Below are 126309 nucleotides of genomic sequence, written 5' to 3' on the forward strand. Positions count from 1 at the left end.
TATCAGGCTCGTACCCAGTCACTAGCTGTAACGCAGAGTAAGATTGAGTGGCAGTGGGTCGTAGACGAATTAGCGTCGCTGCATGCAATATTGCATATCCCCAAGCAGAAACAGGGAGATTGGTGCGCATAACCAATGTCCGTGCTATCATCTGTAGTCGTTTGATAGCGGCTTCTGCGAGACCGTTTTGGGTATGAACATGGGGAACTGGATGCTCTACATCAATCCCCAGTGACATGCAATAGTCATCGAATGTTTTCGATGTAAACTCCCCAGCATTATCAAGTCGAATTGACTTAATAAGATGGTCAGGGTAGTGAGCCCGTAGACGGATAATCTGGGCGAGGAGTTTAGCATAAGCAGCATTTCGAGTGGACAGTAGTGCGACATGTGACCAGCGTGTCGATGCATCAACCAATACCATAAAGTATTTAAAAGGTCCGCATGGTGGTTGAATTGGTCCACAGATATCCCCTTGGATCCTCTGTAAGAACGGAATGAGTATTTTGGGATCCTTTGCGTAGGACGGTCTCGGTCCTAATTTCCCGAAGGAACAGGCTTTGCAGAAAGAGCGAGGGGCCTTAGAAGCAACCAATGAGGATTTTGGTTAGGCCTGAGCGTCTGTAGCGCTATTAGAAGCAAAGTGTGTGATTACATCTCCCATTATGGCGTTAGAGCCATGGAAATTGGTGTGTGTGGCGTCATGGCCATTAGGAGGAACAACCATGGCGTTATGCTCATGGTTGGCGCCATTAATGGCGTCACCACATGGGACTTGGGCGGCCCTATGGCGCCCCAAGACGGCTGCAGCTCCAGATGCTGCAATTGTTGCTGTCTTGCTAAGTCCTGGAATCAATTTTCGATTCTTGCTTCTTCTCACTCTAAAGAATGGATGTCCGTGTGAAGTCTTTAGTATACGGAGCATCATATCACGACCAGGATGTCCTAGTCGGTCATGCCAAAGCCAATATGTGTCTGAATCCAAGAGATCTTCTCTTATGACATTATTGGATTCAATAGGTCGAATTGTAGTGACATAAAGTCCACTAGATTGACACATAAGCTTCTCTAAGATGCGCTTTCTTCCGCAATCATTAGAGGTAATGCAAAGGAATTCTATTCCGTTCTCACTATGCGTTTCCACATGGAATCCGTTGGCTCTAATATCTTTAAAGCTTAATAAGGTTCGATTCGCCTTAGGAGCGTAGAGAGCTTCAGTGACTTTAATCAAGGTGCCATTGGGCAAAAGGAATTGGGCCATTCCATGTCCTTGAACTAAACTTGATGGCCCAGCCATCGTAGTCACAGATGAATATGTAGGCAACATCTCCAAGAATAATTGCCTATGTCGTAGAATGGTGTGCGTAGTCGCACTATCCGCAAGACATTGAAGTTCATCCATTCCTAAAAGAAAAGCTCGTAATTAAAAGGAGTCATAAAGAAAAGAACTCAACTTTTATTAATAAGCCAAACGGAATTACATCATCGTTTCTTTAACCAAATGAAATCTAATCCAATAAACTAGTTAATGCAAAACAATGGTAGTCGTCTAACTCCTTTCGGTAATTCCAATGTAAATGTGACTAGTTGAGTAGAGAGATGTCGGTGGAGCGAGGCTCACTTAAGTACCACTGATCTCAAAACTTTCCTAGACATCACACTTACATTGTATACGCCTACTTTGAAAAAAGACTAATAGCATTGGCATCTACTACAAAAATAATATGGCAATTGCCTACATCTCTTGGAAATAGAAAGACTTAATCAAAATCGCCAGTTTCTGGGTCTTGATCCTTGTAGTCTTCCACCCTTAGATCGAGATCTCCATCTTGACCTTCTTGTTCCATGTAATGTGCCTCCCTTGCTTCACGATACATCTTGTATGCGTTTGCAACATTCTGGGATGCAGTACACTTCTTTGCCCAATGTCCACTTAATCCACATCTGAGACAAGCATCTTTATGTTCAGATTCCCTTGATCGAGGCGCTCTGGGGGCGTTTTGTAGACGGTTATTGCCTTTGGTGGCGTTACCACCATAACCGGAGGCTTGGCCTCTCTCTCTCTTTACACGTTTACCTCCACGGTTCCGTGTACGCCTATCTTGGCGATTTCCTTCCTCTTTAGGGCGAGAATATGGACCAGAACGTCCAGAATTATCCCTACTCTTAGGGTTTCGCTCCTTGCGTCCTCCCTTGGGGGCGCGACTATAATTAGACTCCGGAATTGACTTGGTTCCCACGGGTCTAGAGTTATAGTTCTTCACAAGTATGTTGTCGTGCTTTTCAGCTACGTTCATGGCGCCAATTAGCTCATGAAATCTTGTGATGCGTCTAGCATTGACATCAATTCGATAGTTTTTGGCTATCATCAATGCAGAGACGGGGAAGGTGGAGAGAGTCTTCTCGATCAACATCGTATCAGTGATGTTCTGCCCACAGAATTCCATCATAGACTTGATACGAAGTGCTTCTGAATTGTAGTCAAGTACAGACTTGAAATCACAGAAGCGGAGGCTATGCCATCTCACTTCTAAGTCTGGAAGCAGGGAATCACGGACGTTGCCAAAACGCTGCTCGAGTTCCACCCATAGTTTTCTTGGGTCTTCCTCATTGAGGTACTCATTTTGGAGCGCGTCATTCATGTGCCTTGTCATGAGAATGATGGCTTTAGCTTCATTCGCCTCTCTCGTAGCTCTATTTACTTCAAAAGCAGCAGCTTGTTGAGGAGTACGTACGTCCTGACTTGGCTCTTGGATCGTACTTAGGATCCCATCAGCTTTAAGATGCTGGCGCACATCACGGACCCACTTGTGGTATCCTGCGCCTGTTGTCTCTAGTGGAGCGAAGCTCAACTTGTTCAGGTTATTCATCCTGAAAAAACAACAAGAAAATAGGGTTAGTTTTGGAGCGAATAAGGCTACCACGAAAAACTATATAATTTCTGAGCGTAGTCGCTTCCAAGAAATTAGGGATTTTTCTGAGCGTAGTCGCTTCCAAGAAAATCCGATTCCAAGAGGGGTTTTGGATTAGATCGAAACGACGATGTATGTGGTCGGTCGTTTTCTTCTCAACAAACTCTAAGTTTGGAGGTCTCTACAAGCTCCAAGCTTGGAGTGAGCACGAACCCCCACAGTTCGGCTATTGGTCTCCCCTATGAAGAAGAAAAGGGGGGGTAGAAGAAGGGATGTTGGAAGTCCCCGAGAAAAGAAGAAAATAATGAAAAACTTCAAAAACGGGAACTTTTAGAAAAGTTTACCTTGAAGAATAGCCGGAAATTTTGACCGGAAAAGTCCTTTGATGGTGGCCGGAAAAATGGTGGTCGGAGGTCGCCTGAAAAGTGGCCGGAAACTGGTGGCCGGAGGTCGCCGGAAAAGTGGCCGGAGCTTGACAGGTTGGTGCAGGGCTGCTGCGGAGGTGTGTGGGGCTGTTGCAGGGCTCGTGCAGGGCTGCTGCAGGGCCTGTGCAGGGCCTGTCGGCAGGTGCTGCGCAGGGGTTCGGCAGGTGTCGGCAGGTGCTTGCAGGGGCTTCGGCAGATGCGCGCAGGCACTCGGCAGGGCTCAGCAGATGCTTGCAGGGGCTTCGGCAGATGCGCGCAGGAACTCGGCAGGGCTCGGCAGATGCTTGCAGGGGCTTCGGCAGATGCGCGCAGGCACTCGGCAGGGGCAGAGACCGGTCCGATTTTTCCGACGGCCGGTTCAGGGGTTTTCCGGCCGGTTCCGGTGGGTCCGCCGCCGGTTCTGGGCTCCTTGGGATTAGGGCTTCGATATGTGGGGCGGTGGTTGCAGGATCTTAAGGGCTACGAATTAGGGTTTCAGGGTTAGAGTCTCGTGCTGATAACGTGTTGTAGGGAAACTGAATTTGAGAGGAATTTGCTGTGTGTTCTCATTGATAATAGGGGCCTCTTTATATAGAGGATTACAATGCATAGAATCTCAATCATACAAGGAAAGTAATTCTACATTGATTAGGATTCTAGATCCTTCTAATTAAATCCTATTACCACTAGGTCAAGTAACTTAGAGTTTGGGCTAAACACAAATTAGGTTTTCCTTGAACACATGTCAAGTTATGCTAGAGGGTGATTAAACCACCTTTTTGGATACCACATGCACCTTATGTGCCAGCTGATGATCTTTGTGTACAACCTATTAGAACATTTCATCAAAGGACATGACGATGCCTCATCAGTTGCCATGTGGAATCTAAAAAGACGGTTCACTTAGCATTGTTCAATCACGTCGGACACCTTTTTTGGAGAAACTTTGGTAGTTAATTGACAGAAATATCACTTTGGTCATCGCATTATGTTTCGTTCGACAGTTTGGTCATCCAATTTTTAAAAACTTCACTTTGATCACTCAACTATATCACCGCATCAGTTTGGTCTCTCCATCTGTTTTCTCTGTTTAAATGTGGCAATTGAACCTCACACTCTAATAGGGAGGGATATATTTGTCAACCCACTTAAAAAAGAGTGTTTTAAGTAGAAGTAGAACAACAAAACCCAGAAAAATAAAGAATGACAATTACCATAGGGATTATTTGTCCTTGACATACCTTCACAAATCCTAATGTGCTGCTCTATTAATGGATTAAGAGGACCAGAGGGAGAAATTGTTGTGTTTGGTCGTCGTGTAGGCCAACTAAAAACCTTCAAATATCAAGCGATTGCAAGAAATAAATTCAAGAATGATCAAATTTTTATTTTGTCAGATTCAACTTTAATCGAATGGACCAAAACATCCCTAATTTTAACGGTTTGAGACAAAATATTTAACGGCAGTAAGTGAAGTGTAAAACGGTACTAAAATTGAGTGACCAAAGTGATATTTTTCCCTAATTAATTTCTTAAGCTTTTCATAGGCTTTTTCAAGCCTATGAGCATTTCCGGCCAAGACTGATCTATTTAGGATTCAAATTGTTTGTTTATGAAGATTTCTTCGTTAGCCCAAGGACTATGTATTGAAAATAAAAGAAAAAGAAATTCAAAGAAGCCATCTTTGATCTCCATCCTATTTACTTAAGCAAAAGATCAAAATTGATGGCTGTTGTTAATAATATCGTTGATCTCCGGGACTTTGTATTGGTCGAAATCCTCTGTCTTCCTAGCAATGAATTTGTTTTTCAATACACTTGTGTGTCCAAGCATTAGTGCATTCTCATCTCCGAATCTTCTTTTATTGGCCACTTATTTGTTTTCAAACGTATATTCCTTTCGTATTTGCGATTGTTTTGAAACCCTTAAACCAGTCTAGATAAATGCAAAGCCCTGTGAAACCATACAACCATGCTCACAATTATATGCACATAAGCTCGACAACATTCATGCAAGGATCAAGGCTTACCTTCAGCAATTACCGACATGGACTCCATCTCCTGCAGCTGCAAACACGATCATTGAATATGGCTTTCTGTTACTTACCAACCTTGCTTCTCAATGGACAAAACTAATGCAAATTGATGTGGTAGAAATAGGACCAATTCATCTATTTATATAGGTGACTTAAACCTCAAGAAGCTTTCCATTAACGCAGTTCATATTGGATTAGGTCTCTTAGTTAGATTCTTAATGTAACACTTCATTGTGGATCCGGCTCTTCTAAAGTAAGGAGCCTATAAATTTACTTTAATTTCATAAAATCTGGACTCTCTGTCTAATCTAAGGGTTCTAAAATTGACACATCAATTTCATCTAAACAAGGTTAACTGTACCGTGTTAACTTGAGCAAACGGAGTTGAACCCCTTCACATACTGTCTCTCCTATGCAGTCTTAACCCCAAATTGACTTGTTGCATTGCAGCTTCCACGGAAACTTGCCTATGGTTATAAGACCCCTCCTGATAGCTCTGTTGATCCTCTCGATCTTGGCAATCTCAGCCACCGTGAGGCCTTGCAAAGACCCTCTTCATCTCCTACTACTTCATCTCCCTCAGGCCCCTCCCCTCCTCTTCCTCCTCTTCTGGATTCATCACCGAGATCAGAGACCTCAAGCCCATCTGTTTCGACGACGGCGTTTTGGTCCAGCCGGACGCCGCCGCCTCCACAGATGAGGCCCGCTAGCCGCAGCAGCCTCTCCTCCCTCTCTCCACCGACCTCAGCTCTCTGCGCGATCAGAAAAGGGTCAAAAACCAGATCTCCCAGTTCAAATTAGAAGCAAAAGGGTTTTTGTTAAACATGTAGATAACGGGGACTCTAACGTTATTGAGAGAGAAAGCATCTAAATGTGACATTTGATGATGTGGCAACTATCTGACCATAAGATTACTTGGAGGATCATGATTTTATGAAATTTACATACATTTACTATAGAGGAGCTCAATCCCTTCATTATAGTCTTCCTTGCAGACTAAGAATTGGATTACTAACCTTATGTTGCCTCTGAAAATCACCTCGGCCTATATAGCCGAGGGATCAAGGAACAAATGTCCTTCTCGATGAATAGATTGTGGGGTGGGGCGTGCCAACACACGGCCAAGAGGCCAAGTGTGCAATTGTAGATATAGTGCACGTGTTCTAACTTCGTCGAGCGACTGAAAGCCGAGGAAGGAATAATCTCGGCTGAGGGTTCGATGCCTTTAGATTAAGGACTTTTGGGTTGTTCAATGGATGAGTCGCAAATAGTGATTGGTAACCGAATAATTATGTTAAACTACTCCTAGCGCAAAAGCATAAACACAATAGTAAAAGAGCAAGGAAGTAAACTCTAGACTAAGTGCAGAAAGGTAAAGAGCAATGAAGTAAATCACAAAAAAGTAAATAGCGATAAAGTAAAGAGTGGAAAAAGTAAATGGGTTGAAGAATAAAACTATCAACTATTATAAACAAAAGTAACAACAGAAACAATTGAAATAATGATACTAGATTACAAGAAAAACGAAGGGAAATGACTTGAACTAGTAGAGCCAACAACTAAAGAATTGAAAAGACAATGAAACTAATCTAGAGCTAAGAAAAATAAAAGGAAACCCATGATGGAGTTTTGACTGGAGATGTGTCTGTGTGTCTTCTATCAATGCTTCTTTTATATAGAGAAAGTTAACTTGCTTGATGATCAAACAAAGCTCTTGAACTCAAACTGTTTGCAGTAATCCAATGAAGCTACAATTTCTTTAATTAAACTAGCATCAGAAGAATAAGAAAGTGAATCAACTATATGCCGCACGTACTTGCCTTCATTCCATTCTTTGTTCAAAGTTGCATTGCATGTACAAATGTTATGAATCATTTATCAATAAACAACCAAACAGCTAGCTTATTTAACTCCCTCTCTCATCCAAATTAGCCAATAAATGCATATGTGAGCTGCTCTCCTTAATCGTTACAAATACTCTAAATGCAATATTAAAGAGATAAAATCTCTTAATGAAGCATTTATCCTCTAAATCAAGATAATTATCATTAATAGTAATTACAAATTACCAATGATTATCTTAATTTCTTCATTCATCAAACGGCCACGATATGATCGTTAGGCCGATATGCTAACAACATGGGTATAAACACCTTAAAGAATTGATACACTCTTTCATTAAGCTACAAGTATTGGTTTATAGTTTGTGTCCATGTTAAACTAGTTTTGACATTAAGTTAATTATCAATTTACTTTATGTTAATGTGTGACAAGTCCATAATGATTCTAACGATTAAGTTAATTACTTTATGTTAATTATCAATTTACTTTAAGTTAATTATTTTATGTTAATTATCAATTTACCAATGATTATCTTAACAGTAACTTATTGAACCAGGTGATTGCTGTTGACCAAAAAAAAAAACATAAGAATATTTATAGGTTTTAAGTTTTGACTAAGCTTCTTATTGATGAAATTTTTTTTTTTTTCGTGTCTTAATTATTGAATTCAAAACTAAGTAAGAACTCCTGATAATCAAAACTATATATAGTGGCTGAATGACGCCCTACATTATGTCATGCATTAGCAAATTCATCTAAATTTCTTCAAAGGCTCTTTGATCGATCAGTACGTTCATGATCATGACACTGTAACCTTCAAAGAATCAAAATGAGATATCAACGGTTATATGTATGTAGTAGTACTCTTTATATAGTTGCCTATATCATCATCGATCAGCTTCTATAATTTTTAATAAGAAGTCATATATTTTGATCTATGATTTTGTTAAACGTAGCTGGGATACACCTTCCCAAGTTGTTAATGCATGTATGTGTATCTATAAAAGTTGATGGAGTCCTCTTAATGTATACAAAAATAATCATCTTTCTATTGTTAATTTGTAAGTATTTGGGCCAATACCATTCAACACACACTTTCCTATTACCTCTGGGAGATCAAAGATTACAGAAAAATAGGAGAATACTTCTCCTGCATTTAAGGTAATCCAAGGGAACAAGAAGAAGTTTGCAGAATCAAATATTGCAGCGAAAATCAAGGAAGATCGTCTCAAGGAAGATCGACTCACTGATCTTGCGTTTAAGGTAGGACTCATACATATCATTTTAAATGATTTGCATATCGGATGAATGATCTGATATGCTTATCTTCATTAAGATGTTTTTATCTTGCTTGATTGGTTATGCACGAAAATAAGGAAAATTATTTACTGGTTTTTAAAACCTTTACATATATATCTTATTCAGTGATGCAATAGGTGATTTGATTTGAGGGGGAGTCTGGCTCCTCTATAAAAGGTTTCGAAACAAGTTTCTGAAGATAAGTTTTTGACCCTCAAAACAATAGTTTTTCATTGTGTGTTGTTTAGCCTTCACCGACTGTTTTCATGTCAAAACTTCAATAGTTATTTATATAGTTTGATTCCTCACTACATGCATATCATGATCCATATCTAGAATCAGTGAGTTCAGTGAGATTGTGATATAAGCAGCTGAGGGGGAGATCTATAGTATAGAGAATATCTTAAGCATTGGCTGCGTGTGTAGAATAGTTTCTGCAATTGTAAACAAGTTAGCATTGTGTGCTAGTAAAGTGATTGAGATCAAAATCACTACTCGTAATTGTATTCTTTTTACACATAGTGGATTTATCTTTCGTGTAGGCTACGTAAACAGCCTTGCAGTGAAGTTTCCTCAGTGGCGAGGTTTACACTGCGTCAGCAAAAGCTTGTGTTCGTTTTTACTTGAATTGGTAAATTATTTAGTCTTGTCACTTGTTCACATCATTGTGTTTTTGTTCCATCTGGTGTTTTCAATTGGCATCAGAGCGGGTTCTAGAACTATCTAGTGATCCCAGGAAAGATGGAACATTCATGTGATAGGGCTGCTGGTGGATCTATAAATAGTCCTCCATGGTTCGATGGTGGATGTGAAAAATATACTCAGTGGAAGATATACATGAAATCATATCTCTATGCTCAAGATGAACATGTGTGGAATATTGTAGAAAATGGCTGGACTATACCTATGGTAAAAGCAAAAGGAGAAAGCTCTTCCACTGCAAATCCCAAACCAAGGAAGGACTGGACTGAGGAAGAAGTTCGTGATCTGCAAGCAGATTTCAAGGCTAAGAATAGCATTTTCACTGCCCTATCTGAATGGAAAAAACTGAGGATAAGTCACTGTGATACTGCCAAGCAGGCATGGGACCTTCTACAAACTACATATGAAGGGAATAAAAAGGTACGAGCACAGAAATTACAAGCACTGATCTTTGAATTCGAAACTATGACTATGGGAGATGATGAAACTGTTGATGACTTCCATGGTAGAATTCTTAAAATTTCCGATCAGTGTCGGAGTCTGGGAGCACCTTTCGATGAAGATAAGATTGTCAAAAAAATCCTCAGAGCCTTGCCAGAAAAGTTTCATTCAAAAGTCACTAGTATAGAGGACTCATTTGACATTGATGAATATCCACTCGATGAGCTCATCGGCAATCTCAAAACCTATGAGATGAGGTTAAAACCTGAGAAGAAAAATAAGGGAGTTGCTTTCAAGGCTGTAAAAGGAGTAGAAGAAGAACAAGAAACACTAGATCTTGCTCTACTAATGAAGGAATTCAAAAAATTTCTCAAAAGCAAGAACTCTTCTAGAAATCCCAATGCTGCTAGGAAAAACTCTTACGGAGGAAGCAGTAGCAGCGGTGACTACAACAGCAAGAGTGGAAAAGGAAGCTTCAAGGGAAACCTCTCAGGAAAGCCTAAATGTTATGAGTGTGGTGGCCATGGTCATATCTCTACTGACTGTGGAAATAGGAAGCATGGAAACAACAACAACAAGTCTCTTCTCTCAACCTGGAGTGATGATGAGTCTCAAGAAGTTAAAAATCTGGCTCTTGTATCATCACTTCTACCAGATTCAGACAGTGAGGAGACCTTCTCTGATGATGAAACAAATGTCCGCTGCAGACAACTCTACAAAGCCTCAAAGGCTACTCTGCTTAGAAACTTGAATTTGGAGAAAGAAGTTGAATCTCTGAGAACCGAAAAAGAAAAGGTGGAGCGTCTATTGGAATCCTCGCAATCTGCATGGAAATCAGAGAAAAGCAAACATGTGAGTGATATACAAGATGACCAAGTGGCATGGAAGATTGAAAAAGATGAGTACCTCAACAGGATCAAACTGCTTGAACTGGATGTTAAAGGACAACAAGCATTAAACCTGGATTTATCAGCTAAAAATGAGTCTCTGCAAGATGAATTAAGATTGACTCAAGAAAGATTCACCAAGTTTGATATCAGCTCCAACTCCATGTCAAAATTGCTCGGATCAGGAAAAGCTCCTCATGACACTTGTGGGTTAGGTTACACTAGAGAAAATTCCAAAAGTACCAAATTCGTAAGAGCATCAAGACATTCGGGAGAAAAAGAAGAAGCCTCCAATGATGATCATGTCAAGATTGTGAAGGAAGGCAAGCCAAATCCAAACTGTCGGGTAAAAATTGACCAAAAGTTCCCCACTGGTCAAAACAGGTACGCAAACTCTAGACCTTTTGTTCCTATTTGTCATCACTGTGGTAAGATAGGCCATATCAGACCTAGGTGTAATGAAAGGCTTTCAAACTCACAGTTCTCTCAAGAAAAATATACTGTTGAATTCCTACAGTTTGAGCTTAAAGAACAAAAAGAACTCATTAACAGACTAGCTGAAATTGTTTCTAAGAAGAACTTTCAAACTGAAAGAAGGAAAACGGTCTGGACCAAGAAAAATGAAAGTAATTGTCTTCGTTCTTATGAAACTAATGATACATGTCTTTTCGCTTGTGCAAGCAAAACTCAACAAGGCTCTCACATTGAGGCAACTTGTCTGGTAGCCTTGACTGCATTAGCTGACAAGCGACGAGATTTCTGGTATGTTGACAGTGGGTGCTCTAGACACATGACTGGAGATAAATCTTGGTTCACATCCTTTGAGCATGAAAACACAACTGGATCAGTCACGTTTGGAGATGGAAGGAAGGCAAATATTCTGGCTCAAGGCACAGTAAACACTCCAAGTATACCTAACCTTAAAAATGTTTTATTTGTTGAAGGCTTAACTGCAAATCTGATTAGTGTCAGTCATTTGGCTGATGACTATGAAGACGTGTGGTTTAACAAACAAAGATGTTTGGTCTTAAATCAGAAAGGAGAAGGTATCATGGGAGGTAAGAGATCCATTGATAACTGTTATCATGTTCAAGCTAATGAATCTTCCAGCTTGCAGTCTTGTTTGTCTGTAAAATCTACAGAGGAGACCTTTGAACTTTGGCATAGGAAGATGAGACATGTCAACTATCAGGACTTGCTGAAATTATCCTCCAAGCAATGTGTCAGAGGCCTGCCTAATTTAAGGGGCAAAACTGACAAGATATGTGGGGAATGCAAAATCGGAAAACAAACGAAGGCACCTCACAGAGTGATAAATTCTACAACAACCTCAACAGTATTGGAGCTATTACACATGGATCTCATGGGATCAGCTCAATCTGAGAGTATTGGAGGTAAGAGCTATATACTAGTAGTTGTAGATGATTTCTCAAGATACACTTGGGTAAAATTCTTAAAAGACAAGACTGAAACGTTTGAGTCTTTAAACACTTGAGTCAAAAATTGATTGTTGAGAAGAAATCATCTAATATCAGTATAGTGCGAGTAAGGTCAGATAATGGTACTGAATTTAAAAACGCCGCATTTTCCAACTATTTTCATGAGCTTGGTGTGTCACATGAATTCTCAGCTCCAATCACTCCACAGCAAAATGGTATTATGGAAAGGAAAAATAGGGTATTGCTAGACATGGCTCGAGTAATGCTACATGCTGCAGGTCTTAGCACAAATTTTTGGGCTGAGGCTGTCAGCACTGTGTGCTATACAATGAATAGAGTCATTCTCAGACCAGGTACTGAACAAACAGCTTATGAGCTGTGGAAAGGTAAGAAACCAAATGTGGGATACTTTCATATTTTTGGAAGTCCTTGCTACATTTTAAGAGATAGAGAACACCTCAGTAAATTTGATGCTAGAAGTGATGATGGCGTGTTCTTGGGATATTCTCCAAACAGTAGAGCTTATCGAGTTTACAATAAAAGAAGTCGAATTGTTATAGAATCTATTAATGTCTCTATTGATGATCAATGTGTGAAACAGGAAGAATCATTTGCAGATCCATCTCCCTCTTCTATTACACAACCTCTGAACATAGAACATCCAATTGCAGAAGAAGGAGAAGAAATCCCTGACAGCATTTTCGAACCAGCTCCAACTCTGAGGAGAGGGTTCAAGCAAGTTCAAAAGTACCACTCCAGTCAAGATATCATCGGAAATCTAATCGATGGAACGACCACCAGGAGAAAAGCTACAGCACAGGTAAGCCCCTCCGAGGTAAGTCAAGAGAATGTGTTACTGTGTTTTGTTACCAAAAATCTGCTAAGCATGAATATTATCTCCCATTTTGGTTTTGTGTCCATTATTGAACCAAAAAATATCAAGGAAGCTTTGTTGGATGATAACTGGATTAGTGTTATGCAGGATGAGCTAAATCAGTTTACTAGGAATGATGTGTGGTACTTAGTACCTCGACCTAGTAAGTGCAATATTATAGGAACCAAGTGGATTTTCAGAAACAAAAGTGATGAAAAAGGGAATGTGATTAGAAACAAAGCTAGACTAGTTGCTCAGGGATACTCTCAGGTTGAAGGTCTTGACTTTGATGAGACTTTTGCTCCTGTAGCTAGACTAGAATCAGTTCGGTTACTTCTCTCTGTAGCATGTCATCTCAGGTTCAATTTATTTCAAATGGACGTCAAAACTGCCTTTTTGAATGGGATCCTTCAGGAGGAAGTTTATGTGGAACAACCTCCGGGTTTCAAAGATCCACATAACGCAGATCATGTCTACCGGCTCAAGAAAGCTCTGTATGGTCTGAAGCAAGCTCCTAGAGCCTGGTATGAGAGGCTTTCTACTCATCTTGTGGAAAAAGGGTATACTAGAGGCTCCATTGACAAAACATTGTTTGTCAAACGAACTAAGAATGATATTATCATTGCCCAAGTGTATGTTGACGATATCGTTTTTGGTTCCACATCCAAATACCTTGTCAAAGAATTTCAATCCGTCATGGAAAGTGAATTTGAAATGAGTATGTGTGGTGAACTAACAGTATGTGTGGTGAACTAACCTTCTTTCTTGGACTGCAAGTAGGGCAAATGGATACAGGATTGTTTCTCTCTCAAACCAAATACGCTGAGAACTTGATCAAGAAATTTGGTCTCGAATCTAAGAAGATCGTGAGCAATCCCATGAGTACCATCACTAAGCTGCAAGAAGACCAGGAAGGGAAATCAGTTGATCCGACACTCTTTCGTAGCATGATTGGGAGTTTACTGTATCTCACTGCCAGTCGACCCGATATTTCCTACAGTGTGGGAGTATGTGCTCGCTTTCAAGCAAATCCCAAAGAATCCCACTTAGAAGCTGTCAAAAGAATCATTCGCTATATATCAGGTACCGTTAGCTGTGGTATTTTCTATACATTCGACACTAACGTGGAAATTGCAGGGTACTCTGATGCTGACTGGGGAGGCAACCTAAAGGATAGAAAAAGCACTTCTGGAGGTTATTTTTTTATTAGAAACAATCTTGTAGCTTGGCATAGCAAGAAACAAAATTGCATTTCCCTGTCTACTGCAGAAGCTGAATATGTTGCTGCTGGGAGTTGTTGCACACAAATACTATGGATGAAACAAATGGTTCATGATTATGGTATTTCTCAAGGTAAGTTGTCTATCTTCTGTGATAACACAAGTGCCATTAACATCACAAAGAATCCTGTTCAACATTCTCGAACAAAACACATTGATCTACGTTATCATTTCATTAGGGACTTTGTTGAGCAAAATATTCTTGAATTAAGCTTTATGCCCACTGAGAGTCAACTTGCTGATCTATTCACTAAGCCTCTTGACACTGCTAGGTTTGAAATGTTGAGAAATGCACTTGGGATATGTTCTAAACAGTAAGGTACTCGAATGTCTGTCCAATGTTGATTGAGAAATTCATGATCTTAGTACACTTGGACCACTATCACTCGTGAACTGCATATATTTACAGCCATGTACTTTCTATGACCATGTCTTATTCTGGACTAATGCTTATGTACTCATGATTAATCATTGACTCACGTCACATTACTATGTAGTTCACTTATTGCTTTATATGGAGGCAAGTTTCGTGTTCATTGTCCTGGGAGAATAGATGAAGAAGGCAAAACATTTTAATATGCTCAGTTGGCAACTTTTCTACTCTCAAAGTAATCAGGTCCTTGTTGTGGTAAACTTTCAAGGATTTGTAAGAAACGAGAATAGTTATATGTATCCTACCACTCAAAGTAATCAGGTCTTGGTTGTGGTGAACTTTCCAAGGTTTGCAAGAAACGAGTTGGTAGGTGCACCGTGCACATCTATTATGAAACTTCAAACAACAACTCGAGACTCTCTTCCTGGAGCATCCTTGTTATGCTCAGTACCCTAAGATCGTCTGGTCTGGGAGTTGCTAAGACGGGTCTTGCTACATGAGTTCTTGTTTACCCTATAAAGGGGTCTATACCTCAAATCATAAGTATCTGGGAAAAACGTGTCCCACTCCTTATAGGAGATCTCCTGAGCTTGGTCTATGTGTGAAGATTTTCCTCTTCTCTTCTTCTCTCCTTCACTGAACACGCTTCTAAGCCCCATGTACTGCTCATGCTCACACTCTTCACCAATTCACTAGGTCATGATTAATACTAAGCACACACCCTATTTGTTGATGGAATACATCGTGGTCACTACATGGAAATATGTTCTATTTATTATTTGATTCGTGCTCCTTGTGTTTCAACTATGCTATACCACTGCATTCATTACCTTGATACTTCGCTCGAGAATAGATTATGTGATCTACTCGCTGATTTTGTGCTTCTAGTTGCCTCTTTGAATTCTGATTTAATTGCCATCTGGTTGTACTTCCTTCTCTTAATGTTTACGCCTACATTAAGAGGGAGACGCAATCTGCATGCGTGTATCTAGGAGAAATAAATTGTCATAATTGTCATAATTCTTCTCCGTTTTGAGACGCTATTCCAATCAGTGTGTCTTTTGGTTTTCCCTAACCCTACCGGTTCTATATATCTAGTCTCTTTTGTCTCTCAGATTTTATTCTTGTTTGTCTCAGTGTGCAGGTTTTCTCATCATGGTTCGCACAAAGATCACCACTTGCCTTGGTGGACACCGGCGTCTTCCTCCTCCCGATGAGGGCTGTCAGGCCGCTGTCAGAGCCGGCATCCTTCATCCCGGCAGGCAACATGAACGCAGCCGGAGCCCTCCTTATCGTCCACCTCCTTCTGGTGCCCCCTCTGCTGTTCCTCATCCTTCTGTGTCTCTAGATAGCCTTCGTGACTCCATCCTGGTGACTGACTGGCGGCTTGCCTGTCTCACTACAGACATGGACGACATGCACTCTCTTCTGGTTCGTACTCATCATGCAGTAACCAACCTCACCAAGGAGATCCGGAACATGCAGCGCCACCCTCTCGGGTTTGACGCCCCCGGCCCCTCCTCTGTTGTTCCGGAGGCCGTCGCCCTTGCGGAGAGCTCGACTTCGATGGACAGCGAGGAATTTCATGACAATGTCATCAAGCTTATGGAGGAAGTCGAAGGGCGTTCCCCTTCAAAGGGGGAGAAGTGACATTTTTCTTTATTTTACTTTGATCTTTTAGTTTTCTATTTTATTTTAAACTATGTTGGACAATGTTTAATTTTATTTTTGCTTTTGGGGTGTAAGTGCATAAGCACAAACTAACTAGGATGCTTATTCGTTTACCATATTTTGTGATATTCACTTCAGGCTACTTGGATCCGGAAAAGGATGGAAACTGATTCCTCAATCCAAGAAGCCACTCTTTGTTCTCTTTCATTATCTGTAATGCTTTATCATGCAGGGGTTCAAGCAAGAAAAACATCATGTGTTGAATGGGAATGCCCAAAGGGGGAGATTGTAAGTATTTGGGCCAATACCGTTCAACATACACTTTCCTATTACCTCTGGGAGATCAAAGATTACAGAAAAATAGGAGAATACTTCTCCTGCATTTAAGGTAATCCAAGGGAACAAGAAGAAGTTTGCAGAATCAGATATTGCAGCGAAAATCAAGGAAGATCGTCTCAAGGAAGATCGACTCACTGATCTTGCGTTTAAGGTAGGACTCATACATATCATTTTACATGATTTGCATATCGGATAAATGATCTGATATGCTTATCTTCATTAAGATGTTTTTATCTTGCTTGATTGGTTAGGCACGAAAATAAGGAAAATTATTTACTGGTTTTTAAAATCTTTACATATATATCTTATTCAGTGATGCAATAGGTGATTTGATTTGAGGGGGAGTCTGGCTCCTCTATAAAAGGTTTCGAAACAAGTTTCTGAAGATAAGTTTTTGACCCTCAAAACAATAGTTTTTCATTGTGTGTTGTTTAGCCTTCATCGACTGTTTTCATGTCAAAACTTCAATAGTTATTTATATAGTTTGATTCCTCACTACATGCATATCATGATCCATATCTACAATCAGTGAGATCAGTGAGATTGTGATACAAGCAGCTGAGGGGGAGATCTATAGTATAGAGAATATCTTAAGCATTGGCTGCGTGTGTAGAATAGTTTCTGCAATTGTAAACAAGTTAGCATTGTGTGCTAGTAGAGTGATTGTGATCAAAATCACTACTCGTAATTGTATTCTTTTTACACATAGTGGATTTATCTTTCGTGTAGGCTACGTAAACAGGCTTGCAGTGAAGTTTCCTCAGTGGAGAGGTTTACACTGCGTCAGCAAAAGCTTGTGTTCGTTTTTACTTGAAATGGTAAATTATTTAGTCTTGTTACTTGTTCACATCATTGTGTTTTTGTTCCATCTGGTGTTTTCATAATTGCTTGATATGATTGATGTCTGCATTTTATAGAATCTAGAGATATATAACTGTGTATGATTAATGAACCAAGGGCATTAAGTGTATTAGGTACGTACGTATAAGGTGGTCATTTGCTTTCAGTGAAGTCAAGTAGCTTAGTTCTTATTTTCCAAGCCATACTAAACTATTTTGCATAGCTAAGCATTTCAGATCAGCCAGTCAAGTTGTAGTATGATGAGAACCAGACCTAAAGCTTTACCACGTACTCAAGTCTGACCTAACCCAGAATGAATAAACCCATTGGTATCTTCTATCATCTTCGAGCATAATAATCATCAATTACCTTTCGACGGATGCTGTATGCCACGCATATTAGGTTTTAAAAAGCATATTCTCTAAAAACTAACGCCGGAGAATTAGGGTAAAACCTGAAGAACAGTATATGATACACACACACACACATCATATAGTAATGAATTAACAAAAGGTTGATAGTCGATCTGGTGCCCGAGATGAATGACATAATGCTAGCGGCACAAACATTGATCAAGTCCTTAAGTTGTGACAGTGTAATAGGTGAAGGAGACATCTTAGGGATCCATAACATGTTGCCGTCCTAGCTAGCTATCCCTTTTACATTGTTAAAAGGTTTTATCAGCAATAATCTACAGTAATATATCTTGCAGATTAATGAAATGAAAGCAAAGCAACAGTGGTTTTACGAGTAAACCCTAAAGCCAAGTTTGGTTCGTGGAAATGAAGCATCAAGAAAGAAAACTCGTTCATTTCTTGCATTTGGGATGCAAAAGGAAAAGAAATCATTTCCTGAAAGAATGGAGGGGAAAGTTGTTCATTCCAAATTTCAAAGGAATTACTTTTACCCATTTTTTCCTTGCATTTATTACTCACAACATATTATTTTACTACATTATGTACAAACTTTTTAACAACTTTCTTTACGTTACTAAATATCGGAATGGAAAGTTATTGAGAAATTTCATTTCCCTTCCCATGGGAAAGACAAAGGAATTACTTTCATTTCCATGAACCAAACGAGGCCTAAGAGGATGAGTGTTCGTTCGAGATGTCCTATATCACAATTCAAAATATATTTATAGTGTTAGTGTTTTCTTAAAACTTTCACAAAGTGAACATTCCAAAACATCCAATATACTCCAATCTTATCACTCCACCCCAAAAATCAAACAAAGAATACATGATAATATTTGAAAAATTACATTTTGTCGTTCACATACATATTGAATGCAATAAGAGTTATTTATTACCCAACTTTGCCTAAATCTCGACCTAATTAATCATTCCCCTGTACTGCAGTTCAGCATTATAGAACGACTCTCCAAATCGTGTATCAATGTCATGTTGCATTATTGAATTATTCATATTGTGGATCTCATACATTTGGTCAGCTATGTCAGCTATTGACATACAAAATTGCAACACCAAATTATACAATGATCTTTTTCTTTTTTCTTCCCTAATATGTCCTAAAAGATTGGACTATTATAAATCTACAAATGTCATTTTCAATAAAAAGGTAATTGATCTCTTTGTTTATTTTCTTATACATGTGTCAGATATAGCAGAACTTAGAACAGTTAGACAATTTCTCAAACTTATTAAAAAAAAAAATTGAATAATCAAACTTATTGAATTTATGATGACGAAGCTTACCAAAAATAAGAGGCTCTGATTGAAAATACTTGATAGAATTTGGCATAATACGCGGACCCAATTACCACAAATAACTTTTTTCAATATTATAATTTTGAACCTTTTGGATACTTGTATGCGACTTGTTAAACGGATTCATAATCATTACTCTTAATTTTAAGTCAATTAGTTTTTGGCCGGACATTTTAAAGTCAATTATAAATAATATGTTGAATATTTACTCTGCCAATTTGCAATATGATTTTGTGTTTGTCATCATTGATGATTACTTCCTTAAGAGGGACAAATCCATGGTAAATTTAAAGTTTAAAATTTTTGAGCCATAAAAAAAAAAAAAAAAAACTTTGGAAATAGAAAAATTGAAAAGATTAAAGTTTGGTTTAACCCCTTGCTACGTATCTTTTTCTTAGTTATCAATAAATTCGAGTAAGGACGATGAGTTAATCCATATTTCACTTCTATAAAAAAAAAAAAAAAAAAAGATTCTAGTATATGTTCTAATTGTCCTCCAAAATCTTGTTCCATTTGTACCATCTTAATCTTTGCTCGATACATAGTGACAAGAACAAGTCATTGTAAATATCATCATTGCACTAGCGTTACGTTTTAGCTACATACTTTAATATATACTTCTAAATGTCACTTTCCTAAGCACTCTTACTCTATGCCTTGGTTTTTCGACTTTGTGTTATGGGATCGGATTGTATAAATTGCCCGCTTTTTGTTGTAAATGCATGATTCCCTTATCCAGGGGCGGAATTAGGATTTAAACCTTGGGGGGGTCGAGACCTATAGTTTAAAAAAAAAAAAAAAAATTGCTCCAAGAATAAATTAAAAATCTTTCAATATAAATTATATAATCCATAAGTCTGTATATGAACAATGAAATAGGATTCATATACAAATTGAACAAAATCTATATATGATTTTTTTCATATACAAATTGAACAAAATCTGTATATGAATAATGAAATAGGATTCAAATATAATGAAATTAAGTATATGAACAAAATATTGAGAAAAATAGCCATGGTAAGATGATAACTACAACAAATTCAATCAAAATTAACCCTTCAATAACTATTACCTAATAGCTTATTTTATAAAAAACCTAATATCATATTTTGACTTTTGTTATATTATTAATATACTTATTTTTAATAAATCTATCATTTGATTTGTTTTACATGTATTCTTACTAATAAAATTTTATAACCCTTTAAAACATCAACTGATCATCACGTGGGTTTGAGGTTGGGGGGGTCCACCACATAGATGAAAGGTTCTTTACCCAAATTTATTAACGATCATATATATATATTCATGTATATGTCACAAAGCTTGCCGGACCCCGTCAGACCGTCACACAGTTCCGCCCCTGCCCTTATCATATAGCATATATTCCAAGTGACAGCCTACTAAACTGAAGAATAAAACAGTCTTGTCTTGTCATGGGTATTTGTTGGAGTGCAAAGAATTTTGCTTGTATGCCATTCCACATAAAACTCATGAATACTATGGATTCATTTTTTTTTTTTTTTGAGAATAATACTATGGATGCATTAAGATGATACCAAAACAAAAGAATGTGAGTTTATATCACCCACCTATATTACATATAGAAACATCAATATAAGAATAATGTGTAATGACATCATCTAATATTTGACTTGCCAATATCTCACTATTATTTTGTAGAGTCATTTTCACTAAAAAGGTCAAAAGGGCTCAAAATTTCTATTTCAATATCTCCTATTAGAAATAAAATAAATATTTTTCAAAAGAATTTTTTTTAAGAGAATAATATCAATTTTATTCATAGTGAAAAAAAAATTACACATAATAAGAGTCACTGCAATTTCACATTGACTACTCGTTACTGGTTAGTACTTGATCTAAAAAAATCAAAATACCGAGCCAAGGAAAATGAATATCACACCCACGCTTTTGAAGTTTTGAATATATAGATATTCATGCCCATATATCTAAGTTGCGGACAAACCAAGTAACCATCTTTGAAGAACGCGCCCCACGCGCGAGCGAAAAAAGAAAAAAAAACAAAAGGGGAGTTTTCTCTCCCGGCCGTACGCCGGTGGTTCCCCTGCCGCTGCGTTATGGTCCGGGAGGGGAGTTTTGTTTCTGCGTACGTAGTGATGGGGGTCCATGGCAGCGGCGAGGCTCTGGGTTGGTGGATGGGTTGTCGGCTCCGGGTGTAGTCGGATCAATCTCGATCTGCTACCCCGGTTCATGGAGGTTTTGCGGCGGTGGTGCAGCGACGGATCTTGGGGCTCCAGCGGTGCTCTTTTTCGCCACCATCCCTGTGTGTTGGGCTGTGGCTGTACTGATCTAGATGCGATGGTGCTGATCCCGGAAGGGACCTGTCCGATCTCGTTTTTGGATCTGTGGGGGTTGTCAGCCTAGTGCTGGGGTGGTTTTTTGTGGCGTGTCAGGGCGGGGTTGCGGCGAAGGGTTTCAACGTGATGCTGTTTTGATGCGTGACGATGGGCTGGTGGCATTGGCGTTGTTGGTGGTCGGTGGATCTGTTGGTTGTGCTTGGCCGTGGCTGGGAGTGGTGGTCTTTGGGCTGAGCCTGATTCTTGGGCCTCTCTGTGATGTTTTTGTTTTTGTGTTCTGTTGTTATTTTTTGGTAGTTAGTTTTCGGTGGGTGTTTTGGTAGGAATAAGTCTCTCCTCTTGTGAGCGAGGGTTAGGGTTTTGGGTCTGGTCTGCTGGCGGTGCTTTCTGGCTATCTACGAGACGATGAATCACCCTTACACGTGGTCTGGCTGTTTTGGACACGGTGTCCGAACGGGTGAAAACAGTTCATCGTTTATGTTTCTGGTGAGGTTGTACCGCCATAGTTAGGTTTGGTTAAGGGTTAAGTCTGGTTAGGGGTTGGGTCTTTTTGACTCATGTAAGTCACTGGTGGTGATGGTCCCGTAACATTGGTTTCGATGATATTGTAACCTGTATGGTTATTTGGTTATTAATAGAAGGTGGTATTTTTCTCTAAAAAAAAAAAAAGATATTCATGCCTTTGAATGCTTCATAGCCATTAACAGTTTTTCAGTCGGACTTTCCTAACTGCCATGTTCCCTCCCGCGCAATTTAAAAACCTATGTAAAACAAAGATGTACAAGAAAAGATCTCATAAGTTTGCTATCTCCGCCATCATTCGACAATTTGTCGACTCCAAAATCCAAGTTCCTATTGCATGGTACGTGTATATCCCTCACCCTGTCTAGAATATCCTGTTTCATTCTCTTTTAAACTGAGAATTTAATATAGTATTTGATCCATACGTGGCCGACGTTTTCGATAAACGAAGAAAAGGAATAGATAAAAAAGATGGGAATATCTGGTTGCAAATTCTCGGAGTCACCAAGGAAGTTGGGGACTTTAGAAGCAAGGCAACAGTTGGGATTTTTTGTCTAGGTGTTATTGGAGGCATAGAAGCATCTGGGTATTTAAATAGCACTCCAAATTTTCAAAGATGATGAGATCATCAGCAGTAATAAGATCAGCTTTAGCTTCTTTTGGGTTTGGAGGACCGGCTAATCTGACGTTTCGACATTGTTATATGCCATTTGGCATTCACTGGCAACAACCCCTATTGCCCGTTTCAGCTCTGAGGTACCATTTTCATGGTGATCATCTTTGTCATGTAGGAGCAGTGCACATGGCTTAGTTGTATATAAATGTGTTGGTGGGTGTTGGGAAGGAGTTAAAGTTCATGTCTTTGTCATGTTTGATGTTTTGCCTACGAGAGATTAGAGTGTGTGATATGTTGGGTATGATGAAAGAGAGTGAAGAAAACGTTTATATGTTAAATAAGTGGGTGAAGATCTTTGCTTTCTTTCGGTATGGTTTCCGTAGTTCCATATTCGTTTTCTGAAGTAAGGTGATAATGGCATTGCAGGGTCGACTATTTCAGAGAGCACATTGAGTTATTGATCAAGCTGCCGCCTCTGGAAGGCGTAAAGTAGAGTCCAGAATCTTTGCATTTCCTCCAAGGTATGTTCCGCTTGTTCATTACATGGCACTTTTTCACCACATACCAGAGTTCTTTTCAGCAGATAGAGACTTTCTGCGTACATTGTTGCTAATCTGCAGAACAAGAGTAAATCGGTCTTATGACGTATAGTAATTACATTCTCTTATGGCCAATCAAGTGTATGAAATCCATGCTTTTGAGCTGTGCCTAGTCCAGTCTTAACTACTTTAAAATCAAAAGAATAGTGACTAATTGAGTTTTCCAGTCCTAGGAAGTAGGCGAATAGTGCAATGTTTACAAAAACCACTCTTTCTTTAAACATATTGCATTAATTTCCGGCTCCATCCATGATTGTTGATGTTATTTTTTTCTCACCCTTTTGCTTCTCATTATCCAACAACAAACTAGAATCAAGTTGAACTCGGTTATTTATCTCAATAGGAACGGCCAGAAGGCCTAATCAGCAAAAAGGATATGGACCCTGGAAAATCAATAGAGGATCAGTTCTCCAACCTACATCCATGCCTGCCTCTGAACACAAGAATTGGGATAGTAGGCGCTGGTCCAAGTGGTTTGTCAGCTGCTTATGCTCTAGTAAAGCTCGGTTACAGCAATGTGACTGTGTTAGAGAAGTACCATTCTGTTGGTGGCATGTGTGAATCAGTTGATATTGAAGGTGAGAATCACAAAACACTGTCTTCTCTGTCTGGTTTTTTATACTATAAATTTTGACTTGATACATATTACCTTAATTTATATGCAGGGAATATTTATGATCTAGGTGGCCAAGTTCTTGCTGCACACAGTGCCCCTGTCATTTTTCACTTGGCAAAGGAGACTGAATCTGAACTAGAAGAAATGGACTCCCACAAGCTTGCTCTTATTGACAATGCTACAGGAGAGTATGAAGATATAAAAGTTGCAGATGACTATGTACGTATCAAGTCTCTTTTGTCTCTCGGATTTTATTCTTGTGATTGTCTCAGTGTGCAGGTTTTCTCATCATGGTTCGCACAAAGATCATCACTCGCCTTGGTGGACACCGGCGTCTTCCTCCTCCCGATGAGGGCCGTCAGGCCGTTGTCAGAGCCGGCATCCTTCATCCCGGCATGCAACATGAACGCAGTCGGAGCCCTCCTTATCGTCCACCTCTTTCTGGTGCCCCCTCTGCTGTTCCTCATCCTTCTGTGTCTCTAGATAGCCTTCGTGACTCCATCCTGGTGACTGACTGGCGGCTTGCCTGTCTCACTACAGACATGGACGACATGCACTCTCTTCTGGTTCGTACTCATCATGCAGTAACCAACCTCACCAAGGAGATCCGGAACATGCAGCGCCACCCTCCCGGGTTTGATGCCCCCGACCCCTCCTCTGTTGTTCCGGAGGTCGTCGCCCCTGCGGAGAGCTCGACTTCGATGGACAGCGAGGAATTTCATGACAATGTCATCAAGCTTATGGAGGAAGTCGAAGGGCCTTCCCCTTCAAAGGGGGAGAAGTGACATTTTTCTTTATTTTACTTTGATCTTTTAGTTTTCTATTTTATTTTAAACTATGTTGGACAATGTTTAATTTTATTTTTGCTTTTGGGGTGTAAGTGCATAAGCACAAACTAACTAGGATGCTTATTCGTTTACCATATTTTGTGATATTCACTTCAGGCTACTTGGATCCGGAAAAGGATGGAAACTGATTCCTCAATCCAAGAAGCCACTCTTTGTTCTCTTTCATTATCTGTAATGCTTTATCATGCAGGGGTTCAAGCAAGAAAAACATCATGTGTTGAATGGGAATGCCCAAAGGGGGAGATTGTAAGTATTTGGGCCAATACCATTCAACATACACTTTCCTATTACCTCTGGGAGATCAAAGATTACAGAAAAATAGGAGAATACTTCTCCTGCATTTAAGGTAATCCAAGGGAACAAGAAGAAGTTTGCAGAATCAGATATTGCAGCGAAAATCAAGGAAGATCGTCTCAAGGAAGATCGACTCACTGATCTTGCGTTTAAGGTAGGACTCATACATATCATTTTACATGATTTGCATATCGGATAAATGATCTGATATGCTTATCTTCATTAAGATGTTTTTATCTTGATTGATTGGTTATGCACGAAAATAAGGAAAATTATTTACTGGTTTTTAAAACCTTTACATATATATCTTATTCAGTGATGCAATAGGTGATTTGATTTGAGGGGGAGTCTGGCTCCTCTATAAAAGGTTTCGAAACAAGTTTCTGAAGATAAGTTTTTGACCCTCAAAACAGTAGTTTTTCATTGTGTGTTGTTTAGCCTTCACCGACTGTTTTCATGTCAAAACTTCAATAGTTATTTATATAGTTTGATTCCTCACTACATGCATATCATGATCCATATCTACAATCAGTGAGATCAGTGAGATTGTGATACAAGCAGCTGAGGGGGAGATCTATAGTATAGAGAATATCTTAAGCATTGGCTGCGTGTGTAGAATAGTTTCTGCAATTGTAAACAAGTTAGCATTGTGTGCTAGTAAAGTGATTGTGATCAAAATCACTACTCGTAATTGTATTCTTTTTACACACAGTGGATTTATCTTTCGTGTAGGCTACTTAAACAGCCTTGCAGTGAAGTTTCCTCAGTGGAGAAGTTTACACTGCGTCAACAAAAGCTTGTGTTCGTTTTTACTTGAATTGGTAAATTATTTAGTCTTGTTACTTGTTCACATCATTGTGTTTTTGTTCCATCTGGTGTTTTCATAATTGCTTGATATGATTGATGTCTGCATTTTATAGAATCTAGAGATATATAACTGTGTATGATTAATGAACCAAGGGCATTAAGTGTATTAGGTACGTACGTATAAGGTGGTCATTTGCTTCACTACTACAAAATTGGCCAAAGGACACCCTCCATTAAGGGTGCTCATTGTTCACAAAAGCCACCAAAATCTTCATTAGCCACTATGCAGCCACCCAAAACTTGAGAGTGCCCTTTGTTCCAGTTTCCTTTGCTCTAAAGGGCACCAATACGTTATCGGTGGAAAAACTTTTACCCAACTAACATGGTTATCACATCACCCCCTCACATTACTTGCCACGTCATCTTTTACACCATTTATGTCTTCAATTAGCAACTCTTAGAATGGTGGGAAACGTGCACCAAATTTTTTTTTTTTTTTAAATGTGGTGCCATTTTTTTCTTCATAAAAATGGCCCCACACTAGAGATTTTCTTCTTTTTCCTTTTATCTTCCTGGTCATCATATTATAGCATTTCACAATACATGGTAATACACACTACTGATAATAATAAAATACATTTAATGATTCCAAGTATACTGAACATCTGAAATTAAACAATAAGTTTGAGTACTAGCACTTTGCGCTCTATGAAGACCCTCTCTGGTCTTTAGCTCTGTCCAACTTTCGAAGTCCCGCCTGCAAAATCTTAAACACTTAGTAGGCTATATATGGACTTATGTGTGAACATACACAACACCAAGTACAATCCTGTCACCATTTGTCTACATACTAAACCAAATCTTGAAAAGAAAACAAAATATCAGTCTAATTCTAAGTGCCCCAAATTACAAAAGCATGATAACTTGTGATAAAGAAGCCACCCCATGTAGAAAAGCATAATAACTTATGGTAAAGAAGCCACCCCGTTATCATGTCATTTTCTACATGATAACTTATGGTAAAGAAGCCACCCCATGTAGGAAAGTATAATAACTCATACGGTCATACCTGCAAGTGCAACCCTTCAAAGCAATTGAGAATTGAATAGGTACCTACAGTTCAGAAAAAAAGAATATCACAGCAATAAAAGTATTAGAGGATGGGGAGTCGATCTCATGAAAGCATTAACAAGTGTATAGAACTACAGTAAGTAATAATTGAAAATCATTTGCGACATTGGCAAAATACATAACCACCCAGGCACACATATCCCAAGTAAAACATTCAAGAACATAAAACTTAATTCCAAGTAGAATAAGGAATCTGGAAACTCACATCCCAGACTACTTGCAGATTCACTGTGACCCATCAAAGAATGCACCAAGGTACCATCAGGAGCATTCCGTGCACATTCTACAGCTAAAAGGGTACCAGAAAGGAGAAAACATAAAAATGAACACATTAAGTGTGAATTTTACACCAGAGTCAGAAAACAAAGCAAAGATGGATGAAACAATAATCCACAAGTATATATTACCTTTAACCAGAATGAACACAATTGCCCAGTGCAAATTGGACCATAAACTAAACGACCGGTCACATGAACAACAATAGGGGGCAAATCTGTCAGAAGCAACAATACTTATTAGCTTTCTACATATCCAAGAAAAAATATCAAAAAGAGAGTTGTATGTGACCTCAGTCTAAAAGCAAATATGATGAAGAACAAAGTTCACAATGTAGAACACTCAAAAAAGAATTTGAAGGAGATGATACTTTTTTGCTATATATGGCCAAATTATAAACAGACAAAGCGATCATGCACCCGCTTATGACTCCAATAAGGCACATAAGAGAGTAATAAATGGAGTGATCATTAGTTTTCAAGTTTCCTTTCCAATGTACTTTTGGAAGCAACTTTTATGGTATTCATCATAACCTGCAATTTGAAACCACAAAATAGCAAATTTTCATCAGTTGATAAGTATAGACAGATAATACAAAAATCAAGGGAAAAGTACATTACAATAAAAAAAAAATCAAAGTACTTCAATTACTACACTAATATGATTAAAGGACCAGGCACCTTTCAGTAGGCATATGAAATAAAAACAACTTACATAAATGCAAGTGTAGTGCATTAGGAAAGAACTACTTCTAAGAAAGAAATCATAGTCAAAACATCTAAAGAGACAAAATCTCAGATAAACAAAGACAATGGTCCAAAAAATTTACTGAGGATTCAAACACAGATTATTGGAAAGAAACCACAATAAGAATTTTTATTTACTACACTGCATTCTTTAATATAAATGTAATGTTTCCTATAGGTGACATGCACTACACCATGATACCTCGATTTCATGACATGTATAACAATAGCCCCAATTCTGCAGAGTGTACTCCTGAGGCTGCATCCCTAAAAATAAATATGATACCCAATTCTAATGGTAAGCTGAATAACAAGGTTCTCTACCAATCAAAGTTTATAGCATACGTGTCCATAAAAACAACCAAAATTAAAACTTAAATCTTCTATAAAACAAGTGCGTACAAATGAAACAAAATTAACCCAATATCATGCACCTTTAGAACACTGATAGGTAACAATGTAATCAAACATTAATGTCTAAATGCTGCCCTAATATATTAATTAAATCACCATTTATACTCCATTACAAATCACTACAACTCCCTCATGCTCAGATTTTCTCAGACATGAAAGCGGATTTCTTTGCCCATGGATAGTTAGAGTATCTTTTGCTATTAAGTGACTCATAGCATCGGAGAACAATAATTTCAAAATAAGTAATCAACCAAATATTTCAGAAATTGAACCAAACAGACATGCAGACCAGTAGACCCAATACAAAGTGATTTTTGCAGGAAAAATAATAAGCAAAATCAGACTTGCATAAAAGACATGTTAACCAAAACTATCTTCCTCCATATTGAGAACAAACATTTGGAAAATTAAAATAAAATTGAGAATTAATATTTTCTTTGAATCTCTAGATTCGACTGTAGCAAAAACAACAGAAGAAAAAGAAAAGTAATATAACCATGCGGTAGGCTGGCTGGTTATCCCGAATTCATTTTCTATGGAAAAGGACTGATAGCGACACCAAAACAGAGATGAGGTAACCATTGAGCGAGAAAGCCAGAGACTAGAGACCGAGGAGAGTGGGAGATCCGGAGGTTGAGGCGAAGAACTAATCGGCGTCTGACTGATTTTTGAAATATTTGTAGATCTAGAAAATTTTGGGGCGGGTGGTGAAGAACTTGGGAGGAGAGAGGAGAGAGATGGGAGTGTGTGTGTGTGTGTTAGACCTAGTCGATGAGAGAATACCAGAGGGAGACAAAGATGGGCACCGATATTTTCTTTTTTGGAATTAAAAAATTATTATAAATTCTTTTTTGGTCATTCTTGGTATTAAAAAATTAATGGGCCCTCTTTTTTTGTCAAATTCCCACCGTCGTCCGTGGCATACCCAAAAAAATAACACCGTTTTCCCCATCAGTGGCACCCAAATCACAAACAGCACTGCTTGAATATCAGTGGCCTCCATGGGTGCCCTTTGGGCAAAATTCTAGTAGTGCTTTCAGTGAAGTCAAGTAGCTTAGTTCTTATTTTCCAAGCCATACTAAACTATTTTGTATAGCTAAGCATTTCAGATCAGCCAGTCAAGTTGTAGTATGATGAGAACCAGACCTAAAGCTTTACCACGTACTCAAGTCTGACCTAACCCAGAATGAATAAACCCATTGGTATCTTCTATCATCTTCGAGCATAATAATCATCAATTACCTTTCGACGGATGCTGTATGCCACGCATATTAGGTTATAAAAAGCATATTCTCTAAAAACTAACGCCGGAGAATTAGGGTAAAACCTGAAGAACAGTATATGATACACACACACACATCATATAGTAATGAATTAACAAAAGGTTGATAGTCGATCTGGTGCCCGAGATGAATGACATAATGCTAGCGGCACAAACATTGATCAGGTCCTTAAGTTGTGACAGTGTAATACTGTAATAGGTGAAGGAGACATCTTAGGAATCCATAACATGTTGCCGTCCTAGCTAGCTATCCCTTTTACATTGTTAAAAGGTTTTATCAGCAATAATCTACAGTAATATATCTTGCAGATTAATGAAATGAAAGCAAAGCAACAATGGTTTTACGAGTAAACCCTAAAGCCAAGTTTGGTTTGCGGAAATGAAGCATCAAGAAAGAAAACTTGTTCATTTCTTGCATCTGGGATGCAAAAGGGAAAGAAATCATTTCCTGAAAGAATGGAGGGGAAAGTTGTTCATTCCAAATTTCAAAGGAATTACTTTCACCCATTTTTTCCTTGCATTTATTACTCACAACATATTATTTTACTACATTATGTACAAACTTTTTAACAACTTTCTTTACGTTACTAAATATCGGAATGGAAAGTTATTGAGAAATTTCATTTCCCTTCCCATGGGAAAGACAAAGGAATTACTTTCATTTCCATGAACTAAACGAGGCCTAAGAGGATGAGTGTTCGTTCGAGATGTCCTATATCACAATTCAAAATATATTTATAGTGTTAGTGTTTTCTTAAAACTTTCACAAAGTGAACATTCCAAAACATCCAATATACTCCAATCTTATCACTCCACCCCAAAAATCAAACAAAGAATACATGATAATATTTGAAAAATTACATTTTGTCGTTCACATACATATTGAATGCAATAAGAGTTATTTATTACCCAACTTTGCCTAAATCTCGACCTAATTAATCATTCCCCTGTACTGCAGTTCAGCATTATAGAACGACTCTCCAAATCGTGTATCAATGTCATGTTGCATTATTGAATTATTCATATTGTGGATCTCATACATTTGGTCAGCTATGTCAGCTATTGACATACAAAATTGCAACACCAAATTATACAATGATCTTTTTCTTTTTTCTTCCCTAATATGTCCTAAAAGATTGGACTATTATAAATCTACAAATGTCATTTTCAATAAAAAGGTAATTGATCTCTTTGTTTATTTTCTTATACATGTGTCAGATATAGCAGAACTTAGAACAGTTAGACAATTTCTCAAACTTATTAAAAAAAAAATTGAATAATCAAACTTATTGAATTTATGATGACGAAGCTTACCAAAAATAAGAGGCTCTGATTGAAAATACTTGATAGAATTTGGCATAATACGCGGACCCAATTACCACAAATAACTTTTTTCAATATTATAATTTTGAACCTTTTGGATACTTGTATGCGACTTGTTAAACGGATTCATAATCATTACTCTTAATTTTAAGTCAATTAGTTTTTGGCCGGACATTTTAAAGTCAATTATAAATAATATGTTGAATATTTACTCTGCCAATTTGCAATATGATTTTGTGTTTGTCATCATTGATGATTACTTCCTTAAGAGGGACAAATCCATGGTAAATTTAAAGTTTAAAATTTTTGAGCCATAAAAAAAAAAAAAAAAACTTTGGAAATAGAAAAATTGAAAAGATTAAAGTTTGGTTTAACCCCTTGCTACGTATCTTTTTCTTAGTTATCAATAAATTCGAGTAAGGACGATGAGTTAATCCATATTTCACTTCTATAAAAAAAAAAAAAAAAAAAGATTCTAGTATATGTTCTAATTGTCCTCCAAAATCTTGTTCCATTTGTACCATCTTAATCTTTGCTCGATATATAGTGACAAGAACAAGTCATTGTAAATATCATCATTGCACTAGCGTTACGTTTTAGCTACATACTTTAATATATACTTCTAAATGTCACTTTCCTAAGCACTCTTACTCTATGCCTTGGTTTTTCGACTTTGTGTTATGGGATCGGATTGTATAAATTGCCCGCTTTTTGTTGTAAATGCATGATTCCCTTATTCAGGGGCGGAATTAGGATTTAAACCTTGGGGGGGTCGAGACCTATAGTTTAAAAAAAAAAAAAATTGCTCCAAGAATAAATTAAAAATCTTTCAATATAAATTATATAATCCATAAGTCTGTATATGAACAATGAAATAGGATTCATATACAAATTGAACAAAATCTATATATGATTTTTTTCATATACAAATTGAACAAAATCTGTATATGAATAATGAAATAGGATTCAAATATAATGAAATTAAGTATATGAACAAAATATTGAGAAAAATAGCCATGGTAAGATGATAACTACAACAAATTCAATCAAAATTAACCCTTCAATAACTATTACCTAATAGCTTATTTTATAAAAAACCTAATATCATATTTTGACTTTTGTTATATTATTAATATACTTATTTTTAATAAATCTATCATTTGATTTGTTTTACATGTATTCTTACTAATAAAATTTTATAACCCTTTAAAACATCAACTGATCATCACGTGGGTTTGAGGTTGGGGGGGTCCACCACATAGATGAAAGGTTCTTTACCCAAATTTATTAACGATCATATATATATAGGGTCCTTGACCCAAAGCACCAAAATTGGTAAAATTTATCCCACTTACCCCAGCAACAGATTTTTGTTCCCACATACACAATCTAATAACAAATGACCATTTTACCCTCAATTCAATTAAAAAATTACAACCACGCTACTCTGAAGTCTCTCTCATCCCGTTCACTCTCTCTCTCTCTCTCTCTCTCTCCCTCTCCCTCCCTCCCCCATTGACCTCCGGCTCCGACAAAGTCCCAGGCCGTCTGGCGCTCAAGTATATCGGACCGCATCAGATCACGGCCCAGACCCGAGTCAGATCGGGGCTACGTCAGTTCGAATTAGGTGAATGATTCTGCCATAGTCAACGGGTTACGCTCCAACCCGAAGTTCCTGATCGAATCGGAGCCGTCGACACTGCAGATCTATGCACAGAGGCTCTCCAGCAGCAAGTTCTGTATCTTCGAGTACAACGACGACGACCTGTCCGGGATCGGAGAGGCTCTGAGGTTCGAGTGCGTCCCCGTGGTGATTACGGACAGCCCGATCCAAGACCTGCTGAGGTGGCAGGAGATGGCGCTGTTCATGGGGAGGAGAGGTGGGGCCAAGAAGTTGGAGGTCGCCTTGTTCGATTGATTTTTCGCAAATTTGGATCAGTCAGGCTCTTCTCAATACCTGAATTTCAATTTTTCTTTTCGATTTGTGTGGTTTTGGTTATAGTTCTTGATTTTAGGATCAGACTGTTATTGGATTCTAAGGCTTATTAATTTCTGGATAGATTGGATTTGACAGAGTTTTGAATTAGGATTCGATTTTGGACATTTGGTTTTTTGTTATTGAATGTTGTATCAGAAGCTTGGTTAAAAAAAAAAAAAGTTCAGAAGCATGATTTTTTTGTTATTGGCTTAAAAAGAAAGTTCTATTGAGGCAATAGAGGTATATTAAATGTCTATTAGGGGGCAATAGACGTCTATTGGGGGGCAATAGATATTTTCAATTGATATTATCTCCTCATTTTTTTTCTTTAATCAACGTTTTATTTGTCTAAATTTAAGAAAATTAGTTCCAATTCCGGCGACCGAAAGTTCTATTGGATGACAATAGACGTCTATTGGGGGGCAATACATGGCTGATAGTCGTCTATTGGGGGCAATAGACGACTATTGGGGGCAATACATGGCTGATAGTCATCTATTGGGGGCAATACATGGTTGATCGTCGTCCATTGGGGGGCAATAGACTATTGGGGCAATAGATGTCTATTGGGGGCAATACATGGCTGATAGTCGTCTATTGGGAGGGCAATACATGGTTAATGGAGGCAATACATGGTTGATAGTCGTCTAATGCCACTTTATTGGGGGGCAATAGACGTCTATTGGGGAGCAATACATGGCTGATAGTCGTCTATTGGGGGCAATACATGGCTGATAGTCGTCTATTGGGGGGCAATAGACGTCTATTAGGGGGCAATAGACGTCTATTGGGGGCAAAAAAACTTTCCGGTGGGTGGTAGCCGGTGATCGGAATCCGGCGGCCGGTGACCGGATTCCGGCGGCCGGTGACCGGATTCCGGCGACCGCTCACCGGATTCCGGCGAAGTTGGCTGGAATCCGGCGGCCGGTGACCGGAATCCGGCTGCCGGTGACCGGACTCCGGCGAAGTCCCCTATGATTTCTCTCTCTTCCATTCTCTCTCTCTCTCTAAGTAACAAAGGTGAGGGTAAAATGGTATTAAAAAAATAATAAAAACAAAAAAAAAATCTTAATGGGGTATTAGGAAAGACCTCCTTAGAGTGTTTGGGGTAAGAGGGAATTAAAAAAACTTAGTGGGGTAAGTGGGAAAAAAATCTCTAAAAATGGTGTAAATGGACAAAAACCCATATATATATTCATGTATATGTCACAAAGCTTGCCGGACCCCGTCAGACCGTCACACAGTTCCGCCCCTGCCCTTATCATATAGCATATATTCCAAGTGACAGCCTACTAAACTGAAGAATAAAACAGTCTTGTCTTGTCATGGGTATTTGTTGGAGTGCAAAGAATTTTGCTTGTATGCCATTCCACATAAAACTCATGAATACTATGGATGCATTAAGATGATACCAAAACAAAAGAATGTGAGTTTATATCACCCACCTATATTACATATAGAAACATCAATATAAGAATAATGTGTAATGACATCATCTAATATTTGACTTGCCAATATCTCACTATTATTTTGTAGAGTCATTTTCACTAAAAAGGTCAAAAGGTTTCAAAATTTCTATTTCAATATCCCCTATTAGAAATAAAATAATATTTTTCAAAAGAATTTTTTAAAGAGAATAATATCAATTTTATTCATAGCGAAAAAGAAAAAAATTACACATAATAAGAGTCACTGCAATTTCACATTGACTACTGGTTACTGGTTAGTACTTGATCTAAAAAAAATCAAAATACCGAGCCAAGGAAAATGAATATCACACACGCTTTTGAAGTTTTGATTCAAATCTCGAATATATAGATATTCATGCCTTTGAATGCTTCATAGCCATTAACAATTATTCAGTCGGACTTTCCTAACTGCCATGTTCCCTCCCGCGCAATTTAAAAACCTATGTAAAACAGTAAAACAAAGATGTACAAGAAAAGATCTCATAAGTTTGCTATCTCCGCCATCATTCGCCAATTTGTCGACTCCAAAATCCAAGTTCCTATTGCATGGTACGTGTATATCCCTCACCCTGTCTAGAATATCCTGTTTCATTCTCTTTTAAACTGAGAATTTAATATAGTATTTGATCCATACGTGGCCGACGTTTTCGATAAACGAAGAAAAGGAATAGATAAAAAAGATGGGAATATCTGGTTGCAAATTCTCGGAGTCACCAAGGAAGTTGGGGACTTTAGAAGCAAGGCAACAGTTGGGATTTTTTGTCTAGGTGTTATTGGAGGCATAGAAGCATCTGGGTATTTAAATAGCACTCCAAATTTTCAAAGATGATGAGATCATCAGCAGTAATAAGATCAGCTTTAGCTTCTTTTGGGTTTGGAGGACCGGCTAATCTGACGTTTCGACATTGTTATGTGCCATTTGGCATTCACTGGCAACAACCCCTATTGCCCATTTCAGCTCTGAGGTACCATTTTCATGGTGATCATCTTTGTCATGTAGGAGCAGTGCACATGGCTTGGTTGTATATATATGTGTAGGTGGGTGTTGGGAAGGAGTTAAAGTTCATGTCTTTGCCATGTTTGATGTTTTACCTACGAGAGATTAGTGTGTGTAATATGTTGGGTATGATGAAAGAGAGTGAAGAAAACGTTTATATGTTAAATAAGTGGGTGAAGATCTTTGCTTTCTTTCGGTATGGTTTCCGTAGTTCCATATTCGTTTTCTGAAGTAAGGTGATAATGGCATTGCAGGGTCGACTATTTCAGAGAGCACATTGAGTTATTGATCAAGCTGCCGCCTCTGGAAGGCGTAAAGTAGTCCAGAATCTTTGCATTTCCTCCAAGGTATGTTCTGCTTGTTCATAACATGGCACTTTTTCACCACATACCAGAGTTCTTTTCAGCATATAGAGACTTTCTGCGTACATTGTTGCTAATCTGCAGAACAAGAGGAAATTGGTCTTATGACGTATAGTAATTACATTCTCTTATTGCCATTCAAGTGTATGAAATCCATGCTTTTGAGCTGTGCCTAGTCCAGTCTTAACTACTTTAAAATCAAAAGAATAGTGACTAATTGAGTTTTCCAGTCCTAGGAAGTAGGCGAATAGTGCAATGTTTACAAAAACCACTCTTTCTTTAAACATATTGCATTAATTTCCGGCTCCATCCATGATTGTTGATGTTATTTTTTTTCTCACCCTTTTGCTTCTCATTATCCAACAACAAACTAGAATCAAGTTGAACTCGGTTATTTATCTCAATAGGAACGGCCAGAAGGCCTAATCAGCAAAAAGGATATGGACCCTGGAAAATCAATAGAGGATCAGTTCTCCAACCTGCATCCATGCCTGCCTCTGAACACAAGAATTGGGATAGTAGGCGCTGGTCCAAGTGGTTTGTCAGCTGCTTATGCTCTAGTAAAGCTCGGTTACAGCAATGTGACTGTGTTAGAGAAGTACCATTCTGTTGGTGGCATGTGTGAATCAGTTGATATTGAAGGTGAGAATCACAAAACACTGTCTTCTCTGTCTGGTTTTTTATACTATAAATTTTGACTTGATACATATTACCTTAATTTATATGCAGGGAATATTTATGATCTAGGTGGCCAAGTTCTTGCTGCAAACAGTGCCCCTGTCATTTTTCACTTGGCAAAGGAGACTGAATCTGAACTAGAAGAAATGGACTCCCACAAGCTTGCTCTCATTGACAATGCTACAGGAGAGTATGAAGATATAAAAGTTGCAGATGACTATGTATCTGTGATCTCACTGACCTTAGAACTCCAGGTTAGTTCCTAGTCTTATAGAGTATAGACCCGGTTCTATATCCTGAATCCTGATTTCTCAAGTCTGACAATATTTATATCTTCATTTCACTATTGCTAGGATAAAGTAAAGAACTCAGGCCGAATTGGGATCCATGCTCTGAGTGAATTTGCCTCAGACTCGACTCCATCCTATCTTGAACGTCAAGGATTTAGTTCTGTTCCCAAATCTGTGGCTTATGGATATACTGCTTCTGGCTATGGGTATGTTGAAGACATGCCTTATGCTTACATTCATGAGTTCACCCGAACTTCTATGGCTGGAAAAATCCGCCGTTTTAAAGGTGGATATACAAGTCTTTGGAAGAAGATCAGTAAATCACTCCCAATGGTTCACTGCAATACTGAAGTATTGACAGTCAAACGCTATTCTGATTATGTTAGTATCGATGTGAAAAAATGTGACGGAGAAGTCCAAAATATGGAGTTTGATAAGATCATTGTCTCTGGTTCATTTCCTTTGAACTATGGAAGAATTTACAGATCACCTTCACATTCTGCAGGTTTGTTTGTTACTCCGTTTTAGGTTTTCTTACTGTCGAAGTAGTTATTTTTTTGTCTTTTTTTTTTTTTTTTTGGTGTGATTTCTAACTAGGAATTCTCAATAGCAGAACATAAAATAGAAGTGATGGATATGGGTGATGTTGAAAAGGAGTTGTTCTGTAAAGTACAGACCATTGACTACTACACAACTGTTTTGAAGGTTAAAGGGATAGAGCATATGCCTATAGGTTTCTATTACTTCAGTGAATACATAAGTAATCCTGCAACAATTGGACATCCAGTTGCAATGCAGAGATTCTTTGCTGACACAGATATTTTCTTATTCTGGTCTTACGGAAATTCTGCCGACATTATGGGACCAACTGTGACAGAACTTGCAATTGAAGCTGTTAAACGTATAGGGGGAGAAGTTAAGGAGGTGGTTCTCCAGCGCCGGTTTAAGTATTTCCCTCATGTTGATAGCCAAGGTATGCCATTGGTTTGGTTTTAGAGATTTACACCATATACCCTGCCAATTAGAGATACTAAATTTTAAATGTTTCAATGCAGCCATGATGAATGGATTTTATAACAAATTGGAGTCTGAACTTCAAGGCGTGAAGAACACTTATTACGTAGGCGGGCTTGTGGCTTTTGAGCTTACAGAGAGAAATTCATCATATGCTATGGCTTTAGTCTGCAAGCACTTTGCAAATGACAATCCTTTGCCAAAGCTCCCATATGTTAAGGTAAACCAAATACTCAAAGCCCCATTTTGTTAAACTACTAGTTTAAAGTTACTGATATTTGCTTAAAAATTTATGACGAAATCATTGGTTTGGTATAATTTAAACATGCCTATTTTCAGAGTTTGTTTTCTTTCCAAAATGAATTGGAAAGAAGCCCTACAATCTTGGCCGAACTACCAGGAGTGGAGTACCCTAATCTGTCTTCCCTTGATGGCTATCTGAAGCACTGGGGAACTCATAGAGTCACTCAAAACAAGACACTCTATACTTGGATCAATGAAGAAGGGGCAGTTGCTTGCCAGAGGACTTACGCAGAACTTAATGCAAATGCTTCTTGCATTGCTCAAAAGATCTTGACATGCCAGAAACCAGTAATCAAGCCTGGCGACAGGGTCCTCCTGGTCCATGTCCCGGGTCTGGACTTCATAGATGCTTTCTTTGGATGCTTAAGAGCTAAAGTCTTGCCAGTCCCAGTTCTACCTCCAGATCCTTTGCAAAGAGGTGGTCAGGCACTTTTGAAGATTGAAAACATTGCTAAATCATGTAATGCAAAGGCAATTCTGTCCACCATTAGTTATCACTGGGCAGTGCAAGCAGGTTCAGTTAAAAATATGATCTCATTGACTGCTAAGAATCAAAAGTCCTCGGCAAGGTGGCCGAATCTTCCTTGGTTACATACAGATTCTTGGGTTAAGAACTCCAAGAGCGGGGTTGTGGAAGCTCTAAAGGATGAATCTGAATCACAGCCAGGTGATGTATGTTTTCTCCAATTCACATCAGGTTCTACTGGCGATGCTAAAGGAGTCATGATAACTCATGGAGGGCTCATTCATAATGTCAAGTTGATGAGAAAGAGATACAAGAGCACCTCAAAAACAGTTCTAGTAAGCTGGCTTCCTCAGTACCACGACATGGGGCTGATCGGAGGACTTTTCACAGCTCTTGTTAGTGGTGGGACTGCAGTTTTGTTTTCACCATTGACATTCATCAGGAATCCACTGTTATGGCTCCAAGTCATGAGCAAATATCAGGCTACTCACAGTGCTGGCCCCAACTTTGCCATTGAGCTAGTAGTTAGAAGGCTAGAGTCTGACAAGACTAGAAAATATGACCTGTCTTCCATGAAGTTCCTCATGGTTGCTGCTGAACCTGTTAGGCAGAAAACTCTGAAAAGGTTTGTTGATCTGACTCGTCCTTTCGGCTTAACTCAAGAGGTGATGGCACCTGGCTATGGCTTGGCAGAAAACTGTGTGTTTGTCAGTTGTGCATATGGTGAAGGAAAGCCTATCATGGTAGATTGGCAAGGAAGAGTATGTTGTGGATATGTGAATCCAAATGATGAAGATGTCGACATCAGAATAGTCGATCCAGAGAGCGGTGAGGAGCTCAAAGAAGCTGGAAAAGAAGGAGAAATATGGATCAGTAGTCCCAGTGCTGGAGTTGGGTATTGGGAAAGAGAAGAGCTAAGCAAGAAAACTTTTAAAAACCAGCTTGCTGACAATCCGAGACGTATCTACACCAGGACTGGGGATTTGGGACGCATAATTGACAGCAAACTCTTCATCACTGGAAGAATCAAAGATCTTATCATTGTTGCAGGAAGGAACATTTACTCAGCAGATGTAGAGAAGACAGTGGAGAATGCATCTGAAGTTGTACGTCCGGGTTGTTGTGCAGTCATTTCTGTTCCAGTGGAAATCCTATCAAAAAAAGGAATCTCAGTTCAAGACAACTCTGACCAGGTTGGTTTAGTTGTCATTGCGGAGGTTAGGGATGGAAAACCTGTTGGAAAGGATGTGGTTGAACAAATTCAAGCTCGTGTTGCAGAAGAACATGGGGTCACTGTTGCTACTATCAAGTTGATCAGGCCGAAAACCATTAGTAAAACAACGTCAGGAAAAATCAAAAGATTTGAATGCCTGCAGCAGTTTACTGATGGAACATTGAATATTGTACCAGAGCCACTTTTAACAAAGAGAAGGCTGATTCGGTCCTTCACTACAGGAACATGCAAGGAGGGAAAAACTCCTCGGCCACACCTTGTGAGAAGCACTCCTCCACCAAGCCCCAAAATAAGCAATAAACAGATTGTGGACTTCTTGAAACAATTAGTTTCCGAGCAGACTGGTATTTCAATCAACAAAATCACTGACACTGAAAGTCTAGTTTCTTATGGAATTGACTCCATTGGGGTGGTCAGAGCAGCTCAGAAACTTTCAGACTTCCTTGGTGTGCCAGTAGGAGCTGTGGACATTTTCACTGCAAACTGCATTGCAGACTTGGCAAGCTTCTCGGAGAATCTTTTAGTAAATGCTCAACCTCAACTGTCCACTAAGCCTCACCTTGTAAGAAGCTCTCCTCCACCAAGCCTCAAAATAGGCAATAAACAGATTGTGGACTTCTTGAAACGGCTAGTTTCCGAGCAGACTGGTATTTCAATCAACAAAATCTCTGACACTGAAAGTCTAGTGTCTTATGGAATTGACTCCATTGGGGTGGTCAGAGCAGCTCAGAAACTTTCAGACTTTCTTGGTGTGCCAGTAGGAGCTGTGGACATTTTCACTGCAACCTGCATTGCCGACTTGGCAAGCTTCTCAGAGAATCTTTTAGTAAATGCTCAACCTCAACTGTCCACTGATCCATCCTATGTTGCACAACCTGAGACTGAGACTGATTCTGCTGAGCTTTCGATGGAACTTCCCGAGTCCAATCACTCAATTATCTGGTTATTCCAACTTCTAGCTCTTGTTTACGTTGCGTTCATGCTCTCCCTTCCTGCATATTTATCAGTTTCTACTTTCACAAGTTGTGTCTCAGCCACTCATGCATTGGTAGAAGGTGTTCCCTATCTAGATTATTTGGCCGTGCTGACCTTTGCTCCCCTTGCTTGGATGTTCTGCATATTTTCTACCTGTGTTTCAATTGCATTCTTGGGGAACTCTTTCTTAAAACCAAACTATGCCCTGAACCCTGAAGTCTCCGTCTGGTCAACGGATTTTGTCAAGTGGTGGGCTCTTTACAAGGGTCATGAAGTTGCCTCCAAAGTTTTGGCAGAGCCTCTGCGAGGCACAGTGTTCCTTAAGTATTGGTTTGAGATGCTTGGAGCTAGGATTGGATCCTCAGTTTTACTTGATACAATTGACATAACAGACCCCTCTATAGTTTCAATTGGAGATGGAGTTGTGATTGCAGAAGGTGCTTTGATTCAAGGCCATGAAGTGAAGAATGGAGTGTTGAGCTTCCTCCCAATAAGAATTGGTCAAAACTCCTCAGTTGGCCCTTACGCTGTTGTCCAGAAGGGAACTATATTGGCAGAAGACAGTGAGCTGATGGCCTTACAAAAAGGTGGAGGCATGTCTGTTATCAAGGCTAAAAATCATCAGAATGTAAGTGCTTTTTATTCTGCATATGCAACTGAACTGTTTAACTTACAATTACGTTTTCGTACTTTTATTTTCACTTAGCTTACTACAATTCCTAAATAATCTCTTTCAAAACAAAAATGAGATATTTATTGTTTACAGAAAGTTCATACTTCATAGACTATATCCATGTTCCATTACTAGACATCCTCATTTATATCTCCAAACAACTTTTAGCTCCCAGTTTTCGTATAAATCCATTTCTAGAGACTTATCTTAACTAAATCTTCAACAATTCAGGGGCTGGCAAAGGTCACAAGCACTGAAACTGAGGCCATTTACCAGTTCTTAGGCATCTATTTGGTTGGGTTCCTCGGCACTCTCTCAGCTTCCATTGTATATATAGCTTACATTTGGCTGTCTCAAAAGCCTCCTTCGGTTGAAAAATATGCTTTCTTTTGCTTATTTGGGGCCTTTCACTGGATACCTTACACCATCATAGCTTATGCTACCATGTTTGCTAATGTTCCGTCAGACATAATTTACTTCTCCATCTCAGTAGCTGCTGGTTACTTAGCTTATGGCCTAGTACTCAGCTTCCTCACAAGTGCTTTGACTCGTCTTATTTCTAGTAAACAGACAAAATCAGGCCATCTCAGAACTTGGTTTTGCCACCGAATCACCATTGCTTGCCACCTTAGATTTGCTAAGCTTCTGTCAGGAACAGAAGCCTTCTGCATCTACTTACGCCTTCTGGGTGCAAAGGTTGGAAAACATTGTTCTATCAGGGCTATCAATCCAGTTTCAGACCCGAAATTGTTATCACTTGGTTCTGGTGTCCATCTTGGTGATTTCAGTCGGATTATTGCCGGGTTTTATTCCTCCAATGGGTTTGTTAGCGGGAAAATTGAGGTGCAAGATAATGCAGTAATTGGGAGCGAAAGCGTAGTCCTTCCTGGCTCAGTTATTCAGAAGGATGTTATTCTTGGTGCACTTTCAGTTGCACCAGTAAATTCAATGCTTCAGGCTGGTGGTGTTTACATTGGTTCTCAAACTCCAATCATGATCAAGAACACCATGCATTCTTTGGATGACCGAATAGAAGAGATGGACATGAAATATAAGAAAATAGTTGGTAACCTTTCTGCAAATTTGGCTGCCACAACTCTGAAGGTCAAATCAAGATACTTCCATAGAATTGGTGTTAGTGGGAAGGGATACTTGAAGATTTATGACAACATCAAAGGCTTGCCACACCATAACATTTTCTCTCCTGGCAAGAGCTATCCTGTTATAGTTCGGCACAGCAACAGCTTGAGTGCTGATGATGATGCAAGGATTGATGCACGCGGTGCAGCCATCCGAATACTTCAAGGTGAGACTAGTGACTCCTCACTCCTTGACCTGACACTGAAGACAGGAAAGGCATTCTATGCCCGCACAATTGCAGACTTTGCAACATGGTTAGTGTGTGGACTTCCTGCAAGGGAAGAGTATGTCAAGCGAGCCCCACATGTACGTGATGCAGTGTGGACTTCCCTTCGCCATGCAAACTCATTCACTGAGCTACATTACTACTCAAACATCTGCAGGCTGTTCCGGTTCACAGATGGACAGGAAATGTATGTCAAGTTCAAGTTGAGGCCTTCCAATGAGAACATTAGTGAAGAATCTGGTAAGGTAGAACCTATTGGCATTCTTCCACCTGATACAGGTGCAATTCCTAGAGATGAGAATGATACTCGCCCTCTACTTTTCCTTGCCAAAGATTTCCAAAGCCGGGTCAATGAAAATGGAGTTTGTTATATATTCCAGTTACAGGTCAGGCCTGTTCCACAGGATGAAGCTACCCGAGACATTGCACTTGACTGCACCAAACCCTGGAATGAGGCTGAGTTCCCATACATTGACGTTGGAGAGATTAATATCAACCACAATATTTCTGCAGAAGAATCGGAACAGCTGAATTTCAATCCTTTTATTAAATGCCAAGAAATAGATGTCATCAGGGCTTCATCATGCTCCCAGAGTGCTTCGATTGACCATGGTCGTTCACTGATCTATGAGATTTGCCAGCACTTACGCAATGGTGAACCCCTGCCAGAGGCTTGGAAAATCTTTGTAGAGCAGTCTGATGTCAAAGTAGACCTTTCTGGTTGTCCAATGGCAGCAGCATTGCAGAAAAATGATTCACATACCGTGACACTGGAAAGAACTGTCTTTCAGACTCTATGGGCAACTTTTGCACAACCTTTTCTGCAAACAGTGTTCCCTCATTTCCTCCTCGCGTTAGTGATCTTCTATCCTTTGAGCTTGGGTCTTCACTTGAAGAATGTGCAGAAACTCCCTCTGCATTGGTTGTTCCCCTTGTTTTGGGTTTGTTCAGGATCTTTGGCTGGGTTAGCTTGTGTTGTTGCAAAATGGGTACTAGTGGGAAAGAAGAAAGAAGGTGAAGCCATACACATGTGGAGCCTAGGGGTTTTTTTGGACACTACATGGCAAGCCTTTAGAACCCTAGTTGGGAGCTACTTCATGGAAATGACAAGCGGGTCAGTTCTCTTTGTGTTGTGGATGAGGCTGATGGGTTCAGAGATTGAGTTGGACCAAGGTGCTTATGTGGACAGCATGGGAGCTTTGCTCAACCCTGAAATGGTGGAGATTGAGAGAGGTGGGTGTGTGGGAAGAGAAGCTATCTTATTTGGTCACATTTATGAAGGGGATGGGGGCAAGGTTAAGTTCGGAAAGATTACAATTGAAGAAAGTGGATTTGTAGGGAGTAGAGCAATAGCAATGCCAGGAGTGATAGTGGAGAGTGGAGGCAGTCTTAGTGCTCTCTCTCTTGCCATGAAAGAAGAAATTATCAAGTCAAGGTAGCTAGAGAATAGAGAGGATCATGCTGATATATTGATAATAAATAAAAGGTTGCAATCCTTTGTGGCCTAGCTACATGCCTACATGTTGTAATACAAGACTGGCTCGAAATTTTGAATAAGTCACTTTATAGAAATAAAAAGATTAGTTCTTGAAAGAATTACAAGTAGAAGTAGTGCTTCTAGCAAATTGGGATAGCTGTCTGAAAGCAATGCTTGCTATGAACTGATGAAGTTGCTTGCAGAATGCTTTATGCTTACCACCTTAATGCAAACTAAAATAAAGGATTAATACTGAAAAACCTAAAGTACCAAAAAAAAAAATGAAAATATTAATATATGAGATGCACTCATATTACATCTTAGCACATTTGATACCCTAAAATGTGTATACAATAAATGAATGAGTCAACTAAAAAACATCCTATACATTTACTATCCTAAAGAATTGTCCGTAAGTCATATATGAGAAATCCTAGTGCCGGAAGTGAGAGCGCAACCTCCCCAGCAAACTGTTCCCTGTCCGGCAGCGGCCATGGATAGCCCCAGCTTCGCCGCGTCGTCTCTTGGCTGACTACCAGATGGGCACTTCAAAGCCCGGGGCTGAGATCGGAAGAGGAGGTGTTTGCCTTGGGGTTTGGAAAGTTGGCTTTGATGGCAGGTTTGGAAGGCCTTTCTAGGCGTCTGTGCAGGGACGGCGAGACCCATCGGCGTGGATCTGGATGCGGCTGGAAGATGGGGCGGCGTGTGGGTCTTGGGGCTGGTGCATCGACTGTGGCTCGCCAGGCTCGGGGAAGTGCTAGCTTGGTGGAGATCGGCGGCGTGGCTCGTGGTGGGTTGGCATCGTGGCGGGGCTCTTGGGCGGCGCGGGTTCGTGGTGACGAGACCCTTGGGTGGAGCTGCACAGGCGACTACAGGCGTGGTGGACTGGGCTTGGGTCAAACCTGGCTTGCTGGATCTTGAGTTGGGCTCTTCTCTTTAGGGCTGCCCTATTGGGACATTTATTTTAGGTTAGGGTTGTTGTGGCCCTAATCCTTTTTCTATGTTTTTAGTTTGTCTATTCACAATAAGGTTCCATTTTCAGGGACAGTCTAGGCACTTTTGTGCATTTGGTCTGGTCTTGTCGACTTAATTCTCAGTGGATCTAGGTGTACACCAATTGAAGTCTCTAGGCAGCTAGGTTTATTGGTTAAAGAGTTAGGTTGGGAGGGCCAGATCTTTCTAGCCGGCGTAGTACTAAAGGGGGATTCCTGCTATGTCTACGTATTGATTGTACAATGAGTAGGTCTATTTTCTATGTACCATTATGGTAACTACCACTATCTTCTTGTCTGTCTATAGATGGCAACGGAATGGTATGTAAATGGCCTATTCTGGCTTGTGATGAATATATATTTGCCCTACTGGCTCGATTATCAAAAAAAAAAAAAAAAAATCCTATACATTTACTAACTGTGGATCGAAATGCAAGTGAACTCTACATAAAAAGTTAAAAATTACTAAAAATAACAAAATTTCTCCATTCCTTCAAGAATTCAATAACATGGTGATCGAGAATGAATGTATTTGAATTCCGATACATACCTTTAGAAATTTATTCTCATCGTTTCATCTTCATTCCATGTAAATAAATAGGCTCTTAGAAGAATTGAATCAAACTGACTAAGCATCCAAATTTCTTTGGTTGCATACAAGTGAGTATATACGGGAGATCGACTGAGGATGCTTGGCACTGGTCTAGCCATATATCGGAAATGCATACTCTCTTCCACTAGATCGAGCTACAAGCCCATAGAAAACATTATGTTCGAGTTCGCAATAAGCTCATGATAAACAACAAGAAATTGATTTTAATTACTGCCGACCTACTATTGCATGTATCAACTACATGTTAAGAACAAGATATCAATATATATGAGAATATATGCTTCTTCTTTTTTTCTTTCTCTCGATAGTATCTGAGAATATATGTTGGTGGTGGTACCTCATACATGATTCGACTATGTTGTTATAAATGGAACCATATTAACCATGTTATTCCAAGTACTAGCTAGAGCTTTTAAGTTTTAACCTTACTTAATTGCAAACCATGCACTGATGCACCCAATATGATCCAAAGTATATATGTTGCCATTATCGTCTTATGAAAATGACACTAATTAATTTATTAAGTTACAGTCGGCGCATCGATTGTTAACTTCTCTTATAGATCGACCTCGCAATTAACTGATTAAGTTCCTCCTCATTCATTTCCTTAATCTATATGCTATAATATGTACTCAATGCCTTCTATCAAAGGGACATCTTTTCCAAAGTCGGAAGGGCATCTATATCTATAGGAAACAATTTGCATGATGATGTTGATGGATCGAATAAAACACTCGAATCAACTTGGACAACGCATAATTAATTTTAAACTAAGATCTCGATTTCATCTTATCAAGAGTTGTAAACCTTTGTTTTTTTTTTTTTTTTTTTTTATCATATCAACAACTAGTTTTTTATGAGTGGAACTCACTCACAACCTCCCACTTACAAATGAGAGACTTATGCCACTAGATCAAATGGTACTGGGTTGTAAACATTTGTTGTTGTTAAAAATAAAAAAGTAAAAAATACAAAAAATCGAGAGTTTTTCACAACATAACAGTCGAACTCTATCTATAGTATTAGTAATGGATACAAGTAATGGTTTTCTCGGCTTCAATTCTAATATGAAGCACTGTCTTGACTTAAATTTTAGTAAGTAGGTCCTTAGTTACTGTGGTAAGCCAGTGTCTGAGGAGATTAACCCCGGCTTAATTTTAAAGGGAAAAGAATTAGAAGACCTAATCAACAATAAAAACAACACTGTATTCTGATGTAGGAAAAGTCTATGACATGTATAGTACTACTCCATATTGGAGGCCATTTTTAAGTGCGTATAGTACTACTCCATATTGGAGCACCCGTTCGATATTTTTTTTCTGATATTGTTTTTTGTTTTACGAATTCAAAAATTTATGTAATTTGCTTTCGGTGCATTAAATTTGAAAAACAAGGAAAATAAATTTTAGGAACCAATTCAGGAACTATGAATAAATATGGGAAATGACTTTTTGACTTTTTTATTGTTTCCTAAAAACAACCTGCCCTGTAATTAGAGAAAGTGATTTTTTTTTTTTTTTACTTTTAAGCACATAGATCCACAAACTTTTCTCCTCTCTTTTGATCTTTCTCTCTTTCTTTCCCACAATTTCCATTGAGACTTATCCTCTCTTCTCATGATCTCATCTACTTTATCTTCTGTTTGAACTTTCTTCTTCCCCGTCTTTTTCAATAATTGAAACTTGCAGAATCATGCAGTAGAGAAGAATGAAGGATTTAGAAAATCCCTCTTTCACGTGTCAAATCTAATTTATACGGATGATTTAGGGTGAAAGCTTCGGTATTTTATGCTTCAATATAATTGGATTATCTCATGGGCAAGAGGAATTAACAAGTAAGGTTGAGACATTTGATTGAATTATCTTTTTGAACTAAAGATTCAAGAGCTTGCAACTTCATATGATTTTTTTTATAAACAAATTTGAGGGATTTGATTCTTCATGTTCAATCTCCTTCACAATACTCTGTTTCTTTTCTCATAACAACCAATAAAGGATTCATAATCAATACATACAAAATAGTCAATCTTTCATGATTATTGAGGAAAAACTAAACTGAGTGCTATATATATATATATATATATATATATATGTTTTTAATATTTCAAGTTTTGAAATACTTGTACCGAACATGTATCTACATCTTAAAAACTTGTAGTTTAATTCCCTATTTTCATTCTGCAATCCAGTATTATAAAAATAGTTTCATAAAACGTTACAGGACACACCCTAATATTCTGTTATTTCATTGCACCGATAGATCCTTCAAATGCTTGATCATCTCAAAAAAAATAAAAAAAAATAAATAAAAATAATAATAATCTTTGGAATGCAAGAAAATTAGGGGAGGAATATTAAGGCTGTTAATGGGTCGTGTCAGGTTGGGTTCGTGTCGGGTCAAGGTATTTGTCGTGTCGCAAGAGACAAAATCAAACTCAACCCATTTAATAATCGGTCAAATATTTAAACTCAAATCCAACCTATTTAGTATACGGGTTACCCGTTTCCAACCCGCTTAACCAATTTAATAAATAGGTCGTGTCGCGTTAGATAAAATGACCCATTTAAAAGTTAATAATGCGACCCATTTAACTAAAAAATGGATAAATTGATTAAATTCACTAAAAACTCCACAAGACGAAGAACGTAAATAATTATATATAATTCATAAATAATTAAATCCAATAATTATAAAACAAAATATTTCAAATTGTCTAATTCTATGATCAAATAGTACTCCCAACGTCCAAAATTTCAAGAAGTATAGCATAAGCGGGTTAGAGGGTTTACTTCGTGTTGGCGGGTTGACTCATAGCCGACCCATTTATTAAATGGGTCATGGCGGGTTGACCCGGCCAACCCTCTTTTTAATTGTGTGGGTTCAATACTTCAACCGGCTTTATTTTGTGCAGGTTTCGAGTCGTGTCGGAATTGACAGCCCTACTCTCGATAGGGAAACCATAAACCATGTCTAGCTCAAACACATGCACTAAGCATTGCCATAACGATGATGCAAAAGAACATTCAAAGTGTGGAATCCAATTTCTTATTTCATCTCAAATACCATTTCAACAAAAAAAAAAAAAAGTGTTTGTGTGTGTGTGTATATATACAGTCTGGCTACGGTAAGGACGTCCGTACCTAATCTTAGGTACAGATTTTCTATTTTTCCCCACTTTTCGATCATATATTCACATCTTAACCGTTCAGTTTTTAGGTCCTAATGTATAGATCACTTCTGCAAAATTTCAGCCAAATTGATTATCGTTAAGTCATCCAAAATTGCAATTTATCATTATAAACACGAACGGTTCCGGTTCGACAGATTCTGTTCGTTAGTGTAAATTACAGTTTTGGATGCCTTAACGATCATTAAATTGACTGAAATTTTGTAGAGATGATCTATACACTAGGATCTAAAAACTGAACAGTTAAGATGTGAAAATATGATTGGAAAGTGGGTAAAAGTGGGAAATCCGTACGTTTTGCTTAGGTGCGGATATCCGCACCTGAGCAAGGTTATGTATATATAGGAAGCTGTTCGGAAGCAGACGTTCGCACTATCGCTAAAATGCGAACGTCGATGCTTCTATTCCGCTGAGGCAGCGATGGTGCCCCGCCACTTGCCCGAAGGAGGCCAGGGGTCGGACGGACCAGTCTGCAGTCGGGTGGAGTCCCCAGCAACCAGGTTGCAGCGCTGCCCAGAACCTTGTAGTTGCAGGTGACGTCGCTGCCCAGAACCTTCAACCTCGATCGCTGCCCAGAAGCTGTCTGGGATGCCTCCGGCCTCCGTCTGGCAAGCCCCGCGCTGCCTGAAAGCGTCAACGTCTGCACTTTAGCTATAGTGCGGGCGTCCGCCTGTGATCGGGCCTATATATGTATATATTATCTTTGTCTTTTTTCAAAAGAAAATCTAAAATGTGCCTTCAATCATCATTCATTTATGAGAGCATTTTATTCGATATGGAGGGTGGCTGGAACCCTTAACGTGCAAGAAGCAGAGGGTCAGACTTTGTTCACATTCTCATACATCAGAGACGTTGACAGAGTGAACTGCAGTGGTCAATGGAGTTTCGATTGGGTTCGTATTCATGGTCTTCCTCCAGTTTATGCATGCAACGCTCTCCACAGTGGCATTGATCGGAGAGACATTAGGAAAGATTTTGGACATTGAGCGGCAAAGGTTGCGGGAGGGCAAAATCTGAGTTCAAGTGGAGATGTGTTTAACAGAACCTGCAATCCGACGAAGCAAATCACAAAGCTGGGTTGCCGGGTTACCATAGAATCTGGTTAGCCTAACCACTCCTTCATCCCATTGGACTTCTACATTGATATGGCTCAAAGATAAGCCTACTACCCTAACCACCATATTTTTCTGCCAGCACATTGCCAAACCCCCTCCTTATTTTCCTATTTTTCCAACTATAAAACAACCACCGAAGCCCAAATCATAGCATATATCAACCATCTCCTGCTTCTCTTTCTTGGTTTCCATCAAGAAAACCACATCGGGATCTTGCGCACTGATTAACTTCTTCAGAGCTCTGAATGTGTGCGGGTTCTCCAATCCCCACACATTCCATGCCACACCTATCATTTCTCGTGATGGGCTTGATCCCCGGAGCCCATCACAGTTTTAGAAGAAAAGAAATTTTCAGAAATACCTCGGAGAGGCATTGTTCCCCTTCCGATTACGACCACTTCCACCAACGTGAAAACCCCTGCCTCCTGGCTGACTACCGCTGGCCACCACGCCTTCCAAAAGCAAATCCAAAAGGCACCACGCAGATTAAAGTTAGAATTCTAGCATTGAGTCAAGAGCCACTAATAATTCATATAATATATGAATATGCATAATGCGTTTAGAATCGAACAAGATTGTACCTCAAATGGTATGGGGTGACCTCAGCCATTAGGACTTCTGTCCAATAATCTCCAACGGTGAAAGTGACTGAAGGACAGTGGTGACTTTTCAAGAATAAATTTTAGCACCACCATCATTTTCCAGCTAGCAATACACGTATAATTATTACAAAACATTTGTTAAGGAAACACTGTACAAATTATTTACGAAAATTTCATCATATTTTCAAGATTAGATCCTCTCATTTTTTCTCTCTTGATTTCTCTTATTACAAATATACAATTTCCATAACTAAAAACCCATTTGCTGTCTTAAATGACCAGATACAATGCATCTATTCTCAACAGAGATATAATGTATGTATGTCATGACCAGATTCAATGAATCCGGTAATTTAAATTTGTAATAATTTTGTACAATAAATATTTTGAAATTATCTTTATTTTCTTTTTCTTTCGATAGACAAATCAAACAAATTCATGTATGACAGTATGACACAACAGTTCCAATACAAAAAGAGAACGAAATAATTTTTTCCTTAAAAATTCAAACTTTGGTCAAACACCCTTTATCTATCATGTAATCCATCATTGCCCCTAGATAGTGTGTTCCTATACAACAAATGCAAGTGCTTCATCCATTAACTGATGCACAGAAAAACGTTTGAGCACTTTTGTTTTAACATCACTTAATCGCTATGCAGTCTATGCTTAATAAAATTAACGGTTAACGTAGTTTTTCTCTTCATGAATGATATGATGCATTGTCTAAACAAAATGATAATGATGATTTTTTACCTTAAAAACTCCAAATTTTGGTCAAATACAATCCATCATTGTACCTGGATGCAACACATCGAAGCACTACAAAACATTCAAGGACTTTAGTTTAACCATCAAAATCACTTTACTAGTAACATTGACGGTTAACAAAGTTTTTCTCTTTTAAGAATAAGATACAAATACATTTATAGAAAATCTCCGAAAAATCAAAGCCCCGAATTAACAACACAATCGCTATATCTCGTAACATTGACGGTTAACGAAGCTTTTTTTTTTTTTTTTAAGAATAACCAAGGCGCGATTACAAATCGTAATTTCAAAACTTTAGTTAAGGGTGGGTTTTGACATTTCAAGAAACCGAGGGGAGGCGAGAGAAATTAAACAAAATCATCGTTGAATCCAGCCCACACAAAATGAAAACCATATATAATAGGCCGCGATGCAGGAGAACGCGCCTCCGTGTTGGCAAACTCAGAGAGGTGTTCTGATCCATTTTGATTATGGCCGCTTAGCAATTCAAATAGAATCTTCCCATCTTTGCCTTCTCCTTCTAAAAAGTTTCAACCTTTCTTTATCCTCTCTATTAATTTCGCATTGAATTTACAGCCCCAATTTTTTTTTTTTTTTCCAAGTAAAAACCCTTTACGGGTTTAAATTCCCAATATTGTCTTCTTCTTCTTCTGCTTCTTGTCTCAGACAATTCAGTGATAGAGAATCAGAAAAGCCCAAATCTTTTTCAGGGTTTGGTATCCCTGCATGCAGATTAGGATCAAATGGGTGACCTTGGAGAGGTTGGACCTGAAATTAGGTAAGAATTTTGTGTGCCCACTGCTTCAATTTTATTGGGTTTTCACTGTTTTATCAATAGTTTGAATATTCTTGTTGAGTCATTTCATTCATGGTCTTTTGGGATTGATTGGATGTTTGTGGGTTTTGTTAATTTTCAATTTTTATGAACTGATTCTGGTGTGTTGTTTCAATTATTGGAATTGGGGGGTGCTGGTTTTTGCTTTATGTATTCATGTTATGGGATTCTGATTTTTTGTTTGATATATTAGTTTCAGTTATTGTAATCTAGATCATTTTGGAATCATAGATATGGGTTTTGTTTGAAGGGTTGTTTTTTGTGTCTGAGAATTGTTGGATTTTTAGTTTTATCAATTCAATTCAATTCCCATTTTTGTTTGGCTGCTGAGAAAGTAGGAATGAAAGGTTTTTAGTTGTTTTGTGTTGGTTGTTTGAGCCAACGGAACGAAAGCGTTTGCTTTACTGAGTGTATGTCAGCTCAGCTGCTAAGAATTCGTCGCAACAATCTTCTCAGCAGCTAAACAGTGGGGTTAATGCAATATTATTAATGGGAGCATTGTCTGATTATTGTTCTCCTATTTGGTGACAGTTCGGATATAGAAGAGGACTTGAGGTGTGATAATTTAGTGGAGAAAGATGTCAGTGATGAGGAGATCGATCCGGAAGAGCTGGAGAGACGGATGTGGAAGGATCGAATCAAACTCAAAAGGATAAAAGAAAAACAGAAAATTGAGGCTCAACAAGCTGCAGAAAGGCTGAAGCCCAAACAGACCACTGATCAGGCTCGAAGGAAGAAAATGTCAAGAGCACAAGATGGAATTCTAAAGTATATGTTGAAGCTGATGGAAGTGTGTCAAGCTCGTGGATTTGTGTATGGTATCATTCCTGAGAAGGGCAAGCCAGTAAGCGGTGCTTCTGATAACATCAGAGCATGGTGGAAAGAAAAAGTGAAGTTTGATAAGAATGGCCCTGCAGCCATAGACAAGTATGAAGCAGAGATTCTTGCCATGACTGATGCAGACAATAACCGAAATGGTAATTCCCAGACCATCCTCCAAGATCTACAAGATGCAACTCTTGGTTCTCTACTATCTTCATTGATGCAACATTGCGACCCCCCTCAAAGGAAGTATCCATTAGAAAAGGCAGTTCCGCCTCCTTGGTGGCCGACAGGAAGTGAAGATTGGTGGATGAAATCAGGGTTACCCTGTGGTCAGAGTCCTCCTTATAAGAAGCCACATGACTTAAAGAAGATGTGGAAAGTTGGGGTGTTAACAGCTGTGATAAAGCACATGTCCCCTGATATTGCAAAGATAAGGCGGCATGTCCGTCAGTCAAAATGCTTACAGGATAAGATGACAGCAAAGGAGAGTGCAATTTGGTTGGGGGTTCTAAGTCGAGAAGAAGCCCTCATTCGACAACCCAGTAGTGATAATGGGACATCTGGCATAACTGAGATGCCACGTCGTGGCCGCGGTGAAAAGCATGCTACTGCTAGTAGTAACAGTGATTATGATGTTGATGGTACTGATAAGGAGCTAATCGATGCAGGATCTGTTTCATCGAAAGATGACAGGAGGACTGAGCTGATGGATGTAGAGCCATCTAGCAATCTACGCAGTAGTACTCCTACTAATCATGTCCAAGATAAAGAGAGAGGTGAAAAGCGAAGAAAGAGAAAAAGGGCTCCTGTAAGACCAAGCTCTGATGATAAACTTCCTGCACCAAGTCACAATGAGCCTTTGCATGTTGAACCATTAAATGCTTTGCCTGATATAAACCACACTGATGCACAGATGATTGGATTTCCAATTCATGAAAATCAACAGGAAAATGTTTCAGTCACAACTTTACGGCCACCAGAGCAAGATCTTGATGTCCAAGCATTACCGGCGTCCGAGTTTAACTACTATGCTGATGTACCTCCTGATGGTGTAACTGCGACGACACAGGGCATGCATGTGGGTGGAACACCGCTGCTTTATCATGGGATGCAAAGTGCTGAGATGCATCATGGAAATATGTATAACCTTTATAATCCATCAGCAGAACTTGTGCCCGGTCATGATAGGCAGCTGTCTCAGATTGGCATGAATGAACTGCAAATTGGACCAGCAGATGTTGTCCCTTTACAAACTATAAGAAATGGAAATGAGATTACTGGAGGAGATATGCCATTCTATGCAAAAGACCCATTTCAGAGTGAGCAAGACAGAACTGTAGATGCTAACTTTGGCTCTTCAATTGACAGCCTGTCATTAGATTATGGGGGACTATTTAACAGCCCATTCCGACTTGACCTTGGAATTGAGGGCACTGGTTCATTAGATGACCTGAATGTGGATGAAATGATGGCATACTTTGCAGCATAAGTTGTAAGATTTGAAGCCACATAGCTTAGATAGCAAGACATATTTCTCTCTTATATTCTACCTTATTTATAAATTGTGTCAGAATTTGATCAAGATTCTTTTTTCTTTTCTTTTTTTCCTTGAGAACTTCAAAATGTTGCATTAATGGCCCCCCTGGGATAGAGTCTGTTGCCGGAAGTTATGCTTTTAGTATTTTGTAGAACTCATCATTTTGCTAACTAAGTGAAGGTAAGTGAAGGGAATGATGGGAATTCGTGTTATAGTTTCCTTTCACTTATCTTCAATAAGAATGAAAACCCTGGGGTTCATGTAAATAGTCAATTTTTTAGGCTGGATAAATGTCAAAGGTTTGATTATTTGTTCATTTCTTTGGTCAAGATGTCTAATAGATATCCTCAGTGTTGTTTCTGTTATTTCTCTCTTGCATTAACAGTGCATACTGCACCTAATTTCTCTTTTTTCCTATAATTTCTTTATCAATTCCATTTGCTGCCAATCTTTATCCTCAGACTGACTTCTTTTATATGAATGGTACTTGCTGTGATTATGTTGCAGTATCTTGCCAGAATAAATTGAGCCTATTTTCTTAACACCTAGTTAGTTGAGGACAAGGTCTGCCATCCGATCTGCTTATACTCCATCCATGGTTCTATGCCCTTGATTTTGACTGAATTCTGTTACAAATAGATGGTTATTTGGTTATAGATGAATTTTAGAAATAGGTGATGGCAGGTTCTGCATTTTTACTGTTTGCAGAGTCCAACTAATGCTTCGTTGTGAGCCCAAATCAGGCTTGTGAATGAAGATCTTGAATCTTGATATTGTTCACAAGTGTCCTAATGACTCTGGCAAGGGCAATACTGAATCACTTTGGCAGAGCTGAACTAGGTCAGCAAGGTTGGTCCCTAAACCCTAAGTGGCCACAAAACCCCTTTCCAACTAATTTTCATGACATACACCTACCTTCGAAAAGCAATAGACTGAAAATCGATTTGCTGGTAAGTTTCCTTCAATTTCAGTTGATGATAAGACGGATCATGGGATTTGGACTTAACAAACCTCGGTTCCAAGAGAGATATGAAGTATGAGAGAGCAGATATGAAATTTTAGCTATGACAAACTTTTATCATGGTGAAGGAGAAATCGACCAGACTCAGATTCGGTTTTAGTGTATTTTGGGACCAATCCGACCAGTTGGATTCATTACTATTCCGAGGACTGGTCGGTCCGATTTGGCCTTGATTCCCGCCCCATTTTGGCCGGTCTTTGCTCGGTTGTTGGTTCTTGACAGCCTCATTCTGAAACAAACTCTCTTCAAAAGAAACAAAATTTCTGTTTGCACCATAATTAGTTCATTGTTATAAGGTTGTTATTGTAATCTAATCTCAAAGACAATGATTCTCTCCGCAAAGTGATGTGGAATCATTGGTGACAAAGTGGCTACGTTGTCTTGAAACAGACACAGAGCCCAGCAGAGCATCCTCTGCACTCTGCAGACTCTCAGTCCTGTCCTTAATCCCCTCCTCTCCTCCAATCCCACCACGCCACTTGTCACTCGTGTCTTTTACGCCGCAAGCTCTCCGTACGAGGATGTCTTTCTCTACACCTGGCCAACCCATAGAGGCATATAGCCTTCAGTCCAGTCTCAAATGACGACTTTGCCTGGTCGTTTCTGACCGTTTTGGAACTATGCGGGGGTGAGTTTGGTATTTCAAAACCCATTGGCTCTCATATCAGGGGTTGATTCAGACGACGTACCCACTCCCTCGCTTTCAGTATTTGTGTCTGTGTCACTTGTGAGCTGGTGGCTTTAATGTTTTTGGGGATCAACAAAATCAAAATGGGGCATAGCAAGCTAGCTCTTAACTGGGTTTCAATCTTGGTTCTTGTTCTAATGGTGGCTTCAATCCCATTTGTCCAATCTTCTCGCACCTGTAAGCTTCCCTCTTCTCCCTCTATCTTTATCTATCTCTCTGTTTCTCTCTCAAGATTTTTAGAGTGTAACTGAAGGTTTCTGGCTACCCCCAATTTCAGGTCTCCAAGTAAGAACAACAACCATCTCAGAAAACAGAGGAACACAGGTAAAAAGAAACTTAAACGGCTCTCAAAGTTCTCATCTTTTTTGAATTTTACTGTCAAAGTTGTCACCTTTTTCACATTTCAACAGCCCTTTTCTGTTCTTCATCTTGTTGTAGAGATTTAAACTACCCATTTGTGTGTATCCTGGAATTTTTTTTTCACTTCTAAAAACAAACATTGCAGAAAACAGAGGCCCATAAGAATATAAGCTTAAATGGCTCTCAAAGTTAACAACTTTTGGGTTTCAAAAGAACCCATTTTAACTTTACATCTTCTTGCAGAGATTTACACTACCCTTTTGTATGGTTTTCTACAGTTCTTTCTTTTAACAAGTTCAAAATTGGGCCCTCTTATTTTCTGAAAGTAGACATTGCAGAAAACAGAGGCATAAGCCTAACCTAGTCTAAAAATTTCGTCTTTTTTGAGTTTTGAAGAACCCATTTTTTGCATCTTCTTGTAGAGATATAAATCACCCATTTGTAGAGTACTTTTGTCCTTGTATAGGTCCCTGATTGAATCGGGTATCTGCTATTTTCTAAAAATGTCTCACTCTTCAAATTAGGGGATTCAAATCAAGGAGGCTGATAAAGCATTTGGGAATGGAGCTAAGGTTCTCGGCAGTGTGGAAAACTCAGAGAGGCTAGTTCCAACTGGACCTGACCCCCTTCACCATAACAACAACCCCATTAAACCCTAAAGCTGGCTAGCTACCTCTCTCTATTTTGGATCTCTGTTTTGGCTGAATGTGAGGTTAATCACTTTAATGGGTTTGAAAGATGAGCTTTTTTCTCTGGCCAGAAAAGCAAAAGATTGGTGGGGTTTTCACCTTGTATAGGAGGGTTAGTTTTGCTCAGTGATTTTACCTAGATTGCTAATATGGATGTCTCTAATTTCTGCCTGTATTAGTGTATTTACAAGCTTAGCCAATGTGATACATGATTAAGCCTTCCTGTTGCTTTTGAAATTGACAATCTATCAGCTTGTGCTTTTTTTTATTTTTCTTTTTCTTTAAACTCCATTGTGATTGATTATATGAGGAGCTGAAAAGGACAAGAAGAACTAGAAATTTCTATGCTTTTGGCAATTTTGATGGAGTGGAATCATGGCACAAGAAAGGCCATCATGGTAATAGCTGTCTGTTTTCATATGTATGCCAAATTTAGTTCAAGAAGATTGGCTTGTTATAACACCTTGCACTTGCAAGTGTGAAGCATCCAAAGTCCCAACAACAGTTCTCTACTAGTGTTCTACATTTCAAAATCTTTTCAACAGTTTTCTATATTTCTTCTAAGATCTGAATGTCAATAATGGTAGGAAAAGATTTTAAATATACCTCATGTATATGTAATAGCTTGTTAAAGGTGGATGCATTATGTAAATTTAGATACTTTGCACAACTGAGAGATGATTAAAAAGTTAAAGAATTTGCCCCAAAGTACAAAAGTGGCTGATTATTTGAGTTTACATCTTAGAATTGTTGAGAGATGATTAAAAAGTTGAAGAATTTGTCCAAAAGGACAAAAGTGGAGATTGTTTGAGTTTACATCTTAGAATTGTTGAGAGATGATTAATTTGCCCAAAAGGACAAAAGTGGAGATTGTTTGAGTTTAAATCTTAGAATTGTTGGAAACGATTAAGTGTTTAAAACAATTCTTGAGTTATTTTTGCAAGATGTTGTAACATCCTAATTTACATCTCTTCAAATTTACGTCGGGATGAATTCAATAGTAGATCACCAAATTAAGCATATTATAAATACACTGCAACTTATGTTGTGAGTTGAGATGACCTCAAGGGGGTATTGGTTGTTATTATTTTTGCTCAATCGAAAAAAAAAAATCTTATAATTTACATATTTACGGTATAATAATGTGTTTAGTTTAGTGTGCAAATTGCGGTATTACAGATTGTGGTACATGGCACATGATTATTTCGGAAACTGTTGTGTTAACTAGCAAATTTAGTAACAAGCTATAGGATCTCTAGTATTTATGTATTCTAAATTGATTCATGAAAATTAAGTTAGTTAAACTTGAATAAGCTCAGTGGTTATATTCATACTTCAACTTTCAATTGTCCTAGCTTAGTGACTTCCGTATTGTAGCGGTCATCATGGGCCGAGCTAGGGCCGGCCCTACCCTAAATTTTAGGGTTTAGGGTAGGGCCGGGCCGGGCATAGTCAAAGTCAACAAAATTTAGGGCCGGGTAGGGTAGAGTTGAGGCTTAAATATGCTAACCCTTACCCGTCCGAAAAGCCTGAGTCACTAGGGCCAAAAGGGCCGGGTCAGGCCGACCTTCCAAATAGGGCCGAAATGGGCCTAAAAGGGCTTTAATTTGTTTAACAAAAAGAAATACATTATTCTTTTTTCCTTAAAATGTGGCTCCATGGTCATATAGACAATATAAGACTCATTGTTTTTTGTTGATCATATATATATATATATATATATATATATATATAGATTAACTTATAAGTTATAACATTTATAAATATTAGTTAATGAGGTTATATTTAATTAACTATCTCTCTAAATCTCTAAATTAATTTTTATTTAACAAAGGAAACAAGAATTAAAGAAAATAAAGCTTAGGAAATCAATTACCAAAAAAGAGATAAGTTGTATGCTATAGAAAAAATAGAAATTTATTTTTAAAATAGAAAAAATAGAAAAAAAATTAGGGCTTAAACGGGTGGGCCTAGAGGGTCGGGCCGGGCTTGGTCCTAACGGGCTCAAACGGGTAGGGCCGAAGGGCCAAGTCGGGTTTCAATTGCATGGCCCTTAGGGCAACTCCAACCTTGGGGTGCCAAACCTATTTTTGGGCCATTTTGAGACTTTGGATCTCCAACCTTGTGTTTTTGGGGGGTCTGGTCCTATAAATATAGGACTTGGACTCATTTGTAGTCTCAAATATGAAACTTTTCCAAGACCAGAACTGATCATTGTGCATGGGGGCCAGCCCACTTGTTGTCTCAGCCCACATGCCGAACCAACGCACCAGAGGCAGAAATTGAAGGAAACGCGCACCAAAGGGAGAGGGAAGAGAGAGCATGCGCGGAACGAACGCTGGAGAGAGAAGATCGACTGCTTTCCGTCTGCAGCCGTGGGCCCCTCGCCTGCGAATCTGTCCCCTGGTGACCGTTGGAACCCCCAACGGTCATGAAATGCACGGTCCAAATGTTGCCCTGATCAATTTGGACGGTCCGATGTTACCTTTTTTTTTTTTTTTTTTGACTGTAACGGATCTATTCAAGATCCAATGGTTCAGATTATTTGGAAAAAAGTGATGAACGGCTCTTATTAATTGAAGTGGTGTTAGCTCAGTGGTTAGAGCACCCATTACCTATGTATGAAGTCATGGGTTCGAGTCACCATGGGGGCAGGAGTGAAACCCTTTGATCCTCTTTTATGTAAATTGAAGAAAAATAAAAAATAAAAAATAAAAAGTGATGAACGGCTCTTATTAATTGAAGGGTTATTATTTCCTTTTTGTTCCAAAAAAAAATAAAAAAAATAACCAGAAAATTGGGGAAAAAAATATACCCGTTGGAATAGTGAATTATAGGAAATTCTATAAATACCTACCCATTATTTTCTATTTCCTCACACCAAATATCCTCCATCTCCTTCACAATTTTCCATTCATTGTTACATCTTCTTGTTCTTAAATATATCTTCCTTTTATTTTTTTTGTCTTGGAAAAAATGGCTCCAAGAGGGGATTCTTGGAGGCACAATGAAGAAGTTATTCTTTGCCAAGCTTGGATCACCGTTGGGGGTGATGGTTGCGTTGGAAAAGATCAAAAGTCGGACTTATTGTGGAGTCGTGTGGCGGAGGAGTACAATGCTCACAAACCGGGCGGTTGCATGGATAGAACACATTCTAGTTGCCACGCTCGTTGGAAGAAAATAAGTCTGGCATGTATGAAGTGGCGCCAAGCTCTTAACAAGGTCGAACACTTTCAATGAAGAAGCGGCGAAAATATGAAGGACGAGGTAATTATATTGAAATATGTTCAATAATGATTTTTGATTTATTTATCATGTAGTTGTTAAAAGTAAAATGTTGTTATATAGTTTATTCATCGATTTATACGAAGCCAATATTTTTTTAAATATTTTATTTACTTAATATTATATGTAGCTCATGAATGTTAAATCAACGTACTACGACTCGGAAGGTTGCAATTTTGTGTTTGAGCATGTTTGGCAATACTTGAAAAATACGGAAAAGTTTGGGAAAACACCATCAATGGAAAACACCCACTTTAGTGTTCCTAATCATGTTAACTTGGATGACGGTGGAACAACCACTACCGAGGATGAGCTTCCGTCATCAAGAAAGGCACGTCCTCAAGGACAAAAAACACAGAAGCTAGCTAAGAAAAAAGGCAATCAGCAGGATGCGGATGGCCTACGAGTTCAAATGCAGAAATGTTATGAACAAACCAAACGCGAGTACCAACAAAGGCAAAGACAGTTTGAGGAAGGTCAACTAATTGAGCAACGCGCTGAGGATGCTCGCACGATGCAGGTGGATCCATCAATTTTCACCCCAAGAAAGAGGAGTTATTGGGAGAGGAAGCAACAACAAATAATTGATAAGGAGGCAGAAACTTCAAGCATCCCGGAACAATCTCAAGATCCTACACCCCTTGAAGGAGACAACACAACCTTGACCACTTATGATCCACTTGGCGAGACATCTTGGATGTAATGAATATTGTTAGTTTCTTTGAATGGTTTGTGTTTTAATTTATGATAATAAAAATTATTTTGTTGAGTAGATCATCTTCGTAAAAAAGCATTGAACTTTTATTTTCATAATAAAGCACATCACACAAATTAAAAGCACACAACACAAAGTAAAAGCATACCACACAACAATACAACCAAAGTAGGCCATGACCACTTATCATGACAACATGGCCACTTATTGAAAGCACAAAAAAAAAAAAAAAACTCACTGGTGGTTCTGATCAGCTTGTAACTTCATGGTCCATAGGTGATCGACTAGATCGTCTTGCAGGTTTTTATTCATCACTGGACATCTAACCTCCCTATAACGATGCAAGAATTGATTTAGTTGTTGCGGATTGCGATCAACATCGGTGTCCATTACTGGTCTCTTATATATCTCTGCTTTCCTTGGTCTGGTTGGGATATCATCCAAATCAAATGGCTGCGCTGCATCTTCATCATGCTCATATTCAACAATCATATTGTGCAAGATAATGCACGTCATCATGATGTATTGAAGGTTCTCCTTACTCCACCCACGAGCTAGTCCTCTTATGATTGCCCAACGAGCTTGGAGAATACCAAATGCTCTCTCCACGTCTTTTCTGTATGCTTCCTGCATCCTTGTGAAATGTTGTGTCTGCGGCGACCTCGGGTTTCGAATTGCTTGTACAAATGACCCCCACTTAGGGTATATGCCATCAACTAGGTAATAACATTGACGATAATGCCTATTATGTACCTGGTAGTTCACTTCAGGGGTTTCACCGGTGCATACGTCATTGAATAAAGGTGAACATCCAAGGATGTTAATATCATTCAGGGAACCTGGAAGTCCGAAGAAGGCATGCCAAATCCAAGTATCGTAGGAGGCCACCGCCTCTAAGATGATTGTGGGTTTCCCCTTGTAGCCAGTATACTGCCCTGCCCATCCGGTGAGACAATTTTTCCATTGCCAATGCATACAATCAAGGCTACCGATCATCCCCGTTCTACAGCTTTGTCAAGTAGCCGTCACAAATCTGCCGGTGTTGGTCGGCGGAGGTAAGTCTCATGGTACACATTCCATATTGCTTTTGTGAAGTGCTCAAAAATCTCAATGGCAGTGGTCTTCGCAATATCTAGGTAATCATCACAGAAATCAGTTGTGATGCCATACGCAAGCATTCTCATGGCGCATGTCAGCTTTTGTTCAGTGGATAAGCTGAGTCTCCCACAAGCATCTCTTGTTTGAACAAAGTATGGGTCGTAGTTGGCCACATCGCGCATCATCTTATCAAAGACCCAAGGTTGCATTCTATATCGCCTGCGAAATATGTTTGGTTCATACCTGCACGGATCCGTGAAATATTGAGCTTTGAGTCGAAGATCCATCAGTTCTCGTTCCCTGGCCTTATAGGTACGACCTTCTGAAGAACCACCCCATTGTGAATCCTCATCTTCCAGAGTTTGGATTTGCAAGGCAGCAGCAGACATCATCAAGGCTCGTCGACGACTTCTCGTGAAGGCCTATTCTTGATCTTTCTGCAACCATTTCGGCAAACGATTCATTGCAGAAATGGTTTGACAAAATCAAAACGGAAAAGAAAGAAAGATTTGTATGATTTGGATATGAGAAGTGTTTGTGAATTTGTGAGAGATGAGGATGATAATGACCCCATATTTATGGACAGTTTGAGTTTATTTTATTAGATAATGTATGACATGTGGCGGACGAAGACTCGACCGTAATTAGGACAACCAATTAGAGATTGACACGTGGCGCTGATATCACATCGAAATTCGTATGTTTGGCATATATGCCGACACAAAACATCAAAATATCTTCTAAATAGTTAGATTCTTTGTCGTATGTGCCGACACTTTTGTCGTATATGCCGACAAAAAAAAAAAATTTTCAAAACCTCTTTTAAATTCATTAAATAATAAGAATAATTTTTAAAAATTATGATCTAAATAGTTAGATCCTTACTCGTATGTGCCGACACTTTTGTCGTATATGTTGACAAAATTGTTTTTTTTTTAAATCTTTTTTTAAATTCATTAAATAATAAGAATAATTTTTAAATATTATGATAAAATGTTAAATGATTTTTTTTACCTTATTTCATTAAATTAACATATTTTTAATATAATATTCATCAAAATTATACTTATATTATATTTTAGTCAAGAATAGTGAAAATAACACTCCCATATAGGTCTAATGGTTGGAGATGAGAATTGAGTCTTATATGAATAGTGCAACAAGGGGGTGCTAAAATGAGAATAACACCCTCAAATGGTGCCTATGGTTGGAGTTGCCCTTACCCTACCCTATTTGAGAAAGGGTCGGGCCGGCCCGCCCTAATGCAAGGGCCGGATAGGGCTTCGGCCCCATGGACCGGGTGGGCTTAGGGCCAAAGGGCCAAATGATGACCCCCTACTGTATCGATTTGAGCTAATTTATTATTTTAATTTCCTTTTATATTCTAGGCCCTTATTCCATTTTTATTTCGCCTCTTTCCAAGTCCCTACATGTTGTTAATATCACCGGTCATCAACTTCCGTTCGACATGCTACTAGTTTAGTTGGTTTTATTTTTTTACCAACTATGCTCCCTCGAATGACGCGCACTACATTTTGACACCATACAGAGCAAATCAACATTCCCAAAGTCAGTCAGTTAAAATCCAACTAACACCATTACATCTTCGATGGGAGAAATTTGTTGCCATTGTGGAAATCCTAATCCTCTGAAAATGCTACTCACTCGCGTCTACTCTGAAACTAGGTTTACAAACACCAATATTTTGGATGCCAATAAATATCTTCAATAGGAATAAGCCACATATATCTACCTCGCTTTCATCTTTTTCTTCGCGAAACTACCGTTCCCCAAAAAAAGTGTGCCACGTCACCCAAATATCTCATAAAAAAATCATACCAAAAGGGGAAAGCTCGAAGTGGAAACCCCGCCAACACGTCGCATATTCTCTCTTCATCAAAATAAATATCTCCCCTTTTTTCTCCTCTCTCTCTCATAAAAAAAAAACCATCACTCCACCCAACAACTCTCTCCGCTTCTTCACCGGGAGCTCCTCCGCCAATGGCCAACTCCGACCACCACCAGCACCTCCCCACCCCGACCCTCGACTCCGAGTCCTCCACGCTCCTCCACACCCTCTCCGAGCACGGCGGCTACGCCTACGTCAGCATGGCCACACGCGCCGCCGCCGGAGACGTCCGCGCCGCCGAGGCCGCTCGCGAGATGGCCTGGGAGCAGCTCCACTCCGGTCCCTGGCACTCCGTCCTCCCTGTCTGGCGCGACGCCTACGCAATGGCCTGCCTCCACGTCGCCAAGCTCCACTTCGCCGCCGCTGAGTTCACCGACGCCCTCCGGGCCCTCGACATGGGCCTCCTCATGGGCGGCCCGCTTTTCAAATCGGACCTCCACGCCGCCGTGACTAAAGTCTCCGCTAAATCCAGACCGGCCGCCGCTAGGGTTTCCAAACAAAACGGCCCCAATTTGGACCGCCGTCTGGTCCGTCACGACCTCAAAGCAACGGAGGTTAGGTTCGTAATTTCACATTCACTTCTGAATCTCACACAATGAAAAAAGAATTGATTTTTAGTTTCTACTGGTTTTCTCAGATGCTTGGGGTTTTGCCTCCAAAATCACTATCTTGTAAAACGGTTGTGAAGAAGTCTGGTCTTTCTTTGGAAGGGTTTTTAAGAGAACATTTCTTACCGGGATCGCCGGTTATTTTGACTGATTGTATGGCTCATTGGCCGGCGAGGGCGAAGTGGAATGACATGGATTACCTGATAAGAGTGGCCGGTGACCGGACGGTGCCGGTTGAGGTGAGAAAGATGGTTACTTTAATAGACAATGTGAGTGTGTTTAAGTAGTTTTTTTTTGTTAAATGACTGAAAATTGGTAAAGCATTGAATGCGTTGTAGGTTGGCAAAAATTACTTGTATCCGGAGTGGAAGCAGGAGCTTATTACGTTTTCGCAGTTTCTTGAGAGGATTCGGGGTAATGACTCTTCCTCTGGTGCCCCGACGTATCTTGCTCAGCACTCATTGTTTGATCAGGTACGTTACACGTCACAGGCTACCAAGGTGATATGAATGTATGTTTGGATAGACATTGCATCATTTCACTTTTTGGTATACTATTGACTGGCAGATAAACGAGCTGCGTGAGGACATATGTATTCCCGACTATTGTTGTGCTGGTGGTGGGGAACTAAAGTCTCTAAATGCTTGGTTTGGTCCGGCTGGGACTGTAACCCCATTACACCATGATCCGCACCATAATGTGTTCGCGCAGGTACTTCAGAGTTAGTTTTCTGTATTGAACAATATTACCGTGATCTTGCCTTTTATAGTTTATATTCATTATGAACCTTCCGGTTGTTGCTTTTAGGTTTTGATATTATAATGCTAATTATCATCTTTGAATTTTGCTTAGATGTTCTGTTTCTATAGGAAAATGTCTGAGACTGATCAATCAGGACTAGCTATAGAAGTAGCATTCCTTTGTTCAATTGCTTGCTTCTTTAAATTATAGTTTACCTCTCCTGTCTCTATATTCAAGCTGTTACGTCCATAACGACTTAACCAGCCTACCTTTTAAAACTAGAATAGCTATCGAATAGCTTGGATTTACCATCAAATCTGTATCAGTTAAATCCCTCATAAAGGGAAATAATGGTTTTAGCTATAGCGCCATCTCTAAACACTAAATCCACGTGCACTAAGATGATTAAGGAATCTGATAATTTCTTTAGTATATACCTAGATGTGCGCACCTCCATTTGTTGCAAAGACTGTGATTTGTAGCGCCCATGAAACATGTTTGTTTTAAGTGCAGAACTATTTTACCATGCATATATATCATGAATCATAATTCCATATACGAAGGCATATGTTGTATGCATGTACTTCCACATGGACATATGTATGTGTGTGTATGTGTAGATGCATATTTTGGCAAGATACTAGTTTCTCTGATCAAACATCTATGTGACTCGAATTGATTGCTTATCTTCAGGTAGTTGGAAAAAAGTATATAAGGCTCTATTGTGCTTCATTGTCAGAGGAACTCTATCCACATACTGAAACCATGCTTTGCAACTCAAGTCAGGTAATTGCATTCTTGACCTCATTAAAGCAAGGAAAAGATCTAAACAATTTTGCTAACACCTTGTCGAGAAGGAAGATGCTAAAAGTAGACCTATATTTTCATATGTTTGCATGTGCCAGGACTATCCATGCTTTTTAGAAAATACTGAGTCAATCTGGGAGAAGATCTTTGATTAGTAGTCAGTTCCTCTCATAAGTTTAGATTAACAGATGACTTGGTTCAACTGTTTGTTTAGATAATCCAAGAGAACAAGATTATTAGTGAAACCTGTGACTGTCATAAAATGTCTAGTGAAAATACCTTGTCAAGCTGAAATTGGTGGGCGTTTTATCTAGTGGCAGTTACCTTTTAGTTATTCTTAGTTATCATAACGAAGATCAAACTTATAATTATTTAGATCACAAAGAGAATTTAATTGGTAAAAACTGAAATGTTGAGATTCCTGTCAGCTCAAGTATATTATATAGTTACTAATTGAATATACTTTGGTTTGAAGGTTGATCTTGACAATGTAGATGAGAAAGAATTCCCGGAGGTGCAGGACTTAGAATTTCTTGACTGCATATTAGAGGAAGGTGACATGCTTTATATCCCACCAAAGTGGTGGCACTATGTGCGGTCTCTGACAACAAGTATGTCAGTTAGCTTTTGGTGGAGTGATTATGACAGTTCAGCTACGTCTTGATAGTTTGTGGTTTTGCCGCCTACTTGTTAATTCATTTTGATATTGTTAGACAGGGCAGTTTTCAGTTGCAGAGTCTTATATTCTGATGTATATATCCTGCTGTGTCATATTCACGATTAGACTTACAGAGGTCTGGAGAAGAAGAAACTGTTTCTAACAATTTTGAGAATAGTATTTATAACATCTTTATTGTGTCAATGCTATACATCTGTAGCCATTCGCTTGTGAAGCTACTTCTCTTGTTTCATAATTGAGTGCATTTCGATCAATTTGGTTAATAAATTTGTGTTGATGGAGTTGATCATGATCAGACCACTTAAGATTTGTCTTCCCCAATGTGCATCATCTTCATGTTGATGAAATTTGTTTTCCTTTTTGTTTTCGAGGAGAATTTGGAAAGAAGTCTTCCAAAGCTTTCATAGAGGACCCATTCATCCTCACCCGTCATGGTATACTTGATAGTTTCATTGGCCTCACAAGATTTGATTTTCATTTACTTCCCTCTGTCTCATCCAACCGTATCTTTGCCACTTTCTTCGTGCCTAACTTCATTGCTCTTCTCCCCTTGCTTCCTCCACACAAATGACAAACCCCAACTTACTCATCCAGTCCTCCATATACTTGGCATTCTGAGGCCATAGGCCACCCAAGTAAAGGCACCACATGGATAAAGGACTCAAAGTCACGCAGATGTTGCTTTGCCAACAGGATTTCAACTTGAGGTAACCTCGGTGGCAACCACTCCAAATCATTTCCTAGAGAATGGCTCGACAGTTTGTTGGCTACTCTTCAAAATTTAATGTGTTTTACCGGTGTAATGCTTCACACTAGGGAAGATGTCAATCTAAGTAGCTTTTGGTCAATAAGTTTTTTTCATGCTTGGGGTTTAGATTATTTTTGAACCGCACAAAATAGTAGCTCTGACTTCAAAGTGATCAAATACTTGAACTCGAAAAATTGTACCAATTAGACACTTCCGTCACAATTTTTGTCAAATTTTCGTTACTTAAACGGTAAGATAGAAAGCAGGAATCCTAGGGAGATAACTATGCCAATCGGTAAATGCATATTATGCACGCTCATGTCAACAATGATGAAGAACATTCGGATTTCAATTACATGCAATTTCTTATATCAACTAATCAACAACGGATACAAATGGTTGTCCGAAAGACAAGACAACCAGAAACAAAAATGTTTATTTTAAAATGATTACTGATTAGTCACGATAGAATCATTTTAATTAGGGTCCTTGCCCAAAAGCACCAAAATGAGCCAAACTTTTCCCACTTACCCCAGCAACAGATTTTTGTTCTCACATACACAATTTCACACCAAAATACCATTTTGCCCTCAATCCAATTAAACAATTACTTCAGCTGCCACACACACTCTCTCTCTCTCTCCACAGACGCCAGCGACAACTCAAACTGATACCTCCGAGCCCGGGTTGCTCCACGACGGCGTCTCCGATGTCGGACGGTACCAAAATGGCCGGAAAATTACTGCATAACCTGGAGGCAATTCTCGAGTCGCTCCCGGCCTCGTCAACTACGCTCTTGGCCTCTGCTCCGATCGTTTTGCAGAACCACCAGCTGCTCCGATCTTTTTGTAAAACAACCAGGCTCCGATCGGCCTCGTCGAAGATGCAGAACCACCAGCCACCATCGTTTTGCAGAACCCGATCCGGCGGAGTATCAACACACCTCGATCTCCGGCGGAGTATCAACACACCTCGATCTCTCTCCTCTCTCTCTGTCACCGCCATGGTCGAAGGCATTCAAGTGTGGTTTTCCGATGACAAGTTGTTCACCGAGCACTAGGCTGTAGAATCAACGGCACAGACATCATCTACGACCCCAGCCTCGCCAGAAGTAGTCGAGTCTGCAACCGGAGAAGGGAGAAGAGGACTTGGGTGCCCAGATCATTTTCTGGGTGCCCAAATTAGTTTTTTTTTTTTTTTAAGTAATTTGGCAGAAGGAAAGGAAAAAAAAAATTAATGTCTATTGGAGGGCAATAGACGTTTTGAATTGTCTAAATTTAAAGAGATTAGTTCTCATTCTAGCAACTGAAAGTCTTATTGGGGGATAGTAGACGTCTATTGGGGGGCAATACATGGCTGATAGACGTCTATTGGGGGGCAATACATGGCTGATAGTCGTCTATTGGGAGGGCAATACATGGTTAATAGACGTCTATTGGGAGGCAATACATGGTTGATAGTCGTCTATTGCCCCTTTATTGGGGGCAATAGACGTCTATTGGGGGGCAATACATGACTGATAGTCGTCTATTGGGGGGCAATACATGGCTGATAGTCGTCTATTGGGGGGCAATAGACGTCTATTGGGGGCAAAAAAACTTTCCCGTGGGTGGTAGCCGGTGATCGGAATCCGGCGGCCGGTGACCGGATTCCGGCGAAAATTGGGGGGCAATAGACGGCTATTGGGGGGCAATAGACGTTTTGAATTGATGTAATCTCCTTGTTTTTTTTCTGTAATCAAAGTTTTATTTGTCTAAATTTAGGGAGATTAGTTCCCATTCTGGCAACTGAAAGTCCTATTGAGGGGCAATAGGAGTCTATTGGGGGGCAATACATGGTTGATAGTCGTCTATTGGGGGCAATACATAGCTGATAGTCATCTATTGGGGGGCAATACATGGCTGATAGTCGTCTATTGGAGGGTAATAGACGTCTATTAGGGGGCAATAGACGTCTATTGGGGGGCAATAGACGTCTATTGGGGGGGCAATAGACGTCTATTGGGGGGCAATAGATGTCTATTGGGTGACCGAAATCCAGCGACAGGATTCCGGCGAAAGTTGGCCGGAATCCGGCGAGGTTGGCCGGAATCCGGCGAGGTTGGCCGGAATCCGGAGAGGTTGGCCGGAATCCGGCGAGGTTGGCCGGAATCCGACGGCCGGTGACCGGATTCCGGCAGCCGGTGACCGGCTCCGGCGAAGTCTCCCATGGTTTCTCTCTCTTCTATTTTTTTTTTCTCTCTCTCTCTAAGTAACAAGGGGGTGAGGGTAAAATGGTATTAAAAAAAAATTAAAAACAAAAAAAAAGGTATTAGGGAAGACTCCCTTAGAGTGTATTGGGTAAGAGAGAATTAAAAAACTTAATGGGGTAAGTGGGAAAAAAATCCCTAAAAATGGGGTAAGTGGACAAAATCCCTTTTAATTAACTATAGCCTCACAATCGAATGAGGAATCTTCTTCTGGGCCGTTGAAGTTCCGTTTGTGTTTTCTTGTCAGATTTCAATGCCCTCTCATCGATCTAACAGTCAATTTGAGATAAGATAAGTATATAAGTTGGAAATTTAATGCATCTCCAAAGTCTCAAAATATTGTTAACAATACATTTTTCAATCTGTTTGGAAAACGGAAACAATAAGCTAGGAGCATAAATCTAAAAGCAAAGCTAAACTAAAATGCAAGAGTAGAGGAAATAACTGAAGATAAAACATAAATGATTATATATACAATGTGGTGTAAATTCACAAGCACCCTGTTTTCAAATTTTCTTCAAAGCATACCTAGCCTTTTCATATAGTAGTTTGTTTAGTAGAGGAATTGAAAACAAACCATTCATCAGTGACATGAAATTTCTATAAAATATGGACAATCATTTGATTATCAAAAATTTAAACGATCCAGAGAATGATGGATGATTACGGATGATATCAAAGAAAAATAATAACTTGGGATTGAAATGAACAAAGTTAGAATTTGATTGGTACTATATCGGAAACTCATTTACTGAAAGCTTGGAAATGAATCATGGATTTGAATAGAAAAAAAAAAATTAACATTTTGTACTTGTTTACTGATTATTCGTGAGCAATTGGACTACCAAATTAATATGACAAATCAAGTTTTTGATACAGCAACATACCTCTTGAATTGGACTTGTTTCCTGCTGTGGAAGTCAAGAGAAGAGGCTAAAAACATGGGGCAGTCCGTCACATATAGATTTTCCAGCGAAGGACACTCAATATCAAAAGAAGCACTTTCATAGTATAACATTGGTAGTTCTTTCAAAACTAATTCCTTCAATTTTGGAAGAATGATCTTCTTGTTGCTTGCTTCAACTATTCTTTGCAAAAAGGGGCAACCTAGTAAACCAATGTATTCCAATTGAGAAAGATATTGAGCAACATCAGAGGTGAAGAGACTTCCCAGCAAGCCGCACCAACTAATGGACAAACTCTGAAGATTTTGGAACATTGCAGGTGGAGCAGGTCCATCACATATGCTTGTTATTGTATCTAGAAAATACAAGTCTATCTTTCTCAAATGTGATTGTTCTGGCTCAAATAACGCTTCATACCCAAACACATATTCAATCTCCAAGTACAGACAATGTAGTTCTTCCAGATTTGGTAGTCTCTGCAACAGTGTTGTTGGTAAAAATACATTCCCCCAGTTGTTACAGGAGTGAACCTTCAATAACTTCAAATTGAATAGAGACCCCGGTGGTAATTCACCAACACATAACTCCTGGCAATTCACGTTTTCCAGATGCAACTCTTCCAAGTTCTCGAACACAGGTTTTTTTGGAACCCATGTTATTGGGTTCATAAGCTTGTACCGCCTGGAACCAAATATATAGAGAAGCTTCAGTCCATGTAATCTCCCATGCTCAGACTCCACAAATATGTCAATTAACCTTCGGCACCCTTCCCACCGTAGCCTCTCTGTTATGTTCATCACCCCATTGCAAAACCAGTCCGGTAAGCTACTCAACCTCAAGAATATTGATTTATGACCATATCGATTATTGAATTCCATCTTCTTGCCTCTGCCCATATATACTTCAAATTTAACCCAATTCGGATTGAGCTCAACATTTTTAGGTGTACATGCTGCATCGGAGAAACGAACCTCTAAAACTCTTAAATTTGACAAGCGAGTTACCTCGTCAAAACCAACATTTGTTTCTTCTCTGTCTCCCTCAACTTCACGCCCCCAGTTCGAAAATCGTCGCATGTAGAGTTCTTCTAAATTATGCAACTTTGATATGATCCCTTTGGATAGAATTGTCCGAAAACTTGTACCGGTGAGATCCAACATCTTTAGATTGGTCAAATCTCCTATTTCTCTCGACATCTCCTTCAAATTACTGTGTCTCATACTAAGAATCTCAAGCTTCTTAAGTTTTCCGATCATGGAAGTGTCAGAACAGGAACAACCGTCTAAATACAAAGTACGGAGGTTGGTCAGGAGACACAGCGATTGGGGTAGCAATGAAGTAATAATCTGGCTAAGATCTAAGACCCTTAATTCATTTGGAGTTTGAAAAAAGGTTTCTGGGATATCCATAGGTATCCACGCATCTATAAACGTATTATTGTTTAGTAACAAAATCTGGAGTTCTGGACATACAAACTTTTCGGGTAGCTTGGTAATATGATTGTGCATTAGTGAGACTGCAGAATAGCCTTCATGTAATTGACGTGGCCAGTCCTTTAAACCACAGCCAGCTCTCACCAAAAACCCATGTTCAAATTGCGCAATTTGAATGGCTGTATCTCGGACAACATCATGCATCTTTACAAATCCAATGTATTCACTCTCCAAAAGCAAGCTAGAATCTTTCAGGTACTTGACCACTGAATCTGCTGTTCCTCTGGCTTCGTCCATTGTTTCAGCATCTTGAAACAATCCTTTTCCAATTGCATACCTGAACAAGTCTTCTATATTGATTTCACGGTCTTCTGGGAATAGGCAACAGAGCAAGAAGAATGACTTGTGGTCCTCATCTTTCAAGTAATCAAAGCTCAATTTTATACATTCGAATGCATCTCCCTTATCATCAGGGTTGGCAATTTGCGACTTCTCTAGTCGTTGAGCTGCTCTTTTCCATTCCACCAGTTCTTTATCTCCAAGTGCCCTTGCAACAGCTATCAATGCAATGGGTAGACCCCTACATTCTCCAGCTACCTTCTTCGCTACACCCTCAAAAGTGGTCGATTCAAAACAACTTTCTGCATTTCTCACAAACAAAGTCCAAGAATCTTTTTCTGATAAGGTACTGAGAATGATCTTTCTTTGGCATCTCATGACATGACAGACATTCCATATCCTTGTGGTGAGTAGGACTTTGGATTTGCACTTCTGAAGCTCCTCGTAGCTGGGAATCCCTATCTTTGACAACTCTGTTCTCCCCCAAATGTCGTCCAGGATTATAAGGATCTTATTTCTTCTCTTCATCTCCTTACTCAATCCAGCTGCTCTTCCAATTTCTGTCTCTCCCTCCAATTTGACGCCTAACAGGTCTGCTAATGTGCCTTGAATTTTTCTGTAGTCAGGGCTTTGGGATACGACACCCATAATCACATGATCAAAAATCCCACTTTTTCGGGCATGTGCACCGACATGTTTCACCATGGTTGTCTTTCCAACGCCTCCCATGCCTTAGACACCGACGGCAGTGACCTCGTCATCTGTTAGCGCATTCATAACCTCATTCATGGCTTGTCTTGTTGCTTCAAATGCTTCAAAATCTCTTGCGGACTCAATTGCGTCAGGTAGTACTTTACCGAGGAGAAATCCCACAATGACGTCAACAAGCTCTTTGTGAGTCCTACAAGCAAGAATTAATCAAGGGTCAGAAATAAGCGTTCGGTAAAACATACAAAACCGAAATTAAAGGTACAATGCTTACTTATGATCATTTGTATTCCACCCAGAGACATTGGCCACTTTGTTTAAAGCAGATTTCCATTGCTTCACCTTCTCTGATTCATGTCGCCCGGACGTTTCATGCTTAGAGAAATCTTTTTCGAAACTCTCTTTCTGATATCGAACATTAGTAGGATCAACATGATAAAAAAGTGGCAAAATTCTGTTGTCTTCCATGGATAGACAAATCTCTCTAAGTTCCTCCAAACACCAAGCAGAAGAAGCATAATTTTGCGAGAGAACAACAATTGCAAACCTTGATTCTTTGATTGCTGCTAAGAGAGTGGGAGAAATAGCATCACCTACTTGAAGGTCCTGCTCATCCATGAATGTTTTGATTCCACTCCTATTTAGCCGATCGTGTATGTCAACTGTGATCCCCTTGCGAGTGTCTACACCCCTGAAACTCAAAAACACATCATACTTCCAACATGGATCTGATGCACATACTGCTTGGGAACTGGATGCCATCGGAAAAGCAACAATCAAAACAAGAGGCAATCAAGAACAGGAAAGAAGAACAATTTCTCAAGTACAGGCAGGTAAGAAGATACTGCAAAAGCCAAATTAAAAAAACCACCAAGGAGATAGAGATACAGGTTCCCTGAATAATCAATGAAACAGAGCGTGTTGAAGTCTGAAGTTTGAACAGCGTGACAATAAATCTGATAGACTTTTGCAGAGTCTAGACAAATAGCATCTTCGATTTCTTCTAACTAATACTACTATATCTCAACTTGCTGCCGACTAATAATATATTAGCATGTTACGTATAGCTTTAGACCAAAAATAAATATGTTAGATAAGCATAGCAGGTTTAATGTGAGGGAGGCTTTTTCTCTTGTCCTATAATTATAATCCGCATGATAAGGACTTTGAAATACACCCTAACACAGTTTTCAGTTTCCATATAACTAATACTACTATATCTCAACTTGCTGCCGACTAATAATATACTAGAAAACATTCCCGAGCTTTGCTGCGGAAATTCTTTGTATGTTATTGTTGAATTGCATTGGGACAGTGAGGCAAGAAATATATGACTAAAGCTATGGATACTGATGAAGTTTCATGACCAGAGAAGAGCAACCTCAATATCCGGAGTCAAGAATTTGCTCCTTTAAAAGATTTGAATGATTGAAAATCCATCCAAGGAGATCATTTTCCTCTATGTTTTTATTTTCCTTCTTCACTCTGTCTTTCATTTTGAGGTTAATTGGCTTCTGCAAGAACCAAGAAAGAAGAAAAATAAATCATGCAATGATGTCTAGTTAACATGTAGAAAGTTCACAAATTCGATCTTAAATTTTTACACAGAGAACGCAACTGACTTAGTAACTTCACCTGCATTTAGTTGAAAAGACCATCATATAATCATTTAACATAACCCACAATCTTATCTAATTGTCCAATAGTCATACAAAGAATAAAATAGGGAAACAGTGAGAACTAAACCATTTGGTGTTTGATATGAGAGAAATGAGTTGAGTGAGTCGCTGCAAAGTTACTTGTCTAATTGAGTCAACTCCTGCAAAGCTAATCCATTCAAAACCACAAACTATACAGTAACAATTAGCCAGAGCTAAATACAGTATTTGCTATTTTTCAATAGTATGGCATTTACCTCTACTTGAATCACAGTGAATGGAAAATTAAAAGCTCATAGTTTTACATATATCCACTTAAGTGTTAAAGAGGCTGCCGGATGGATGAAGTGTGAAAGAGGCTGCAAGGGATGGATCAAGTTGTGAAATAAAGCACCAATCCTTAGATGACCATGAACTGAATCAAGACCAGGGAATAGGTACTTTTCCCTTTCTTCATTAGAGAGTAATTCAAACCAAAAACAAAAAGCCCTAAAAGCTTCCCTTTCTTTGTTGCATTTACTATAGTTTTCTTTCTTAGAAGATTGAAGCATCCACCCAACTGAAAAGAAGTTCATCTTTATAAATGTAAAAGAATGCTTATCTTTTTTGTTTTACACAGCAGAACTTACGGATGCTCAAAAAATAAGACAGAGTTGATGAATAACCTTCGAACCATATGGTTAAGGAACCTGAACATTCAGTGGAATTATGAACACTCAGGGGCAAAATCGTCATTCCACTGCTGGTATGAACAGTGAAATGAACAGTGCTTATGAACAATATAGGATGCTGGTATGAACAGTGTGTTTATGAACAGTATAGGACATTTAGTAGATGTTGGAGGTGAAAAACTCCGATTAGGAATTTGACCCAACAATTAATGCGGACTGGAGCGGAAGCAGAACCGTGGACAATCAAGAGGTTTCAATTTGTCGTTGACTTGATGTTTGACGAAGCGCAGACTCCTTTTGGCTTCCTCCCTCTGTTTTCTCCCTATGCGAGCTCCCTCCGTAGCCTCCCTATGCGAGCTCCCTCCGTAGCCTCCCTATGCGAGCTCCATCCGTAACCTCCCTATGCGAGCCCCCTCCGTAACCTCCCTATGCCTATGAGAGCTCTCTCCGTAACCTCCCTGCGAGCTCCCTCCGTAACCTCTCTATGCGAGCTCTCTCCGTATCCTCCCTATGCGAGCTCTCTCCGTAACCTCCCTATGCGAGCTCCCTCTGTAACCTCCCTTCGTAGCTTCCCTTCGTAATCTCTCTCCGCTCTGTCACCTCTCTATGTAATCTCCCTATGTACACTTCCTATGTAACCTTTCTCCGTAGCTCCTCTTCGTAATCTCTCTCCGCTTCTTGGTTTTGACGAAGAAGCGGAGTCTCTTCTTTGTCATCGGTGTGAGAGAGGAGGAGGGGGTACCTGCAAAAGACCCTCCGATGCCTAAGTCAGTATTTTTCTGAGTCAAGAATTGAAGTCTCGACTAGAGTTCCATGCCATACCTGGAGGTTCTTCTTTCCTATTATAGGCGACTTACAACTTGGGCTGCAAGTAAACTTGCATGGCAAGATACTGATAACTTGGATGGCAAGCCACCATTAAGGCTGCACTTACTCCTGTAATAACCGTCACTTATTGGCGGCCATGATTGCCACGCTAAATATCGCATTAACCGTCGCATTTACGGCTACATTAACTATCACACTTACTGCTGCCATTATTGCATGGTCAAATTAATTGACCACCCCCACAGTAGATAGTAAATTAGCATGTTAGGTGTAGCTTCAGACCAAAAAAAAAAATGTTAGATAAGCATAGCAGGTTTAATTTGAGGGAGGCTTTTACTCTGTCCTATAATTATAATCCACATTACAAGGACTTTGAAATACACCCTAACACCGTGTTTGATGAGAAAAAGTTAATAAACCTACAACTGTATAGGGGATAAACTATAAAGGAGATGAAGTGAAGAAAAAGTCTTCATATCACTTTTTGGATTACTCATTTACAATAACAAGGAAAAAACAGCTTTCCTTACCAAGTAAAATACATCTACTCAACTAACAATGAGAACATGATTTATACACAAAAGTTACACGCCAATAACAATAAGGTATACAACTTCCAATAGGTTTGCTGCGTAGCATTTTATGTAAATTTCAGGCTGCTGAATTTATAGAATTATAGCAATGTCAACTATATATATTGTACTAGTAAATTAGTGAGCTCATGTATAATATTACCATGTCTAGTATTAAAATTCCTCTTTTTTTTTTTTTTTAGGGAAAGATAGAAAATCCATTCAATCAATCGAAAGCAAACATTGGGGGGACATAGACCGAAACCCCAAGAAACCACAGTTACAGATACTATCAGGCCAATGGGCCCAAACTCTAACCACAATACACCTCCTACCAAGGCTACTTTGAACCGATAATCCTTAAAGTCCCAGTAGTATCTCGTAGTCGACAGCCAAATGACAGCGTCCTCTTCAATACAGTGTCTAAAAAGTACCAGACCACGTGTAAAGGATTGCTTATCAGCAGATCGACCACTACAGTAAACCAAGTTTGAACCAAATCGTCCTCGGGAACGACACCATTGACATGACATAACACAGACCTAATCCTAGCTCCAAAGAGTAGGAACACAACCCTAACTCAAGTGAGTAGGGACTTATTAACCCTAACCAAAACCCTAACTGAAAAAACAAAACCCTAACATAAACCAAAAGGAAAACATTGCAACCCACAATCTGCCACCAAGCTACAATCACCAGACCAATAACGGCCGCCGTCACTGGATTGGTGTTGTCATTGTCGCTCCACCCCGCTGCAGATCTGAACTGTGGAGGGCCCCAAGCGTCAAAACCCGACCATCGTAGCCAACCTCCCCGCCAATAGGACAAAGCGGCCTGAAAAAACCTTCTCCAAGAACCCACTTGCTCCTTCGCCTCACATCGGCCCCTAACACAGCAAACTAGACCCAACAGTGATGCAAACCAACTCCGCTTGCCTCCCCCCAGTGTCGGACGCTCCTATTCCGGACACAGGTCTGCACAACTCGATCCAGTCGAAGCCGCCCCTCACCCATGCCTAGACAGAAACCACCATTAGCTAATCCATCGACTGCAAACAAGGCAGAGGAACGTCGCCTGCAAGGCTTCCGCCTCCACCACCTTGAAGACACCAAATATCCGTCCGACAACAGCCTCCATGCACAGGCGAGACCAGAGGCCCACACCAGTGCCGGGGCGCCGCCGGACGAGACCGCCCAACCAGCACAGAGAAAACCCAAAGTCCCAGAGGCAATTCCCGGTCCCCCACTAACTATCCGTGTTATCTTCTTACGTCTCTTGTGCTTGCATATTATTAAAATTCTTCAAGAGTTGCTATTGAGAAACAAAAGCTGCGAGAGTTTCCCCTGCCGATCAACGTTGTAAACATATTTAGCATGTATGTAGGAGAGAAATAGCTAGATTAATCACCTCTAGTAACTTGAGGGCAGAGAGACGACGGTGGGGAGGTTGTGTTGGTAGAACCAGTTTCTGGCCTGGGAGGTTTGTTGTGCCATGGTGTTGGTGCCAGGGCAGAGTTGGCTGGGCCACTGGGCTGTGATGAGTGGGCCGTAATTTTTCTTTTTCTCTTTTTAAAATGCTACTAATAACCCTCTCGGTTATTGGGTTTGGGTTTGTTAGACTGTTTCACATGTTTATACTTTTTCATTCTCCAATAGCAAGCCCCTGTTTTTATGCCTAATTAGAAGCGCAAAAAGAGAAACAGGGCAAAACAGAGACGCGCCACTACCGCAGCTCAGAGAGAAAAAGAGAGTGGCCACAGCAGCTATCAACTTAGCCCTCGTAAAGCCGTCGCCTTTCTCTGTTCCAAAGCCTCAAAAACCTTCAAAGCTTAGGGTTTTCACTCTCCGATGCTCCTCCGCCACCGCAAATGCCGTCTCAGGTATACCCACTTTTCCTACTCTGCTGTATTTCTTCTTCTCTCTGCTGTGCTCTACGACTTGAAAAGATTTAATCTTTATGTCATAATGGTTTCCAAATTACTGTGAAGTCGATTTATTAGTGACTATAGTGAAGAGAAAATCGATTGGCTGCCATGCAAATAGAGTTGGGGAGAAAGTTAATGTTGGTCTTGTTTTTTAGGCTCTGTGTTCTTGTTTTAGATGAATAAGCAAAGCCTCACAGTATACAGTGCAGATTGATATCTCAACCCTTTTGGGTTTTGGCCCTTTATGCTTTAGTCTCATTCTGGGTACGTTACACGTTACAGGCTACCATGTCGCAAGTGTGATATGCATATATGTTTTGACAGACATTGCAGCCTTTCACTTTTGTGATATGCCTTTGATTGGCAGATTAATGAGCTGCGTGAGGACATATGTATTTCTGACTATTATTGGGCTGGTGGCGGAGAACTAAGGTCTCTAAATGCTTGGTTCGGTCCAGCTGGGACTGTAACCTCATTACACCATGATCCGCACCATAATGTGTTTGCCCAGGTACTTCGGAGTTGGTTTTCTGTATCGAACATTATTATCAAGGTGTTTGCCTTTGAGTTTTTATATTCATTATGAAGCTTCCTATTGTTGTTTTTGGGTTTTGATTTTATAATGTTAGTTATCATCTTTGAATTTTGTGAATTTTGCTTGTATGTTCTGTTTCTAATGGAAAATGTGTGAGACTGATCAATATGGACTAGCCATAGAAGTAGCATTCCTTTGTTCAATTGGTTGCTTCTTTAAATAGTTTAACTGTCCTGTCTCCTTATTCAAGCTATTATGCCCATAACCTGCCTACCTTTGAAAACTAAAACAGCTATCAAATAGAGTGGAATTACCATCAAATCTATTCCAGTTATGATCTAGAGATCATCCCATGATTTTACTAGGGGAGGCACATCTTCATGATGGGATAATCCTTCTGAAAGGGAAAGAATGGTTGTATACGGAACACATGGTTACAGTGCCATCTCTAAACAATAAATCCAGCTGCACTAACATCATTAAAGAATATGATAATTTCTTTGGTACATACCTAGATGTGCATAACACCTCCATTTGTTGTGTAGACTGCAATTTGTAGCGCCCATGAGACATGACTGTTCTAACTTGTAAGTGCCTGACTATTCTATCGTGCATAAACATCATGAATCATAATTCTATTTACAAAGACATGTGTTTGTATGCATGCACGTCCACATGCATATATGCGTGACTGCATATAGATGCATATTTTGGCAAGTTACTAGTCTCTATGCAACTCAAATTGATTGCTCATCTTCAGGTAGTTGGGAAAAAGTAGATAAGGCTCTATCATGCTTCATTGTCAGAGGAACTCTATCCACATGCTGAAATCATGCTTTGCAACTCAAGTCAGGTAATTGCATTCTTGACCTCATTACAGCAAGGGAAAGATCTAAACAAATTTGCTAATATCTTGTCGAGAAGGCATAAAATTATACCTAGATTTGCATGTGCCAAGTCTATACATGCTTTTTAGAAAGTACTGAGTCATTCTGGAAAGGAGATTTTTAATTACTAGTCACTTTCTCTCAGGCTTCAATAGTTTAGCTTAAAAGATGACTTGGTTAACTGTTTGTTTACAAAATCCAAGGAAAGAAGATTATTAGACTATTAGTGAAATCTGTCACTGTCATGTTCTTGGAAATATCTCATGAAAATATCTTTTGAACCTGAAATTGGTGGACGTTTTATCTACAGTCAGTTACATTTTAGTTATTGTTATCGTCATAACGAAATTTAGATTTCTAACAGAATTTATTTGGTAAAAAATGAAACGTTGAGATTCCTGTCAGCTTCTTTATATGAACTCGATAAGATCATATAAATGGGATCATGTTCTCTCTCTCTCTCTCTCTGTTTTTTTTTTTTTTGGAGAACGATCATGTTCTCTTTCTAAAGCTCAATTATATTATATATTTACTGATTGAATATACTTTGGTTTGAAGGTTGATCTAGACAACATAGATGAGAAAGAATTCCTGGAGTTGCAGGACTTAGAATTTCTTGACTGCATTTTAGAGGAAGGTGACATGCTTTATATCCCACCAAAGTGGTGGCACTATGTGCGGTCTCTGACAACAAGTATGTCGGTTAGCTTTTGGTGCAGTGATTATGACAGTTAAGCTACGTCTTGAAAGTTTGTGGTTTCATTGCCTTCTTATTGATTCATTTTGATATATTGTCAGACAGGGCAGTTTTCAGTTTTGGAGTCTTACATTCTCATGTATATATCCTGCTGTGTTATATTCACGATGAGCCTTACAGAAGTCTAGGGAGAAAGAAACTGTTTCTAACAATTTTGAGTAGTATTTTTAACATCTTTATTACATGCTATAAATCTGTAGCCATATACTTGCGAAGTTACATTGCCCTTGTTTCATAATTGAGTGCATTTCGATCAATTTGGTTAATAGATTTATGTGTTGGAATTTAGGGTTTGATTAATCTTGATCATGATCAGATAAGGCTTGCCCAGTGTGCCCATCTTCATGTTGATGAAATTTGTTTTCCTTTTTCTTTTCAAGGAGAATTTGAAAAGAAGTCTTCCAAAGCTTTCATACAAGGCCCATTGTATTCATCATTTCATCCTCATCCTTCATAGCATCTTTATAGTATCTTTGGCCTCACAAGCTTTGATTTTCAATTGCTTCGCTTTCTCTGTCTCATTCAACTATATCTTTGCCACTGTATCTTCATGCCTAACGTCACTGGTCTTTTCCCTTTGCTTCCTCCACACAAACCCCAACTTGCTTCTCCATATACTTGGCATTCTGAGGCCATTGGCCACCCAAGTAAAGGCACCACATGGATAAAGGACTCAACCACTGAAATAGGCAGAAGTTGCTTTGCGAGACAGCATTTCAACTTAAGGTAACCTGTGGCAACCACTCCTGGAAATCTGAATGATTAACCTTCCTAGAGAATGGCTCGGCAATTACTCGGCTACTCTCCAAAATTTTCATGTGTTTTACTTGTGTAATGTTTCTTCCCTAGTGTGTTGTTACTGCAAGTAACTTTTGGTTAATGAGTTTTTATCATGGACGGGGTTTAGATTTTTTTTTCTTTTAACTAGACAAAATAGTACCCGTGACTTTCAAAATGATCAAATAGGTACCTAAACTCAAAAAAATGTACTGATTAGGTACTTCCATCACAATTCTGTCCAACGAGGGAATCCCAAGGAGAATTTACTATCTCAAACAACTATGCCCAATAGGTAAATGCATATTACGCACGCCGTTGCCATCTCAAACCCTAAAGCAACAACGAGGAAGAACATTGAGAAGTTTAATTACATTCCATTTCCTATATCAACAAATCAACAAAGGATACAAATGCTTGACCGAAAGATAGGAAAACCAGGAACAAAATACATAGACAAAACTGTTTATTTTAAAATTGATAAGTCACGATAGAATCAATATAGTTTACTACACCTTCACAATCAAATGAGGAGTCTTCTTCTGGGCCATTGAATGTCTCTGTGTTTCTTGAATGCGATCAGTTTTCCAACCCTCATGAATCTAATGGTCAATTTGAGATAAGATAAGTTGGAAATTTAATGCATCTCCAAAATCTCAAAATATTGTTAACAAAACATTTTTCAATCTATTTGGAAAACGGAAACAAAGATTGAAAATCGGAAACAATAAGCTAGGAGCAGAAATCTAAAAGCAAAACTAAACTAAAATGAAACAAAACAGGAAATTGAATTTGAAACAAAATATACAACACCTTCTCATATTGTAGTTTGTTTAGTAGAGCAATTAAAAACAAGCGATTTAAAGGTGGTATGAAATTTCTATGAAATATTGACAATCATTTGATTGGTACTGGTGACGGAAACTCATTCCCACCTAAAGCTTGCAAATGAATCATGGATTTGAATGAAAAAAAAAAATTAACATTTTGTTGAAGGATATTCGATTTATGTGTGCCTTACCAAACTAGGATTACTTTCTAATTTCTACTGTTGTAATCAAGGTTCTAAAAATCGCTAGGCGGTAGTCGGGCGGCGAGCAAGGGCCTAGCACCTAACCGCCTAGGCAGGGACTAAGCGGGCGCCTAGACGGTTTTTAATTTTTATTATACAACATATAAAATTATAAATAAGAATAGAGACGTGTATTTTTGAGATGCTTTGAGATGATATGACATGATTATGAAACATTGAGATTAGCAGCGAGGGCTTTTTTGACAGGACCAGTCTCGGATTTCACCCTAAAATCCTAAGTGGCCCTGCGGGGCCCATCTTAGAAGAAATTCTACCAAAAATTTGGAGGAACCTCCCCTAAAAATAGACTACCCAAACCTGTAGAAAGACATTTTACACTTCTAAACCATCCATCCTTATTCTCCTGGAGCCACCATGCTCCCCAAATCTCAACATCTCCCATTTAAAAGTACAAAACCCAACTTCATAACATTCATCCCACAGGTTATCAGAGCAATTCTAGAATGAAAGGTAAATAAGCAAAACATAGATAAAATAGATATGCGGAAGTTGTGTTGTTGACTATGCCTCAACTCCATGTACACCCGACCTCAACTAACCTAGCCTGCAAACTGGGCATTTGAAACCGAAGGGCCCAGGGGAAGAGTATTGAAAACACGTTAGTGTGAGTGGACAAAACAAATAATCAAGATAATTTCAAAGAAGCAAATTTGAATACTTTCCCACTTATTTAGATTTATAAAACCTCGATGCATGCAACATTTCTAAAACATATTTCTTTAAACTCTGAAATCTCATGAAAACATACCAGCCCCGTTGGTTAAGATAAATCGGGCTAGCCCCGCTAGTCAAGTAACAATAGAGTATGGGAAAGAAGTCATCACCATACGAGTAAGGGAGCCTCCCAAGCTCGGGTCGGAGTGTCCCACACTCTTGAGCATCTCATGCTCTGCTCAACTCACCCACAAACACATAGTAGGCGGGGAGGAGTACTAATAGGCTAGCTAGCAATAAATATGACGACCCAGGTATAGTGGGTTAAAATCATACGAAAAATCGAAAATCAGTAAGGCTTCCCCAATATCTCACGAGAAAATACATATTCCAATGACATGGCCTCGCAAGCCAAAATATTCTCAAATTCATAAATAAATAGGCAAGGAAATATAGATAATTATAAGGATTAATTTCAGTTTACCCCCCCGCCCCCCCCCTGAGGTTTGGGGGTGTCATCATTTCTCCTAATCTACTTTCAATTTTGAATTTTTACCCCCTAAACTTTCCAATTTCAATCAGCCGTGTCCAATTTCTATTTTTCCGTCCAAATTGGACGTTAAGTTTGACTTTTGAGGGCTAAAATGGTCATTTCAACATAAAAAAAATTAAAAAAATAATTTTTTTTCTGTTTTTTTTAAATTTTTATTTTTATTTTCTGTTTCTTATTTTTTTAATTTTTTTATTTTTTATTTTGTCTTCAACCTATACACCACAAGTTATAATAGGTTTATAAAAACAAAAAAAATACTCTAGGTGGTTGAAAGTCGCTCGCTGATCTACGATATTTGTGATATATCTCTAATAAAGTGAAGAATTTTAGGATATATCCCCAATAAAGTGAAGAAATATTTGTAAAAAATAATTTTACACTTTATCTATAAATAAATATCTGTATATCCCCAATAAAGTGAAGAAATATCTGTGTAAAATCATTTTTGATCTATGATATTTGTGATATATCTAATATCTCCAATAAATTGAAGAATTTTATGATATATCCCCAATAAAGTGAAGAAATATCTGTGTAAAATCATTTTTGATCTATGATATTTGTGATATATCTAATATCTCCAATAAATTGAAGAATTTTATGATATATCCCCAATAAAGTGAAGAAATATCTGTAAATATTCGTATATCCTAATAAAGTGAAGAAATATTTGTGTAAAATCATTTTTTACAGATATTTATTTACAGATAAAGTGTAAAATTATTTTTTTACAGATATTTCTTCACTTTATTGGGGATATATCCTAAATTCTTCACTTTATTGGAGATATGTCACAAATATCGTAGACCAGCTGGCGGCTTTCAACTACCTAGAGTATTTTTTTTTGTTTTTATAAACCTATTATAACTTGTGGTGTATAGGTTGAAGACAAAAAAAAAAAAAGTAATTAAATAAAACGAAGAAACAGAAAAAAAAAAAAAACAAAATTTTTTAAAAATTTTTTTTTATGTTGAAATGACCATTTCAGCCCTCAAAAGCCAAACTTAGCGTCCAATTTGGACGGAATAGTAGAAATTGGACACGGCTAATTGAAATTGAAAAGTTTAGGGGGTAAAAATTCAAAATTGAAAGTAGAGGGGGTGAAATGATGACACCCCCAAATCTCAGGGGGGTAAACTGAAATTAATCCTAATTATAATTCCCTCGGGAAATCCCATTTCCGATAATATTCCAGAAATCCCATTTCCGAATAAAATAATTTTACTAAATTCTAGAAATCACATCGGAAAATAATTCGTCGAGAATCACATAAATCATGATTTCAATTGAAAACATATATCGGATATAAACTATCAAAGGCTCAAAATCCATTTCTGAAACGTAATTGAAATCATAATTAATCTCTGAAAATTAAATCATATTCCCGAAAATAAATCATAACTCTAAATCCGAGCATAATAAATTCGTATCCAAAATTCATATGAACAACAATGCCAAAATTATAATCCAAAACAAAATATTATGCTCGATAAATAAATGAATCATCATTTCGGGAAAATAATTGCATGCATCATTCTTTGAAAATAAAAGTCCACTTACAATACTATTTAGGCGATCACACATACAAGTTCCTTCGTCGAGCAATAGCTCGGTACGTCACCCTGTACACATTTATATTTCGTAAATAACTATTCAACAATTAAATACGATTCCAAAATCAATCCTCTTAAGTCAACATCTCCATTTCCTTCTCCGATCCAACCTGAACTTTACAACTAACACCATTTCATGAATTTACAAGTTCTAGGGCAGATTCGAGAGAAATCCGACGGTCGGATTCTCGTAAATCGATAATTGAAATTCTAAATCTTCGGAACTTAGAAATCAATTCAAAACTTCTCAAATCTTCAACAAATTCACATATATAAACTCTAGATCAAATGTAGGATTTAACTAACTAAAAACCGAAGCCAAAAACCTGCCTTACACGCCTCCACGCGCCACCCATAGTGGCGGCACGTGGGCCCCACGCGCCGCCGGCCACCACCTCCGATGGCCACCAAATTTCATGTACAACATCATCTCAACATTCTAAACAATTTTCTCAACTGTGGAAAAGTCAGAAAATACCTCTAAGTGGCCGAACAATTAAGCAATCCGAAATAGAGTGAAAATGTCCAATTATACTTTCTTCCTCCACACTTCAAATCATTGCAAAAGACTTGAGGAGCATCATCTACATCTCAAGGCGCTTCTAATGGACCAAGGTTTGTCGCCTGTGGTGGCCTAAATTGGGAGAAACCGGCGTTAACCTCAATCTGCTACAGTGAACTTCCATGGCTTGGTTCTTTGTTTTCCTGCCAAGACTCTGCGAGCTACCACCGCAGGCGTGTCGAGGGGGAGGAGAGGAAGCCAACGGTGGTCGCAGTTCGCTTCCAGGTGGCCGGACTAGAGAGATAGTCGGAGTTGCAAAGAAGAGAGAGAGAGAGAGAGAGAACACGGGAGGAGGAGAGAGAAGTAGAAAAGAAAAACGTACCCAGCCACAGTAAAAATTCAAATATATACTATCTATTATGAATAGTAATTTTAGTATTTAGCTTATAACTTTCGCATACGAACTTCGATTTTTACGTACCACATATGTAACTGCTCGGTTTAACATCCTCTATAACTTTCATGAAGGAAATTTTCTCAAATTTTGACCCAAACAAAAAGTCAACTTTTAGAGCCACTAAAAGTACCGAAACCCAACAAAAGTGAAAGTCGTTTACCGTCCAAATGACTAGTAAAACGGTCAATTTAGGTTCGAGACGTTACATTTTTTTTTTTTTGGGAAATGAAATACTACATTAGTGGTGGGATAATGCTTACAGACCAACCACATAAAACCAAAGGCCTAGATGATTCCAAGATAATGATTAATGAATGAATTAAAGGAGGACTAGCCGCTAGCCCATCTTCTCTGTCAAAGAGAGAATTTTACTGTACAGGTGTAGTTTTATCTCTCTATATTTCTCTCTCTCCTCCTCCTCCTTTCCCCTCCTCCCGTCCCTCTCTGTCTTCAGCAGCTTGATCTAATCCACTCTGAGTTTGATATGCTTTCACCAAGCGACAAGCCTCACACAGAGGATTAGAAGAGAGAATAATTAGTGATTCTGGAAACGCAAAGGTTTTTTCAGTTTTGAAACCTGATCCGCCCAGATTCGTCTAGCTCTCCAAACCCGCCCAGATCTGCCTAAAACTGCCTAGGCGGCCGCCCAAAATCCAGTTCGCCTTTTCAAACGATTTTCAATTGGTCGAGTCGGGATGGCACCATTTTTAGAACATTGGTTGTAATAGGAGAAGATTGTTCTAGATTCTTAGTTTTAATTATAATAAGATTCCTTGTACTTAATGGTTATGTATTTGTATCCTCTATATATAGAGTCTTCTATTATCAATGAAAGATACAACTATTCTCTTAATTATATTTTTCTTTCATTATTCTACAACACGTTATCAGCATGAGGCCTAACCCTGAATCAGAAATCAAAAATCCTTCTTTCTTCATCTTTAAGCCGTGAAACCCTAGAGCCCTACCCTAGGATCACCTAGTGCGCCTCCTTGTGCCGCGACACGTGCCTACCCGTGCAACACCGCACTCCTATTCAACAGGGATTGAACCACTGGTTTCAATCCTTAGCCAGGATTGAAGTTTGACTACAATTCTATTTCAAGATTGAAAGCAATTTGCAATCATAAAAGCCTTGCATGCTTGCATTAACATGTGAGTGCATCAGCCTAGCGAAGAAAGATCAAGTACCAAGAAAACACCAAGTTTTAATAAAAGTTCCTGCTTTAGGGTTATCACCGATGGGTGAATGACGTCAAACATCATCTCACTGCCAATGAGATTCTGTGGAGTAGAGCTCACAGATCAAGATTTAATTGAGAAAACCCTCTCAACCTGTCAAAGCAATATAGGCTTGAATGTAATACTAATCGGATCATGAGATTTCATCAACTTCTCACTGCTACATCAAGTTGCTGAGAAACATGATAACGCACTCTTGAAGAACCATAATTCAAGGCCGGTTGGAACTAAGAACTTTCAAGAGGTGAATTATAGTGGCGCACCTAAGGAGGGCTCAAAGAACGGAACCCTAAGGTAAAGGGAGATCAATCCGGATGTGTGGGTGTATATAACCATCCTACAAAGGAAGATAATCGCCAGAATGATGCGTGGGCACATGTCAATGTTGGCTAGCGTGGGAGAGGCAAGGCTAGTGTTGCCACTCATGTTGGTGCTTCCACTCATACACTAGGTGCATCACAATTTGTACCTACATGTGCCAGAACAAGCATAATTAGCTATAATGAGCCACGCTCATGGTACCGCCAGAAGTACCGACTCCCACCAAGGAGGTAACCTGTGAAGGCACGGCCAGGAGGGCTATCGCTCGAACCCTGGACCGCCCCCAGATCACCGCTGACGAGCCGCTACGCGCCCCGTCAAGATGGCATCAGAAGCTCCAGACGCTGGGAATCGAAGCACATCAGTCCCACATCGGAAACAAGAAGAAGATCAACCTCTTCCTCACCTATAAAAGGTTCTCTCCTCTCTCCTCATTAATTACGCAATTACTACTCATTTATTATTATGCTGCCCATATACAGTGACTGACTTGGGCATCGGAGAAGTGAAGACCGCCCAGCGCGGTCTCTCTTTGACGACCCTGTCTCTCGTGTTGCAGTAAACGGATATCATCTAATCCTCGGAGTAGCGGTCCGGCCACCGGACCCGCGTTAAACAAGGAGCCAGCTACCGCCGGATCTGAGTATTAACATTGGCGCCGTCTGTGGGAATCCTTGAACAAAAGGACATCCCGCCACAATCACCATGACTAACGGTAGCGGGGAAGACCCAACCCACCATCATAGCGGTAGGCGTTAACCGCGCATTATTCACCACCCCGGCCAACCCCGGCGGTGAGACAAACCTAGGTAGCAGCCGCCCGCCAGGCCAAGACCTCGCCTCTCTGTATGAGCTGGCACTGGCGGATCTTCACAAGGCAAACAGAGAGCGTGAACAAGAACACAAGGAGAAGGCCGAGGCCCAAAAGCAAGTGGCCATGCTTGTGTCCCGCTTTGATGAGCTGAAGAAAACACTGGAAGCAACCGCCAACCCGGCGTGGAGTGAGCAGTCACGAAGCACTAGGCACAGTCGACCCGACACAGGAGCACTGATGCCAGCACCAGTCGTGCATATGCAGGTCCCGCTGCACCCACCAGAGCTAGCAGGAATGGGACCACCCCCTGTACCCCAGCTAATGTTGGAACAAGAGGCAGATTCATCACTGCACACTCAACGCTCGAGACCTCGGGCAAGAACAGAGGGGAACCCACCCGCTCCCAGGCGAGGATCAGTTCAGCGGAGTACCAAGCTAGACCCCGCCGACGATGCAACAACTCAAATACTGGAAAGGATGCAACAATTGGAACAAAGGTTAATCCGGGCGGAATCAGGAACCCCAGCACTAACTTCAAATCCACTTTTCGCGTCCAGGCCAGGACCATTTACCGCTGCAATTTTGCTGGCCGTCAGACCGCCGTATGCAAAGACTCCAAAAATGTCACATTACAGCGGTAAGACTGATCCCTTCGTCCATATGGACACCTTCAAGAAAGTCACCAACAACAAGGGATTCGATGACTCCACCCTGTGCCATTTGTTCAGTGAAACGCTGGACAATGAGGCAATGAATTGGTTCTTCGAATGCCCGCCGGGATCCATTGACTCATTCCAGGCATTATCGCACTCTTTCCTTTCCCGGTTCATCCTACTGTCCGCCGGGCACCACAACACAAGCCAATTGTTCAACGTCAAGCAGGGCGCGAAGGAAACGCTGAAGGCGTTCGTCACAAGGTGGCGAGCGGCGGCATCTCAATGCCGTGATCTTGATAAAACAATGGCTTCGGCGGCTTTTAAGTAGGGACTCCTCAGAGGGCCATTTCTCTATCACCTCAACTACAATCATCCAAATGCGGTATACGACCACCTCATGAGTGAGGCGGTCATTCATGCCCAAGCAGAATTCATCACATATGGAGAGACCCCACCGCCGCCAGCAGCATTGGCAAAGTCGGTATAACCCTCCTCCAGTCAGCAGGGGACCGCTAACAAAATCGCCAACACACCGCCAACTGACAAAAAGAGGGAGTGGCAGCAGGGCCAGTACCAAAACAAGCGACAGAAGGACCAACACTACAAGGGGAACCGCCCATCGCATGGGGACAACCGCAACAAACATACGAAGTCTTCCCAGCGGTATGCAGTATTCACGGTCCTCACGACCTCGTATGAAGAAATTTACAATCAGTGCAAGGATCAGATCCCACCGCCGCCCCCAGGGAAGTACCCAAAAACAAGAAAGCCAAGAAACACCGGCAGGTGGTGCAAATACCACGAAGACAGCGGTCATAATACCAACAGCTGCAACGCCCTCAAAATGGCCATTGAGACCTTATACCGTGACGGCAAGCTTGAGCAGTTCAAGGTGCGCCAACCGCCACCTGTGATCGCCGACATTGAGCCCATGGGCCGCATCAACACCATCGACGGAGGTGCTCCAATCACCAACATGTCTCACAGAGCTAGAAAGCGTTATGCGCGAGCTAATCACCCAAAGGAAGTCTGCAACATCCGCTATGAAAGATCCGCCAAACTCCCAAGGGCTGGTTGGGAGCCTATTACCTTCTCAGAGGAGGAGGAACGCGGAGTGCATCTGCCCCATGACGATCCTTTCTTGATTGACTCCATTCTCGGCAAACTGTCAGTGGGAAGAATCCTGGTTGATAGCGGGTTCGCTGTCAACGTTATATTCAGTGGTTGTTACAACGACCTTAAGCGGAACAGAAAATTGCTCCAAGATCATGAACCATTGCTCAGCTTCTCCGGTGACGTCACGCAACCTCTGGGTTCTGACTATATGCGGCTAGTTATCGGTACTAGTCCATGTATGGCCTAAATACATACGGAGTTCATAATTGTCGATTGTTTCAGCTCGTATAACGCCATCATTGGTCGGCCAGCGCTCAACAAACTCAAGTGCTGCTCATGAAATTCCCCACACCCAACGGCACAGGCTGTGTCAAGGGAAGTCAACAGTTGGCAGGCGAGTGTTATTCTATTACCATAGCACAATCAACCCTCCGCCATGAGATCCTAGCGGTAGGCGGTCAGGCACCGCCACCAAACATTTTTGAGGACCCTAGGGAAGACGAAAAAAGGTATGTAAGGAAGGAGTCGGTCAACCCAGAAACATCACTAAGGGTTGTCAGGATCTCTGATGAGCACCCTGAGCGGACAGTCCGCATAGGCGCTCAATTAGACCCAGAGCTGGCGGCGGAGCTCACTCAGTTCCTACTTGACAACGTTGCGGTCTTTGCCTGGTCATATGCAGACATGCCAGGTATCTCCCCTGAAATCATCTCACATAAGTTGAGCATCAAACCATCCTTCTACCCTATCAAACAGAAACGCAGGGCCTTCGACGAAGAGAAGTACCGTGCTATAGGAGAAGAGGTTGCCAAGCTCCAGGACATTGGGTTCATCCGCCAGGTCATCTATCCCCAGTGGATTTCCAACTGGTTATGGTCAAAAAGGCTAGCGGCAGGTGGAGGATGTGCGTCGACTTCAAAAATCTTAACAAGGCATGCCCGAAGGACAGCTTCCCACTACCTCGCATTGATCAACTCGTCGATTCAACCGCCGGACACGAGCTCCTCAGCATGATGGATGCGTTCTCCGACTATAACAAGATCAGGATGCATCCCAGCGACCAGGAGTGCACCACCTTCACCACCGACAAAGGCCTGTACTGTTACAATGTGATGCCTTTTGGTTTGAAGAACGCAGGGGCAACTTATCAGCGACTGATGAACGCCATGTTCGCGGAACATCTGGGCAAGATAATCGAGGTCTACGTAGACGACATGTTGGTCAAAAGTATTAAGGCTAGCGGACATGTGGCAAACCTAAAAATCATTGTAACCATCCTCCTGACCTATGGTATGCGCCTCAACCCAGAAAAATGTTTCTTTGGTGTCACCGCCAGCAAATTTCTGGGGTATATTGTCAGTGAGCGGGGTATCGAGGCCAATCCTGACAAGGTGCAAGCCATCCTCAACTTGAAGGACCCGGAATGGAAGGTACAGGTCCAATGCCTCCAGGGCAAGCTAACCGCCCTGTCTCGATTCATCTCCAGACTGACCGACAGGTGCGCCCCATTTTTCAAAGTCCTTAGAACAACCCACAAGAAGGTCATCGATTGGAACCCAGAGTGCCAAGCGGCGTTCCAAGGCCTGAAGGAGTACCTGGCGGCAGTTCCACTCCTCTCCGTTCCTGTGCAGGGAGAAACATTATAAATTTACCTAGCGGTATCTCAGTCAGCGGTGAGGGCCAAGACGAGCTCCCAGTATTCTATGCCGGTAGGGGCATGAACGGAGCAGAAACACGGTATCCTCCCTTGGAGCAGCTTGCTCTCGCACTCATCGTTGCCGCCAGACTCCTCCGCCAGTACTTCCAGGCCCATACAATCCATGTGTTAACCAATCAACCGCTGAGACAAGTAATGCAGAACCCTGAACATTCGGGGCGCCTCAGCAAGTGGGCCATCGAGCTTAGCGAGTTTGACATCGATTACAAACCACGAACCGCCATGAAGGGCCAGGCGGTGGCAGACTTTATTGCTGAGCTCACCGAGCGTCAGTCAGAAACCAAGATAGATGTACCGCCCGGAACGGAAATGGTGACAGCCGAGGAGCCGACTCCCCAACAATCAGACTGGAACCTACAAGTGGACGGTTCAGCTTGCTCCAAGGCCAGCGGCGCCGGAATCATCTTAACAGGACCAGGGGGCTTAGCGTCGAATACGCGTTGAAATTCAACTTCAAAGCTTCCAACAACTTGGCGGAATATGAGGCACTCATTGCCGGTCTACTCCTCGCCATTGATTCCGGGGCCGATAGTGTTAACATCTTCAGCGACTCTCAGTTGGTCATTAACTAGGTCAACGACAGCTTGGAAGCCAAGGACCAGCAGTTAGCGGCATACTTAGGGTACGCCAAAACATTGCTCAAAAAATTCAAGTTCCACATCATCACATAAATCCCTAGGGAAAAGAACGCCAAGGCTGATTCATTGGCAAGACTGGCAACCGCCCAGCCACACCAGAGTCCAGTGGACACAAGGGTAGAATCTCTGGACAGGCCAATTATCACAAAAACCCTGGCGGAGATCTTTAGCATTGAGGCCAATCCTAGCCGGATGGACGAAATTATTCAGTACAAATGCAACGGCACATTGCCAGAGGACAAGGTCAAGGCACGACAGCTCCAGCGGCGAGCAACCCGTTACAACATGTAGAGCGGCAAACTTTACCGCCAAGGATTCACTCACCCCAACCTCCGCTGTCTAACCCCAGAGGAGGGAAAAGTCGTGATGGCAACAATACATGGCGGAGAATGCGGAAATCATTCAGGCGCCAGATCCTTGGCTAATCGCACAATGCGACAAGGCTACTTTTGGCCTACGCTTGGTGATGACGCTTGGTGGATATCAAAATCTTGTCACAAATGCCAACAATATGCTGATCTTCCACATGCCCCGGCGGAACCTCTGTCAATTATCGTCGGTCCCTGGATTCACTCAACGTGGGGCCTGGACTTGATGGGAAAATTCTAAACCGCCAAAGGTCAGTTCAAATACATCATTATCGCCATCGACTACAACAGCAAATGGATAGAGGCAGAGCCCCTGACGGCAATAACTACTGCCAAGGTCATTCACTTCCTCTGGAAGAACATCTACTGCCGCTACGGTGTCCCACATGCAATCATCACAGACAATGGCACACAGTTCAACAATAAGGAACTCATCTCTTTCACCGCCAGCCTAGGCACCAAGATGCGTTTTGCATCAGTCGCTTACCCCCAAACCAACGGCCAGGTCGAGGCGGCAAACAAGATAATCAAAAAGCTGTTGCAGAAGAGGCTCGATAGGGCCAAGGGTTTGTGGGCGGAAAAACTCCCGGAAGTTCTATGGGCCATCAGGACAACCCCAACTTCCGCCACAGGCGAAACCCCCTTTTGTATGATGTTCGGAACTGAGGCCGTCCTGCCCATCGAGGTAACCCAACCAACCGCTAGGGTCGGAGGCTACTGCCCCGAGACCAACAGCGACGGCGTTAACCTCGACAGGGATCTCCTAGAGGAAAAATGAGACGCAGCCCATTTGCGTAATCTCCAGAACAAGCGACGGGTATCGCGTTTGTACAATGCCAGGGTCAAAGCCCGCAACCTCCAACTGGGGGACTGGGTAATGAAAGAAGTCATACCACCGCCAACAAAACTCCGCCCAACTTGGGAAGGCCCATACAAAATTGTAGAGGTCGTGAGCCCAGGCACCTTCTACTTAATGGACAAGGATGGCGTCATAACTACCCACCCCTGGAATACCGAGCACCTTTGGTATTACTACAAATAGGCATACCGCTACCCAAGAACATCTTGACTTAGCTAAATCTTTGGTATTACTACAAATAGGCATACCGCTACCCAAGAACATCTTGACTTAGCTAAATTTTTGTTCAAAATTTAGCTAAGGGAAGCTACCCAACGGGTACGACCCCGCTTTTGTAAACGCTGTTCAGACAGCTATAAATGAAACGAGGAATTATTCAAACCATTGTTACCAAGTCTAGCACTGGGGGCAACTGGCCACGCCAGTCAGCGGACTTCGTCAGCTACATTGTGCACTTGGACCAATTTTAATTCCTTTAATGTTTCATTCATAGCCAAAAACAAAATTGTCAAGACCTCTAGCGGTACACACATCATCACAAAAAAAAAAAAAAAAAACAAAAAAAAACAAAGTATAGGAGCTTAGTTCCAAAATTTCATTTATATCCAAAGAGAATTACATGAAATATTTATGCCTCAGCGGCTACAAAAACTTTCCTACTACTACTTCCAGGGGTTGGCGAAGTTGGCTCCGCTACCTTCGGCACCTCCACTGGCGGCCTGCGGTGGATGTGAACGGCTCGTCTGGTCAGACCCTCGGGCTGTGGGACTGGGAGTCTCTACTGTGCCATCCGCCCGGGTGTGGGCCGCCAAGAACCCAGCGCGAGACACCTCGGACTGGGTAGGCGTCCACTGAGAGTCGCCCTCTGGCAGTCCGCCACTCTCCCCACTACCCGAGCGGGCTCCTTCAACATGACCAGGGGAGGCAGTGGGAGCAGCAGTGGGGGCGGTACTTATTGTCGGCGGAGCTTCCTTTGATGGCTGCACGACCGGCATCGACGCCTTCACCCAGTAGATGGCGCCCTTCTGCTGCAGCATCTCCACATTAGCTAGGGCACCGACTTTCGCTGCTTCAGTCAGTGCCTTCTTATACTCCGCCGACTGCTTGTATGACTCAACAGCGGCGGCCGCAGCACGGCTCCCCTCAGCCTCCAAGCGAGCAACTTCACCCTCTAACCGCTTGATCTAGGCCTGTTTGGCGGCGGACTCCCGCTGAAGGATCTCAACTTTCTTCTTCTTGGCAACCACCCGATCCCGCAGCAGGGACATGTCTTGCTCCAGCTTGGCGAACTGTTCGTTCCGCTCCAAGTGCCGCTCAATGGCAACGTTCAGCTTGCCACGGGAGTCTGCCGCATCGCCGTCGGCCTTTGTCAAGCGTCGCTCAACATCAGCCAACTTTTCCTGGGCCTTCCCCAAGTCCCTCTGTAGGCCCGCCACTTCCTCCCTGAGTTCCCGCTCAACCAGGGGCTGTTTCGACGCCGCCTGGAACATCTCATGTAGCCCAACGGCGACGTGCCCAAAAGCTGTGCTGAAGGGCGATTCGCTGACGGTGGTCAACCGAACAATCCCCTCCAAGCCGCCGAACCACAGCCGCTCGCAGAGGTGATATAGGAACTCCCGTTCACCGTCATTGAGGAACTCGGCGTAGGCGACAAAAAAGTCCAGGCCGCTCGAACCCGCCGCTGTCGCCACGACAGCGGGAGCCTCGGGCGGAGCCTGCCTTGACTTCTTCGGCTGCTCGCGGGCCCTGATTACCTCCACTTCTTCCTCTTCCCCTCCCAAGTCGGGTTGACGCCGTTTTCGCTGAAAGGTCCGCGTACCTCCAGCAGTGGCAGGCCTCGCACCCCCCGTCGGCGGCTCCAACCCCGCTATGGTGACACCCTCCGTTGGGCGCACCGTTTTCTTCAGCACCCCGCGCCGTATCGCCGGCGCTCTCTCTTTCTGAGGCGCCAGGTCGCTCGCCACGCCGGTCCCCACCTGGACAGCGGGCAACCCGTCACCACCAAGGTGGGATTCGTGCGGCATTGGCAGCACCACCGGAACCTCAAACGGGCTAAGCGCCAGCGTCTCCGGGTTCCCCAGAGTCTTCTGAGCCGCCAACCCAGACGCGTACATGGATTCTAGAAAGTTGTTGATTTCAGCGCGATCCATGGCTTTCGCGAAGGTGTCACGGCTCGCTTTTTTCCCCGGCGGAGTTTCTAAAAAAAAAAAGAGAAATAACAAACCAATCAGCATGACAATTTCACCAGGGCTGTGATCTAGCGAAGGGTACTTACCAACGACACGAGTCAGTTGCTGATCCACCAGCAACTCCCAGCCTGTAAGGAGACAGAAGTCCAGCAAGTTGCAATTCCGCCAGCAACCTCTGATACGTGCCACGCGGCACTCTTCCTCATGAGTCAGGTTATACCGCAACCCCGCTGCACAAAAAGGTTATTATCAGTACCGAGCACAAGGTAAAAAAAAGAAAAAAAAGAAATCCAGCCAGTGGTGTTCAGCGGAAGCGGCAAACAACCTCGGATGGGCTGAAACTCCAACTTAATTCTAAACGTCGGCTCCCCCTCGTTGGAGCCCGCTTGGTACTCCCACCCCGCCGTGGAATACGGTTCCTTACGACATTGAGTCCCTCAGGTTCTCAATCAGCTTGGGCGCTCCTTGGCGACGACTGAGGCTTACTTACCCTCTACAACTCTGGCGCTTTATGTACACCAGTTCAAAGAAGTGTAATATCTCCGCCACGGTAGGTCCTTCGCAACCAGACAACCGCCACAACGAGTTCAGCGCCAATAGCAGCCGCCACATGTTGGGGCAGACTTGCACAAAGGCAATGCCGAACTCGCACACCAGGATCTGGAGGTTGGGCAACAGCGGGAAGGTCACTCCCTCGCGGAATATAGCCTCGTGCACGGCAACGTGGCCCACTGGCAGGATTGAAGCCTTCTCCTCTACCGTCGGCGGACGCAGCTTCACCACGCCGGGCAACCGGAATACCCGCTTCAGCCGGTTGACGGCAACAGCGGTCATCCTACCTCCCGCCTAGTCAACAGGGGTGCTGTCCTCGAACACCCACGCCGACTCGGTATCCTCCCCCGCTACACCTCCCCCGCCAGCGGAGTCGCTGGTGGCACTATTGCTTTCTAGGCGCTCTTCATACAAAGTGTGGGCAGCGGCGGCCTCCCCCGCCCTAGAACTCTCCGGACGTGATGTACGACCCATACCTACGTCCCACGGAATGGTCTGTAGCGGCTCGACCTCTAGCGGTTCTGGCAGTGAGGTTCCTGCACGGGCAGACGGACGCAATGAGTCAATAAAATTTCTATCCGCCGCGCTGAACGACACTTCAGAGCCGGAATCCTCACTGCTCGAAATCTCTATGACGTCGGCCATCCCAAAACCCTAAAACACAGGATCTAACTTATCCCTATATCAGTCAGTGCCCAAGAACATCAACAACACTCAACCCAGAAAATACCAAAACAAGAACAAACGCACTCAAACCCAGATTCAACCATCTAGAAAATCCCTAACCCCAATTCTGTCAATTACAGCAACCCATCCCCAAACCCACTCTCACACCCTCACAGCACGTCGACAAAGGATATATCAAACGAACACCCAAAACCCAGAAATTCACCATGGCAGACGCCCAATGAAACAAGGATATAAGTCAGAATACCAACCTCAACGGTGGAGTCTCTGACAACAGTGTGGGCACTAGTCTTCGGAGCCGGAGGTCGTCGGTTCTTCCACGTACAAAAACTCGGCAATATCGCCTCAACTCTCTTCTCCGATCTCAGACGCAGAACGCTTGAAGACGACGAAGCATAGTTCAAAGTGTAGAGCAATATCAAATATGCCAACTTCCCCCCCTTTTATGTCAACGTCAAACAACCCTACGCCGTCCATTGAAAAACGACATCAAATGCCAGCCGTACAAGTGTCCCACAACTACAGTTACTCTCTGGATTAACCGAGTCGTCGCCTCGATTACGAAACCCATCATTACTCAACATTAATGGCGAGGAGACGGCTAGGCGAAGGAGGCACGCCTCCGCACGCTAACCCTTTAGGGGTTCGCCACATGTCCACCACCATCAGACGAAGCGTCCAGTAGAAGCCACAACTTTTGGGAAGAAGGCGCCAATCGTTAGCGAATTCCGCTGAGCGAAACCCCACTAGCGGAACTTCTCACTTGTCGTCTTCCTAGTGTCAAAGTCCGCTGAGCGAAACCCCGCTAGCGGAACTTCTCACTTGTCGTCTTCCAAGTGTCGAAGTCCGCTGAGCGAAACCCCGCTAGCGGAACTTCTCACTTGTCATCTTCCAAGTTTCGAAGTCCGCTGAGCTAAACCCCTCTAGCGGAACTTCTCACTTGTCATCTTCCAAGCGTCGAAGTCCGCTGAGCGAAACCCCGCTAGCGGAACTTCTCACTTGTCATCCTCCAAGCGTCGAAGTTCGCTGAGCGAAACCCCGCTAGCGGAACTTCTCACTTGTCATCTTCCAAGTATCGAAGTCCACTGAGCGAAACCCCGCCAGTGGAACTTCTCACCTGACACCTGTCGAAATCTCCTATGAGCGGATCCCCGTTACAAAACTTCCACTTGTCAATTTGCAAGAGGCAGCCTCTGCTATACATAGCACTGCCGGCAGAACCGCCCCCATCTTGCAAACCCCGTGCGTTGCTGAGCGCAACTCCGCTCACTAACTACCACCAAACACGTCTACGCAACGCTGTTTCCTGCTACATCCAGCGGGGGGTATCCGCCAACTGCGAATCCCGAGGCTACGCCTCACTCTGACAACGACCGCCACGCCGCGTTACGGTCAGATCGTCCCTACGCTCCTCACGTGGTATTAATCCTCTGATAATAGCAAACTCCTCGAAAACCACTCGGTCTCCTCACATGCTACTAGTCCCTTTTTTTTCCCCGAGATTTGGAATCACTAATCTCGATTTACTGACATTGGTTTGACTCTTTAACCATCCATCCAAGGGTGGGGATTTTCCTGAAGTCCCTATAAGTAGTTGTATTTTGGGCAGGGAATACTCACAACATATCTTCTGAAATATTCAAGAAATGGCCTTTTAGTCCTTGCTTCTCTTTCTCCTTCTTCACAAATCTTCCCCTCATGAAATGGCCTTTAGCCTCTAAATTTTAGGCTTTATGGCGTAATCTCAAGCCTAGGTTAGGCCTTATAGCGTAATCTCAGGCAACCCCTTGTTTCGGCTTTCTGGAAGTCTAGATGGAAAATGCCAGGCTTCAGATTAGTTTAGAAACATGAGGGGGCTCCAAGTGTGGGATCTCCGGTCATGCGAGATCATTTTTGTTAAAATCCCACACGCGGAGTGAAACGGGGAAGGGAGGAAGGCCACTTTGTGGTTCGTCTTTCCTCCTCTGTTTCCTTCCTTCTGGACTCGGCCCTTGTTATGCCCTCCAGATGGAAAGGGCTTTGGTTATCACCTCCTTCTCCCCCTCTCTCTTCTTGACAGAATCTTGGAGGGATGAGGAGGGATAGACTCTTTGAAGGAATGGGTTCAAGCTACAGAATGGTTGTTCCCATACTTCACGTCCAACTAATGGTGGTTACCAAGGCTAAAAGGGGTGCAGAGACTCAAGCCGATATTCGGTTCCTTCACTTTTTGCCCCTCCAGGAGATAATGGCGCGGCTCAACCCGACGTTGGATTCCATAGCTGCTTCCACTTGAGGGGGCTTAGAGACTCCATTTTCTTTCATTGGAGTCTCCTCTTCTCATGGATAATGGCGTGGCTCAACCCGACGTTGGATTCCTCTACCACTTCCATGTAAAGAAAGATTCAGAAGATATCTGAAGATTTATGTTTTGTATTCTGGCCACTTTTGGCTTTGTAATGAATGTACTGCTTTTGGCCGCAAAGCCACTTTATGAATACAATACAATTTTCTTATCCTGATATTCAAATATCCGTGAGGAGCCAATAATTGTGTCTCGCAAGGCCCCAAATATAGGTCCCCATAGTTGTATATTCAAGAGCTTTGAAAATAATATGAACTTTAAAATATGCTCCGTGTCAAAAAGAACCTCGCGATGAAGGTTTTGAAAAAAATCCACACCTCGACCCTATTTTCCCGTGAAGATGTTTTCTTTGCGAGAGAAGAGACAAAGCTAAAAAAAAATTCCGGAGTCGCTGACTCAGCTTAGTATAGTGTAGTGTTGCCTCCCTAGTGTTGCTAGGCATAGCGAAGAAACAATTATGGGCCTCAAAAATAAGCCTTCATGAATGGGCTTCGCGAGTGTAGGAACACTAGAATTGCCCCCCATGTCTTATGTGAAGAAACCGTCTACGACTCCCCTGAGTCCCAAATATTGGGAAAGTATTTCTTCAAGTATCTACCATTGATAGGGTTATGATGGACATCTCCATCCAGGTCTTTGAGATGAAAAGCTCCTTTCTCTAAGATTTTATAGAAGATGTACGGGCCTTCCCATCTTGGAGTCCATTTCCCGCGACCATCTAAAGTTTCGCCAAGCGGGAGAACTGCTTTCCAAACCAACTCTCCTTCGCTGTAACTCCTTCTCCGCGTCCGTTTATCATAGGCGCGAGCAACTCGTTGCTTTTCCATGACCAAACTATCCAAAGCCTCCAAGCGCTTTTCGCTAAGGTCTTCATGCTCCTGCCACATAGCCTGAACGTAGTCATCTCCAATGAGATGATTTTGCTCTTAAACTCATAATGATTGGACGTTGACTTCCAAAGGCAAGACTGCATCATGGCCAAACATCAAACCATAAGGTGTTGTCACGGTGGGATTTTGCTTAGATGTGCGGTAGGCCCAAAGCATCTCATGCCACTGTTGCTGATTAGCTTCCAACATTTTCTTCAGCAAATTGATGATGATCTTATTGCTGGCTTTCGCTTGACCGTTAGACTGAGCATAATAAGGACTAGAATGGACGAACTGTATTCGCCATTCTCTTGCCAGTTTATCAACTTCACCACCATGAAAGCTGCCCCCCGGTCCGAAACAAAAACTTCTGGGATACCAAATCTACAGATGATGTTCCTAAACAGGAATTGTTGCAATGTGCCACCAGATGCTTCCTTCAAAGGTTTTGCTTCAACCCACTTTGTAAAGAAATCAGTTGCGACAATGATGAACTTGTGTTGAAGTGATGAATGTGGGTGAATCATCCCAATTAAAACGAATGCCCATCCTCTTGCGGGCCAAGGCTTTATAATGAGCTGCATTGGAATATTAGGGACATACTGGACCGGCCCATGAGCTTGGCAGTCCAAACAACCTTTAGTGAACGTGATACAATCCTTCAAGATACTGGGCCAAAAATATCCATGTCATCTGAGTAACTAACGCTTCTTTGGACCTGCCTGGTGAGCGCCGCATATGCCGGAGTGAGCTTCTCGCATGAGCTGTTTCGCCTCACTGCCATAAACACACCTGAAATGTACGCCATCTTATCCTCTTCTACGCAGCTCATTATTTCTGAGGAAGTAGTTAAGGGCAAGGTAGCGAATCCTTCTATCCGCGGTCTGATCAGGATGTTTGAGATAATTGATCAAAGGGATGCGCCAATCCACATCAATGGGCTCTAAAGTCGCTACTGACGTGTTGTATGGAGGATCTTTTCTCGCCATCCAAGAAGGAAGCGTTCAACGCTCTACTTTCAAGATTCTCTCGCGCACGCCATATCTCAGGGTTACCCTTGTTGCCAACTGGGCCAACTCGTTCGCGGAAAAATTTCTTTCGCGAGGAATGTGGTCAAGATCCACGTCATCAAACTGGTCCAACAGTTCTAATGTCCTGTTTAAATAAGGGACCAGCGTGAAGCTAATGCATCTGAACTTTTCGCGCAGCTGATTGATGACCAGGAGAGAATCTCCAAGTATTTGTACGTCTCTGACTCCCATTTCGAGCAGTACTTCTATGCCTATGATTAAGGCCTCATATTCAGCCTGGTTGTTCGTACATTGAAACTATAACTGGAATGAGTACGAAAAGTGATCTCCAGTCAGATTCTCTAGTGCGATTTCTGCTCCGGCCATGGTATCTATTCGGGAACCATCAAAGTACAATCCCCACGGCTGTAACATGACCGCTGCCTGGCCATCGGTGAAAGGTTCGGAGCAATGTATATGACATGCCTTTCCCCATAAATTTGCCGCGACCTCTAGCTCGCGAAGCTCTGGAGCGTCCAGCATGGGATGATGTGCTAGAAAATCCGCGATGGCTTGACCCTTCACAGCCTTTTGAGGCACATATTGTAAAGAAAATTCTGAAAGAGCCAAGATCCATTTGCCAATTCGGCCCCAAAGAATGGGCCGCGACAACATATATTTGACCAGATCGGTCTGAGCGATTATGCATGTAGTAAATGACAACATGTAGTGGCGCAGCTTACATGCAGAGAAGTATAATGTTAAACATAGCTTTTCCATTGGTGTGTACCTGGTTTCGCAATCTGTTAACGTTCTGCTAAGGTAGAAGATGGCATGCTCCACTCCCGCTTCGTTGTTTTGTGCCAGCAAGCTGCCTATCCAAACTTCCGCCGCTGAGATGTAAAGTTTGAGCGGTTGGTTTGGTTTCGGAGGAACGAGAATTGGTGGATTGGTTAGGTAGGCATTTATTCTATCAAAGGCCTCTTGATGCTTCACTTCCCACACAAATTCTGTTTGTCCTTACAACTTAGTAGAGCAGAAAAAGGTTGAATTTTGCCGGCGGAATTGGAAATAAACCGTCGTAGGAAATTGATTTTTCCCAACAACCTTTGCAACTCCTCCTTTGTTCGCGGCGGCGAGGCATTGATAACTGCTTTAGCTTTATCTTCCGATACCTCAATGCCTCTCTGATGTACAATGAATCCCAAAAAATCACATGCTTGAACCCCAAACACACATTTCGCAGGGTTCATCTTTAGCTTGTGACGCCGCATAAGTTCGAAAACTTTTCGCAAATCCACAATGTGATTACACCGCGGCTTGGATTTAATGACTACGTCATCTATATAAACCTCTAGAATCTTCCCTAAGATGTCATGGAAGATTAGGTTCATTGCTCGCTGGTACGTGGCTCCCGCGTTCTTCAAACCAAAACGTATGACCACATATTCAAAAACTCCTGCGAAACTTAGGCATCTAAAAGCAGTTTTGTGCCTATCTTCTTCCGCCACTGGAATATGATGGTAACCGGCAGTTCTGTCCATAAAGGAGAGAAGTTCATGACCACCTACTGCGTCCACCAACATGTCCGCTACCGGCATGGGGTAAACGTCTTTGGGAGTGGCCTTATTGAGATCGCGGTAGTCGACGCACACCCTCATTTTGCCATTCTTCTTTCGAACTAGAACAACATTGGATAGCCACTGATTATACTTGGCTACCCTGATGATTCCCGACTTATGCATCTTCTCGACTTCCTCCTTAACTAACACTTGGGTTTCTGAGTTCATTCGCCTAGACTCTTGCTTCACTCGATTTTGATCTGGGATAGTCGGCTGTTTATGGCAGACCGAGTCAGGAGATAATCCGGGCATATCTTCATATTTCTTCGCGAAACAATCCTTTTATTCCCGTAATAAATTGATGAGCCTCTGTTTTTTATCAAGCTCTAATTTTGTGCTTATTGCCACTTCCATTGGCTTCGCATCACTGCCTAAATTTACCTTTTCTGTAAGATCTCTAACCTTTGGCGGTGTATCATCCAATGTTGCTGGAGCCAATCGGAGAGGCTCTTCTTCCTCCTCCTGATCGGAGAATTCTTCGTCGATGTATTCCAATGTCGCTACTTGTGCATATGCCTCTTTTTCGATCAAATATGAAGATGAAGACAAAGAACAAAAGGATGCTACCTCTTCCTCCATGAGGTCGTGATCCATTAATTAAAACTTGGAGATGGCACCGCATGTCCAGGCCTTTCGAGGTCCTTTTTTGCCACCGCGAGCCCCCATTGTGCCAATTCAGAGGTCGTCACCCCTATGGGGCGGCCCTTATCATCAATACCAATGACCTATAAAGGAGAGATTGGTTCTAGGTAGTACCTTGCGTCCACATAACTGGCGGACACTGAAAAAGTTCGTGGGTTTGCTTTGACAATTTCCGCCTTGTCCGCCACTCTGACCCATATGATAAGCTAATGATGAAGGGTGGATGGGATACAATAACTCCTGTGGATCCAATCGCGACCCAAAATTGCGCTATATGCCACATAGCAATCTGTAACAAAGAAAGTGTAAACCCCTTCTGTTGGACCAACCTTGACTTGTAGGAAAATCAAACCCAATGTTTTGGTCACAGTCCCCACGAAGTTCTTTAGCGTAAGGGACGTGGATTGGATCTTCTCTTTCTTGATCCCTAGCGGATGCATGGTTCTGGTGGTCAAGACGTTGACTGTAGCGCCTCTGTCTACCATGATCTTGCTAACCTTGATGCCGTTCACATCGGCGATGATATACAATGGCCTCATGTGTTGCGCCATTGTTGGCGTTGGCGTGCTAAAACCCATGTCCTGGTCTCTCACACTGGTGTTTGCAGCCTCTGCTGCTTCGACTTCCTTCGGCATAAGTATCTTCGCGAGAGATAACGCCGCTGAGGTGATCTCGAACGTTCGTTTGTCCAATGATTTATCATCCTCTGCTTGGCATTCCTGAGCTGCCACTGGCAAGACATATTTTGATGATAGGACATACACCATGTTACATGTAATGTCCAACATGTCTACTTCTTCTGATTGCGAAAGCTCAAGTCCACTTCCTCCGCGAACTTGCTTGCGACGTAAGCAGCCAGCGATCCTTCTTTTTGGATCATGACCTGCTCTTGTTGATCCATCACGGAGGTAAATTCCTTCTTGGGTGGGTCCTGCCTCTGCTTCACTGATGAAGCCCCTTCTGAGTTCGCGACCACTATGCTTTGAACCTTTTTAGGCCTCCGCTGTACAATTGCAGACCGATTGTCTTTGGCCCCCAGTCTATCAAAGACTAAAGGCTCGCTATCTCTTCCTTCGCGAGATATTCTCTGCCAAACACTGACTTTACGAGCTGGCAGCGATTCTCGCCTTGTGGGAGCTAGGGACTTCTCCTGACTGTCCTTTCGGCGAGCGCTGGTTTTTGAAGCCTATTGAGACATCTTAGGATGCTGCTAGAAAACCCGCGGGCGATGAACCTTTCGGAGGTCAGTGCCTCTACCTGTCTCTGGTATTCTTCTGGAGATCTCACCAACTTCGATGGTTTAATCAACCCCTGATCCAGCGCTTCCAAGGTTCACTTTGCTTCTCCAAACCTCCGCTGGAGTTTTCTCTTCCTTGAAGAGCTCATTTCCACCGCCTTGCCCTTCTTCTGTGTATACCATCTTCCTTATTTGACGGAGGACGTCGGCGCCGGGGGAATATAAGGTCTGGTCGTAACATCAGGCCGTTCGTTCGCCCTTTCTCCTTCTCTCGCAACCTTCAGCTTCTTGAACAAGTTAGAATCCTTAGGGGAATAAGTTCCTGACCCAGTGTGCGTTCTTGGGCTGCCTGGTTGGAAGCTTCTAGAATGTGCTAGTAACTTCATTGGCGGTAAGGAGCCAAAGCGAACAGTTTGTTCATCCTCTTCATGCAACGCTTGGATATCACATTCCTCCTTGCACCATGAGCATAGAATAATAGGTGGAGCCGTCTTGGATCTCCTCTTCGCAAACTGTTCCGTCACCTTTTCTAAGCCCCCGATGGTCCTATCTAGGCTCCGCCTCTATTGTTCCTTTGTATCCCAAACCACGTCAACCTATTGTTCCTTTGTATCCCAAACCACGTCAACCATGTTGACTCCAGTGTTTGGGAAAGGATCCAAATCTACCAGCGCTGCTGCTGTTGCTAACGCTTCAACTTGTAAGTTACTATTATTCCACCAAATCTAGATCTGATCCTTCAACCTGACACAGTCAGCTATGTTATGATTCCACAAATTGTGGAGCTTACAGTATTTCTTTCCCCTAAGCTGATCTGGTTTGGCGAATGGCCCAAAGTCGATCTTCACCATCTTCGCAGCGATCATCTCATCTAAGATCTCATGAGCTTTATTTGCATCATAGGTATAACTTGCGAATTCAGTTTTGGTGAAGACCACCGACTTGAGTTTCACAAGCTCTTTGTACAGCTTCAGCTGCTTTAGCGCTGATGCCTTCTTTCCGGTGAGCTCAAGTGCTGCTACTTCATCTTCCTTGGACTCTTCAGCCTCTGCCAGGCTGGATTCCTCGCTCCTATAGTAAGGATCATAGGAACTTGATTGATGGCTGAGCGCAGCCACTATTCGGCGTTTCCCTGGGATGTATGTCCCTTTCGAGGCGTTTTTCATAGCGTCCATCTCCCTGAGCAAGTGCCCGAAACTTCCTACTTCTGTGATCAGTTCCCCCATGGAGCTGAACATGCTTCCATGCTGCTTCTTGCATTGGCGAGGCTCTAAGCCTTTAATTGCCAACTTCACCAGTTCTTTCTCCGGCAGAATCACGCTCAACTTCCCCTTCTGTATCTGGAAGCGCTGAAGGTATGTGACAGCAGATTCAGTTGGCTACTGAGCCATCTGAGTAAGTGAAGCCAAATCTACCTCAAGCTCGATAGTCCTGAAAGTTTCCTTGAACAGCTTTTCCATCGCGGGCCAACTCGCAACTGCTCCTGGTTGCAGCTTAGTGAACCAAGTGAAGGCAGCCCCTGACAAAGAAGTGGCGATGATCTCACATTTTAGACTGTCATCGTTTTGGTATTTGCCACACTGTACTCGAAACCTAACCAGATGGGCCGCGACATTTTCGACCTCCTATCCCGAGAAAGTAGAGAACGTGATGTTATATCCCCTAGGATAAGGTGAGTGCATAATGTGCGGTGGGAAAGCCCCTGATAGACTTCCTCCAAGTTAGGCCTCTGATTCGCGGTCCTAATCATTGCTTCTACCTCCTCTCTCCTTACATGTCCCAGATGAGGAGGAGGAGGTAGGTGAACCACTGTGTCATTAGCCGGCCAGATCAGAGGTGGCGCCTGTTTTAGCAGTGGCACCTGTGAGGACTGGTTAATCAAAGATACGCCGCCTCCATATTTATCTTGGGTTGGGTTGACGTCTGCGATGTAAAACCCGTTGCTGGCTGACCCTTTGTGGCCGCGGTGACCTTCGCTAGACTTCCAACCTGGTCGATACCATAATGGCTTGCTGGAGGCTGATCTTGGTACATGTATTCATGTCAGTCGCTGTTGTATTGGGGAAACGAGACATGGGCAACAAGGGTCCCTTCACTAATTTTCAAAGTTCTAGTTCCTTGCGCGATCGGCGCCGTGGCGTTGTTCTTTCCACCCATTTTCAGAGCAGTTTCCTTACCCCTGACTGATGCGGCAGTATTAGTTAGAGCGGAGGTGGCCGTGCTGCTGCCACTAGCTTTTTCTCGAGCATTCAGCGGTATGTATTTACCTGACCCTGCGGGCTGGCCGAGAGATCCTAGAATAGCATTGGGATCCCCCAACATCTTATTCAGAACCTCTTTAGTCTGATCCATTTTGGCTTTTTGCATGGCAACTTGGATCACGGTATTAGATCCCTTATTGCAAATAGCCGTGACCTGGGTAAGAACGACCTTAGTCTGAGCAGCTTGGGCATTTATCATAGTCACGAGCTGTTCATGCTGCTCATGCGCTTGTCATGACGTGCCTGCTATATGCCCTTGCATTCGCTCCGTATTACGTTCCATCTCAAGCTTGACTTTCATGATTAGATCGATGGACTCCCGTCACTGTTCCTCGAACCCTTTAGTCTTCTTTGCCCAGAATGCCCTATTGTTCTTTCGCATAATATCGAGTTGTACATCCAGGCTGGCGTCTCCTGGGATAGGGATGGGCACGAAATCTCTGTCGATGGAGGGTGGGGAAAAAATCTTTGGATTACTTGTTCTTCGGAAAGACTACGACAGTCTACACGCGAGTGTGGTCTACAACTGGAGGTCTTGTGTTCGGGCAGTTAACGTAAACCTTTTAATAAGGGTTTGCGCTTGACTTCTCAATGGCTGCAATCGCGAAGAAACGCTATGCAGTATGTCCCACCAAGTGTGCCAAAATGTTTGGCTCCAGTTTTGTTGCAGCTGATCAACAGTCTCTTTTTTGCGCGGGCGTGCCAGTACTGTTCCGGTGCTGTCGTCGGGGGTGTCCCCTGACCTGACTTCTTTCGAGCGAATATGGACAAGGAGAGCACCAACCTCGTCGCGGGATTCTTTATGCCTCGTGGTGAGGACTTTTGCTAAGCTTCTTCAAAATCACACAATCGATACTTGACGTTATAGATTGAGCAGAGCGAAAATCACTAGGAAGTAGGGAGAACTTGCTAAAGAGTGACTTTAGCTTAGCTGGTTTGCGAGAGCGTTACCCTTACTTGGCTAGTTCCGTAACCGTTGTGGTCGTTCTACTACAGTCGGCTCTCGAGGAGACTAGGACTGAAGCACGTTGACAGAGGGTTTAGTGGCACTGACAGTCGGCTCTTGAGGATTCTGGGACTGGAGTGTGGTCACCGGTAAGAGAAGAATAGGGGTTGCTCCGAAAAGGCTTGGATGATCATAGAGATTAATTGATGAATTGTGTTTGTTACTTCGTGGTAGCCTCTATATATAGGCTACCATGTCATAGTGGTTGGTCTTAAACAAATCATGATGGGTTAACCACTGTTTCTACTGAAGAATACGGTACAGGAACTAAGTGTGGATCATGATGGGGAGAGAGAGAGAAAGGGACACAAGCATGTATAATGGTTCACCTTGCCCTTGAGGCAAGGATACGTCCACTTAGAGATTCTACTATGGGTGAGGTCAAGTGACCTTTGTAGTGATAAAAGTATAGGGATCATGGATCCATCTCTAAGAATGGGAGGACTTCCCTTTATAGCTAAAGGAAGCCCCACTCTATTCTAAATTTCCAATGTGGGATACAACATACATATTGCTTCTCTTGAAGCCTCTTGGAGAGAATGGGAGGGTGGCCTCCCTACGAAGTATCGGCCGACCTCCACCATAACGAGGTAGCTGGGGTGTCGGACTACCGGATGCATGTCGTAGGCGGGACTAGCCATGTCGCGGGGCCTACCTACGAGGTTGTTGCTTATGCTTGGCAGTATGTAATATAGGCGGTATGTACAAATTCCCCAAGTCCCCGAGTAAGATGCGCTTCTTGGTTGGGGAGTTTAAATATGATGCCGCCAAGTATGAGTGACGACCCGTTGAACGCCATACCCATACTAGTCCCCCAACTCCGTGAGCAAGAAGGGACTCTTCCGGGTCTTGTGAAGTTTCCATGACAGGTTGGTGCTACGGGGCCCATAATCTAGCTAGTACCTGCAAATAAGATAGGAGTGTACAAAGAGCATATTGATTGCGCTAAGGCAATCTAGGTGACATTTGAGTCAAATGCATCAAGGTGCATGAATGTTTATATGAGATGCATGTTACACATTGTGTGTATGCACGTATTAGGTAATGTTGATATACGACGTATAAGTCGAAAATGCATGTGGTTGTGATAGCATACAAAGTGCATATGATGCATAAATGTTTGATGAACACGATGACACATAATGATGTGTGAATGTTGTATGCATATGATGCACACCTGTTAGGGCCAAGAGTGTAGTTACTCGCCGAGTCCCCCAAGTCACGTAGTTAGTAAAACGGGAATTTGGACTTGAGTTCGCTCGTGTCGAGCAGGTGATTGGTTGTATGAGTTTTGTCCTATAGTCTTATTAATGGGATGTAAAAGAAATTTGATTGTTGCGATCAACAATAGGTAAAAAATTTCAATATTTCCATTAATAGACCATAGCATGAAAAGTATGAGCGTGAAGCCCGATGATAGTCCCGATCGGGTACTATCTCCACTTGTGATAAGTGGTATGTATAAGTCCCCTAAGTGTATAGAACGCTCGGGAGGTGAGATGACTCAAAAGCAAGGGACTGGACCTTGGCTTTTGTAAGGGAGCTACCCTTTAGTGATCCCGTTGGGATACCTCACTCGAGTAGAGGATTTATGAGGGCCTGTAGGCCTCGTGTACCTGGTGAGGTGAATGAGGGTTATGGCCTCTAGTACCCAATGGGGTTGGGCTGAATCTCGTATACCTAGTGGAGTAGATAGGCTCGTGGCCTCATGTACCCGATGAGGTGAGTGAACCCGTGATCTCGTTGGGATTTGAGAGCTAGGAGTCTCGTACCCGATAGGGTATTTATGGCCTTGGGCCTCTGGTACCCGATGAGGGTTGGGCTGACTCGGATACCTAGTGGAATAGATAGGCTCGTGGCCTCATGTACCCGATGAGGTGAGTGAGCCCGTGATCCCGGTGGGATAGATGAGGTCTTGAGCCTCCTTAACCCAATGAGGTTGAATGAGGGCCGGTAGGCCTCCTTTACCCGATAGCGTGGCCCCGGGTAGAATGATATAACCCCGTTGGGGTGTTCGGTGGCTTTGGCCTGTGCCTCTTAACCCCGTAGGGGTACCTCACCAATTGGAGAGGATTTATGTAAGGATATGACCTTAGCTTACCCGATTTCAAGTGCCGCACATTGTTTAGTGTTACATGCACACATGTAGTAAGTTTAATTGACGGGCAATTAAATAAAGCATGACATAAGTATGTAGGCATAACGAATATGCTAGTTAAATTATCCAATGTCGTAGGCATGCTTAGATTTATAGAAATCGTTTTTTTTTTTTTTTTTTTTTGAAGCATGTAAAGTAGGACATGAGCTTTAATTGAAAAAGAGTAAATGGAAACTTATCGGGAGCCGTTTGCAAGTGGCGAAGATATTGTAGAAAGATTGGAGTTCCCGATATATAAGACATGTCGCCTAGCGAGTACAGATAGTACGTTTGCTTGAGCTTTCTCATAGAAGAAGTTGTCCGATTAGGTGAGTATACCTCTCAAAAATACATAAGTGAGTAGTAGCTTTGTCAAAATAATTGACTATTTTAGATATGAGATGCTCATATAGCTTTTGCTACCGTGTTTGAATAGTTATTGTGTGCACCAATCAAAAGCATGGAAGCATAAGTGGTATGATCAGCATATAATGTACATTGGTGGCTATGACTTTGTGGTATGACGAGTTTATATGAGCAATTAATTATGAAAGAGCAATAGAGCAAACTCATAAATATCAATGTATGTGTAGGCATTAGAGCCTATATGGATGATTTTAGGGGATAGGCATTGTGACTACCCCATCATGAATTGTCCATTTTTGATGGAAAACTTGGGCGTATATTTAATTGTCATCAGTACCGCATGCATGGTAAGATGCAGCCAAAGATTAATATAGTAGAAATAATTGTGAGTATGTATGACAAGGCTGTAGCATTAAATATGATGCAGAAATAAACTTTGGCACGAAAAGAATATCATATGCCCATGCTTGTACGTGTGAGTAAGCAAGGTATGCATGTGTCAATTAAATATTAATCAATGGAGTCATGCTTGTGTGTCGAAATTGTGTTGAGAGTATGTCAGAACACAATTTACTCTTCATCACATGAAGTACAGCTTAGTACGATGCAGTTTTTTGAGTTTCCCACTTTCCCATAGCAGGAGCAAATCAGTGGAGGTTCTGGACCTCATATATATGTATCGAAGATTCTGCTATCCACCTAGGTGAGGGTCACCTGGTGACGTGGCAGAACGACAGCCGCCGATCGGTTGGTCCAGGCCATATGTCAGACCGGTCAGACCCAATTTGACTAACGTGGAAGTCCCCGTTACCGTCTCTTAGAAACGGGTTTGAAGAAAAAAAAATTTCTTACTTTGATTCAGAGGGAGAGAGAGGACGGGTAAAATCCCAATAATAAAGAATGACATCTCTGGAGCGGGTATTGTTCTTCTTCTTCTTCACCGCCCCCGTGCTCGGATACAAGCTCCCCAAACCCGAAAATCTATGATTGAGGTAGAAACGAGGGGGTAAAAGCCTCAGTTCATTGAGGTAGAAAGAAGTCGAGGTACCTCCCTCTAGTACCCTCGCCAAAGCCATATCACCGATCATGGGATCGGTTAATCCCATTCTCGCCTCCGCCGAAAAACCAAGAATTTCGAAGAAGAACTCGTGCAGATTAAAGAATGATAGGAGAGTAGCTCCTACCCAGAAACTCAAGAAAACGAATGCAAGAGAGACAGGAAATTAAAAATGATAATTGTTCATAGATGGCTGCTCCCCAACGTTTACAAACTTATACTGAAATTAAAGCCAGCAGATCTTGACACTTGTCAAAGATCAGGACATAAAGGGACCCTTAGACAACAAACCCTATCTGAACTAGCCATGTGCTGCACATGTGCATGTCTACAAAAGATACCTGATTGACAATTACAAAATGGTGCGACATGAATGCAAGGCCACTAAGTCAAAAAAGCAATAGTCCTAGCAATAATGGGAAATATTCAATGGAGAATCATAACATTACTCCCACCATCACAAGAAACTTGTCCTCAAGTTTCAGGCATCTGAATCAAAACGAGGGAACCTGTGCATAATGTCATCCGCGTATTCCCATGTGGCATCTTCAGGTAAAGACTCAGCCCAATGAATTAACCATTGTGTAGCTGCAGAACCTCTCCTTTTAACCATTCTGGTTTCCAAAACCGCAGCTGGTTCCCATTTGATGTTGGTAGGGTCACAGATGTGTGGTAATTGAGTTGCAACTTGCACAGCATTTCCCAACTTCTTTTTTAGCAAAGAAACGTGAAAAACATTGTGTATTTTAGCAGTGGGAGGTAATTGCAACTTATAAGCTACGGGGCCTATCTTTTCAATGATTTGAAAGGGGCCATAATACCTTGCTGAAAGTTTGTGAAAAGAGTTCTTCTGCAAAGAGTGTTGCTTGTAGGGCTGTAGTTTGAGATAGACATAGTCCCCACTCTCAAATGTCCTTTCTGAATGCTTTTTATCATAAAACCCCTTCATCCTGGCTTGAGCCTTCTTCAAGTTTTTCTTGAGTAGTTGTAACAGTTCATCTCTATCCCTTAGCTGTTGGTCCACATGTGCCACAGCTGTGGATCCTGGTAGATAGGGGCTGATAGCTGGAGGAGGGTATCCATAAAGTGCCTCAAAGGGGGTCATTTCAATGGCAGAATGATGTGAAGTATTGTACCACCATTCTGCCCATGGGAGAGCTTGGACCCATTGATTCGGTTTCTCACCAGTCACACATCTTAAATATTGCTCCAGAGTTCTGTTTAAATTCTCTGTTTGACCATCAGACTGAGGATGGTAGGCAGATGATTTGCTTAGCTTGGTGCCCTGCAACTTAAAGAAAGACTCCCAAAACGTGCTCAAGAATATAGGATCTCTATCAGATATGATATTATCAGGCATGCCATGTAATTTAAATACTTCCTGTACAAAGACTTTGGCTAATGATGCTGCAGTATAAGGATGAGATAGTGGAATAAAATGAGCATACTTGGTTAGTTTATCAACAACTACCCAAATAGCAGTTTTACCTTCAGATTTTGGCAGGGCATCAATAAAATCCATGGATATGCTGCTCCAAGCCTTGTCAGGGATGGAAAGAGGTTGTAATAGTCCAGGGGGTTTGATTGCCTCATAATGGTTTCTTTGGCAAACTTCACAAGCAGATACAAACCTTTTGATATCTTGGTGTATACCCGGCCAAGCAAAACTCCTTAGTATTCTCTTATGTGTCCTAGACCTTCCTGCATGACCTCCCAGCAACCCTTCATGGAACTCAGCTATTATTTTGCTCCTCCACCCATCAGTTGAAGGCACAAACATTCTAGTCTTGTAAAATAGTTGAGAGTGGTTCAAAGAGAAATTTTTTTTACTCGTAGGATCTTGTTGCAGTGCTAGCACAATGTTCTGGACTTCAGGATCTGCTTCACAAGATTTTTGTATCTCAGCCACATAGTCATGAATCGGTTTGGACATTCCCGACAGTAAAGCTAGACTAGCTCCCCTAGAAAGGGCATCCGGGGCTGCATTATTCTTCCCTGCCTTGTATTGTATGCTATAATCATAGCCTAACAGCTTCAAAAGCCATTTCTGCTGAGCTGGTGTAGTGATCTTTTGATTCAAAAAATGTTCAATGGTCCTGTGATCTGTGAGAATTTTGAAATGATGCCCTAGAATGTAGGGTCTCCAATGTTGAACAGCAGCTACCACAGCTAACATCTCTTTGTCATAAACTGAAAGTGCCAAATGCCTTTGAGCTAGAGCCTTACTCATATATGCAATGGGATGGCCATCTTGTGACAACACAGCACCAATTCCCAAATCTGAGGCATCACATTCAATTACAAATTCTTTTGAGAAATCTGGAGTTGCAAGGACGGGTGTACTGATGAGGGCTTGCTTTAATTTTTCAAAAGCAACTATAGCTGGTTCAGTCCAATGAAACCCATCTTTTTTTAGCATATCAGTCAAGGGTTTAGCAATAATCCCAAAACTCTTGACATACTTTCTGTAATAACCTGCTAGTCCAAGGAACCCCCTTAATTCCTTCAAGGTCTTTGGTTGTGGCCATTGTTGGATGCACTCAATTTTGGTGGGATCCACTGCTACCCCTGCTGCACTGATCACATGTCCCAGGTATTCAACTTTTGGGACCCCAAAACTGCACTTACTTTCTTTGACCTTCAATGAGTGTTGTTGTAATCTTTCAAAAACCAACTCTAAATGCTTCAAATGGTCCTCCAAGGTTTGGCTGTAGACTAATATGTCATCAAAGAAGACTAAAGCAAACTTTCTGAGGAAGTCTCTTAACACTTCATTCATGACTGATTGGAAGGTGGATGGGGCATTGGTCATACCAAATGGCATCACTAGAAACTCATAATGTCCAGAGTGAGTCCTGAAAGCTGTTTTACCAATGTCTCTCTCATCCATTCTTATTTGATGGTACCCTGACCTTAAGTCCAACTTGGTGAATATAGTTGCTCCATGTACTTCATCCAACAACTCATCTACTACAGGAATGGGGTATTTATCTTTCACAGTTGCAGCATTCAAAGCTCTATAATCCACACATAATCTCCATGTGCCATCTTTTTTCTTAACCAATAATACAGGAGAAGAGAAAGGACTGACACTAGGTCTTATGATTCCATTGTCTAGCAATTCATTGATGATTTTCTCTATCTCTTCCTTCTGAGAGTGAGGGTACCTGTATGGCCTGACATTGATAGCAGCAGTGTTTGGAAATAATTCAATTTTGTGGTCATGCCATCTAGCAGGAGGAAGATGAGTAGGATTTTCAAACACTTCAGAATACTTGTGAACGAGATCCTGAATTTCTGGCTGCACACTCTGTTTGTGATTGTCTTGGTGAATAGCTTGGAGTTGAACCAATACTGCTTCTCTTTCTTTTCTTAGCAGTCTAGTCATTGATTTACAGCTCACTACTGATGCTTGTGTATTGGTCTCCCCTTGAAGTACATGTTGCTTCCCATCACTGTTAAATTTCATCCTCATGAGCTCAAAATTCCATACTATATCCCCAAGAGTTTTTAGCCACGCAGCTCCTAAAATCACCTCACACCCTGATATAGGGAGCACATAATAGTCTGCTTTACAACTGTAGCCTTGTAGCTGTATTTGTATAGTAACCTGTCTCCTAGTTTGCAATATGTCCCCACTTGCTAATCTGACCCTAAGTGGTTTGATGTGCTTAACAACAGCAGGGATGTTTTTTAGCAAAGTGGGATGTATGAAATTATGTGAGGCACCAGAATCCACTAGTACGTGCACCTTCTTCTTAAGACATAACCCCTTTAGTTGCATAGTGCTGTTGTTAGGGTCCCCCAGCATTTGTAATTGCAATTCCTGCTCTTGGTCATCATTGTCTTCCACTAGGGGTGGTTGAACCACTTCACCCTCATTAAGATTATTAGGGTCTTGTACAACCACTTCTTCCTGCATAACCTCCATGATCATCATAGCCTGACCCCTCCTACAATTGTGACCAGGCCTAAAGATTTCATCACAAAAGAAACATTGGTTTCTGGCTCTTCTTTCCTGATATTCTGCTTGAGTTAACCTCCTGTGCCCTCCAGCTGGGTTGGCTGCAACTGGAGGAGGTGGGGGTCTATTTTGTGCTGCAGGAGGATGATTTCTTAATTGACCAACTGGTCCAGTATGCATGTTCCCTAGTCTAGGAGTGGCCTGAGAAGCTTTGTGCACAAACATTCCTCTAGAGTGGCTTCTAAGATTCAGTTCTCTTTCCTCATATACCTTGGCTAGCTCACAAGCCTCGTACAAAGTCCTAGGCTTTTGAGCTTTAACATCCGCCCTGATGGTATCCTTCAATCCCCCTATGAAACAAGAGAGAAGCACCTGTTGAGAAAATCCGGGGGCCCTTCTGGATAATTTTGTAAACTGGTCCATATATTGTTCCACAGATCCCACTTGAGACATCCTAGCTAAGGCTGCTTGATAATCCACCACATTATGCCCACTAAACTCCCTCATGAGAAGGTCAGATAGTCCCATCCAAGTGTTTGGGAACTCAGTTTTGAACATGTACCATCTATCTGCAGCCCTATCAGATAAGTGCATGGTGGCTAGAGCTAATTTCCTGTCCTCTGGGATTTGATAAAAATCAAAATATTGATCTACCTTGTTGAGCCATTCAACTGGATCTCCACCACTAAACACACTAAATTCCAGCTTCATTTGCTTCATAGTTGGCAAATTAGGGTCATTGACCGGATAATGTTGATGTTGCACATGTTGAAACTGAGGGTACATAGGGTATTGTTGTAAGGGCACAAAGTTCTGTTGGGGCGTTGAGGCATTATTGAATAGTGGAGTGTGTGTAGTGGTAGTAGCAAACGTAGGTTGAGCATGAGCTGGGAAAAAATATGCTTGAGAGTTTACTGGTGTGGAGTTTTGAATACCTTGATAGTAAGGAACAGCGAAAGGTAGAGTTGTCTGAGGTGGTATGTTGGGGAAGTTAACGGGAGAGTGGGAATAGGGTCCTGAGTAACTCATAGTGAAGGGTTCTGGTCCCATCTGACCACCTCCATGTCCGAAGTAAGGACCTCCAAAGGCGTTAAAGGGTTGTGTTCCAAAACCAGTATGCTGATAATAATGAGTCTGATTGTGCTGCTCCTGGGGTTGAGATTTACTCAAGCTAGGTTCACCTCGAGTGACGTTAGCACTGTGGATAGATGATGTTACTATCCCTGAAGCATTACTGCTATTCATGCTAGTGGTTGCTGGTGCCCTTTCATTTTCAAACTCACTAGCAAAACCAAGAATCACTTCATTGTGAGCTAAACTTCGAGACAGGCTATGCTGGGGTTGAGAAATACTACCACTTGCAGCCACTATGTGTGTAGCCGAGGAGACACCTCTAGTGGAGGAGGCAGACTCTAGTCTAGCCATCATAGCTGGTGAGCCCGAGTTTGGCGGAAGGGAACCAAACTTAAGCGTTTGTAGATCTGGATCTGGGTCTGGAGTGGGGTGGCTAGGTCGCTCCCTCAAAGATCTCAGCTCCTCCAACATTTCAGTTCGAAATGAAGAGAGAGAGTCTTGGTATCCACTTAAAGTCTCTTGCAGGGCATTAATCCTAGCAGTAGTTTCATCCTTATGGACCTGCAAATCGAATTCCACGTTGGTGAGTTCACCCGAACCTGGTGGATGAGCTCCACCTCCCTTTTGTTTCACCATCGCCCTCAGATCGAGAGCTCTGATACCAGTTGATAGGAGAGTAGCTCCTACCCAGAAACTCAAGAAAACGAATGCAAGAGAGACAGGAAATTAAAAATGATAATTGTTCATAGATGGCTGCTCCCCAACGTTTACAAACTTATACTGAAATTAAAGCCAGCAGATCTTGACACTTGTCAAAGATCAGGACATAAAGGGACCCTTAGACAACAAACCCTATCTGAACTAGCCATGTGCTGCACATGTGCATGTCTACAAAAGATACCTGATTGACAATTACAAAATGGTGCGACATGAATGCAAGGCCACTAAGTCAAAAAAGCAATAGTCCTAGCAATAATGGGAAATATTCAATGGAGAATCATAACAAAGAATCAGCCCCCTCCGACTTATCATTCAAGGCATTCGACGATCACTCTCCCTTTGCATGTTGAAGACCGCTTCCAAGCCTGGAGCTGATTCCAAGCAGAAATCTGTTCAAACTGTCACAAAAACTGAGGTACCCATCTTAAATTTTGATTGCTTTTTACCTTGAATTTGTGTTCTTTGATTGGTTTTCCAATTGGGTCAATCGGGTTTCTGAGTTGCAGCAATAAACAAGATTAGTTGATATAGGATTAGGGATATCTCGAAAAAGTTGGTGTATTTGATTTTGGTTCTGGTTCTGGATGAACAGAATCGTGTGTAGCACGCGATCTTGGTGGTGATTTCTCCGGGCTTCGATGTCAGCGACGGGAAAATCCATACAGGTTGAATGGTTGGTTGACTGGGTTGAGATCAATTGCTTGTCGGCAAGGTTTCGTGGCCATAGGAGGTTAATATCCAGATACTTGATGTGAGGTGAAAGATCGGATCGGAGTTGGATGACAGGTGGTGGTTGGATCGAGGATTGGTGGCCATCGTCAGTTTCGGTGGTTCTGCGTTCCTTGCAGAACTCATGGGCCTGGACTTGGTGGTACGAAGGGCCTGGGCGTTTGCCATGGGCTTGGGGTTTTTTTGGTTTTTTTTTATTTTGTATGTATTTTATTTTTAATGAATTGTTTTGTGATGATTTATTTTAATAAACTACACTTTGTTATCTCAAATTACATAAAACTAAAATGGTAAAAAAAAAAAAATGGAGAAATTGTATAATTAAAGCTCTCCAAGTGGACGTCGAACGGTTGTAGGAATTATTTTTTCTAGATTTTGTACACAAGTCACAAAGCAATTATTTTTTCTAGATTTTATACACAAGTCACAAAGCTAGAGCTTATGCAAGATGGTCGTGAACAAAGTCTACTGATAGATTGGAAAACAGTGTGTTTTTGTTAGTTATATTAAAGTCATTATGGTTGATTGAGTTGATCGATTTTGAAATGAAGTCAAAAGCCGTTAATATTTTTACCGTGAGTCTCTAAGGGGAGCGGCACCATGCCAGGACAAACGTTTCGGAATTTTGACATCCGTAAGTAGACCCCCTGCCCACGAGAGTGTGGGAGTTGAAAGATGTAAAAAAATTAATTGGCAAGGACCGGTTACGAGCATATTTGTTTTATGTTTTATTTAGGGTATCGAGTTGACCGGGTAGATCAAGGTCCAATCGAAGGTGGAAATTGCCGAAATTTCTACCACTATCATATATTTGTATGCGGACAACATCCGACGGTGCATTTTAAAAATTTCCATTTCCTCCCCCATTTTGCTCATGGAGGGTAACAAGCCTAACAAACAAGTTATACTGCAATACTAGGCATATAAGGATTATATGCAATCAAAAATTTGTGAAATGGAAATTGATCAATCTGAAAATTCACATATGTTTATACAACAGTGATAGGTATTGTCTGAAAAAATTAGGCCGATCCGCTGTGAATAAGGCACCTAACGGAGCGGTCAACGCTTTGCACAAGCAAGCTTCCCTAAGGGGAGCGGCACCATGCGCGGACAAACGTTCCAGAATTTTTACATCTGTAAGTAGACCCCCTACCCACGAGAGTGTGGGAGCTGAAAGATCAAAAAAAATGAATTGGCAAGGACCGGTTACGAGCATATTTGTTTTATGTTCTATTTAGGGTATCGAGTTGACCGGGTAGATCGAGGCCGAACCAAAGAAGGAAATGGCCGAAATTTCTGCCACTACCATTTATTCATATGCCGACAACTTCCGACGGTGCATTTTTAAAAATTCCATTTCGTCCTCCATTTTGCTCATGGAAGGTAACAAGCGTAGTTTTTAAGTTACACATTACTAGGCATATCAGAATTATGTGCGGTTCAAAAAATCTGAAATGGAAATTGATCAATCTGAAAATTCCCATACGTTTATACAACAGTGATAGGTATTGTCTGAAAAAATTAGGCCGATCCGCCTTGAATAAGGCACCTAACAGAGAGGTCAACGCTTTGCACACGCAAAATTCCCTAAGGGGAGTGGCACCTTGCGCGGACAAGCATCCCGAAATTTTTACATCTGTAAGTAGACCCCCTACCCACGAGAGTGTGGGAGCTGAAAGATCGGAAAAATGAATCGGCAAGGACCTGTTACTAGCATAATTGTTTTATGTTCTATTTAGGGTATCGAGTTGACCGGGTAGATCGAGGCCGAGACGAAGGTGGAAATGGTTGAAATTTCTGCCACTACCATATATTCGTATGCTGACAACATCCGATGGTGAATTTTTAAAAATTCCATTTCGTCCTCCGTTTTGCTCATGGAGGGTAACAAGCCTAATCTAGTTATACTACATTAGTAGGCATATAAGGATTATGTGCGGTCCAAAAAAACTGAAATGGAAATCGATCAATCTGAAAATTCCCATATATTTATACAACAGTGATAGGTATGGTCTAAAAAAATTAGGCCGATCCGCCTTGAATAAGGCACCCAACGGAGCGGTCAACGCTTTGCACACGCAAAATTCCATAAGGGGAGCGGCACCTTGCGCGGACAAGCATCTTGGAATTTTTACATCCATAAGTAGACCCCCGACCCACTAGAGTGTGGGAGCTGAAAATCGGAAAAATGAATTGGCAAGGACTGGTTATTAGCATATTTGTTTTATGTTCTATTTAGGGTATCGAGTTGACCGGGTAGATCGAGACCCAACCAAAGGTGGAAATAGATTAAATTTCTACCACTACCTTACATTAGTATCCCGACAACATCCGACGGTGAATTTTCAAAAATTCCATTTCGTCCTCCCTTTTTCTCATGGAGGGTAACAAGCCTAATAAACTAGTTATACTACGTTAGTAGGCATATAAGGATTATGTGCGGTCCAAAAAATCTGAAATGGAAATCGATCAATCTGAAAATTCTGATATATTTATAAAACAGGGATAGGTATTGTCTGAAAAAATTAGGCCGATCCGCCTTGAATAAGGCACCCAACGGAGCGGTCAACGCTTTGCACATGCAAAATTCCCTAAGGGAAGCAGCACCTTGCGCGGACAAGCATCCTGGAATTTTTATATCCGTAAGTAGACCCCCTACCCATGAGAGTGTGGGAGCTGAAAGATCGGAAAAATGAATTGGCAAGGACCGGTTACTAGCATAATTGTTTTATGTTCTATTTAGGGTATCGAGTTGACCGGGTAGATCGAGGCCGAGCCGAAGGTGGAAATGGCTGAAATTTCTGCCACTACCATATATTCGTATGCTGACAACATCCGATGGTGAATTTTTAAAAATTCCATTTCGTCCTCCATTTTGCTTATGGAGGGTAACAAGCCTAATTTAGTTATACTACATTAGTAGGCATATAAGGATTATGTGCGGTCCAAAAAAACTGAAATGGAAATCGATCAATCTAAAAATTCTCATATATTTATACAACAGTGATAGGTATGGTCTGAAAAAATTAGGCCTATCCGCCTTGAATAAGGCACCCAACGGAGCGGTCAACGCTTTGCACACGCAAAATTCCCTAAGGGGAGCGGCACCTTGCGCGGACAAGCATCCTGGAATTTTTACATCCGTAAGTAGACCCCCGACCCACTAGAATGTGGGAGCTGAAAGATCGGAAAAATGAATTGGCAAGGACTGGTTACTAGCATATTTGTTTTATGTTCTATTTAGGGTATCGAGTTGACCGGGTAGATCGAGGCCGAGCCGAAGGCGGAAATAGCTGAAATTTCTGCCACTACCATATATTAGTATCCCGACAACATCAGATGGTGAATTTTTGAAAATTCCATTTCGTCCTCCATTTTTTCTCATGGAGGGTAACAAGCCTAATAAACTAGTTATACTACATTAGTAGGCATATAAGAATCATGTGCGGTCCAAAAAACCTGAAATGGAAATCGATCAATCTGAAAATTCTGATATATTTATACAACAGTGATAGGTATTTTCTGAAAAAATTAGGCCGATCCGCCTTGAATAAGGCACCCAACGGAGCGGTCAACGCTTTACACACGCAAAATTCCCTAAGGGAAGCGGCACCTTGCGCGGACAAGAATCTCAGAATTTTTACATCCGTAAGTAGACCCCCTAACCACGAGAGTGTGGGAGCTGAAAGATCGGAAAAATAAATTGGCAAGGACCGGTTACTAGCATATTTGTTTTATGTTCTATTTAGGGTATCAAGTTGACCGGGTAGATCGAGGCCGAACCGAAGAAGGAAATGGCTGAAATTTCTGCCACTACCATTTATTCGTATGCCGACAACATCTGACGGTGAATTTTTAAAAATTCCATTTCGTCCTCCATTTTGCTCATGGAGGGTAACAAGCCTAATAAACTAGTTATACTACATTAGTAGGCAAACAAGGATTATGTGCGGTCCAAAAAATCTGAAATGGAAATCGATCAATGTGAAAATTCCCATATCTTTATACAACAGTGATAGGTATTGTATGAAAAAATTAGGCTGATCCGCCTTGAATAAGGCACCCAACGGAGCGGTCAACGCTTCGCACACGCAAAATTCTCTAAGGGGAGCGGCACCTTGCGCAGACAAGCATCCCAGAATTTTTACATCCGTAAGTAGACCCCCTACCCACGAGAGAGTGGGAGCTGAAAGATCGGAAAAATGAATTGGCAAGGACCGGTTACTAGCATAATTGTTTTATGTTCTATTTAGGGTATCGAGTTGACCGGGTAGATCCAGGGTGAGCCGAAGGTGGAAATGGCTGAAATTTCTGCCACTACCATATATTCGTATGCTGACAATATCCGACGTTGAATTTTTAAAAATTCCATTTCGTCCTCCATTTTGCTCATGGAGGGTAACAAGCCTAATAAACTAGTTATACTACATTAGTAGGCATATAAGGATTATGTGCGGTCCAAAAAAACTGAAATGGAAATCGATCAATCTGAAAATTCCCATATATTTATACAACAGTGATAGGTATTGTCTGAAAAAATTAGGTCAATCCGCCTTGAATAAGGCACCCAACGGAGCGGTCAACGCTTTGCACACGCAAAATTCCCAAAGGGGAGCGGCACCTTGCGCGGACAAGCATCCCTGAATTTTTATATCCGTAAGTAGACCCCCCAGCCACTAGAGTGTGGGAGCTGAAAGATCGGAAAAATGAATCGGCAAGGACCGGTTACTAGCATATTTGTTTTATGTTCTATTTTGGGTATCGAGTTGACCGAGTAGATCGAAGCCGAGCCGAAGGCGGAAATGGCTGAAATTTCTGCCACTACCATATATTCGTATGCCGACAACATCTGACGGTGAATTTTAAAAAATTCCATTTCTTCCTCCATTTTGCTCATGGAGGGTAACAAGCCTAGTTTAAGTAATACTACATTACTAGGCATATAAGAATTATGTGCGGTCCAAAAAATCTGAATTGAAAATCGATCAATCTGAAAATTCCCATATGTTTATACAACAGTGATAGGTATTGTGTAAAAAAATTAGGCCGATCCGCCGTGAAGAAGGCCCCTAACGGAGCAGTCAACGCTTTGCACAAGTAAATTTCCCTAAGGGGAGGGGCACCATGAGCGGACAAACGTCCTGAAATTTTAACATCCGTAAGTAGACCCCCTACCCACGAGAGTGTGGGAGGTGAAAGATCGAAAAAAGTGAATTGCCAAGAACCGGTTACAAGCATATTTGTTTTATGTTCTATTTAGGTCGAGTTGACCGGGTAGATTGAGGTCCAAACGAAGGACAAAATCGCCGAAATTTCTACCACTACCATATATTTGTATGCAGACAACATCTGACAGTGCATTTTAAAAAATTCCATTTCCTCCTCCATTTTGCTCATGGAAGGTAACAAGCCTAATAAACCAAAGTTATACTACATTACTAGGCATATAAGAATTATGTGAGATCCAGAAATTCTGAAATTGAAATCGATCAATCTAAATATTCCCATGTTTATACAACAGTGATAGGTATTTGTAAAAAAATTAGGCCGATCCGCCATGAATAAGGCACCCAACGGAGTGGTCAACGCTTTGCACAAGCAAACTTCCCTAAGGGGAGCGGCACCATGCCAGGACAAACGTTATGGAGTTTAGGCATCCGTAAGTAGATCACCTACCCATGAGAGTGTGGGAGCTGAAAGATCGAAAAAAGTGAATTGCCAAGGACCGGTTACGAGCATATTTGTTTTATGTTCTATTTAGGGTATTGAGTTGACCAGGCAGATCGGGGCCCAACTAAAGACGGAAATCGCTGAAATTTCTACCACTACCATATGTTCATATGCGGACAACATCCAACGGTGCATTTTTTAAAATTCTATTTCCTCCCCCATTTTTCTCATGGAGGGTTTTAGTTTTGAATAACCCTAATAAACAAATTATATTTAAATTGCTGAAAAGGTTTAAGATGTACCCTGTCTTTATTTATAGTTTTGTTAATTTATATAGTTAGTAGTAAATTGTTATGACATGAATAAATTGTCGAATTTCTATTCGATTGTGGACACAAACCGTGCATTATTTTACAGTAATTAATGAATTAAATAAAACAGTTGATATTAATTTCTTAAAAAAAAAAAAAAAAGTTAAAACGGCGGCGTTTTTCAATTTTCAAGTTCATTCTTTCCCTCCACCGGACCAATTTTACCTTTATGTCCACTAGTATTTATAGAAACTAACCCTAGAAACTCAACACAATCTCTCTCTCTTCCTCGGCCGCACACCTAATTCTCTCCTCTCTCCTTTCCCCTTCTCTCTGCCATCATCGGAGACCACCATTTCCTGCCACCAATTCAACACGCCACAGCCAATCGATTCTAGACCCGATTGCGATCAAAACCCAAGAAGATCACTGCCATCCACGCTGCCAGCCTCATCACGCGACCATCAAAGTCGCGACGGCGCTGCTCCCTAGCTCTCATCAAGTTTCGGCCATTTCCTCAACACACCCCCGCCATCAGCGTGCTCAGAGGAAGCCGGACATCAAAATCCAGAAGCCTCGCCGCCGGCCGTACCTCGAAGGACCCCGCACGTTCCATCACCGGAATCCTAGAACCTGGGTTTCTCCGGTCTTCCTTCTCCAAATCAAATCGAGCTCCAATACCTCCAAGAATGGAGTCAGTGCCTCTCCTTTTATCAAAACCAAGGGCCCGACTTCTGATTTCAACCAGAGCCGCCGCGGACGCCGCCGGATTATCCTCTTCGTTCTGGTAACCCATTCTCCCAAGCCTCATTCGTTAATAGGCTGAGTTTCAATTTCACTCTAATGGAGTTATTAATTTTGATTGTTGTTCTTGAATTTCGTACAAATTGAAATGTAAAGGGGAGCTTCTGGTCTTGATTTCGATTGATTTTTAAAGGGATGAAGAGGAACTAAGGAGGACTGCATGAAGCAGCAGGTCATTGAGACTATTGTCTCGGCAGAAATGATACAAGGTAAGAATTC

At 41.3% G+C, this 126309-nt stretch overlaps 5 protein-coding genes, 2 long non-coding RNA genes and 1 pseudogene across 8 annotated transcripts; 5 read left to right on the forward strand and 3 right to left on the reverse strand.

Moving 5' to 3' along the window:
• Nucleotides 1–40417: 40417 nt before the first annotated feature.
• Nucleotides 40418–44224, forward strand: LOC112166429. The gene is made up of 3 exons (XM_040519426.1): nt 40418–41278; nt 41555–43489; nt 44000–44224. The coding sequence occupies exons 1-3, from the start codon at nt 40583–40585 to the stop codon at nt 44126–44128; spliced, it is 2760 nt and encodes a 919-aa protein (XP_040375360.1). The 5' UTR covers nt 40418–40582; the 3' UTR covers nt 44129–44224.
• Nucleotides 44225–51863: 7639 nt separating this feature from the next.
• On the forward strand, nt 51864–54959 carry LOC112202848 (ETHYLENE INSENSITIVE 3-like 3 protein). The gene is made up of 2 exons (XM_024343869.2): nt 51864–52224; nt 52813–54959. Exons 1-2 carry the CDS (start codon nt 52190–52192, stop codon nt 54593–54595), a joined length of 1818 nt encoding a protein of 605 aa, XP_024199637.1. The 5' UTR covers nt 51864–52189; the 3' UTR covers nt 54596–54959.
• A 7467-nt stretch (nt 54960–62426) lies between these two features.
• Nucleotides 62427–62888, reverse strand: LOC112164307. Its single transcript, XM_024300522.1, has one exon. It carries the CDS (start codon nt 62886–62888, stop codon nt 62427–62429), a length of 462 nt encoding a protein of 153 aa, XP_024156290.1.
• A 1499-nt stretch (nt 62889–64387) lies between these two features.
• On the forward strand, nt 64388–67506 carry LOC112165779 (lysine-specific demethylase JMJ30). Its single transcript, XM_024302423.2, has 6 exons — nt 64388–64962; nt 65046–65255; nt 65355–65489; nt 65584–65727; nt 66451–66543; nt 67040–67506. Exons 1-6 carry the CDS (start codon nt 64501–64503, stop codon nt 67226–67228), a joined length of 1233 nt encoding a protein of 410 aa, XP_024158191.1. The 5' UTR covers nt 64388–64500; the 3' UTR covers nt 67229–67506.
• A 2819-nt stretch (nt 67507–70325) lies between these two features.
• LOC112165778 lies at nt 70326–74673 on the reverse strand (annotated as a pseudogene).
• Nucleotides 74674–78516: 3843 nt separating this feature from the next.
• LOC112167271 lies at nt 78517–81635 on the forward strand. 2 transcript variants are annotated; one of them, XR_002923680.2, is made up of 5 exons: nt 78517–79232; nt 79645–79788; nt 80358–80399; nt 80573–80665; nt 81258–81635. It is a non-coding gene; the product is annotated as an uncharacterized LOC112167271 (long non-coding RNA). The 2 variants fall into 2 exon arrangements; XR_002923679.2 differs by lacking the exon at nt 80358–80399 and having other exon boundaries at nt 78521–79232.
• A 31510-nt stretch (nt 81636–113145) lies between these two features.
• On the reverse strand, nt 113146–118489 carry LOC112164308. The gene has a single exon (XM_024300523.2). It carries the CDS (start codon nt 118487–118489, stop codon nt 113297–113299), a length of 5193 nt encoding a protein of 1730 aa, XP_024156291.1. The 3' UTR covers nt 113146–113296.
• A 368-nt stretch (nt 118490–118857) lies between these two features.
• LOC121049581 lies at nt 118858–119574 on the forward strand. The gene is made up of 2 exons (XR_005800820.1): nt 118858–118988; nt 119080–119574. It is a non-coding gene; the product is annotated as an uncharacterized LOC121049581 (long non-coding RNA).
• The last annotated feature ends 6735 nt before the right edge of the window (nt 119575–126309 follow it).

This window comes from Rosa chinensis, chromosome 5, assembly GCF_002994745.2.
Source record: "Rosa chinensis cultivar Old Blush chromosome 5, RchiOBHm-V2, whole genome shotgun sequence".
Taxonomy (NCBI): domain Eukaryota; kingdom Viridiplantae; phylum Streptophyta; class Magnoliopsida; order Rosales; family Rosaceae; genus Rosa; species Rosa chinensis.

Coding starts and splice junctions, on each gene's coding strand:
- LOC112166429 (XM_040519426.1), top strand. CDS start 40,583: ATGGAACTTCCCGAGTCCAATCACTCAATTATCTGGTTATTCCAACTT. Junction 41,279..41,554: donor AGGCTAAAAATCATCAGAAT/GTAAGTGCTTTT, acceptor TCAACAATTCAG/GGGCTGGCAAAGGTCACAAG. Junction 43,490..43,999: donor CTGTCTTTCAGACTCTATGG/GCAACTTTTGCA, acceptor AAGTTCGGAAAG/ATTACAATTGAAGAAAGTGG.
- LOC112202848 (XM_024343869.2), top strand. CDS start 52,190: ATGGGTGACCTTGGAGAGGTTGGACCTGAAATTAG. Junction 52,225..52,812: donor GAGGTTGGACCTGAAATTAG/GTAAGAATTTTG, acceptor ATTTGGTGACAG/TTCGGATATAGAAGAGGACT.
- LOC112164307 (XM_024300522.1), bottom strand. CDS start 62,888: ATGTCTGCTGCTGCCTTGCAAATCCAAACTCTGGAAGATGAGGATTCA.
- LOC112165779 (XM_024302423.2), top strand. CDS start 64,501: ATGGCCAACTCCGACCACCACCAGCACCTCCCCACCCCGACCCTCGAC. Junction 65,256..65,354: donor ACCGGACGGTGCCGGTTGAG/GTGAGAAAGATG, acceptor AATGCGTTGTAG/GTTGGCAAAAATTACTTGTA. Junction 65,728..66,450: donor ACCATAATGTGTTCGCGCAG/GTACTTCAGAGT, acceptor GCTTATCTTCAG/GTAGTTGGAAAAAAGTATAT.
- LOC112164308 (XM_024300523.2), bottom strand. CDS start 118,489: ATGGTGAAACAAAAGGGAGGTGGAGCTCATCCACCAGGTTCGGGTGAA.